Here is a 112935-nt window from a genome sequence, read left to right as displayed (position 1 = left end):
TCTTATTGTGTAGAAGGAGCAAGCCTCAGGTCAGCTCTTATTGTGTAGACCTAGTAGGCCTCAGGTCAGCTCTTATTGTGTAGAAGGAGCAGGCCTCAGGTCAGCTCTTATCGTGTAGACGGAGCAGGCCTCAGGTCAGCTCTTATTGTGTAGACAGAGCAGGCCTCAGGTCAGCTCTTATTGTGTATAAACCGAACAGGCCTCAGGTCATCTCTGCTTTCGACCAAGGCATTTAGGGAAGCAGGGGAAATTCAACACTACACATTCAGGAAAAATGGGAAGCAGAGGTTAACATTACAATGTTATGTGAAGAGAGGTATCACGTGTGAAATTCAATGTATCTCCACAAACTAATTTGGGAATTCTGCTGAAAAATGTAAACTCATTTTTTTCTACCTAAAGTCAAGGGCAGGAAATCTGCTGCACAACATCTATGTTGGAGGTTGTGAAATACGGATTCACAACTTTATGAAATTATGAAATCTCCTGTACATGCCTGGAAATGTGTTGCAACTGTTACAGAGGGTGGTACAATGTTAACCCTCCAAAACTGCAGCATTGGTTTGAAATGTTCAAGAAATGTTGGTTATGTAAAGGTTGACATACCATCTGAGTGTAAAAATATATATATCTTAAAGGTGACATATTACGATGTTTTTCCAACAAGTAAACATAGTATATGAGTTCCAGAAAACATGTTTTTGAAGCTGTTTGCTGCAAATAACTTTTAGGAAAAAAAATCTTGCCTACCGCTATTCCCCTCTGTTCTAGTCCCTTCACGCCCCTGGACCCCCTAGCATTGCCAGGTTACCAACTTACAGCACCACAAAAAAATTGTGCATCCAGCGCCCAGGTACAACAAAACCCTTTCCCCCCCGCTGCTGAAAAAAACGCCCCTGGAAGATAGCTACTTCTCGGTTTACACCTAATGCAATTTTTAGCTACTGGGGGACCATAGGGAGGCTAGGGGAACTCAACTTAATGTTAGAAAACCTCATAAAGTGAAATTTTCATGCCATGGGACATTTAAGCTTTTTAAAAAAAAATGATGACAACCTTGACACCATGTTCCCTATACATTATATTAAAACATATTACTGGGCAAATAACCTACAACAACAACAACAACAACAACAACTTACATTTCCCTTATTTAAAAAATGCTATTATTTAAACATGGCACAACTAGAAAAATAGAATTCCGCAAACCGATACAATGTGCACTCAGTGTTCTAAACATTGACTTTTACTTGAGCTTTCATTGCTATCTAGTGGAAAGGACATGCAACAGCATGAATAATACTTCACTAAAAAATCATGGGCCTATTGTTGGCTAAGCACAGTGAGCATACCACTTCTAAAATACAAAAAAGCTAACAAACAAACAAACAATACATCTCTGCAATCCTACTTTGAATCTACTGAAAGTTAGTCTAAATTTTGCCATTGTAGTTTACATAAAAATCTCTAGAAGTCAATAGTTAAGTGGTTATTGTTTCTTTCTGTTAAATAGTATTGTCTTTTGCAGGCCCTGCAACTGAAAATATAGGCTATGAGTCAGAAGGGATTTAAGATTTGCCAATGTCCAGCAGGTCACCCTGAAATGAACTAGAATGCAGGAAATTGCATCTAAGATATTCAAATAATTCTGGGGGAGGTTTAGGGTTAATCTAGGGTTAGTAAATCTAGGTTTAAACTGGTTTATAATTAATCAGAGACGTGTTGCACATATTAGTTTTAACCCCCCCCCCGGCGACTCACTTTTTCCAAATATTTATTTAAAAACGAAAACATCTGTTTTAGTGAAAATACGGATTTCACAACTTTATGAAATTATGAAATCTCCTGTACATGCCTGGTAATGTGTTGCAACTGTTACAGAGGGTGGTACAATGATAACCCTCCAAAACTGCAGCATTGGTTTGAAATGTTCAAGAAATGTTGGTTATGTAAAGGTTGAGATACCATCTGAGTGTAAAAATATATATATCTTAAAGGTGACATATTATGATGTTTTTCCAACAAGTAAACATAGTATATGAGTTCCAGAAAACATGTTTTTGAAGCTGTTTGCTGCAAATAACTTTTAAGAAAAAAAATCTTGCCTACCGCTATTCCCCTCTGTTTCAGTCCCTTCACGCCCCCGGACCCCCCTAGCATTGCCAGGTTACCAACTTACAGCACCACAAAAAAATCGTGCATGCAGCGCCCAGGTACAACAAAACACTTTCCCCCCCGCTGCTGAAAAAAACGCCCCCTGGAAGCCAAATCGAAGTGTTTCAGTGATCCCTTTTTCAAAGACGGAGTAAGATAGCTACTTCTCGGTTTACACCTAATGCAATTTTTAGCTACTGGGGGACCATAGGGAGGCTAGGGGAACTCAACTTAATGTTAGAAAACCTCATAAAGTGAAATTTTCTTGCCATGGGACATTTAAGCTTTTTTAAAAAAAATGATGACAACCTTGACACCATGTTCCCTATACATTATATTAAAACATATTACTGGGCAAATAACCTACAACAACAACAACAACAACAACAACTTACATTTCCCTTATTTAAAAAATGCTATTATTTAAACATGGCACAACTAGAAAAATAGAATTCCGCAAACCGATACAATGTGCACTCAGTGTTCTAAACATTGACTTTTACTTGAGCTTTCATTGCTATCTAGTGGAAAGGACATGCAACAGCATGAATAATACTTAACTAACTGGTTTAGGGTTAATCTATGGTTAGTAAATCTAGGTTTAAACTGGTTTATAATTAATCAGAGAAGTGTTGCACATATTAGTTTTAACCCTGGATTAGTTAAACTAGTTTAAACAAGGATTAAAATAGGATTAGATTGTGTTCAGTGTCTGCGATGATGGATTCTGGCGAAATGTGAACAAATTCACGATGTATGCTTGATAAAGATGGACCACAATATATTCACCAGCTCTCTTGTGAATAAATGATTAACTTGTTGCTTTTATTTACAAAGTCTATATTTACCATGTCTATATTTACAGAGGGGAGAAAATTAGTGGCCCCTGCCCAAGTAGCACAGCCCAGGTCGGCCTTGAATTACAATGCAAAGGCGAAAAAGGTCGTGGCAGGAGAGAGGAGGCGGATGTTTCAAACTGGCGGAGGACCACCAATGATTACGGCCCCTCTAGCTGTTTTGCCCCAACATGGTAGCTCCAGAGGTGGTTAAAATATAACCGTTAAACCAGGTTAAGAATAGGTTTAAAATTACTGGTGCGAGTTTAAACTGAGATTACCAAAGTGTTAAATATAACCAGGATTAATATTAAACTAAGTTTAAACTAGGTTTAAGGTTTGGTGCAACACGGTTAACAGTTAAACCTTGATTTAATTCAGTTTAAGGGTTGTTGGTGCAACCCAGCCTAAATGTTCCTATTGTTATGTTATTTTTAATCCAGGAAAGGCCGCCGAGACAGGATTGCTTTTAACTCACTTTATTTGGTAAAGGTTTTGGTCTATTGTCTATCGTCTATAAAACAAAAGGAGAGGAATGGTATATAACACGCGCGGAGCGTCTCTAAGCTTTATATCTAGGATACGCCGCCCAAGAGATTCTGGCCTCCTTCCGTTCAGCTGTTGCTTTTTATAAACAGGTAAAAGTAGACTTCTTCTACGACTCCAAAAACTTGCTCACTTCCTCTGTGTGTCCGTTGTTGCCCCTATGTGTAAATGTTGTAACTTTGTTAAATGTGCTCAGTACTGCCCTCTGAGGTTGTGTGAGAGTATTACCGCCTAACTTGTCAAATGTGCACAGTGTTGCCCTCTGGTGATTGTGAGGGGAAATTACCTCTCATCTATGCTCGGTGCTGCTTCATGTGGCTATGTGAGAGTATTACAGCTAAAATGTATCAAGAGAATATTATGGCTGAAATATGTTACACTATCTTTATTTTGCAGTCATGTGGTTAAGAGAGAGACCCTTCAGAGCTGCTTCAGTCTGTCTTGGCTTGTTATGTACCAGTTTGAATAGCCTCACTCAAGAGAGAGACCTTAAAACCGAGATCCATCTGTTAAATTAGAAGAATAGAGGTAGGTAGGTGCACTAGTCACTTATAAGATGCAAATCATATTTTACATTGTAACTGTATAATATATAGCAAAATAAATTGTAGCTAGTAACTTGTACCATGTATATTTCATGTACATATATTTTACTAATTTTATTTTACTTATTGTATAGTATTACTACTTAGTACCTGCTCTGTTGAGAAGAGATGGGAATGCTTAAATTTCATTGCCAGCAATGACTGCGTGATGTTTGTTTGACTTAATTAACAACTTGAACTTGAGCTTGAAATGCAAATAATCTGACCTGTCTTCTATGTGTCCTAGTGTTGACCCTCCAAAATGGGAGTCCTATGGTGGCAGCTGCTGCCTTTTCTCTAGAGAAAAGAAAACTTGTAAGGACAGCAGACAGGACTGCCAGAATAGAGGCGCTGATTTGGTCATCATCAACAACAGGAAGATACAGGTCAGGATGGAATGCTTGAGTGAGTCAGGGAGTGAGTGCGTGAGAGAGTGAGTGAGTCAGTGAGAGAGTAAGTGAGAGTCCAGTCAATCTGTGCTTTGACACAAGGTAAAATAGCAATAGAAATCATCAACGGTTTCATGTGATCCCTAGGGTCACCCAAAACATTAAAGTGTAGTATTATTATGATGTGGTCCTGATGGCATCATCGGCCTGTGACCTTCAGCACTCACTGGATCGGCTGGCGTCCGAGTGTGAAGCGGCTGGGATGAGGATCAGCACCACTAAATCTGAGGCCATGACTCTTAGCAGGAAACCGGTGGATTGCCCTCTCCGGGTAGGAAATGAGTCCTTAGCCCAAGTGAAGGAGTTTAAGTACCTCAGGGTCTTGTTCGCGAGTGAGGGTACGATGGAGCGTGAGATTGGCCGGAGAATCGGAGCAGCGGGGGCGGTATTGCGTTCGCTTTACCGCACTGTTGTGACGAAAAGAGAGCTGAGCCGCAAGGCAAAGCTCTCGATCTACCGGTCGATCTTCGTTCCTACCCTCACCTATGGTCATGAGGGGTGGGTGATGACCGAAAGGACGAGATCGCGGATACAAGCGGCCGAGATGAGTTTTCTCAGGAGGGTGGCTGGCTTCTCCCTTAGGGATAGGGTGAGAAGTTCAGTCATCCGGGAGGAACTCGGATTAGAGCCGCTGCTCCTTTGCTTAGAAAGGTCAGTTGAGGTGGTTCGGGCATCTGGTAAGGATGCCCACTGGACGCCTCCCTTGGGAGGTGTTCCAGGCACGACCAGTGGGGAGGAAACCCCGGGGAAGACCCAGGACTAGGTGGAGAGATTATATCTCAACACTGGCCTGGGAACGCCTCGGGATCCCCCCGTCAGAGCTGGTCAATGTGGCCCGGGAAAGGGAAGTCTGGGGCCCCCTGCTTGAGCTGCTGCCCCTGCGACCCGACCCCGGATAAGCGGACGAGGATGAGGATGAGGATGAGGATTATACACTAACTGGATCAAGGTGAATTCAGGGGTCCACATTTGGGCCCTTTATTTCACGAGACATGTCTCTGCATCTTAACACAACATTTTCATATCATTTCTGCCTATGCATTTATTTTAGTGGACAGACATCTAGCTGTCAGTCACTTATGCCTAAAAATAAAATATATAGTAGAATATTAAACCAAGGTAAAGACTCACACATGTAGCCCCACCTCACATGGGCCTACTAGTAGTCTGTGGCCCCTGCTCAGCATAACCACACACTAAGGCTGTATACATGTTTGTGAAAATAGTCAATTTGAGTTAATTTGATGCATTTTATGAATCAGTTTTATCAAAACTGATGCAATATATACATATATACATATATATATATATATATATACATATATATATACATATATATACAAGTATATATATATTGGCACTGGACATTTACTTCTGTCGAATGTTTTGGACAGAAAGAAAACAATGTTGGTCACCCGCCCTTAACACATGCAGCTCTCGGTCAGCTCCAAAGTAATATAATTCAACAGAATTACAAAATACAGTTCCAATTACAATAAGTTTTGTGCAACCAACATACCTGTCGAATGTTTTAGACAGAGAGAAAACAATGTTCATCCGCCCTTAACACATTCCTAACACAAAGAAAATATATACATATAATTATACGGCGCTGTGCAGGACGCGACATGGCGAATGCCAACGCAGATACACATGGAAAGTTTGCATGATAACTTGCTCACTATAACACTCAACAATAATTAACAAAAATACACAAAAGAATATGAAGCAGTCCAAACGCTAAAAAGCCACACTAACACAATTAACCTGTCTAAACACTTAAATGCACGCTAACATTGTAAAACATACATTCATCTCGCACTACACAAAGTACGTAGGCTACCACTCTCGGTCAGCTCCAAAGTAATATGACGAGAGCCGAGAAAACCAACCTAAATGTACTTCTACAAAACGACCAGTTGAGGGCGCAAATGAACAAAAACAAATTCAAAGTAAAAATTAGGGATATTTGGCCTAATACAAACATTTTCCCATACCTGCTACATATACATATAAATACATATCTATATCCATAAGGAAGGAAAGGGAAGTCTGGGGTCCCCTGCTAGAACTGCTGCCCCCCTGACCCGACCCAGGATAATGTATATGTATATATATATAAATACTTTTCTGAAAAGCTCAGCAATCTGTCAGCTGCGCCTCATATGTCGTTTTTTGTGTATGTGTATAGTCCCATTCAGCAACATGATTTGTAATAATTTCAGTGATGTGGGAAAATAATAACAACTAACAATGGCGCTCAATGTAAGAGGACCTTTACTACTACTAGTTTAAGATTTAGAGACTAAATCATTGAATAAATTTCATTAATCTATCAATGAACCGCATCACTTGACACTTGGCTATTCAATGCTGTCGTGGACGATGACATCATTGTTAACAAACACAACAACAGCAGAAACACAGAAGCATCCGACATGCGCTTCCCTGGCCCCAGGCAAGGCTCGACCCAACGCAACACGGATCACCGACTGCGATTTCATGGACGATTTATCAACGCACTCCAACACTTATTCCTAAGGAAAGTTATGCCTTTTACCTTAAAGGGGTAGTTCGGAATTTTGGACATTGGACCTCATTTCCAAGTGAGCCAGTGTTTTATTTATCATTGGAGAGTTTTCAACACGTTTCCTTCAGTCCTTCTAGTTGCAGAAATTGCTGGTGCTAGGCTAGCGTTAACTTCGCACTCAAACTTGCTCAAAAAGCACAAACTTAATCAGCTGTTTCCCGTGGCCGTGGACTACCCTGAACATGTCTCTACAGACCAACAATGCCTGTTACATACTGCCTGCTTCGCATTGTTCTCCTACTAATGACTTTTAATATTACCGCATTTAATACAGCTTAATTTGACCAAGTCCCTGACGACATTAATGGTTGCCGTCCTGAACTCTCCTATACTGCACTCATGCATTTCTCATGCACTTCATCCTACCAGCCAGTCATCAAATATACTCTTTTTCCTTTTTTTTTGTAATATATGTTTCTGTGCTCCCAGCAAAATTGTTCTGGAAAACTTAAAGCTTGAAATCTGTTTCTGATTCTTCTATCCATATTACTGGTTATAATTTATTTTGTAGTGATCGTCCAAGTAAGGGCGGTGGTGTTGCCATTTACATTAAAACCAGGTTTAATTTCAGAGTAACAAAATCTTTCTCCTGTCCTAAGCTATTTGAGTTTTTGTGTGTTGATATTTCTTTATCTTCCACATCTCACTTAACTGTCATTGGCTGCTACAACCCTCCTTCGGTTTCAAAGGAGGCCTTAAATTCTCTGGCAGATGTATTGGTCGAATTACGGGATCGGGAGCTTGTGCTTATGGGAGATCTGAACTGGGACTGGCTCTCTGCTAATTCTAACTCCCTGAAAAATATCTGTAATGAGCTAAATCTTACTCAGTTTGTTTCCTCCCCTACTCTTCCTAATATAAAATTCCCAAACTAAGTCAACCCTAATAGATCTAATGCTCACCAACACTCCACAGAAATATAAAGATAAAGGGGTATTCTCAAACAACATCAGTGACCATTGCACCATAGCATGTGACAGGGACACCAAGCTCCCTAAATCCAAGCTTCGCATCCTCATTAAAATACATTTTAAAAGGTTTGTAGAACAAGCCTTTTTACATGATTTAAACATCTGTGATTTATCTAGAATTTGTCTTATGCCTGATATCAATGTGGCATGGAACTACTTTCACTCCCTTTTTCTCTCTATCACTAATAAACATGCCCCCCTAACATGCTATAGAATAAAAGGGTGCTGTTCATTGGAAAACCCCTGGTTTTCCAATGAACTGGCTTCTCTGATTCATGAGAGAAACGCTACATGGGCCATAGCAAGGACCACAAACCTCCAGTCTGACTGGAGCAATTTTAGGTATCTTAGGAACAAGTGCACTTACCTTAAGAAAGTGCAAATCTGACTTCTGTCATGTCTCCTCACCCATCCAATACAATTCACCTCCCTCTCTGGTCAGTGAGGGGTTCAACTTTGAAACCATTCCCCCCTCTGCAGTGCTTAAGGCTCTTAAGAAATTGACCCTAGGAAATCAGCTGGCCCCAATGGCCTAGATTAGACCCTGCTTTACTGAAACTATCAGCACACCTCATAGTGGAACCTATTACATACATTTTTATCTTGTCTCTGTCTTCAAATGTCATACCAGATGTTTGGAAATCAGTCCATGTGCTGCCCCTGTTGAAGGGGGGGACCCCTCCACTCTTGACAATTACTGCCCAATCTCTAAATTTTCTATACATGCTAAGATCTTAGAGTCTTTAGTAAATACCCAACTCAAGGGCTTTCTGCAAAATCATAACATACTGTGTCCTGCACAGTCAGGCTTTAGGGCCCAGCATAGCACCATTACTGCAGCTACTAAGGTGCTCAATGACATCATCTGTGACCTTGACAGGAAGATGAGCTGTGCTGCCCTGTTCATTGACTTGTCAAAGGCCTTTGACACAGTTGATCACTGTATTCTGCTTAAGAGGCTCTGGGAGATTGTCTCGGGCACTAAGGCAGTTGATTGGTTCAGAAACATCTTTATGCAGACGACACAGTTCTACATTACTCTGCCCCCACCCTAGCTCAAGCTTGTCAATCATTACAGCATTATTTTAACTTATTACAGGCCACCTTCATTAAACTTAGACTGGTATTAAACACTGGGAAAACTAAGGTGATGCAGTTCACAAAGTCTTGCACAGTGCCCGCATCAACCACCCTAGTTATTTCCACACTGGACGATAAGTGTGTTGACAATGTTTCATCCTATAAATATCTTGGTCTGTGGAATGATGAAAAGCTGACCTTCAAAGTTCACATAGATAAATTGGTGCGAAAGCTGAGAGTAAAGCTTGGCTTTTATTTTAGAAATAAATCTTGTTTTACTCTCCAGGCTAGGAGGAAACTGATCAATGCCACTTTCTTGCCAGTCCTGGGGCCTCATTTATAAAGGTCTCTGCGCACAAAAATGTTGCGGAAACAGGGATGAAATGTGCGTACACATCTTTCACCGCCAACGTCGTGATTTATAGAAAAATTCTACGCATCCTTTCACCCTGGAGTAAAGGTCCCGCAAAGTTTTTCAAACAGTGATCTCCGGAGACGACAACAGAAAGTTGGTGGCGGTAATGCACCATATCGGTTTGCAATCCGCCAATAACGCCAAAAGAAGAAGAACACGCTACCTCCCGACATAGACATCTGATATAAGATGTCTATGCCTCCCAATACCCAACACACATTGTGCACCACATACTATGACTTCGGATTTATTTATTCATTTTATAAAAAGCACCCATTATGAAATATGAATTAAGGCAATATTATGTTCAACACACTACAACCCATTCAAATCACAATCCTCGGCCAGACCAACTGTATCACTTAAGTTGTATTAATTTTCCTATTAATTATCATATTGGCACAAGGCCAATAAATAATGCTCCTGTTGGCCTCTGTATTCTAACGGGCTAAAATATGGCAGCTTTGGAATTGCTCGAGAATTTAGCGAGGGGTATGAGACGTGAGCGCGTGTAATGCATGCGTGTGTTCCCGTGTAATGATATGTCAGCAAAGGCTCCTTATATACTAGGAATATTCATTGGTTAATTAGCATTGACCTTAAAAGGACTATTATGGGACGAACTTGGGAGGAGCATGGCGCTCGTGCATGCACGCCAAATTCAACGCAAGTTGGTATTTATAACGAGAAGAGTGCGTACAGGTGTGCGCCGCATGGTTTTATAAATCTGAATATTTTTCTAGAATATATTCTGAGGTTTGGGCGTACGCAATGTTTTAGGGAGGGTTTTACGCAGAGTTTTATAAATTAGGCCCCTGGACTATGGGGATGTTATTTATATACATGCTGCCTCTACCACCCTGCATACACTTGACACAGTATACCATGGTGCATTACATTTCATTACTAACGCCAAGTCATGCACTCATCACTGTCGTCTTTATGAGACGACTGGTTTTAGCTCTTTAGGTCTACGTAGATGGTTTCACTGGCACATTTTTATTTATAAAGTTATTAACTGTAATCTACCTAGCTATCTCACCAGTCGGTTGACCTGGAATCACTCCATATACAACCTCCGCTCCGTTAACACTCTGGCTCTAAATATTCCACTTACAACAACTGAAATTGGTAAGACTGCTTTTAGTTAGGCTGCTCCTTGGTGTTACCCTGGAAATCCAGAGTTCTCGCGAGAGCACAAATTGAATTTCCTCAGCAAGTCACTCTGGGAACGAGCAATATAATCCCTCTCGATGCCCCTCTCCCAGCACATTAACCAATCACATCGGTGTATCTGATATAGGCTGGCCAAAATCGTTGCTGTTTTACCGATCAGATACGGCAAGCCTTATCTATTGCTCGTCTGCAACTGGTACAAAATGCTGCTGCCCGTCTTTTAACTAGCACAAGAAAGTATGAGCACATTTCACCTATTTTAGCTTTACTCCACTGGTTGCCTGTCCATTTTAGAATTCATTTTAAAACTATTTTATTTGCTTTTAAAGCCTTGCATGGCCTTTCCCCACCTTAGTGGGGCAAGGCCTAGACAGAGCCCAGAGCCAGGCTCAAACTTAGAGGGGAACGAGCTTTTGCCATTGCAGCTCCAAAACGGTGGAATAATTTGCCACTTCACATCAGACAAGCCCCTTCACTGTCTCCTTTTAAGTCCCATCTTAAAACTCACCTCTTTTTTCTGGCTTTTAACTCCAGGTAGCGTGTTGATGTTATGTAGATGTTATGTGGGCAGTGTATTTTATTTATTTTATTGGATTCTAGTTAGTTTTTATCTCTTATATCCTATTATTGTGCTTCTGTGGTGTTTTTAGTGTGTTTCTTATCTTGTTCTACAGCTTTGGAAACCTTGTGTTTGTTTAAATTGTGCTATATAAATAAAGTGGATTGGATTGTGTTGGGAAAATATCGTCGGTCCAATTACTCGAGCAGAGAAACTAAGACGGAGAGGAGATCAAATTTGTCGGCACAGGGCCTTGGATTTATTTGGTGAAGTAGCAAAAGTTACACTGAGTCCTAAAGCGTAGGAGATCGATCAAGTGAGAATGTCCCTAACAGTGCTGAGGTCGTCTGGAGCTTCACCTCCGTGGAGGCTCCTCTTCAGATGAGCATGATGGTTCTCTGTGTGTGTGTGTTTTATGTGTCCAGAGCTGGCGTGGGGGTTACCCGGGTCCAGCTCCTGTTCAGCCCCCTAACCTTGAGAAGGGCGGGAGGCGCCCCGGGCTGTGGTTAGGCTATGTGTTAATTACTGTGATCTAACGGTGGGATATCTGGCCGTATTCTGGGTTGGCTTGACTTTACGGGCCATGACATAAAAGTTGAAAGGCATACTACGTTCTGGGTTGATTTGACCTTTCGGGCCTTGACATGAGAAAAGTTAAAAAGGCATACCATAGATGTGATGTGTTTGTTTTTGCCCATCAATTGGATTGGATTATCTGTTGGTTAGCTCTGCTGGTCTGGATATGTCACCCCTTGTATTCTTCTGATCGGTCGTAGTGTTACCCAATTGCGTGCATTGATATTTTCAAATACGTACTTGGGGCCGCCCCTCGAGTTGGGCCATCTTCATTACTCGTTGCCAGACCCTACAGCTTTCTAGATGTGGGTCTGGATTTCCAGGCTACCTTGGTGTTGGTATCTGCTCTAAAAAGTTTTGAAGCGTTCTGTTTTTATCCCACTTGGACATTTTTATCACAGACGTTTTAGGAACCCTGTTTCAATATTCCATTTACTACATTTAAAACCAAATCTGAAAATTGCAGCTTCAATTAAGGATACTTATCAGAAATCAATGAATTATGCTTTAGATAAGTAATTTCCCTGCTCTGTGTGGAACAGGTTTTGGTTGTCCGGTGAACCCAACAATTCGTGAAATTAAGATGTTTCATTCAACCTACGAAAGATGGAATGATGTCCTTTGTACTTAAAAAAACCTTTGTAAAACTGCAGTGGGTTTGCGAAAAAATCCAGTTGCCATCGGATCAACCTAACTTCCTTCACTAAAACATCCGTACAGTATGGTGTGCAAACAGGAATATTCCTTGGCTGGAGCAGACATTTTCCCGTTAATATAAAATTCATCTATCTTTAGGTCCTATCGTGAGTTGGCCCATTCTGGTGGCCCCACGGGTCATTAATGTGTACAGAGCAGACCACCTAGAGGTCGCTCTAACATAACATTAACCATGATTCTATTCAGTGTTTGTTTGGTGTAAGGATATCGTGAGGCTCACTGCGATTTTACCGAGGCATGTTGAACTGTTGTTGGTTAGTTCGTAAGTATGTGTCTTCATTTTTGCAGCATGATTAGTGGCACATGCTAAATAACTTTTTTTTTTACTTCACTTTGTATAGTTACCAAACAGGAGGACCATCTAAGTCAACTACTAGCAAGAGACCTGGGAAGCCTGTTCAAGTCCTTTCTACCTACCAGCCTCCACCACAGCATCATCCAGTGACTTATCATCAGATAGGTAAGGAATGCTTATTATTAGAATATCACTTCCTCCACTGTTTTCTGGAGCCTGGCATTGAAGGCCTTTCTATGTCAGAAATAGAATCACAGGTCCTATATGAAAGGTGATGTTATATAAAGGGATTGTGGTGTTGGTTGTTTTAAATGAGAACTAGGCTATATGTCACAAGGAAGAAGTATAGGTTGTTCTGGTTTTATTTCTGCCATATTTTTTGTGCTTTTACTTTTCATATTTTGCATGCATTGTGTTGTGTTTTACTTGCATGCTGTGTTTTGCAGTTTTTACCTGTTTTATCCTAAACTTCCAGTCGTTGGGCAAGGGACCTAATTATTAAACGTTTACACCTGTTGAGCCCTTAGACAGTATTGGACCAATGACAGGAGGACAAGGGGGGGTCCATAGAACAATCGAGAAGCTAAAGGCTGCGGCCTGCGGGAAGGCGTGGCTGGACGACCAGCCCCGCCTAAAAAGGTCCAGCCCCACCCACAATACTATTTTAGCATACCGGTTGCAGTTGAGAAGAAGGAAGACTGAAAGTCCATCATGTCGGTGAGTGTTGAATGGTAAAGCCTCATTCACATGTACTGAGGAGTGAAATAAGTTTTATTGCAGATAATTGTTGTTGTTGTTATGAAGCTAAACTGTAGGTTTATTACGGTATATTTTACAGGTCCTGGGGCCATATTCACAAAGAATCTTAGGGCTAAAAGTAGGTCATAAGTGCCGAATTTAGGAGTAACTCCTAAAAATAATGGGCGTGTCAGTCTTAAATTTAGGACACTTTTTTCACTAAGAGCAATTCACAAAGTATTTTAGGCCTAAAAGTAGCACCTAAGTCTAGGAGAGCTTAAAAGTCCTCGAGAGGACTCCTAACTCAGTAAGACCTATTCACAAAGAATCGGAAAATAGCTGCGAGACGAAATGTTTTGGAGACAATGGAAGACTGTGAATTGATAAGGCGATATAGGCTAAATCGTGAGGGTATCAAACTTGTTGTGGAATTAGTGAATAACACTCCAATATTTAGCAACAGGGAAAATGCAACTTTGCAATGACGACGATTTAGGAATATTACAACCATCAGTGATGGTTAAAACATACGGGGGCAATCTTACAAATGTAGGCTACCTTTAATCATCCTTAATTATTTAATATATAAATATAAATAAATCACTTAACCCATCATTATTTGTCTCATGTATTAATAGTAATACAACACTTTAATCATCATTATTTATTTCAAATAAAAATAAATGGTTTGAAGTAAAAAATAATAGGCCTATACCTACTCTTACTTATGATTACTATCTAATCATTTATTGTAAGATAATTTATTGCATTGAGTTTCTAATCTGCTCAGTAAGGAGTCGGGAGTCTGACCAGTTGTGCTTTCGCTTGCGTTTCACGTTGTCTTCTCCTTCATTCATCATGATAGGAGGGCTTGAACGGTGGTATGGGCTGATATTTAAAGTGTTTAGTGACGTAGCCACGGGTGTGCATGGGTGTGCCTGGGACACCCAAGCGTGGTCCTGGCACACCTAAATATTTTCAGAATTAATTCATTACAAGGATTTCTTTCGATTTAAAGCAAAATGTGACGGAGAGCGTGGTGAGCGGTGCGCGTTGCACTAGGACTGCGTAGTGACCGGTCTAGGTCCACGCATTCGCTACCACAGAAGCAGGGCTGTGAAGGAAACCCCCCTATTGGATTTTGCGATTATATTCATACATTTCATTCCCCCATGTACAGCGTGGAGTGATTTAGTGGAGAGCTAGGGCTGCTTTCAGGATGGTCGTATCGATCGCTCCGCACCCTGGCTTCCACTGGACACTTGCAGCAGTTATTCTAACAGTGTTCCGGTAAATCACCGTGAACTTGAGGCCACCCAAACTCTCACAGGCGCACTTTAATTACAATCTCTGGCTACGCCCAAACTTTAAGTGCTGGAAATATGCTCATTGGATAAGTTTGCAGGGTGCTTTTAATTACTTCCTTGATATAATGCAATTTAAGTATTTTTATTGTTTGATTTGGCTCTCTTTTTAACATGCATACAACGTCATTATCGTGGTCTGCACAAACTTATCATCGTGCGTGTATTCTGCTAACTGCACTGTCCATAACTGTTTGATAGGACTTCATTTGTAGCCTAGGCTATTTCCTTATTTTTCGTTGATTTAGTGGGCTCGTTTGTGGGAAGTTGCGAATGAGTTTCACGGAGACCGCCGGCACTCAACAGCCAATCACCGTACTGACCGCTTCAAAACTCGTGCACGAGAATCGACGTAAGGGGGCGTTAGGGGGCGTTACTTAGTTCACTCTTAGTGATTTATCCTTAATATGAGTAGGTCTCAGCGGCTTTGTGAATAACTTTTATGAAAAAACTCCTACGTAAAATGTTTTAGCGCGAGTTAGGAGCACTCCTAGCAGTAAGATAAAAAGCTTTGTGAATACGGCCCCTGAAGCCTAAACTTAAGAGGATTTGTCTTCTTGATTCCTGCTCCAAGCTTAGTGGCTATGGAGACTGGCATTATTTATCCATGTTCAGTTTTCAGTCTTATATTGAGGAACCGTTAATTGTTCCCATAATGAATATTCTGTTAAGTTGTTGTGTTTTGCATGGTGTTATATTATTATTATTCATAATGTTTAGGAACCGTTCAATATTCCTAGTAGAGAATTAGCAACCATTCAATGTTGCTTCTGCTGTGTTCAAAAAAGGCTTCTGGTGATGTGTTCATTACATTTGTGGCGATCAAGGTAGCACAGCCTGGAGTCAATCATACTATGCACACCTGCTCCACTGTTGCTTAAACCAATAATGGAAGCCAATTAAGAGGCAATTGATTGTCTGTGCTGATGGACAAGGTGCTATTCAAAATGAAACATGGAACAGCAAGCTTAAACGGTTTAAAATGTTGCCCACAAAGGTCACGTCAAAATCACAATCATGTGAGGTCTTTAATAGTGTATTTCAGCATGCTATCCTTTTGTCTTTTATAGCACCATTGCAACACAGAGAGTGTCAGGATCCTGGGCCTTTGTTTCAAACAAGGTGATGGAAATTTTGCACTTTTATATGCCTTGTGAAATATGCATTGATGTAGTATCAAGAAATGTAATTGTATTAAATATATTTAAATATAATTGAGTTGTCAATAACTTCTGGATTTTTTTATCAGAATGTTCCAGAACAAGCAGGCAGCGTGGACTGTGCTGTGTTCATGCTAATGGTAAGTGATAAATAAGTGATGGGATTGTGCACCTCGGCATCAAACATAATAACATAAGCAGGTGCCAAAAGAAAAGGATAATTGACATGGTTTATATGTACAGTAACAACTGTGTATCAACTCTGTTCTATCATATGAAAAGAATGTAAACCGTTGTTTATAATATGGATTACAGTACGCACTATACATGGCACTGGACTGGACCTTTGACTTTACTCAGGTCAGCAATTTATATCTGTAATGGTTAGTGTGTGTCATCAAACCCCTAGTTTCTATAGTAAAAGTTGAGGATTTTCATGTGTTAGATGCTTCATGAGAAGCATCTTGCTAACGTCACCCCTATGACATTTCTATGTAGGAAGAGAAGACGGATAGAGCCCATAACACAGCAGGAGCAGGAGTTGGCAACATGTATTGAGCAGGTATTTGATTTATTAATAATTTATTTTTGATTTTGTTTGTTTGCATGTGTTTTTATTTTTGGGAATACAATATTTATTGAATACATTCAGTGCTCATTCAGTATTTCTATTAATGCTGTTTGGCTTAATACTAACTGGAGATGATGTCGTTCAATAGAATAATCTGATTTGTTTCAGTTGCCATCTTGCCTGTTGGAGATCATATTTGCTGAGGTGGTCCTTCATGATGGAGAAAGAGCTTTAATTAACCTGTCCCTGGTGTGTTCCTGCTTCAAAGCAGTGGTGGAAATGGAATACTTTAGGAGAAAATTGCATTTTCTGTGGCTGGACAGTAAGATTACAAAAATTGCTGTAGCTATACAGTTATGGTTATATAATACATGTTTTCCATGTTAAATCAATTTGAGAAATCATCTTTTTCTCAAAATGTTATCCAACAGGTGTTACAAACTGGACCAAGTTCTCAGCAGAATACAGGGCAGACTTTTACCAAATGTACACTCTGGATACGTTTAGAGAGTGCAGGGTGACATTCAAAAACTGCATACCAGGTATAAAAAATTGTGCATGGAAATGTAAAGAGTACTTCTTTCAGGTATTGCTACCTAACGATGCCAGATGCTTGTTTGTTTTAAAACTTTTGATAGAAGTTGTTGCAGTGTGTTGACCAAGTACTGGAAAACTCAATTATTCCTATTCCATGGGCATCCATAAGGCAATAATGATGGTATCATGCAGTAGTAAAATAAAAATAAAAAATATGGATATAAATAATTGAATAACTAATAATTGTAGCCATTTATAACTGACACAAGTAAACATTGCAATTACAAGTAATAAAACCCAAGAGACACAAAAATAGAACCTTACAGTGAGTATCTCTATGGGTAGAATACTGACCAGGGGGCCCTTTAACAAGGATTGTTTTTATCTAGTGACAGGCTATGCAGGAAAGGAGAAAAGAGGGGGGCTGCAGGGCATCTACTCCGAGAACTCGCACCCTGGTTTCTGCTCTCAATTCTGCCAGCTCTGTGCACTTTCACAATAAATGGGCCATGGGTTGGTGGGTGAGCATTTATTTATTTTTATTTATGGAGGGGCAACTCCAAAATATATATGAAAATGCTTTGTGTCCATGTTTATGCCACACCAGGCTTTGGCTACAGAACTAACACTTTAGTAGGATCACTTATCTATTGTTTTTCTTCTTCTCATGGAATTTGTTGACAAAGTATATAATATATCACTAGATTTATCCTTTCATGATTCATTTCAATTGCAGACACTCCACGAACTTGGGATCTGATGCACACCATCTCTTGGTTGTTAAACCGGTTTGGGTGGGATTTGATGCACACCATCTCCTGGGTGTTAAACCGGTTTGGGTGGGATCTGATGCACACCATCTCCTGGGTGTTAAACCGGTTTGGGCTTTGATTCATTGTGGCGGCTAACAAGCACTACTCCATCTACATGTTTGTGGCCTTCTACATCACCACCCACCTCTGGGATGCACATTACAACATCATCCCTCATGCACACCTTACAGTCACTACTGATTCCACTGATATCCACACTCCACACCTTGTTAATGATTAGTCAAATTGATTGCCTTTTGTTAAATAAATGACTGTTCTTAAACCGTTCATGGTGTGTCTCCCACATTTGTCATGGCTGAAGAGCGAGGTTATGATGGCAGCTGCAGTTTTTTTCTTACCCTAGGTTTTTTTCCCTGCCCATATGTATCTGGATGATAATTTGTCCCATTCCCAAAACTGTTCATCTACAGGTATTGAATGAAAAAGGCATAACATCCTGTATTATTCTTTACACATCATTTTTACTATGGATGTTAAATCCAGGTTCCAATCATATTGATCAAAGGACACTCAAAGCTTGGTATTGTAATGGCAGTTATAAGTTAATTGTTTTTATCTTGCAGTCCCTGTTGTACTACAATAAAATATATTTTAATGGATAATATACATTTAAGTATCTTTAATTAACTAAACTACCTACTAAATAGGTATTCATCATGGTTTGCCCTCTCAAAGGCTGAGTGGAAGTTCTCTCCCCAGGACTTGAAGATGAAAAGGAGTCATTCTAGGAATAGTGATAGTGATCACATGAACTAAGTTTATAGGGGAGACAGTGAGTGTAATAATTACATTCATGTGTCCTTCATTTCCACTCTGCCTCATATAGAATCATACAGAATGTGGTAGTAACATATATTATATATGTTAATATTATGAACAACATTTGTAAACCATATATTCACAGTATAAACTACAACTTCTTGATGGAGATTCACCTGAAATATATTATTTTGTTGAAGTGCACCATTGGGATATTCCAGAATATCAAAAATAATATTATACATCAAATAGGCTACTGCTATAAAGTAGGCCTAGTGTTTATGATTTGCCTTATTGACTAAAATTGCCTAATACAATCAGATACTGTATTAAAATGATAGATAATGCAGTAGGCCTTTAAATACTGTGGGGAAATATGTTCCCAAAAGTTAAATTCAACTCGCCTAATGTTGCCATTTCATACCACGAAGATGCAAAATGACCGAAGTAGAGAGGCAAATAATGATGTAGGCCTATGTATATTACAAAATATAAATGCATTTTTCTTTTTCTGGATTATCTAATTATATATTTTCCATTTAGTTTTATAGATGACAACATTTATGTACGTTAAAAAGAAAACAAAATCCTACAGTTCACAAGTCTCCTAAATGTGTGTAATGCAGCAAGTTTCGTCCTGAATGAAGCACGATAAAGGTATTGGATGTGGGCGGGGCTGGACCTTCCAATCCGGATGTGGGCGTGGTTGGACGTCCAACTCCGCCTTTCCACAGGCCGCAGCTGTTAGTACGTGAAGGTAACGGCTGCGGCCTGCGGGAAGGCGGAGCTAGACATCAAGCCCCGCCCAGAAAGGTCCAGCCCCGCCCACAATCATATTGAGCATACCTGTTCCGGTTGCGGAAGACTGAAAGTCCATCATGTCAGTCAGTAAGCCTCATTCACATGTAATGAGGAGTTAAATACGTTTTATTGCAGAGAATTGTTGTTATGAAGTTAAACTGTAGGTTAGCGTTAGTGGTTAAAACATTTAACCTGTTGTTAATGTTACCCTACTCAACAGGTGCTTCTAGATAACTATGTTACACTTCAAGAAACATTGGGTTATCGTTAATTAACGTTACTGTTAACCGAGCTGTAACGTCAAAGCTGTGTTCACACCAAACGCAAATTAAAATATGTCTGTTACTTAATTACAGCTATCTGTTGTGCTTGACTATGAACCAAGGGAGCACAATCACAGCTGATCACAGCTTGCCCCACATACTGGCTTGTTGGGTTTACTTGCTTCGCGTTTGGTAACAGTAACGGTAACAAAGCAAACTCTGTTAAGAAGGATTAACACTAATTGTGTTGATTTTATAAGCTGAATCGGCTGCCGTGGATTCCTATCCATTCCATATGATCGTTTTTTTAATGCTTAACTAGCACAATAGCTACATTAGCTTGGTACATTATGCTAGCCATTTACTTTATAGCTAACAAAAATGTTGTCGATAGAATTATTATTATTTTGTGCATGAATTTGCATCTAATGATCTTTGCCTTTTGATATAATTGTCTCAGCAGCACGCCACCATTTAACAACAGAGGACCCAGAAATCCCTTTGGCGGACACCTATTGCTGTCCATGTTGTTATTTCACTATGACTGAAAGACATACTGTATACTGTATCACCAGAAAAAACATTTAAAGTTGGCAGTGCATCATCAAGGTATGGTCTGAACAAACTGATGATTACATTATATTATTGAGAGAAAACATATATTGTCTCCTTTCCCCTACTAGTCAAGCATGTGCTTCTGTTTGTGGATTGTGTGTGAGGTTGTCAGTAGCTCTGATTGTGATAATGTTGTCTCACAGGTTATCTCATCTGCAAATGCAGCCGGCAGTGCAGAGACGCGGCACATTTTCACTGCATAAATTTCCAGAGAACTATCGTACGTAGAATATCAGTTTCTCTCTCACCAGAAGTCATGTGTGGTGAGACGCAGGGGGCAGAGCCCTTTGTAATGATCAGGGCCGGCACAGCCAATGGCTTGCGTCTCCACCTTATTTATTCACAATTGGCCTTTGTGTCTGCAGGTGCCACAATTGATCTCCTCGTTACTTCCGGCTGCGCCCCTCCAGTCAACCGGCTGCCGCGCTTCTGCCTGTCGCCTGCTGGTGCCCTGCCTTGGTTGGTGGTGCGTGCGGGATTATTGATCGCGTAGCATTCTCGTAACATCCTCGATCCCCTACCGAACGTTAACATCCAGCGGTGCTCCGTGAGCTCGCTGACTTGAGTAGGGAGTTGCCAACTTCCTGGTACTGCCGATTGCGTCGTTGCCGACTGCTGTTTTTACCACCCGTCGCTTACCTGCATGGCTGCCTTAGCTGTCCTGGGCTAGCCTTGAAGATAGCGGCGAAGACGCGAACAACGCGAGTTTGGTCGTTTGTATATGCTTTCTTCTACTTCTCTGTTTCCAGGTGCTGAGTGCCCACGGCAGGGAGGCAACTAGATCCCATAGGTGGTGGTGCCCCTTCTTCCCGAGTGTCTTTCACGTGTGCCCTTTTGGATTTTCTCTTTATTTTGCCATTTTGAACCTGCGTTTTGCTTTTGCTGTGAGTATGTGTGAACACGAGTGACTGGTTGGTGTTGATGGATTCTCCCCTCCGTGTTCCTGGTATCTTGCCCCCCCTGCTGGTAAGCCTCAGCCCTGATCGTTCTGTCTTTCCCCTACGTACAGTGTCATTGTAATTGTCATGTTTTAATCAATAAAGACAACCTATTTCGTAACCTTGTCTCTGGTGCCGTTAGTCAACGAACGTGTGTGCTAAATTCTTGTTTTCAGTTCATTGATTTATATTTCCCTGGGTGCAATTCCTAGGGTGGCGTTGTCTATTACCCCCGTTTCTCTTAATGCCACACGGGCAAAAGAACCGGATGAAGATACAAACGTATACAAACCGGATTTGTATTTGTAAGTATACTTTGGAAGTGCATATAGCCTATTGGCTACACAACTCACGTGACTAATTAGCAGGGAACAGGTGAGACTGATAAGAGACATAATTAGGCAGGAAAAGCACAGAGAACAGACAGTTGAAATTGGCGACATCTAGTGGTTATCTAAAAAAGTCCAACATTGTGACAAGCAGAGTGCAGGATTCCTCTTTCCAGGGATGGTTCAGACAGACATAATGGTAGCATCACCATAATCTATAGAGTGAGTGTGTTATATACATGCACACGTAATACATATGTACTAAACATGTATATCAAAAGCAGCCGTGTTAGAGGATGGAGCCGTTTAAGCATGGCCACGTGGATGCAATGACCTACGCCGAATAAAGTATAGCAAGCTACACTTAGAAATACTCGTATATATAATATAATCGTACGCAACACAGGTGAAGCCTCTCACATTACAATCATGTACACAACATAAATGTATACTAGGGATTGGCAACTTTCATTATAAAGAGGGCCACAATTTTTGATCATCACCATCAAAGGACCACATGACCGAATAAGAACAAATATGTGTCTATATCTGTATCAGTAGAGGCTGGTGATACAATTTGTGGGTGGGGGGTCTGGGATTCCTCCCCCAGAAAAATTTGAATATGGCCGATTTGATTTCCTGTATTCTGGTGCCTTTTTGGGGATGGCCACTACCTAAAAATGTATTCTGATTCATAGCCTATGTATGTTAATTGAACCAACATACATTCATTTCATGTTTTCCATGCTCAAGTGCATTTTTAACATGTCTATATTCTTGTTAAAGGTCCCATGGCATGCTATTTTATGGATGCTTTAATATAGGTGTTAGTGGGCCCCTAATACAGTATTTGAAGACGTTCAAGAAATTCAGCCTTGGTGCAGAGTTACAGCCACTACGAGCCAGTCCCACAATGAGCTCTCCACAAACGTGCCGTGGGGGTGTGGCCCTGAGCAGCTTGCGGCCACGGTACCATGCGCTAGTGTTTACAGTGGAACACTGAACACTACGGGTGCTCCGGCGGGAGTCCTGGAGCTCTATATCTAAATAATATCATATTATATTTAGATATCGATATAATATAATATATATTATCATGGTCAAAAGCTGTTTACTCCTCCGGATGATATTATGAATCTCCAACGACTGCGTCGGGTTCTCAGACGCCTCTGGTTCTTCCACTTCCACGTCAATAATAAGTGCTTTGGCAGCGGGCAGCGTTCAGCGGGGCTCCGGCGGACAACCCTGGGCAACAATCCTTTTCTCTTCCATGTCGCGGTTCCCAATTCCTTCTCAACCATGGCCGAGATATCCCCCACTACAAATCTCGTTGTGGAAATACCAGAGACCTCAGAGAACCCGACGCAGTCTAGTCTTTTCACCAAATGGGAGCTTTATGCAAGCTTGCGTTATTGTGTTGCGTGTTATGCGCCATAACACCAACAGCAGAACAGTTATCCAAATAACAAAGAACACTTGCGTTACAGTGTGTGTATTCACACACACACACACACATTTTAAATATTTATTTATGCCCACATATAAAAAAGTACAAGGGTTCTTGCACAAGGGACATAAACACTGCCAGTGCAGTTGACAATGGAAGACGGTCAGACACAAAACGCCTGGGCAGCTGAACGCAGTTACATACAAAATGACCTACAGGTCAGATAGAAAACAGACATTTAAGGATACAAAAAACAACGTCTCCTCCAGATTGAACGGCTACCAATAATAACTGAGACTGAGCAGTACCTGGCCAACTGTTAAGCTCTTCTTTTAGGGAGGCCGGCCATCTGAAGGCCCCTCACAACCAACTTATGCGCATGCCCCAGACTACCAAATATAAAGACTAGAAGTTTACACCTGTAGCCTAGCTGAGAGATGGTCTGCTTCAGCTGCTGATATTTCAGCACTTTGGTCAGAAAGGCCTCCTCTAGGCTGTAATCAAAGGTACAGCCGACCTCCAGAATGAGCACCTCTCTATGATTTTCATTAACAACAACATCAGGAGTATTAGCTGTTACATGAGAGAACATTGAGACATCATTACACAGGCTGAACATACTCGGCTTCACAGTAGAATGTTTATACAGCATGATGGAAGACCTGAAGATAGAAGAGATATCTGCTGATAACAAATCTACAATTCTGTCATGCCTACATATGTAGAGCCCTCTGTAAACATGGCAACCATTTAAGATGTGAGACATGGTTTCAGCTATTTGTTCACTGCCATGGTGTATACAGTAAGGAGCATGACTTCCTGGAAACCAGATGGACAGGTTCAGTTTAGTTGGTAAAACCTGCAGTCTCGCTTTTATAGCAAATGTAACAATGTTCTCATCCAGGGCAGCATTTCTGAACACAGCGTGTGAGACAGAGTGGTCTGCAGCTGGGAGACATGCAATCTTCCCTTGAAGTCTCAGCTCAGTCCATTGCTGCCGCTGCCTCCGTTGTTGCGCCCCCAAGAGGTGACCTCGAGCATTTCTCAGTGGGAGTAGATGTTTTGTCCCACATACATTCACAGTTGCTTTTACAGAGATGTTGGGGTCGGATATAACCTCCTCTGAGACCTCCACGGCCTCAGAGTCAGACCCCGTCCACTCCAGGGTAACATCAGCCCAGCAACACAGATCGTTCAGGTCAGGCCAGTCTGACCACACACCGAAGCCAGGAGAGCGGCTGTCCAGCTTTCCACTGGGTTTCCTCTTGAATCCCAGGAAGTTAGGCTCCGACCCACGAGCCAGAGGGACCTTGCGTCTTCTTAGGTCCAGGAACAGAGAAGCTCGGGCAAGCTCTCTGACATATTTATCATCATTGTTCAACATATTCAACAGATGGGAAAGTCTCGTAGCAATATATGTCCATTCAAAATTAGGAACACCCAGACCACCCTCACTCTTACTATGAAATATGATATTGCGTGTTGTATGTGTATTTAGGCCAGTCCATTGTCTTACAAAATATACAGTTTTATCCGTCAAATCACATAATGATTTTCGTGGAACATGTACATTAGAAAGAAGATGTTGTACCTTGGACAATGCAATTACTCTAACTGCCTCCAGCTTCATGATGAGTGGCAGTGGGGATACATTTATAGACTCAAGTCTGCTGTAATATTCTGATGTAATTTCATCGACTTGGTCTTTCCACTCACCTGCCACATTGAATTTATGACCCAAATATGTATACGTTTCATGACGTGAGTAAACTCTGAGTCACACACACACACACACACACACACACACACACACACACACACACACACACACACACACACACACACACACACACACACACACACACACACACACACACACACACACACACGTGGTGCTCGCACGGTCCTAGCTCATTGTCTCATTGGCGGGCCAAGTTCTCTGGGCCAAGCAGAGAAAGGGGAGGTAACCTGGCCCCATATGACGACATATGGGGCCAGATCCCAAATCCGCACGTTTGAGCGTTCATTTTTTTCAAAGGCGGAGCAAGATACCTACTGCTTGTTTTACACCTAACGCAATTTTTAGCTACTGGGGGACCATAGGAAGGCTAGGGGAACTCATTAATGTTAGAAAACCTCATAAAGTGAAAATTTCATGCCATGCCTTTAAACAACAAATACGAGTTTGTTTTAAAAGAAACAACAGCCACATGAGTGAATCTTATTTTTTTCAGTGCAAAGGGCTCACATACATCATCATTCAATGATGGCACAAAACTGAAAAACAGTGGCCCAACATTAAGTGCAACTAGCATTATATTCAGTGCAGTTGTAGTAGTTGTAGTGGCGACTTAAGTTTAAATCTTTCATGACTGATATCGTTTCTAAGCAAACTAGACACATGGTTTTGCCTTTGAATTATATGAACAGATACTCTGCTTCTCATCTTTACTGAAAGGTACGGTTTTCTTGATCGATTTTTCTGTAAAAAAAAGAAGAAAGAAATCTGTGGGCCTCACTGAGTGAGGATGCGGGCCGCCAGTTGCCCATCCCTGATATATACCATGGCCAGAGAACATTCTATTTTTTAGAGGTGTGCGTTATCTCAGATAAGAGCAAGTCATCACTCCATACAAATCCTCCTGAAATCAGCCTTCCTCTAAAGTTAGTAGTAAGGTCTCTTTTGTTTCCATAATGAGCAGAACCTGTCTACAGAGGTGCCTTGTGAAAAGGGTCTATTCAATTTCAATAAGCAGAAGACTGGTGTGTCACATCGATGCTTAATCAGCAGTCAACCGGGTAACCGTTTCAGTCAATGGTTTTGCATGCAATTGAATTAAGCTTGGAGAGGGAGTCCTCTACAATGCGAGCCAACGCAAGCACCAAGCGGTGCTCGGATTTGGCTCTCCTTTAGAGTGACCACACCAAGGATCGCTACATGCATAAATGACCATGCATAAATAAAAAGGAGACATCCCCTGTCGCTCTACGTTACGGAGATCAGCCTATGGGTTGGTTGCTATTAGATTTGAAGCTTGACGGTTCAAATCGAATAGTTAAAAGCATGACAGTTAAAATATAACATAATGGCAAAATGGCAGTTCTTTCTTAACTTTTAAATTTTTACAAAGTTAATTTATGATTGTTACCAACATTAGTTTATGGTTGCTGTCTCAACACGCTCCCCCTGCAGGGGTCTGAAATCACAAGCTTGAGCCATCTGCAGTTCCTTAGCAGCCAAAGGGGTCATGAGGAATCGTTCTAACACATAGAACCTTCAAATGATGCAGAACTATTCAAAGCAATTAAGTCGTCCCTACATGCAAGGGCGAGAAGAGCTGCTTTCGGGAAGGATGGCTCTGATGGCTACTAAAGAATAATGTTCAAAGGGGTGAGAATAATAATAATAATATTTTTTCATGTGTAACTAATTTATTGTGTAAGAACACAGAGTCAGACTCTTATATTAAGTCACTGGCCACTAGCCATTTAGGGCCTAAGATACTAGAAGCAAATATGTTAAGACAAAAATCTAAATATATCCATAAAGGATAAATATTAGGGCTCGGAAACGATTCAAAGTTTTAATCACGATTAATTGCATAGTATTCTTGAGTTAACTCGCGATTAATCACACTTTTAAAATTATATTTTAAAACCACTCCAATTGAAGTTAAATGAGATTATCAAATGGAATGACACATTATCATTCATACCAAATGTACTTAATAAGCAAAAACTAGACCAAGTGATCTTGAGGGAGTTTTATTGACTCATTGACTTATTATTATGATTGACTTATGGAACACGACCGATTTGGGAATTGTAAACAGGCAGTTAATTAGTACAATTGTAAACCAACACTTACCACATGTAGTTTAATTCAAATAAGTTGCACCACAGATTTGGGAATTGTAAACAGGCTGTCACTTACTGCAATTGTAATCAAGCAGTCACTAACTGCAAGTGTAATTTAATGTTAAGTAAGTGGAACTAAAAACAAAAATGATATGATATGATATGAATGTTGACATTCTGTGGGCAAAACCTTTCAAAATCAAAGTGAAAAAATAAAAAAAAGACAATGTGCGTTAATTAATGTGTATTAATTGCGCTAAAATAAGATTACTTCATGTGTAATTAACATGCTAACTTGCCCATCCCTAATAAATATACTTGAAAACAATAAACCTACTAAATAAAATAAATAATCCAAAAAATCCCAAATCAGATCATTTCCAGATCCAGTTTTGGGCAAAAGTCTAAGTTATATGCAATTATTAGGTAGAATATCATTAAGAATATGGATTCATTTAGTCTTCCTCAATGTTTTATAATGTGTTAGATTTAGTGTTCTGCCTCTTCCCCACAACATACCAACTAAAACCAAATGGCTTTAAATTGTACAACAATTTCTGGTTAGATTCCCAATTAACTATTTACATTTAACAAAGGCATATCAATTATTGCTACTATACTAAATAAAGGTTTGAAAAAACATGGAATCTAAACCTCTGTCTATTGAAAAAAAAACAACAACCATAAAATAAGCCCACACAGCTGTGACCCACTAGTACATAAGGTTCTTGCTCTGTTACGATGGTAACATGTTTAGTAGAAATTGGGAAGTGAAACTGCTGGAAGTGTAGGTCATCATCACATTCTCCTAGCATATTCGACTAAAACACCATTAGACCATTAGAATGCACACAGATCTGAAAGAACTGGACAGAGTAAAGAGTCCTAGAAATGATTCATGAAGTGGTGTTGGTGTCAGTGATACAATGAGGTGTTGTTCATCATGCACACATAAACTAATATTCAAAGGTCAATTATGTTTATCAGACTACATTTGTTGAATCAGTTAACTTTCACGAGACTTTCACTTCCCTTATCCCAGATCAGAGTTTACCTTTTTGAATAGGCATTGATCAGTGCTCACTCTCTCATCTTGCTGCAGCCAGCTGCATAATTATTACACATTGTAACACTTGTGGATCAGTGCTGATCAAGATATCTGGTTGAACTCCAGCCTCAAAGTATGTATGGAACCCTTAATGTATTGTTTATTTATAAAAAAAAATTAAATAAACTCAGGTAACACAATATAATCAAGGTTAAGGTACAATCACAACACTACACACTAAACTCAGGTAACACAATACAATCAGGGTTAAGGTACAATCACAACACTACATACTAAACTCAGGTAACACAATATAATCAGGGTTAAGGTACATTCACAACTAGAGATGCTCCGATCAGCATTTTTGGGCCCGATCACTGATTACCGATCACCAAAATCATGAACGCCGTTCACAGAATGGCAGGGGAATGGAAATCTTCCATATATTTTATCTATAATCTGGGAAGGTGGCAAGCACCAGTTTCTGTTCTAAGAGACTCTGGAGCATGAACTGTTCCATCTCATGTACATATCCTGGCAGTTTTTAATTGGCTAGCCTGGTAAAATTGCGTGGATTTTTTCTCTTTGGATCCCCTCTTTGTTCACCAAAGCCTCCACAGAATATGAATATATGTCACACAGCGTCCTGCACGGGTCTTATTTTGAAAACCCCCACCTGCCCGTACCCGCAATACTTAAAGGGCTAGTTCGGAATTTTGTTTCATTCAGTCCTTCTAGTTGCAGAAATCGCTGTTGCTAGGCTAACGCAAGTCTAGGGAACTGCTAGCCTGCCAATAAAAAGTTTTACCCACTCCACAGTACACCTGAGGCAAACCAATTATAACGCCAGACTATCTATGTAAATGTCTGTGTTGATAGAATAATGTTAGAAATAAATCTACCCTTGCATCGCATTTAGGGTTGCCAACTCCCAGAGTTTCAAATAAGGGACACCTCTTGATCGAGATTGTTGACGGGAGGGGGGGGGGGGGCAGACGAGATTGTTGACGGGGGACGGGGGACGGACGGAGGGACGGATATGCGCGATGGGGGGTTTATACGCGATCGTGGGCAGACCAGGTTGTTGACGGGGGGGGGGGGGGGCATTTAGTTAATCCCTGTAGTTGGAAACAGGCTACGGCAGAGGCGGACTGATATTACCTGGAGTGTGCTTCTCTGTTTACCTTCTGCTGTAGTGAATTGGTTGCTACACTGGAGCAAAGTGAAATTCCGCTGCTGCTGAGAAAGTAGTCCCCCAATATGTAATGCGATCACTGCGATACAAGGATTGTTTTATTTCTAATATTATTCTATCAACATAGACATTTACATCGATAGTCAGCGTTATAATTGGTTTGCCTCGGGTGTACTTTGGAGTGGGTAAAACAGTTTTTATTGGCAGGCTAGCAGTTCCCCTCGACTTGCGCTAACCTTGCACCAGCGATTTCTGCAACTAGAAGGACTGAATGAAACTTGTTCAAAAACGGTCTCCAACGATAAATAACACACTGGCTCACTTGGAAATTAGGTCTGATGTCCAAAATTCCGAACTACCCCTTTAAAACCACATCCAACCAGATTTCCGACAGTAGCGCAAATTACATTCCGCACCCGTCCCGACCCTAAATTGATACCGACGCCCGACCCGCAGCCAAAGGAAATGACACTATCTTGTGTTTTGCCTGGTGCTTTAGATTGCTTTTTAAAAAGCACATCATCTACTGTTGACAGTTTTAGTTGACTCCTCCACTCCTGAATATCATATCCAGCACCGGAGAAGTCCCCCCTCTCCCCACCATGATAACACATCAAAAGAGTGATCTTAAGGTGTTTCATAATCAATGTAAGCAGCAACTTGGTCCCAATACTGCAGAGCCTCATCACTGGAATCCTCTAAGTCCGGTGTGTGTCCGCTGAAACTCGAGCTCGCTTCTCGGCCGGGGAAACTGCTCAGGCACTGCTCTCATCATTTTGAAATGCAGACATATTTTGTAGATGTGTCACTAATAATTAATACATTTTTTAAATATTTTTTTTATTTCACTTGACGCAAAACCCGAAACCGACCCTCGCTGTTCAGGTGAGTTGTGCGGGACACCCGTCGGGTACCCGAAACCGTGTAGGACTCTGATGTCACATACAGTACTGAAATGTGCCTGCCAGCATATTGTTGTATATACGGTACTGAAATGTGCCTGGCAGTGTAGCACAATGTTGTAAATGGGAGAACTCTTGCTGCCACTGGCAAGTTCCGCTTTGATGTGCACGGGGCAAATGCAGGGGAAAAAAAAGTTGCATGAGTAATTTACGTCACATAATCAGATTTTCTGATAGGCGCTTTTGGGGTTCTCCGATCAAGCTATTTTTTGCCAATATCTGCCGATCATGATCGTCGTCTGATCAATCGGAGCGTCTCTATTCACAACACTACATACTAAACTCAGGTAACACAATACATTCAGGGTTTAGGTACATTGACAACACTACATACTAAACTCAGGTTAAATAATACAATCAGGGTTAAGGTACATTCATAGCACTAAACTGTGGCTTGTTTGCCCTTGATTTAATTTTATTTTAAAACGGACCGTAGTCAAATTACTTACCATTATGATAGCAGGCCTGTCGGACAAATTGCTGTGCCAAGCAGCCTGCAGCTTACACACACACGCACGCATGCACACGCGCGTGCACACACAGGCGTGTGCGGATGCACAGTTTGAAAGACAACGGAAGGATCAAGATAACGGCCTGCTGTCGACACACTCTCCCAGGTTTCGTTCTATAGACTTCCGTCTAAAAGTTCCGTCTATAGAGTTCCGTCTATAGACTGTAGCAATTGCGATAAAATAAGTGAAGATACAATTTCCCATCCCAGTGTTGTTTATTTTATCATACAAAAAACGTTAAATTCGCTAGTTTGCTAGAATAGAAACGTTAAATTCGCTAGAATAAATAAAATGTTGCCGACATCCGGTTTAATTCCGGTAAGCCGTCAAAAGGAGAAATGTCTCAGTTTAACACCACTGAGGCTGGTTGAGGCTCATTGGGATCACCTCCTGTTTGCAAGAAAGGGCTTCTTGTGATAACCTCTGGCACTTGTGTGGTAAGATAGAGTTCATCCTCATCACTGTCCAACTCATCCTCCTGACAATCATCTCCCTCTGTGTCTTTTGTTGATTGTTTCCTCAGTTTCATCTTTCTTTGTTGATCATTGTGTGAATGATCATCCTCTCCTTTTACAGGAAGGAACCCACATGGTAAAAGGAGATCTCGGTGCAATGTGCGCTGTAGTCCTGTTCCTGTTTCAGGTTTAACCACATAGACAGGGCTCTCTTCAATCCGTTTGACAACAACATGGATTTTCTGTTCCCACCTGTCTGCGAGTTTGTGTTTCCCTCTTATGTTCACATTCTTCACCAAGACTCTATCCCCCTCAAAGAGCTCTGCTGCTCTCACCTTCCTGTCAAACCAAGTTTTTTGTAGCTAACAAGTAGCTTTCTTGCAGGCGTTGACAAAGGCCTTTAACATACTCTGAGTGGGTCTTGTGGTTTCCCATATCAGGGTGGATTCCAAGGACTAGATCAATTGGCAGTCTGGGCTGCCTCCCAAACATTAACTCATAAGGCGAGAAGCCTGTTGTGTCATCACTAGTGGTGGATTTCATGATTCGTTTGAAAGAATCAGTTCGCGTCAGTCAGTTCGCCATGAAGAGTCGTTCATTCGTTCGTTTGTTCGTTCACATTTCCGGTAGCGGTGAATCATGATTCTCAGTCACTGAGTCGGTCAGACTCGGCTCCTCCCTCGTTCTCGTTCAAACGAATCGCGAATGCACGTTCGCGAATGCCGAGTCGGGCAGACTCGGCTCCTCCCTCGTTCTCGTTCAAACGAATTGCGAATGCACGTTCTCAGCCGAGTCGGTCAGACTCAGCTCCTCCCTCGTTCTCATTCTCAAACGAATCACGATCGTGCAATGGTGCAAACGGTCATCAATCAACACAACATTAACTAAGTTCCTTTTAGCTGAGGAGTGCTTCATGTTCGTAATCGGGATGTTGTTGCCCGGCTGACTCTCGTGACTTCTCAGTCCTCGAGTCTTCACCGCTAAACACAGTCAGTGAACGAACGGCGACTCGCGAGTCAGCGCGACTCAACAACTAGTGGGTGGAGTTCGTTTTAAAGAGTTGTTCGTTCGAACTGATTCGTTCGCAAACGAGCCCCCACTAGTCGTTACGCGTGCAGTTATATGCGTGGACCAAGGGCTTAACAAAGTCCCGCCAATGGTACTTGTCCTTCTCTTCAAGGGTCCCTAGCATACCCAAGAGTGTCCTGTTAAATCACTCCACTGGATTCCCACGGGGGTGATATGGGGTAGTGCGAACTTTGTCTGCTCCGATTAGTGTGCAGAGTTCTTTGATGGTTTTTGATTCGAAATCTCTGCCCTGGTCACTGACTAGGCGACTGGGAAATCCATAATGGACAATGAAATTTTCCCACAAGGCTTTCGCAATGGTTCTTGCTTTTTTATCTTTTGTTGGCACTGCAACAGCAAACTTTGTGAAATGATCTGTCATAACTAGTATGTTTCTCGTATCTCTGTTGTCTGGCTCAAGAGATAGATAGTCTATAGAGATGAGTTCAAGGGGGTAAGTAACTGAGATGTTTTGTAAAGGTGCAGCTTTTTGGGGCTCAGCTTTTCTCCTGAAACATCGTTCACACTTTTTGCATTTCTCCTCAATGGCTCTGGCCATTCCTGGCCAGTAGAATCTGGCACGGGAAAGGTGTAGTGCACGCTCTGAACCAAGGTGACCAACATCATTGTGTACACCGTGAAGTGCTCTTTCTCGGAACTGTTCAGGTAAGACCAATTGATAGACAGGGTTGTCTCGGTCCATCCACTTCCTGTGTAGTACACCATCTCAAGTTCAAGACTTTTCCATTCCCTGAGGAGGAGTTTGACATCGGAATGCTCAAGATTTGTCTCTCTGATGCTGGGCTTTAACGCTCTCTCCACAAAGTGGATGACACGTGAGATACATGGATCTGCTTTTTGAAGGTTGTGCCAGTCAGTGTTTGTCATAGAAGGCAAGGTGTCTTCACCGAAGATGCCGGATATCAATGAGGGGTTGACGGCTAGAGACTCAGCAACAACAGATTGCTCTGGCTGGTGTTGGTGTTCACCCGTCAATGTCACCAGGTGATGTTGACATAAGGCAGAGAACACTTCCTGACCCATGTTTCCTCTTGGGTCCATGAGACGTCTTTTCATATCCTCAATCCTTTCTCTTTCCTTGACAAAATCCTCATCCTCACGAGGTGGGCTTTGAGGCCGACGGGATAACCCATCTGCATCGCCGTTGGCATGCCCTGCTCTATACTTGATGGAGAACTGGTAAGTAGAGAGAGTGGCTAACCAGCGATGTCCAGCTGCATCTAGCTTGGCAGAGGTTAACACGTACGTGAGGGGATTGTTGTCAGTAAGAACAGTAAAATTTGTCCCATAAAGGTAGTCATTAAACTTCTCACAAACAGCCCACTTAAGAGCTAAGAACTCAAGTTTGTGAGTGGGGTAGTTTTGTTCGCTCTTGGAAAGACCCAGACTAGCATAAGTCACAGCTCTGAGCTTCCCCTCCTGCTCTTGATAGAGGGCTGCCCCTAGACCATCTCGACAAGCATCGGTATGCAAGACATACGGTAGTTGTGGGTCTGCAAAAGGAAGGATGGGTGCAGAGGTCAATTTGTTGCTTAAAGTTCTGAATGCATTTTCACACTCGGGAGTCCACTCTTCTCCGAGGGGTGCATTTGGACTCACATGAGGTTTGGAGTAGTCTCTCTTGTACACTTTGCCTCTTTTCTTTGGTGCACAGTAGCCTGCTGTCAGGCTGTTGAGGGGTTTAGCTATTTTGGAGTAACCCTTGACAAAACGCCGATAGTATCCAGCGAAGCCTAGAAAACATTTCAACTCCTTCCTTGTTGAAGGGTGGGGCCAATCTCTTAAGGCGGATACCTTGTTAGGGTCAGTATGGACTCCCTGAGCATCGACTACATGACCCAGATATTTCACATCTCTTCTTGAGATGTGAAAGTCTTGAAGAACTGAGTACCTTCATGAGCCGTACTTCATGTTCTTCCAATGTGTCTGAGAACACTGTCAAATCATCTAGAAACACGAGCACCTCATTAAGGTGGAGGTCACCGACACACTTCTCCATAAGGCGTTGGAAGGTGCTTGGAGCATTTGTGACACCCTGAGGCATGTGATTGAATTCAAAGAAGCCCAGGGGACACACAAAAGCGGTTTTAGGCTTATCTTCCTCAGCCATGCCCACCTGATAATAACCGGATTTGAGATCCATGACGGAAAACCATTTAGCACCACTAAGGGCTGCAAATATTTCTTCAATGTTCGGAAGGGCATATGCATTTCTGATGGTTCATGCATTTAACTTCCTGTAATCTATGCATAGCCTGATCGAACCATTCTTCTTACATACCAAGAATATTGGTGATGCAAAGGGGCTCTCTGACTCTTCAATGATTCCTGCATCAAGCAGTTCTTTGAGATGCTGCTTTACTGCCTCTCTGTCATTGGGATGAATAGGCCTCGGCCTCTCCTTAAAAGGAGTCTCATCAGACAGCCTGATGTGATGCTTTACAGCAGTGGTGTGACCGTATGACAAGTCATCTACTGCAAAGACTTCTGAAATGGAGTTAAGCTTAGTGGTGATACGCTCTTTGCATTGTTCAGATAGCGGTGAGTCATCAAGGTTAAGTTTGAGGTTGTCAGTGATGGGCTTGTCCTGACAAGGCGCATTTTGTTTAGGTCCAAGTGGGGTGATGTGCTGGGCTGCACATAATTGAGCAACAATCGACTTTGGCTGCAGTATGACATTGTGTTCGCTTAGATTACACAACAGTGACCTTGTTTCTGGAATTAAAGGGAATGTCAATCAGAGAAGCTTCAAGGAACACACTACCTGGCAGCCGATGTTGTTCATGTGGTTCAAGCAAAAATGCAGTATTCTGACAGTGTTTTCTCAGCCTGACATCACCCATGACACAGCACTTTTGTTTTGCAGGAATGGTGATGGGATCGTTTCCATGCAGCTTGACAGGATATGCATGGCTGTCTATCTCATGTATGCGGGCAATGTGCTGGAAGATCATTGCAAGGTCTTTGGAGCAAAGTTTCTGGATGAACCCTAAGCCATCTTGTTCAAGTAGATGATCATAAAGTCTGAATAACACATTAGTCCCGATCAAAAGTGGGGTTCTACTGTGAAATTAACATTCTGGGACTATAAGTGCTAACACCTCAAGCTCCTCTTCCCGGCCAGGGATAGGTTGGGAAAAATTGATGCAAGCTTCTATGTAGCCAAGATAGGGGACATTCTGTCCACCAGCTCCTTCAATTTCAAGAAGAGCATTAATAGAATGGATGGGTAGGTGAGACAGATTGTTTCTATAGAAACTCTCAGAAACGGTAGTTACTTGCGAACCAGAGTCCATGATTGACTCACAACTTACTCCTTCAAGAGAAACTGAAGCTTCGCAACGGGGACCCACAAGTCCTGAAGGTATGAGTTGCTGTGTACTGTCAGCCTCCATTGTCTGTGTCATTACTTTCCTTTGTGTTTTAGCACTGTGAATCAAGCTCTTGGGACAGGGGTTATGTGCTTTCGCAGCTCCTGGATGTCCCATGGCAGAAGCTGCTACAAGTTTAAACCAAAGGGCAAAGCAGTCTGTTGAGTGGAAAACTTGTCACAAACCGTCTGGTTCGGTTCATTTGAACAATGAGCAGCAATGTGGTTGTCTTGTCCACACTTAAAACAGAACCAAGCCCTTGGCATTCCAGGAACTCTAAAGGGTCTCCTGCTATTTTCGCTAATTGTGAAGCACTCCTTCCTCTTGGTGCTCTCACTCTCTTTTTGACTCTGAGATAGCTTCTCAACTTGTTTTCTTAGTTCAGCTATTTTACACTCAAGCTTAAAGGTTTCACCTTGTTTTGGGTTTGGCGCTGGCCTGTTATCATGAATGGGGTTGTGTGAGTCTTTGCTCATCTTCTCCACCTGTTCAGTTAGCTCATTCACTTTCTTTTCAAGCTTTGATGCTTCAGTTTCTTTTGGGGTCGGTGATGGGGCAGGACCACTTTCATAGGAGGGAATGTCAAAGATGTGGTGGGCTTGTGCGATAGCTTTTGAAGCACCTAGATGTTTTTTCATTCTGTCTAGCTTTGCTGAACGGCGATCTTCCTCGGCTCTCAACATAAGGAGAAATTCACAGAATGATGGGGGGTTGCTCTTTTTGGGCCCAAGCTGTAAACCTGTAATGATGCTCTGATCCCAACAGCCCCGGCAGAACTGTCTGAGTAAGTGTTCGTTTGAATTCCTAACTGAGGCTCCCCCTCTAGAAATCGTTTTTGTGAGGAGGGTGTGGAGCCGGTTCAGATATGCTGAGGGTTTCTCCCCATGGTTCTGGTTTGAGCTGAGAAACGCTGCAAAGAGCTCCTCTCCATCCTCCAAAATACTTTCAGGGAATATATTGTACTCGTTCTGACAGTGTTCAATTTTACAATAATATAACTTAACTGTTACTTAAACGTCAGTTTAGTTTGTCTTGGGCCCAAGAACTAAAAGAAAAAACTAGGGAAAACCTGAGTACTCAGAATAAAAAAAGTAACAAAATAAAATAATCTGGTTTGGTTCCTTAATGTTGTCGTTCCTACCACCTCCTGGATTTGAGCACAATGTCCACGCAACCGATGTCCGACGGGAGACGATGGCATCCAGGAACAGCGATGGCGGTGGAAGCAGTCGAGTTGAAGCAGTTGTCTCTCGTACAAAAAAAAAGAAAAAAAACCAGCCTGCAACACAGACTTTAAATATTCTTTTGAAAAAAAACACCCAGAGCTCTCCCCACAGGATTCCTCCCGAACCACCTGTAGCTTCCAATACTATCTTATCTAAATCCTTAAACTACGAAAAAACAGCTGTCTCGCAACACCTTAGCCTATACTCTGTGTCATCGGCTCTCCCCGTGCATGTGCTTGTGATGCGTTCAAGGGGCATCGTAAAACACAGTACTAAAATAAAATAACTAAAATCACTTGGGTTACAATTACAAAAAAAGAACAGTGGCATGTAGCGTACAAGTAATAATAAAAATTAAAAAAAATACGTGCTGAAAGCAGGCAGTCATGCAGCTATGCGGCTCGCGTTTACACTTGCGTGCATGGCGGGGTTTAAAACATAACTTCCAACCTAATATTAAGTAATATAACGCAGGTGCGCAAGGCAGCTTCAGGAGACGCCAACATTGTTTTTAACCACTCGGTACCGCGGCGTATTAATTACCAAGTTTTGAAAAGAAAAAGTATTTGAAGCGAATAAGCAACGCCGTTTTTGGTTTGTTTATTTGGTTTTGAACGAATAGTTTTGGATGCATGCATCGGCTTTGAGTTGGTTTGTTACTTTGAAATTGCATACGCTCGCAACACACACACACACACGCACGCACACATTCACCGCCGCACCCACTACAACCTGCCGATCTTCAATCAAAACAACATCAAGTAAGTGATGCCAAACGCAGTCGTACCATGCGTGTTTAGAAGCGCAACATTGAAACGGGTCACGTCTGAAACAGTCGTGCGGCACAGCGTTCCAAACGCAAAGTACTTCCAGACACGACTCTTGCTAGCCGTCGCACTCGCTGCAGCTGCAGTTGCCATCTTCCATGGTCCTGTGTAGGTGTATATGCTGCCCACGTGACGTCCGGAGGAATTGCATCCTCGGTACCTACGGTACTAAGAAAAACGTGTACCGTCCAGTCACGTTTTTAGAATTTTGGTATCGACTTGGTACCGAAGTATTGGTTCTCGTGACATCCCTAATAGAGACTATATCAAGCCTGCTCTGTTGGTTCTTTCTTAAAGTAGTCTGAGTTCTTGTAAAATGTTATATTAAAATATCTGCCAAATATCTGTCCATGGTTTATTTCAGAAATTTCCCAGCCGCCTTTGGTTGCGGCGGGAAAAGGAAGCGTAAAACAGCTCAACCGCCACCATTATCTGTCAAATATGTGGAGCTGCAAGTTTGCCTATTGGAAGGCAACAAAGAGCATACACCCAAGGATGAAGTCGTCCTCCTACAGGCAGGTCTTGGCAGGAGGACAGTAGACATCAGTGAGAATGCCAACCATGAAGATGTAAGCTTTTAGTAACTATTATCATTGATGTTTTTATTGGTCTATCCATCTATCTATCTATCTATCTATCTAGATTCCATACCATTGTATCCTATCTTTGGTGTGATTTCATAACACTGTGAATGGAAAAAAATATTTTTTGAGTGTCTTTACAATGTCTACATGACCAACTTCTATAGATAAACAGAGCTCTCCAGGAGGAATACCCCAAAATGAGGGGACTAAGTGGAGGGTGGCTTTTTAAAAAGGCTGCAGGTGAGATGATCATTTAATTACTATGTAATTACCTACTGCTTATTATAGGGCTCTTCTACTATACTGGCTCCTCTAATACTAGTAGATGGCTCCATTGATGAGTGGTCACCCCACCCAGCATTGAACCTGAGTTTCAAGTGTACCAAACATCACACTTGATCACAATGCCAGGGACAGTATGGTAGACAGACTGCATACTCAACTCTAGTGACGAGGTACTCCATACAAGTGGACATTTCCAATCTTTCTACATTCTAATATATATATCCCTTTATGTACTACTTTCAGTGGCAAGGATTCTGATTCACAATGCTTCTGATTCACATCTTTCATATCGCTTGGCAAGAAGTCCTTTGGGTTTCACATTTGAACTTTATTTAAAGTGAAAGCACATGGCATGACATTGTCATGAACATCAAATACACTTCATTAGTATTATGACTGTTCTCATTAAGTGTTATTTGTTTTTTGTGATCCAACAGTCATAAGTATTAATAAAGTGTATTTGATGTTCATGAACGATGTCATGTCATAGTTAAGACAGTATCATGGCACCCTTATATTGGTATCTTCAAGTGAAGTGTAACTGAATGTTTGAAGTTTAATGTGTCTGGTGACATGTGTTTTTTGGAAACTACAAAACAAATACATTTTTAAAGACATATTCTGTAAAGTTTCATCTTCTTGTTAAGGTTATATCGCGGAATGTATGCTCTGGGATTACCTCACATACATTTTCGAACTTTGTGTGAATGCAAGTTATCTGATGAGCATACGCCTAGCTTAAGGTTACGGTTGTTGCCGACAAGTAATTTTTTTTTCTTCTTTAACATTCAGTTGTACCGCCACAAATTCATCATTAGCTGCCTTGACTATTTTATGTGAAGCTAATTTTTAACGTTGTTTTTTGTTTAATTCTGTCACCAGTAATGCTCTTTTATACCCCTTACAAAGTACTAAGTTACAAAACGATATTCTATTTTGTTAAGGTGGCAGTGGCCAAAGAAAAATTACACCCCTACCCCACACGGGGAAAATCCTGAAAACATCATCCAACAGTGGAAAGTACGTTTTATATATAGTACCACTCCAGGAGAGCCTGGATCTGACACCATTGCCCCATACTGCTGTGGAATTCCTGAAGATGCCAAAGCACCCCTGCATGGCATGTGGGAGTGAGATTGCCCTTCCGCTCCTTTCACACCATATTAAATTCTGCAATGTAAGTCTTTTTTTTTTTTTTTTTTTTTTTGAAAATACTATCAGCAGCAAAATTAAATCCTAATTCACTTTTGGTGCGTTACATGTTTGACATGTTACACTTATGCTGCGTTACACTATGGTACAAAGTGCTTTTACTTTTGTGTTTTGTATTATTTCAGAAAGATGAGCCCGACCTTGTGGACGATGACACCACCGATGACGATGCTGCCTACGCCGCTGCCGATGACGCCGCCGCCGCCGATGCTGCCTACGCCACCACCGATGACGCCGCCGCCGCCGATGCCGCCACCGCCGCCGATGCCGCCACCGCCGCCGAAGATGTAACTGATGACGTTATTGCCATGGTAAGCTTCCACTGATGTTTTAGTTTCATACATAATAATGCAATTCAGTAAAATAATACAAATTGATTAAAATACACATGAGCATTACATTGACAACATTACTTTTGTTCAATAATACACTTATTTATGACCCTTTTAGCAATCATGTCCAATTTGTGGCCAGGACTTTGCTGTCGACTTCTTGCCTATTCATGCAGCATGGTGTAATGAAAGGTATTGAAGGCTTGAGTACGAGAAATGTCATGATTCAATGTATGGCTTTGCCCATGTAATTGTACATTTTAGTGTATTTCTGTGTCACTTGTTTGGTTGTTTATTTGTGGTTCTATAGTGGTAGCACTAGAACAGACACAGAGACACACACACACAACAAGTGAGAACATTAAGAATAACAACTGTGTACCAAAAACGAAAAGTTCGAAAAAACTCCAGAAAAACTCTAAACAACTCTGAAAAAACCCAGAAAAACTCAAAAAAACTCGGGGAAACTCGAAAAAAACCAGAACAAACCCAGAAAAACTTGAAAAAAAATCGATATTTTCTACTAAGTCACCCACTGAGCAACAGGCCCACTCATGCGTCTGCACCCAAGGCAGAAAGAGGTATATATATATATATATATATATATATATATATATATATATATATCTTGTAATGTACATATAATATACTGTATGTGGTGACTTTAGGTCTTGCTCTGTGTTTAATATAATGAGTGGTAATAGATGGTTTTGAGCAGTGCTGGAAGTTATAACAGGATGTATGGCAGTGCCGGTGTGAGCGCTCTCATCAGAAACCCACTTAAGTTCCAATGAAGACACATTGCTTTGATCATGAAACTAAAAAGGTGGTTTGCCCAATGTGCAACGCTTCATTGAAATTGCACTATTGTATTTGGAGTATATAACCCAATAAGTTATTATAAGTAGGTAGAGCTCTTGATAAAGGAGACGTATATTACCTAATTAGCAGCTTGTTATTATTAGTAGGTAGATCTTTTGATATCGGAGTATATAACCCAATAAGCAGCCTGTTATTAATCGGTAGATCTTTTGATAAAGGAGTAGTATATTACCCAATAAGCAGCCTGTTATTATTAGGAGGTAGATCTTTAGATAAAGGAGCAGTATATTACCCAATAAGCAGCCTGTTATTATTAGGAGGTAGCTCTTTTGATAAAGGAGTAGTATATTACCCAATAAGTCCCATTCAGACCACAGCTTCAGAAATTCCTGGAAAATGTAGCTTGTTTGGAAGCTACCGCACTACTTAATCAATAAAAGAGTGTTAATACTGACTGTGCCTACTGAGAAACTACAGCTGGATAACATGGCAAGCATGAGGGACATGGCGTTAGCCAGGGACGTTTACTTTGTATGTAAAAGGGAAAATGCGGTGGTCATTGTTTATTAACTTTGCAGTATGGATTTCACAAACTAGTTAGCAATTTACCATGAAGTTACTTAAAGTGTCCTTAAGACACCGCTTGACTTTGAGTAAGACACCCCTTGACTGCCAGTCTTTAAGACACCGCTTGACTACGAGTCTTTACCGCTTGACTACGAGTCGTGAAGTTGCTTGACTACTAGTTACTTGACTAACAGCTGCTTGACTACTAGTCTTTAAGACACCACTTGACTAAGAGTCTTTAAGACCCCACTTGACTCTGAGTCCTTAAGCCAACGCTAGACTATGAATTGTGAAGTTGCTGACTCTGAATACGTACATGCTGCGCGTGCTGCATAGCGTGGTCAGAGGATGTAAACCATGGAAACGGGAGCGCGCTCTGCTGGACAAACTAGTGACACTACTATTTCTTTCATATCGGCACATATAGGCAAACATATACACCAATAGGGATAAATCTGTGATAAGTCAATATCGGTCGATAATATAGGCCAAAAGATATATTGGTCGGGCTCTAGTATTTATTTATAAAACATCCCCGATGAGGAATGAGGAAATTCTTAACATGATCCAAATATCCTTTCACTTCCCTTTCCAGAAGGATTTGTAATTGCTCATCATTTATTGGCATCATTTCTTCTGTGCTCACTTCACTTCTATGCAAGTCTTAGTGGATCACTGCTGTTCACTATTTTGAACTCTGGAATTAACACAGGTTAGTTAATCTATTTTTGTATTACATTTCTGAAACCCCTTTTCAAAAGCAGGTTGAATTATTGAATGTGGGCAATTCCAAAACATATCTGCAGCAATCCTGTATATTGTTGCAATGACAGAACAAATTAACTGTGACCAGTAAAACTATTTAAACCAAAAAATAGGTTAAAAAGGGGGGAGGAGGCATACCTGGGACCCACTTTTAGAAGTTTTCATTGATCAAAGGTGTACTTTGTGAGGTGTGAAAGCATTTTCAAATGCTATATGACGTAAGTAAATCAATGTGTATGTGTGATAACGATGTGTGATAACACAGTCATTTTAACGATGTTAAATCAATTTAACGACAGTCAATTTAATGATTGATCTCTCAATTGATCTCTTTTCACAGAGCTTTACAATGATGGGCTTCGAATTTGATGACAGCTTAAAGACATACAATCCAGGGAAAGCAAGTCACCGGTCTGGTAAAAAAGAGCTTGCACCCATTTAATATAATGACTAATAAATGCATGACTACAGTGATATCTTCTGTATGTCCGTGTTGATTTGACGTATAAGTTGAAGACTAAATGTTCCTATCTTTATTTTGCAGTCATGTGGTTAAGAGAGAGACCCTTCAGAGCTGCTTCAGTCTGTCTTGGCTTGTTATGTACTCTACTTCTGACTGGGATCATAATCCTAGCCAGCCACCGTGAGTAGAAAGTTATCTTTACTATGAGGCTATGATGTTGTCTTTATGAAGCAAAGAAAAAGACTGGATCATATGCTTTAGAGCCCGACCGATATTAGGCCGATATTAGGCATTTTCCAAACTATCGGTATCGGCATTTATAATGGCCAATAAATGAATATTTAAAAAAACAGACGAAACACTGCTGCATAGTTTGTCCACCAGAGGGCACTCTAACGCCGCAACCAGCCACAAGCCAGTCGGGCAGAGCGAACGAGTTATCCATGACATCATTCATCTGTGAAGTGTGTTCATAAGACATACATTGTTTGAATAACAATTGAAATAACATCCTCATCAGTTCTCTAAACTGTTTATAAGCATGATAAAATTCATGACGTTATCCATTGCTTAATTATAGCTCTTTTACACGTGTGTAAAATCGCGAATGAACGACGCGAGTGTGTGGACACGAACGCACACTTGAAAAACTGTTTTACAATCATTTGCAGCAGCATATGACGTTATCCATTGCTAAATTATAGCTCTTTTACACGTGTGTGAAATCGAGTGTGCGGACATACATACGAGTCGCATCCATTATGTAACTCGCTGCGAATGAACGACGCGAGTGTGTGGACATACAGGGGCGGAGTGGGGTACTAAAAGCCACCTGGAGAATTCTGACCGGCCCAGCCCAGCCCACCACCAGTGCCGTAGCGATCGCGATTGTTAACGGGGGGGGGTCGCGGACGAGCGCTGTTACGGTCGCGGACGAGCGCTTAAGTAGAATAATGATGTATAACGCATAGGCCCGGCTTACACACGTCTCGCGGCAGCTCATATTAAACGTGGGCTGGTCCACCTGACCTCGGTGGCCGACCGGCCGACCGGGAAAACTCCCGATCGTCCCAACGGCCACTCCGCCCCTGCGGACATACATACGTGTTGCATGTGACACGGCTGAACGACACGACCGCACACTCGACGCGAGTGTGCGTTTGCGTCGTTCAGCCGCAGCATTAACGAGTCACATAATGGATTTAATGCATCACTAAGTAGTAGATTTTAGAAGGCAGGCAGCAAATGATGATTGAAAATTGTTTGTTGTAAGCTTGATGGATATAATTAAAAGAGTGCAGGTAAAGGGATAAGCAAGTTGACATTGTAATCAGGTAGCTCAATAGGGACTAACTATTACACACACAAAAAAACATTAGGAGTGACCTTTGTCTTGTTTAATAATAATACAGATGCGAGGACTCTTAAATAACTACATATAACTAATGTTAGGGAAATCTAAATGTTTTGTTACACGTTTCTGGAATTTCTTATTTAAATATGTATATCGGCCGATATATCGAAATATCAGATTTTTAAATCACCAAATATTTGTATCGGTATCGGCCTTAAAAATCCCATATCGGTCGGGCTCTATGCTTTACGTATGACTCATGTCCTGTGTTGCAGATAACCAGGTGGCAGTGGACCAATCAACCCCTAGCCGTAACCTGATTGAAGAGCAAGTCCAGCTAGGGACCAGATGCAACCTGACTGATTTGAGACGTGAACAGACGAGCAATAAAAATATGACGAAGGAGAGAGACCAGCTAAGAATCACTTACACCAACCTGATCCAAGAGCAAGACCAGCTTCAAACGAGTTACAAAAACCTGACTGAGGAGAGAGACAAGTTAAAGACAAGTAACAGCCAACTGATTCAAGAAAGAGACCAGTTACAGACCGGCACCAAATACCTAACTCAAGAAAGAGACCGTCTACTGACAAGTAACAAATACCTGACTAAGGAAGGGTACCAGTTAAAGACCACTAACAATGACCTGACTCAAGAGAGAGACCTCCTCGGAACCAGTAACAAAAACCTGACTGAGGAAATGTACCAGTTACAAACCATTAACAATAACCTGACTCAAGAGAGAGACCTCCTTCAAACCAGTAACAAAAACCTAACTGAGGAAATGTACCAGTTGCAGACCATTAACAATAACCTGACTCAAGAGAGGGACCTCCTTCAAACCAGTAACAAAAACCTAACTGAGGAAATGTACCAGTTGCAGACCATTAACAAAAACGTGACCCTGGAGAGAGACCAGCTGAAAGAGCTCCAAATGTTGAGTAACGGGGGTAAGGAAGGCAGTTATGGTAAGAACTAACTTGCTGTCCATATTTTGTCTACAACTTTTTATTCTCACTATACAGAGTTAAAAACATTCAACAGAAAGCAAGGCTAACTCCAACCAATTTATGTTTTTTTAATAATAGTATGAATGTGGTCTGTTAGCAAAAAGACCACACGGCACCCAAAATACAGGATTTTACTTTAACTTAAACCTGGCATTTAGAATTTAAACAATATTATAAAACAGAATACACAATTGCCATAGATAGCTAATATAAGTAACTGCTTGAGATTCCAAGTAATGTTATGCAACTCATGGATGTAATTAGAGGTTATTAGGTTATTGTTAGGAGGTTTTGCTAGTGAAATAATAATAACTTAAATTATTCAAATGGAAGTTGATGCAAGTAAATGTATATATAGTGAATGTTTACACCATTTTAAACATTGGAACTTATGGTGACTCATCAGAATTTTCAGCATTGTATTTCATCAGTAAATTAGAAATAATTCCCTACTCACTGTGTGTTCGCTGTCAGGATGTTCGTCGGGATGGCATCCTCATGGTGGCACATGCTACTTTCTCTCTGCTGAAAAGAAAACTTGGATGGACAGCCGGCAGGACTGCATGGACAAAGGTGCTGATCTGGTCATCATCCACAGCAAGGAGGAACAGGTCAGGATGGAAGGAAGGAAGGAAGGAGTGAGGAAGGGAGTAACTGTGTGACAAGTTGTGCACTAAATAAACTCTTAAAATATAATTTTATTTAGAATAAACTTAAACCTGCAAGGGTTGTAGAATTAAGTGTAATTTAGCATTATGGCTCCTTACAGGGCATAGCTTCTCCTACGTCGGACGAAATTGGGAAGGGGATTCAGTTAGTTGCAATCTGCAACCTCACAGCCAGAAACTTCTAAATACTACAGACTGCATATTTAATAATACATTTATTACAGACAGATAAATATGGTGTGACATGAAATTGGATTATTTATGTCAATAAACAGAGTAAAAATATATTTAACATTTTACAAGAGGATCTGAACCCATTTTGCAGACCAATCAGCACTGGACCTTGGGTGTTTAGTTATGACTGTTGTCTTTGTAAAGAACCTCCTTTCTTCCAGAATTTCATCAACAATTTCTGTTGTGCCGTCTGGATTGGTCTGCATGATACGGAAACCGAATCGAAATGGAAGTGGGTAGATGGATCACCCATGACACTGAGGTAAGAAACAGTTTTTCCTGCATTAAAGGTCCCATGGCATGCTATTTTATGGATGCTTTAATATAGGTATTAGCGGGCCCCTAATACAGTACTTGAAGACGTTCAAGAAATTCAGCCTTGGTGCAGAGTTAAAGTCCCAAAATGAGCGCTCCACAAACGTGCTGTTTTTAGAGGCGGGTCAAGGTGGAGGGTGGGGGTGTGGCCCTGAGCAGCTTGCGGCCACGGTACCATGCACTAGTGTTTACAGTGGAACACTGAACACTCCGGGTGCTCCGGCGGGAGTCCTGGAGCTCTATATCTAAATAATATCATATTATATTTAGATATCTATATAATATAATATATATTATCATGGTCAAAAGCTGTTTGTGCCTCCGGATGATATTATGAATCTCAAACGACTGCGTCGGGTTCTCAAGACGCCTCTGGTTCTTCCACTTCCACGTCAATAATAAGTACAGACTGAACCGCGAAATGGAGGAGAAGGGGATTGTTGCCCGAGGTTGTCTGCGTCGGGTTGGTTGAGAAGGAATTGGGAACCGCGACATGGAGGAGAAAAGGATTGTTGCCCAGGCCGACGCCGGGGCTGCCTGCTGAATATATATATATATCAGTGGCGATTTCTCTAAGACTCTAAAATTTCCAAAATTAAATGGTCAAATAGTGGCGATTTCTCTAAGACATTTCATTGACGAGTTTGTTCAGAATCAGCTGCTTATCGCAGGTCGACTGACTCGATTTCCTTCTCATACATTCCCATAGCTTTTTTTAATGCGTCGAAAGTCAACGGTCATTGGATAATGCTGCGATTATGTCCCTCCCACGGACGCTCAGCATCTCTGGGGGTGAATGGAGGAGTAGGCTGGCCTGGACGCTGGGCTTCTGCGTGATGATTGGAGGGTTTGCGAAAGACTGAGTTGCCGTTTGAGTGACAGCGATTTTGAACTATAAAACGTTGCAGGAGCTCTCTTTAGTCCTCAGTCCCATTGCAGATTTTGCAAGTGAGTTGAAAGACAAACTGCAACCAGTTTCTTGATATTTGCTTGGTGAAATTGCTAGACAATTTTCATTGACATTTCATACACTCAATTCCTTGTTTCAGTTTAACATAATTCCCACATTTCCTTGTTCAAGTTTAATATCGTTTTGGTAGTTGGCCTTCACTTTGATTCAGGGAACCTGAGGTCTGAACTTCAAGTTCTGTATTCAAATCAGGACTTGCAGGGTGGCAGGGGAAAGCTGTGTGATTTCTTGGTGTTCCTTAAAGACATGGAGTTGGACAGTGCAATGCTTCAGCTTTACAAACTGTTCTCATTAGTGGCAACAATTGGAGCTACATCTGCAGGTGTAGAAAGGAGCTTCTCCTGTTTAAAGCGGCTCAATTCCTACACCCATAACACAATGGGCCATGGCCGTTTAAGCAGCCTAGCTCTGCTGGCCATTGAGAGGACACTGGTCAAGTCACTGGAAAATACAGCTAGGGTCACAGAGCATTTCCTTGAAAAGGAACAGAGAGCAGAATTTACATATACATAAATTGACTATTTATATGATGTAGGCCGGAAATGAGCTTCCCCTCTTTGAAAGACACAGCTGCAACTGATATATATGTATATATATATATATATATATATTCAACAGAGGTTTGTGTGCCCACTTTAGGTGACAAGTAAATTAACCTCTTGCCCTTGTAGTTGTGGAGTTTGTTGGGGAGTTTTTTGGGGGCAGAAGCCAAGTTATGAAGGATATAATTAAGAGTCTTTGCTTTTCTCCAAACAGTTTATGGAATCCTGGTGAACCCAACAATGCGGGAAATGAAGACTGCGCAGAGTTGTTACCAGAATCAAAAACCTGGAACGATATCCCTTGTTCCTGGAAAAGACACTGGGCTTGCAAGCAGCAAAGTCTGTGAAAAGAAACTGACAACCAGAGCTCAAAACCTCTATGAAATGAAGATTTCATTGGAGACATATTTCAGTAAAATGTTATAATATGCAGAATTGAGTATAATTAATTTCCTATTCTTTACTCATCCCATTAGAAAAACATCCCCAATGCATGTGTTTAAAATGATTGATGAAGGTCTTTATGCGAAGATTGAACACATATACACATTATATAATAAAAAACGATGTCAGTTTATCATTTTAAATGTAGCAAAATGGTGTTATAGACAGTATCTCCAACTGGTGTTATAGACAGTATCTCCAACTGGTGTTATAAGTCATTTTTACACTGCCAAATAGGCCCGTCTTATACCCGCCCTTTTTGTTGCGTTGTCTCTACAACAGAGACAACGCAGCGACATCAACATGAGTAGTTCCAACTAGAGAGAAGGTGAAATCCGTGAGCTGCTGACCATCATGGGAGAGAAGGTGATGCAGTCACATTTAACAAAGACGGGGAAAGATGATGCAATCTACGAGAAAGCAGCAGAGGAACTTTCCTTACGAGGCTTTCGATAAAAAACATGTGGTCAGCGAAATAAAGAATACGTTGGCTCCCGGCCATGAGCCATTCTTTTTTCTTTTCTTTTTTTTAATATAAAGTTTGCAGAGGCAGAATGATATGAAGATCTGCGCTACGGGTTCTCCATGCATGCTATGCGTGTGTGCAGTGACTGACTGTCACTGACCAGATCATTTAAGCAAGGGATGCGCATTGCGCTCACATGCAATGAAAACAATCGGCTACAGCAATTTATTGATATTAGAAAATGACATTTTTACTTTGGATACTAATAAGATGTATTGAATAATTTAAGTGATATATAGGCCTACACATACAAACATAAGTCAAAACGGGCTACATTTGGCTGAATTATAAAAGGTATAAGTAATAAAGGTAATATGAAGAGCCGTTTGGGAGCCGAAAGACCGGCTCTTGTTGGTGAGCTGATCCTAATGATCTGGCTCCCTAAAAATAACTGAAATTCCCATGTCTTGGGCCAAAGATCCACAGCGAATGAGGGTCGGTGACTATCCCCAATGACGAATGTCAGTGTAAGGACACTACAGCGCATGAAAATAAGAAATAATCATATTAATTAATTAAAGTACAATAATAATAGTAATGACATTTATATTAATGACCTCATGTCGGAATGCAGGGACGTTTGAAAAAAAGTAAAGTACCGCCACTCTGACAATGGAAGGAGAAATTGTCGGAGTGGTGGGACGTTTGAAAACAATGGAAGTTAGACGTCAATGTCGGAGTGGGGGTATGTCGGAATGGAAGGCGGTCCCCTAGCAGATCTAGCCACGAACCCCTGCGCGCCGATTTCAATAGGCCTTATGGTGCGTTCACACCGCTGGGAATTATGGGGAAAACAATTCTGCGACGTCGAAAAGTTCTCGTGAACGACACCTCATGACGCTCTTATGCTCTTATTCTACTTACGTTCGGCAACTGGGGCCAGATTTTGATAACAGAGTTGCCCAGTTGGTCACGTATGGTTTACTAGTGACATGCATGTACATGGCGGGACATGAACGTTTTACTCAATATAAAAGAATCAACCATCATATCACATACTTTACTATTGATTGACGTTATAACCGTCTGTTGGCATCGACTTTGCTCAGTTTTAAACGTTGTGTACTAGTAAACCAGCTCTAGATAAGGGCAAGTGTAGCCTTCCATACAGTGGCAATACAATGTGCTTCTCATAAATAAAAGCAAAAGGATAGTAGATGATATGCTACAAGGAAATAAAGGCGTGCAAACTTGAAACTGATGACTGTTTTTTATCACCAAACCACTGATTTAAGTTCTGGGGAGATGGGAGCACATCATACGTAGCACCTATCGTAAATTTGATCCTGTTAACCTCCATGCTCTCCATTTTATCTTCTTCTTCTCCACTCCCTCCCAGTTCACCCACTGCCCTTGTTTTGCCAGTGAAACTGCCTTAGTACATCTTACAGTCTCCTCCTGTCTATGTATTTCTTCCACTACACTACTACTTTCAGTATTTACTGAGGAACTATTTTTTTGGGAGCATGCCTTTGCAAGTAGTTCGCTGCCCCACCTGCCCATATGGACGGCACATGCCTGAGACAGAGTATCTCCAATTGGTGTTATAGAAAGTATCACAGGCGTGGCTCACTGGCTGTGACCATCACACCCACGGTCACGGCCACGCAACGGCCACGGTCCCAGCCACCTCACGGCCACCTCACGCCACGGTCACAGCCACGGCCACAGCCACGTTCACAGTCACAACCATGGTCACAGCCACCTCACGTTACGGTCACAGCCACGGCCACCTATAGTGCCCGCGCTCGCGATCATGACCCAAGGGATATACAACATCCAAATATATAAATGACAGTCTTCAAATTAAAATCAACAAAACCACTTCGGATCGACTAGGGCTATCATCCTGATCAATAGGCCCTGTGCCTGATCACATGGGCAAAGGGCTTGACTGGGACTTTCAATTTGGATGGGAAGTGAAACCTCACACACAAGGGCACTCACACGCACAGGCACACACCCGCTCACACAGGCATACACACCCACATACCCACACTCTCACTCTATTGGGTAGAGAGAGATTGCTGACACACTTTATATATCTGATGGTGCATTTACTTAATGATTGTATACTGATTGGATACTACTACAAGTCAAGTCACATTTTGCTTATGTAGAAATGTCATACACATAGGCAACATAATGTGCTTTAAATCACAAGTTATTAGAAATCCTATTTTTTTTTTTGTGGTACATAATGGGTAATTTCAGTATAAATTGAATTATTGATTCCTCACCTATTTGTCACATATTCAAAGGAAATTGGATTTTAGAAGTTTGTCTATTCACTGACTTTTCAAATTTTTTTTTTAATAAAGGGAAGCTCTGACTTTGAAATGAAAGCCAAACATTTAAAGGGCTTGATGTTGTAAAACCATGTAGCATATCTGACCTTTATCTTCCATTTATCTGAGCTGGTAGGAGCTATTTTGAAGGGGAGTTCAGAGGTGGTATCTGAAATATGAACTGGTATTATGAGTTAGAGAATAGGAGGAATGTGGTTGAATTGTAGTTATATTTACGACTAGTAAGCATCGCCTTGGCCTTGAATAACTTCAAGGGAGCGGTTGAAGATGACAGCAAGATACAATGTAAATATGGTGCACACGGCAGGAAAGGATTATGTTTCAGGTACTGTAGTCCCAGTAGTATCCATTTTTTTTTTAAACCAAATAGAAACAAAGTGCTATTATAAAAACGAAATTGAAAAAATAAGTCTATTTTTTTTGTAACAGGCAAAGAAGCAGCAATACAACAAAGTGCATTTTGTTAACAGCAAGTTGCAACTATATGAGGCTACGGGCCCTATCTTGCGCCCGGCACAATTGACTTTCTACACCTACGCATGTGTCGTTGCTAGTTTGCACCCGGCGCAAAACGGCCAATTTCGCAGAAAGGTGACTAGTTTGCATGCCTGTAATGTATTGCCGCATATCATTAAATAGACTCAGTTGCGGCCACAGGACCACATCTGCATGTTGTCTTTGCCGCAATTTACATGATGACTCAGTGTTTCTGAAGAAAACGCTATTCCATGTGTGAATTAGGCCTATTATTTGGCCATAAACTGAGCCATTTAAAGTTTGAAATTCATGTGGTCATGCATCTGTCTCAGCGGAGAATGCAAACGCGCTGTCAAAATATCAACTCGTCAAGTCAAATGCGCTGGCTCTTAAAGGGGATAGGAGATGGCACTCTCATTGGTGTATTGCACGTTACACCCAAAACACACCTACAGGTTTCAGACCAACCCATTTTAGATTTGCGTCGGGCGCAAAGCTCATTTATCTCGCCGTCATAATAGCAACAGCGCCATAGAACCGCCCACAAAGCTACTTTGACTTTGAGCCTTGACGTCTGCGTTTTAGACCATCTAACTAGGGCTCTACATGTCAAACTGTTTATTCAAACTAAGGAAAGTCAGCATCTCCACATGGTCTCGTGTGAGGCTTGCTCTCTTCTGAGAGCAGATATTCTCCGCTGCAGAGAATATGCGCTCTGCTGGTGTGGATGTTGCAGGAATGCACAGAGTGTGGGAAAACGCCTCTCATTTTCTCTCCACCATCTGAGAGGGTGTTCTTTTTTGGATAATGCTGTCTCTGTGAAGTACATCTTGTAGAATATTTGTGTATTTTAGTGTCTCTCTGTCTTCACATTTCTTAAGTCTATGAACAGGCCAGTGCCTCTCCTACTGATACCAGGTGTTATTTCCAACATTCCTCCATTTGTTATGTCCCAACAAGGACGAACCAACCAGGTCGTCTGGGGCATAGCCAGGGCCATATACCTTATCAAGGGGGAGACTGCTTCTGCTCTTTTGTTATTTACATTTTCTTATTATAATACTCGCCCCAAACCTTCGGTTCGGCGAGAAGAGGGATCGACAGCCAAGGAGCACGTCTGCTCCTCACCACCTACACACACTAGATTATTCAACCTAAGTCTATATCTTGCTGTATTACATCCTGGAATAAACCATCTATTCAACCCTCTGATCCAACCTGTCAAGCTTCCTTGATTTACACTTCAAGAATTACTACTACAATTGGGAATATACACAAAGCAGAGACTATACGAACAGTTTAGAAATAAGCTGAAATCTAACAATCTTAACTTAATTTCTCACCATTTGGATCTTTTGGTCCTTTTGGGTTTCTTCTTCATCTTCAGGCTCACTCAGACTGTCTGTGTCAGATTGTAGGAGGTTATCCAGTGCTGATCTTTTCCCTGGAACACTAAGTTTCTTGCAGCACGACTTTGCTGATTCTCAGCTCTTTGAGGGCACCATTAACTATGAGCTGGAGCGTGTGCCCAGCGCAGCACACAGAGGCCCAACCATGACGTTCTTCTAGCATTCGCATTGCTGCCACCATATTGGACTCATTGTCATGAACTATCGCTTTTATTTTGGTAGGCGGAATGTCACATTTTTCTATCACCTCCTCCATCCAGGTCATGATGTTTGCACCAGTATGCCTCTCCTCCAGAGGCATGGTAGCAAGGTTCCCAGTCTTCATTTGCCAATGTTCATCAATGAAATGGCAGGATACGCCAAGGTATGCCTCTGTGGCATGGCTGGTCCACACATCAGCAGTCAGTGCAAGGGAGCTACTGACCTCTTTTATGCTTTCCTATACCTATAAATACATCAGAGATGATTTGTGATGATAAAATTGTATTTGTATTATTGCTGCTATTTTATGATTCAATCTAAATTAAATATTATTAGTGATATTCATATTAGTTATTCATGAATTGTTATATTTATTATATAATTAAGCAATAGATCATGACAGGCTGTGGAATGTTCCCATTATACCACAGTTAAGGGCCGTTGTTCGTCCCGACTTGCAGCGGAGGACCCCTGAGTCATGCCACATGCAAAAGTTCTCAGACGACACTGCAATTGTGGGGTGTATTAGGGATGGGCAGGAGGTGGAGAACAGGAACCACAGGACTAAGGACTAAGCCACCTTTGCAGCCAGTCTCCATTGAAGGGGACAATGTGGAGGTGTTCACCACATACAAATACCTGGGAATACACTTAGACAATAAACTGGACTGGTCAGCCAATACAGATGCACTCTACAGGAAAGGACAGAGCCGACTTTACTTCCTAAGTAAGGAAGTAAAATGTCTTGTCCTTAAATGTCTAAAGTAAGCTCCTCTGGATGTTTTATCAGTCAGTATGTTTACATGCACAGCTTAATCCGATTAAAGCCATATTTTGACTATGCTCCGCAATTGGACAACTGCAATTGTTGGTTATACTTGGCGGTGAGTAGTGATGGATTTCATGATTCGTTTGCTTGAATCAGTTTGTGTCGGTCAGTTCGCCAAGAAGAATAGTTCCAATCATTTGTTTGTTTGTTCGTTCAGTCGCGTTTCCGGTAGCGGTGAATCGGTTCTCAGCTGAGTCGTTTAGACTCAGCTCCTCCCTTGTTCTCATTCAAACGAATCACGAATGCACGTTCTCAGCTGAGTCGTCAGACTCAGCTCCTCCCTCGTTCTCATTCTCAAACGAATCACGGTCATGCAATGGTGCAAATGATCATCAATCAACACAACAATACAACATTAACTAAGTTCCTTTCACCACTAACACATTCAGCGAACGAACAGCGACTCGCAAGTCAGCAACTCAGCGACTAGTGGGTGGGTCTCGGAGTCGCGTCTGAGAGTCGAGTCTCGGAGAACGAACGAGACGAACTGAAACGGGGAATCAGGTCGGTTCTTTCTTGTTAAAGAGTCGTTCATTCGAACTGATTCGGTCACGAACGACCCATTACTAGCGGTGAGTAAATTGATTCATTGGCCGAAGCATGTCATGCCCAGGTATGATAGGTGGCGCTGCACCCATTTCAACTAATGGTTGAAATGGGTGCCAGCAACAACAAACTCAGGCAGCATTTGAGAAAGATGGAAATGTGCAGCCTCGCCCTAATGGTCGTCATTCATTTGCTTCTTCTTTTTTATGCCTTATGCAGGGCTGATAGCGTTCCGGCGCCACGCCGGAATTCCGGCGTATCAATGTGTCTGCGAAAAAAAAAAAAATCTGGTTTGCGTTTGCGTGGTCTGACACTTCCCGAGATCAGAGAGGTGCTTTCACTCTAAGCACACCAGTAGGCCTACTTAAGCCAATCAGAAATAGGGTAGGGGATAGTCTTGGGTTTTGGCCAGTCATATCCAGGGCTGTAGTGGTGGCTAAACGCACATAAACGCCTTTTACCCACCAATTTTGGAAATAGCGTTTACGCACCTCTGAGTGGCGTTTACGCACCTGTAAATTAGTTGTTTTTGTTGTTGTTTACATGCCTTAACGTCTTCCTAAATACATTTGGTGTAATTTTAAAGTGGCAACATTTCATGTGTTGTACAAGCACAAGCAATTATCAATAATTTTTGCGCTGCATTAAGGTGCGTGTCTGTGTGACTAATCACTGCCTGTGGCGCCGGCTATCAGGAAGCCGCAGGTTGTCTCTATTGATCAATTTGCTCGAGAAACGTTTATGCGGTTTGTGATATATATATAAAATGGATATTCGGCATATTTCTGAAGCGTCTCCGCAGCGTCCCCCCTCACAAAGTTGCCAACACAAGGCCCAGATTACAAAGTAAGTCCAAAGAGCAATATTACGTTTATTTTAAGGTTGTTTTGGTTTGCATAAGATGACACATTCAGTCAGTGACGATAACGTTACCACTAATTGTACACAGCTCTTATGTTTATTGCGTTGCTTTACAGCATGGAACAAAGCTTATTTTTCTCTTGCAATGCAATCTCGGGTGTGGATGAGCTAGTGTCAAAAACTCTGGCAACCAGGAGCATGCTTCTGCACTTTGTGCGCAAGGAGAATATTGTATGGAACTTGCGGGAAAAAAGTGCTGCCACGGCACAAATTTGACCCTAGGCATCAAGCAGCTGTCCGAGCAATTCAGCACACCTCAAGTTTGCCGGGGGCAACAGCCACAGCAGATATCCGACCCTCAATGACTGATCGCGTGGCTGATTTAAAAATTTGCTTGTGCTCTTTCATTGCCGAGTTTGATCTGTCGTTTACAATTGCTCATCGACTCGTCACTTTGTGTCAAAAATTAGCGGAGGATAAACCCGCACTTTCGCATCTGTCTGTCTCGAGGCAGCATGCAAGCTATCTTATAATATCTTATCTTTAGTAAGCTATATTCTATAGTTTTCTATTAAATAGTATTCTCTTAATAGCAAATTTATTTGAATAAACAACTTTAGGGTTGTAGTATTATATACGTTTTTGTTGCACTGTAACTGTTTCAAAATGTATTTAAAATAAATGGTGCATATTTTGCAGAAAAAATTATGTCACCTTGTTCATGCCCTTTAGTCAATGGTTAGGCTGCTAATCAATTCCTAGTTTACTTTGGAGTATTCATTTATAATTGCCACCTACTGACCTTTCTGTATGGCTGTAGTATCTGTAGTCTCAGTATGCTATACAAGCAATACGTACTCAGGTAAGTGACTAGTTAAAAGCAGGGATGGATTACAGAACAGGCTTACCAGGACTATACTTTTCCTCCAGGGGAGCATACCCCTGGATCCCGCTTGACAATTATGTTGATCAGGGCATACATCTTGGCTTACCGCTTACCTCCCAGGGAAAAAAAGTTCAGGCTCAGGATTTTTTTCTACTATCACCCCTGCTTATGTTCAAGCTACGTACAAATTAAATAAAGTTTGAATTTATCTGCAATTTTTCATGTTTTGTTTCGATGCATTTATGCTGAAAACTGGCAGTTAAAACCTCTTGGTCTGTTATAAAATTTTAGTTCTGAACTGCTCCCAGGAAAATAAAAGCTGGCCCGAGCTATCTGGTAATATCAACAGTGCTGCCCATATATTTTACATGTGGTATGGTTAGCCCTACAAACAAACATAATATTAATGCCATGAAGTAGGGCTTTGCGATTAATCAAATTTTGATCAAGATTTCGATTTCTGGGTCAGACGATCTCCAAAATAATATAATCGAGTTGAAACGTTTTTTATAAAATTTTTATTTATTTTTATATATGTATATATTTAAGCAATAGATCACGACAGGCTGTGGTATACGCTCATTATACCACAGTTAAGGGGCGTTGTCCGTCCCGACGCGCAGCGGAGGGGCGGCGACCCCCTTCACTGTGGTATAATGAGCGTATATCACTGTATATCACACGTAAATATGGCGAAATGAAAGTCATAGACACCCTCAATTTTGAAAAAGCTAGAAAGTCGGAAAAGCATTTTTTTAACGAATACAAAAAAGTAGTCCCTCCTGGCTGCCGGCAAAGTGTACGGCGGTTGCTATGCAACACACTGTAGCGTCCTTCAGAGAGAAGGCTAGGCTAAAGACGGTAGCTTGGTTCGCCGGCAATTTAGCCTTCTATCGAGTTCACTCGAACTCGATAGTAGGCTAAATTGCCGACCGTGTGCCTATTGCTTTACAACATTTCCACCCTCTCCAGCAATCAACATGTTTTTTAGGCTTCAGTGAACTACGCTATCGCTTTTATATATACATAAACAACAGTTAGAGTTAGGCGCGGAGTGATACTGAACTCTGTAAACTGAACGCGCGTCATAGCTTTGTGTATACGCTCAATATACAATGGTTGGGAACCAATCAGATCACTTGATTTAGGCCCCCCGTTTTATAAATATATTTAATGTATTCATTAAATGTTTTATAGAAATTGCAAAAATTAAGGGGGAAATTTCAAAGTTCTCAGTTACAAAGTATTTTTTGGAGAGAAATGCTGAATAAATGCATCATGTTTTCAAACTCAAAAATAATCGTTTGAGTAATCGTGATTTCAATATAGACCAAAAATATTGTGATAAATAAATATTTTTTTTTCGTAATCAAGCAGCCCTACCATTAAGTACTGAAGCGAACAGAGGAACAAAGACGACTTCTCAATTGTAGTCAACTAGTGTCTATGGCCAAAAGTGAGACCAGTCACAACTACAGAGTATAAGTAAAACCTGTATTGAACTGCTTAAAAGTTATGTCATTCATTCACAGGCCAATTATGTTGACATAACATAAATTGTCGATTTCAGCCACTATTTCAACCATCGAAGGTTTTCTAGGTTTTCTGCTTCCAGGACAAGCTGACAAGACCAGCGAGCATGGTCCCAGTTACCCATAACCACATCAGATGAGCTGTGGTTCTCAACCTGCTAATGATGCAGGTGCCTTATGTCATGCTTCAAGGACTTGACTGGAGAACATAGATGTTGGTTGGAAGTGAAACTAAGATAAAAGAAAAGTATTATTTGTGTGTTGGGGGTTATTCTATGAAGGGAAAATATGATACAACCAATTAGTGCTGTGTCTCTAATAGATAATTTGCAGAAGAGGAAACACAAAGGTTCCTGGTCAAACTACTTAGTGAACTTGTTGGCATTCCTGAGCAAGTTGCCCATCCCGTAGCTGCTCCTTAATGACATTCATCTAAAACAATTCACTGTCACTGTACGTGTCAGCAAGATGACTAAATAGCATTCATCATTGTTTTTATTTCATTTTACAACCCCACTAGGTATCTGACTTCCTTTGGGGTTAAAGTGGCTTTGACTATCGCTAAACAGACGTGTTGCTGCAGCCTTCCTGGAGGCCACTTATACACAGGTAGGTCACTTGATGAATTGCATTTTTTAACACCTCCACCAAATTCTGTTGTGTGTTGTTTCAGTGGCAGATAAAATCAACAGTTTCACTGTGGAGTCAAAAAACAGAATGTCAAACAAATACAAATGTATAATGCCTTATATCAACATAGTGAAGATAAACCAAAATAAATGCAGTAACTTCTAAAAGATTGGGAGGCATACTTCCTCGGAAGAAAAAAGCTTAAAAGATAATTGGTAAAAGATAATTTTTGATCAAGAATACAAGTGGTTAAGATGAACATTGTACCAAGGCTGGTATATGTATTCCAAACTAAATTATAAATGATGGTACCTAAAGACACATCCATAACATATGGTACAATAACCAAGAGTCATGGATGGGAGAAACCTAGTACAGCCTAGTACCCTAGGAACAAAGAGGGAATGGCCTTACCAAATGGAAGATCCTAGATACAGATGAAGAGTTCAGGGCTATCTCGCGCACCCCCAGGGGTACGCAAGCTGCTACCAGGGGGTGTGCGAGATGAAAAATGTAATGGCCATCTGGTGTAATATTACCTCGTTTTTATTTACTTTATGTTTCAATGTTGTGGATCGTTTGTAGCTTCATTGCAATTTAATTCAATGAACTGTCATTCTAATTTCTATAACCGTTGTGTTATGATTAGGGTTGTGCCGATGGACACCCCCCCCCCCACAATCCTGCTCTATGCGCTGTGATATTTTGTTTATCATAATTTCTATTAACTTCTGCGAGGCGCATAAAGTGTTCATGTAGATCGGTCGTCTGCCCGTCTATTGCGCGTATCACACATGAGCAGATCTTGCACACAACGTCAGTCGTGTCCCTTGGCTGTCCTATTTGTTGGATATTTGTTGATGTTGTTATTGTCATGCATGTTCTGGTTATTTGCGCATGATTAAACAGTCTTTATATGGCGATAAAACAAAGCTTTGTTTTTTTCCCTTATTTTTGAAGTGGGGATTGGGGGTGAGCCAACCCGGTTGGGACGTAGAAGGGGGTGCGCAAGGAAAATAGTTTGGGAACCGCTGGTGTAGACCGAGCAGGCCTCAAGTCAGCTCTTATTGTGTAGACCTAGCAGGCCTCAGGTCAGCTCTTATTGTGTAGACAGAGCAGGCCTCAGGTCAGCTGTTATTGTGTAGAAGGAGCAGGCCTCAGGTCAGCTGTTATTGTGTATAAACCGAACAGGCCTCAGGTCATCTCTGCTTTCGACCGAGGCATTTAGGGAAGCAGGGGAAATTCAACACTACACATTCAGGAAAAATGGGAAGCAGAGGTTAACATTACAACGTTATGTGAAGAGAGGTATCACGTGTGAAATTCAATGTATCTCCACAAACTAATTTGGGAATTCTGCTGAAAAATGTAAACTCATTTTTTTCTACCTAAAGTCAAGGGCAGGAAATCTGCTGCACAACATCTATGTTGGAGGTTGTGAAATATGGATTTCACAACTTTATGAAATTATGAAATCTCCTGTACATGCCTGGTAATGTGTTGCAACTGTTACAGAGGGTGGTACAATGTTAACCCTCCAAACCTGCAGCATTGGTTTGAAATGTTCAAGAAATGTTGGTTATGTAAAGGTTGACATACCATCTGAGTGTAAAAATATATATATCTTAAAGGTGACATATGATGTTTTTCCAACAAGTAAACATAGTATATGAGTTCCAGAAAACATGTTTTTGAAGGTGTTTGCTGCAAATAACTTTTAGGAAAAAAAATCTTGCCTACCGCTATTCCCCTCTGTTTCAGTCCCTTCAGAATTTCAGGTGTTTGTAGCTTAAATGCAAATGAGCTGCTGCCCACTGCATAGAAATCCGAGTGAACCAGAGTGAACCAGAGTGAACCAGAGTGAATCAGAGTGAACCAGAGTGAACCGCAGCATGGAGAAGTGATTGTTGCCGTTTGCGGACTCCCAGAGCTCTATATCTATATAATATAATATATTATTATATAATATATAGGTATCTATATAATATTATATATAATATATAATATTATATAGGCAGTGTTTCCTCTATATGCATTCAGCAGCGCTGAATGGATTGTAAACGCCACTGCAAAAAAAGAAAAAAATCATCTATTTTTTCTAAGGCTTATGATAAATATCAAAGAAATAGCTGAAAATGAACATAAAAGATTAACTTAGTTTCTGCCAAGTTCAAGGCACATTTGCACAATGATCTGGTCTCAGCAGATACCTTGACTCTGTTGGTTGTTATGTCATATTTGGCAGCTCAATCTGTAAATTTTTCCCAAAAAAATCTCAGCAGAAGTAACCATTTAAAGGTTTTTTTTTTTTTTTTCTTCCGAGGGGGCACGCCCCCGGACCCCCCTAGCATTGCCAGGTTACCAATTTACATCACCACTGCTACAAAAAAAATCGTGCATGCAGCGCCCAGGTACAACAAAACCCTTTCCCCCCACTGCTGAAAAAAACACCCCTGGAAGCCAAATCGAAGTGTTTCAGTGATCCTTTTTTCAAAGACGGAGTAAGATAGCTACTTCTCGGTTTACACCTAATGCAATTTTTAGCTACTGGGGGACCACAGGGAGGCTAGGGGAACTCAACTTAATGTTAGAAAACCTCATAAAGTGAAATTTTCATGCCATGGGACCTTTAAGCTTTTTAAAAAAAAAATGATGACAACCCTGACACCATGTTCCCTATACCTTATATTAAAACATATTACTGGGCAAATAACCTACAACAACAACAACAACTTACATTTCCCTTATTTTTAAAATGCTATTATTTAAACATGGCACAACTAGAAAAATAGAATTCCGCAAACCGATACAATGTTCACTCAGTGTTCTAAACATTGACTTACTTGAGCTTTCATTGCTATCTAGTGGAAAGGACATGCAACAGCATGAATAATACTTATAATACTAAAAATCATGGGCCTATTGTTGGCTAAGCACAGTGAGCATACCACTTCTAAAATACAAAAAAGCTAACAAACAAACAAACAATCCATCTCTGCAATCCTACTTTGAATCTACTGACAGTCTAAATTTTGCCATTGTAGTTTACATAAAAATCTCTAGAAGTCAATAGTTAAGTGGTTATTGTTTCTTTCTGTTAAATAGTATTGTCTTTTGCAGGCCCTGCAACTGAAAATATAGGCTATGAGTCAGAAGGGATTTAAGATTTGCCAATGTCCAGCAGGTCACCCTGAAATGAACTAGAATGCAGGAAATCGCATCTTAGATATTCAAATAATTCTGGGGGAGGACCCCCAGACCCCCCTCAGGGCTAAGCCCCGGATGTGCACAATGTCTGGCTCCGCCCCTGGTGCTGTCATCTGTATGTCTGTTGATTTGACGTATAAATTGAAGACTAAGGCTGGGTTGCACCAACATGGATTAAATTAATCCTGGTTTAGGGTTAATCTAGCGTTAGTAAATCTAGGTTTAAACTGGTTTATATTTAATTAGAGACGTGTTGCACATATTAGTTTTAACCCTGGATTAGTTAAACTAGTTTAAACAAGGATTAAAATAGGATTAGTTTGTGTTCAGTGTCAGCGACACTGGATGGATTCTGGCGAAATGTGAACAAATTCACGATGTATGCTTGATAAAGATAGACCACAATATATTCACCAGCTCTCTCGTGAATAAATGATTAACTTGTTGCTTTTATTTACAGAGTCTATATTTACAGAGGGGAGAAAATGAGTGGCCCCTGCCCAAGTAGCACAGCCCAGGTCGGCCTTGAATTACAATGCAAAGGCAAAAAAGGACGTGGCAGGAGAGAGGAGGCGGATGTTTCAAACTGGCGGAGGACCACCAATGATTACGGACCTTCTAGCTGTTTTGCCCCAACATGGTAGCTCAGGTCAAAGAAAATCATTGATATGATCCCGCAGCTGTGAAAACTATTTTCATAAATTTCAATTGGGTTTAACCTATCTCTAATTTTCCTGTGATGAACTCTTTCCTCTAACCCCATTCAGCGAAGATATACAGCCATGTTGTCAAGAAAACTGTGATAAACCTAACATAAACCTCCTCCAGAGGTGGTTAAAATATAACCGTTAAACCAGGTTAAGAATAGGTTTAAAATTACTGGTGCGAGTTTAAACTGAGATTACCAAAGGGTTAAATATAACCAGGATTAATATTAAACTAAGTTTAAACTAGGTTTAAAGTTTGGTGCAACACGGTTAACAGTTAAACCTTGATTTAATCCAGTTTAAGAGTTAATCCATGTTGGTGCAACCCAGCCTAAATGTTCCTATCTTTATTTTCTAGTCATGTGGTTAAGAGAGAGACCCTTCAGAGCTGCTTCAGTCTGTCTTGGCTTGTTATGTATTCTACTTCTGACTGGGATCATAATCTTAGCCAGCCACTGTGTGTAGAAAGTTATCTTTACTATGAGGCTATGATGTCGTCTTTATGAAGCAAAGAAAAAGACTGGATCATATGGTTTACGTATGACCCATGTACTGTGTTGCAGATAACCATGTGGCAGTGGACAAATCCATCAATAACAGCAACATAAGTGTGAAGCTAGACCAGCTAAAAATCAGCAACAGCAACCTGACTCAGGAGAGAGACCAGCTACTGACCAGCAACAGCAACCTGCCTGAGTTAAGGACCAATTACAACAACATGTCTCAAGAGAGAGCCAAGCTAAGAACCAGTTTGAATAGCCTCACTCAAGAGAGAGACCTTAAAACCGAGATCCATCTGTTAAATTAGAAAAATAGAGGTAGGTAGGTGCACTAGTCACTTATAAGATGCAAATCATATTTTACATTGTAACTGTATAATATATAGCAAAATAAATTGTAGCTAGTAACTTGTACCATGTATATTTCATGTACATATATTTTACTAATTTTATTTTACTTATTGTATAGTATTACTACTTAGTACCTCCTCTGTTGAGAAGAGGAATGCTTAAATTTCATTGCCAGCAATGACTGCGTGATGTTTGTTTGACTTAATTAACAACTTGAACTTGAGCTTGAAATGCAAATAATCTGACCTGTCTTCTATGTGTCCTAGTGTTGACCCTCCAAAATGGGAGTCCTATGGTGGCAGCTGCTGCCTTTTCTCTAGAGAAAAGAAAACTTGTAAGGACAGCAGACAGGACTGCCAGAATAGAGGCGCTGATTTGGTCATCATCACCAACAGGAAGATACAGGTCAGGATGGAATGCTTGAGTGAGTCAGGGAGTGAGTGCGTGAGTGAGTGAGTCAGGGAGAGAGTGAGTGAGTCAGTGAGAGAGTGAGTGAGAGTCCAGTCAATCTGTGCTTCGACACAAGGTAAAATAGCAATAGAAATCATCAACTGTTTCATGTGATCCCTAGGCTCACCCAAAACATTAAAGTGTAGTATTACATCCAAACATCCGTATAGTATGGTGTGCAAACAGGAATATTCCTTGGCTGGAGCGGTCGCCAGACATTTTCCCGTTAGTATAAAATTAATCTATCTTTAGGTCCTATGGTGAGTTGGCCCATTCTGGTGGCCCCACGGGTCATTAATGTGTACAGAGCAGAGCGCCTAGAGGTCCCAGGAGGAGACCACAGCGTGGTCGGAGCAGACCACCTAGAGGTCGCTCTAACATAACATTAACCATGATTCTATTCAGTGTTTGTTTGGTGTAAGGATATCGTGAGGCTCACTGCGATTTTACCGAGGCATGTTGAACTGTTGTTGGTTAGTTCGTAAGTATGTGTCTTCATTTTTGCAGCATGATTAGTGGCACATGCTAAATAACTTTTTTTTTACTTCACTTTGTATAGTTAGCAAACAGGAGGACCATCTAAGTCAACTCCTAGCAAGAGACCTGGGAAGCCTGTTCAAGTCCTTTCTACCTACCAGCCTCCACCACAGCATCATCCAGTGACTTATCATCAGATAGGTAAGGAATACTTATTATTAGAATATCACTTCCTCCACTGTTTTCTGGAGCCTGGCATTGAAGGTCAGAATCACAGGTCCTATATGAAAGGTGATTTTATATAAAGGGATTGTGGTGTTGGTTGTTTTAAATGAGAACTAGGCTATATGTCACAAGGAAAAAGTATAGGTTGTTCTGGTTTTATTTCTGCCATATTTTTTGTGCTTTTACATTTCATATTTTGCATGCATTGTGTTGTGTTTTACTTGCATGTTGTGTTTTGCAGTTTTTACATGTTTTATCCTAAACTTCCAGTCGTTGGGCAAGGGACCTAATTATTAAACGTTTACACCTGTTGAGCCCTTAGACAGTATTGGACCAATGACAGGAGGACAAGGGGGGGTCCATAGAACAATCGAGAAGCTAAAGGCTGCGGCCTGCGGGAAGGCGTGGCTGGACGACCAGCCCCGCCTAAAAAGGTCCAGCCCCACCCACAATACTATTTTAGCATACCGGTTGCGGTTGAGAAGAAGGAAGACTGAAAGTCCATCATGTCGGTGAGTGTTGAATGGTAAAGCCTCATTCACATGTACTGAGGAGTGAAATAAGTTTTATTGCAGATAATTGTTGTTGTTGTTATGAAGCTGTATGAAGGAGTTTAAGTACCTCGGGGTCTTGTTCGCGAGTGAGGGTACGATGGAGCGTGAGATTGGCCGGAGAATCGGAGCAGCGGGGGCGGTATTGCGTTTGCTTTACCGCACTGTTGTGACGAAAAGAGAGCTGAGCCGCAAGGCAAAGCTCTCGATCTACCGGTCGATCTTCGTTCCTACCCTCACCTATGGTCATGAGGGATGGGTGATGACCGAAAGGACGAGATCGCGGATACAAGCGGCCGAGATGAGTTTTCTCAGGAGGGTGGCTGGCTTCTCCCTTAGGGATAGGGTGAGAAGTTCAGTCATCTGGGAGGAACTCGGATTAGAGCCTCTGCTCCTTTGCTTAGAAAGGAGTCAGTTGAGGTGGTTCGGGCATCTGGTAAGGATGCCCACTGGACGCTTCCCTTGGGAGGTGTTCCAGGCACGACCAGTGGGGAGGAGACCCCGGGGAAGACCCAGGACTAGGTGGAGAGATTATATCTCAACACTGGCCTGGGAACGCCTCGGGATCCCCCCGTCAGAGCTGGTCAATGTGGCCCGGGAAAGGGAAGTCTGGGGCCCCCTGCTTGAGCTGCTGCCCCCGCGACCCGACCCCGGATAAGCGGACGACGATGAGGATGAGGATGAGGGTTATGAAGCTAAACTGTAGGTTTATTACGGTATATTTTACAGGTCCTGGGGCCGTATTCACAAAGAATCTTAGGGCTAAAAGTAGGTCATAAGTGCCGAATTTAGGAGTAACTCCTAAAAATAATGGGCGTGTCAGTCTTAAATATAGGACTCCTAACTTTTTTCACTAAGAGCAATTCACAAAGTATTTTAGGCCTAAAAGTAGCACCTAAGTCTAGGAGAGCTTAAAAGTCCTCGAGAGGACTACTAACTCAGTAAGACCTATTCACAAAGAATCGGAAAATAGCTGCGAGACGAAATGTTTTGGAGACAATGGAAGACTGTGAATTGATAAGGCGATATAGGCTAAACGTGAGGGTATCAAACTTGTTGTGGAATTAGTGAATAACACTCCGATATTTAGCAACAGGGAAAATGCAACTTTGCAATGACGACGATTTAGGAATATCGCAACCATCAGTGATGGTTAAAACACACGGGGCAATGTTACAAATGTAGGCTACCTTTAATCATCCTTAATTATTTAATATATAAATATAAATAAATCACTTAACCCATCATTATTTGTCTCATGTATTAATAGTAATACAACACTTTAATCATCATTATTTATTTCAAATAAAAATGAATGGTTTGAAGTGAAAAATAATAGGCCTATAACTACTCTTACTTATGATTACTATCTAATCATTTATTGTAAGATAATTTATTGTATTGAGTTTCTAATCTGCTCAGTAAGGAGTCGGGAGTCTGACCAGTTGTGCTTTCGCTTGCGTTTCACGTTGTCTTCTCCTTCATTCATCATGATAGGAGGACTTGAACGGTGGTATGGGCTGATATTTAAAGTGTTTAGTGACGTAGCCACGGGTGTGCATGGGTGTGCCTGGGACACCCAAGCGTGGTCCTGGCACACCTAAATATTTTCTGAATTAATTCATTACAAGGATTTCTTTCGATTTAAAGCAAAATGTGACAGAGCGTGCAGTGAGCGGTGCGCGGTGCGCGTTGCACTAGGACTGCGCAGTGACCGGTCTAGGTCCACGCATTCGCTACCACAGAAGCGGGGCTGTGAAGGAAACCCCCCTATTGGATTTTGCGATTATATCCATACATTTCATTCCCCCATGTACAGCGTGAAGTGATTTAGTGGAGAGCTAGGGCTGCTTTCAGGATGGTCGTATCGATCGCTCCGGACCCTGGCTTCCACTGGACAACTTACAGCAGTTTTTCTAACAGTGTTCCGGTAAATCACCGTGAACTTGAGGCACTTAACACCCTGTATTATTCTTTACACATCATTTTTACTATGGATGTTAAATCCAGGTTCCAATCATATTGATCAAAGGACACTCAAAGCTTGGTATTGTAATGGCAGTTATAAGTTAATTGTTTTTATCTTGCAGTCCCTGTTGTACTACAATAAAATATATTTTAATGGATAATATACATTTAAGTATCTTTAATTAACTAAACTACCTACTAAATAGGTATTCATCATGGTTTGCCCTCTCAAAGGCTGAGTGGAAGTTCTCTCCCCAGGACTTGAAGATGAAAAGGAGTCATTCTAGGAATAGTGATAGTGATCACATGAACTAAGTTTATAGGGGAGACAGTGAGTGTAATAATTACATTCATGTGTCCTTCATTTCCACTCTGCCTCATATAGAATCATACAGAATGTGGTAGTAACATATATTATATATGTTAATATTATGAACAACATTTGTAAACCATATATTCACAGTATAAACTACAACTTCTTGATGGAGATTCACCTGAAATATATTATTTTGTTGAAGTGCACCATTGGGATATTCCAGAATATCAAAAATAATATTATACATCAAATAGGCTACTGCTATAAAGTAGGCCTAGTGTTTATTGATTTGCCTTATTGACTAAAATTGCCTAATACAATCAGATACTGTATTAAAATGATAGATAATGCAGTAGGCCTTTAAATACTGTGGGGAATGTAAGCTTTAGCGCAAGTTCTACCAGGAGGACTCAGACTCTGGCGCGCTACTCTCATTGGTTAATTGCTTAACCAATCACCGGCCTGCACCTACTATTTAACAGCTGTCTAACACACCTCTTCCGTGCTCAGGTATCTCATTCGACGCAAGTCACCGCGCTACCTTGGCAGCTCAAGATGTCAACTACACGTTCTAATCTCGAGTTCGATCTTTCACTATCTGAAGACAACGTTATTCCTCAGTCTCCCGATATCGCGCGCAGGAGTTCCAGGATTCAGCTTAAATCAGTTTCTTGGGAATCCTGGCCAACGCGAAAACTACTTGAATTACTCATTCTACAAGGCGTCCCGGTCGAACCCGGGTTAACAAGGGAGGAGATCCTCCAAATAGCCTCTACTTCCCTGGCGAACCCTGAAATCCCTCCTCCTCCGGACGCACTTCCCTCCCCAGCGTCTGCCCCGGACGCCACGGCCACCGCGGCCGCCACCGCTCATGCTGTCGCTGCTGCTGCTGCTGCTGCTGCTGCTGCTGCCACCGCGGCCAAAAGTAAGAAACCCGGCAGGAAACGGTCAATGACTCCTGCAACTCCCGGCCCGACCAAACGGATGAGGAAGAAAGCGCACGTCCCAGAACCCCAGGATCAGCAATCCACCGTTCCACAGGTCCTCATTTCAGATATGGTCCAAGTTCTTCAAACCCTCAGCGAGTCCGTCAAGAGCCTCGATACCAGGATGAGCGCTATCGAGAAACCAACCCCAACCCAAGCTCCCAACGCGGCGGCGGCGGGCGTTATGGCGCCCTCCTATCTCCTGCCCAAGGTCTACGCTTCGGAACCATCGACATCGGCTCTCTCCGCCATCACGACCAACGCACCAGCCGCGGGGATTATCTTCCAGCCGGCTGTTGCCTCCGCGGCAGCCGCCCCAGCTCCTATATCCTTTACTCTATCATCAGCCATACCAGTTCTCCATCCCGGTAGGACATTTATTACGCCCGCCGCGGCAAACATTACCCAGCTTACAAAAAATAATATTCTCCAGGGGAAAGACGTTAACCTAGCCGGGTTACTGCTACCCTCACCCGCGGTCGAGCGCAAATGGGTCGAATGCGGCGATGTGTCTGTGCTCTTAAAGACTAGCGATCCTAGGATTACGCGTAACTTGTCTTTCGGTGAGTTTGTCATCACGTTTGGCATTTATAGAGACATTCTGTGCCAAGTTTACCCCGAAAGAAGGGTCGAACTGGATGCCTACATCGCTATCGTCGCCGAACTACACCAGCGCTATGGGGGAACATTGTTTTATGAATATCATAATGCGTTTTCAGCTAAGTCAGCCCAATGCATCATTACGGTTAACGTAAGACTTGACTGGTCCGTTATGGACACGGAGCTGCTGCTCCGTCATTTCGGTGGCTTTAAAGCCATAGCGTGCGGCGTCTGCGATTCCCACGGTCACACAACCGTGCTCTGCCCATTAACCGGATCTACCCCGCCCACCCGGGCTCCTGCCTACGTCGCTGAACACGTAAGCCGTCAACAAGATCGACTCGGCCGGCCTATTGTCCAATTTAACGGAATAGCAATTTGTAATAATTTCAACGAAGCTGTCTGCTCCTTTCCTAATTGTAAATTCTCCCATATCTGTAGCATTTGCAAGGACCCACACCCGAAATCCACTTGCCCCCGGCGTCAAAGGCCGGCAAACAAAGGGAAGGCCCAACTTTTAAAAATCCTTTTAAAAATCCAGAGATTTTAAAAATCCATCCCTCTACACCTATTAATGTGCCTACATTATCTAAATTTCTAGCATTCCATCCAGACCCCTGTTTCGTGAACCACCTCATCACAGGCCTTTCACAAGGGTTTCGGGTGGGAGTCCTCTCTTCCTTGTCTTCTAATCATGTGGCTAAAAACCTTCAATCAGCTTTGGCTGAACCCGATGTCGTGTCGGGTCTTCTGGCCAAAGAGGTTAATAAAAACTATGTTATTGGCCCATTCGATTCCCCTCCCTTCTCTCCGTTTCGCATTAATTCGCTAGGCGTTGCCACTCGGAAATATTCAGGAAAGAAACGTCTTATTTTCGATATGTCCTCTCCCCACTCCGACACCGTCGCTAGCGTAAACGAATGTATCCCTTCAGCACCTTTTTCCCTGCATTACGCCACCATCGACCACGCAATCGCGCTGATAAAAATCGCAGGAAAGGATGCTTGGCTCGCTAAAGCTGACATTACGGACGCGTTTAAAATCATGCCTATTCACCGCGCAGACTGGCCGCTGTTCGGAGTGAAATGGCAGGCCAAATTCTATTATGCGGTCAGACTAACATTTGGATGCAGGAGCAGTCCCCACCTCTTCAACCTGCTATCCGAGGCTCTGTGCTGGATCCTGTTGAACGTGAGTAGGCTGCCATTCGTCCTGCACTTGCTGGATGATTTCCTGCTAATAGACTTTCCTTCAGACCAAACCAGCGTTTTAGATACTCTAAAAGGAGTTTTTCGTGATATCGGCGTTCCCTTATCCGAAGAGAAAACAGAGGGCCCAGTCACTTCGCTCGAATTCCTAGGGATTCGCTTGGACTCTGGCTCGATGCAAGCATCCCTTCCCGACGAGAAACTGCGGAGAATCAGACACATCTCTGATTCTTTTCAGTCATCTGCTGGTGTCACTAAACGCGAAATTCTCTCACTTCTAGGCCACCTTAATTTTGCAATGCGAATCATACCGCAAGGTCGCTCCTTCATTTCTCGCCTTCTAACCCTGGCCCATTCCGTCCCAAATTTGAACGATATAGTGTACCTCAACGAAGGCTGTAGGTCTGATCTCAAATTCTGGTCGCTCCTTCTTCGCAATTGGAACGGCATATCGTTTTTCTATAACGACGCCCCCGAATCATCTGATTCCCTCAAACTATTCACCAACGCGGCCCCCTCGATCGGGTTCGGGGGTTTCTTCCAAGGGCAATGGTTTGCCGATGAATGGCCAGCGGAATTCCGCACATTCGCTCTTGGGTCCGAGTCCTCTGCCCTGTTTGAACTTTACCCCATAGCGATCGCTAGCGTCTTGTGGGGCCAAGAATGGCGTCGTAAACGCATTACTATGGTCTGCGATAATGAAGCAGTGGTGGCAATAATTAATAAAAAGCACTCACCGTGCCCTACCATCATGTCCCTACTCAGACGCATTACATGGCAGTCTGTCACTCTCAACTTCATCTTTAACGCCGAACATATACCTGGTCACTTTAATGCTGCAGCTGACTCCCTCTCTCGCTTTCATTTTCAGGAGTTCAGACGCCTATGCCCCGCAGCGAACTCGGACCCATTACGCTGCCCACCATTTCACGAACTGCTGTTGGTCTAGGGATCAGTTTAAATTCTCTGCTAGACTCTGCTAGTATATATATGTCCAAAGCTTTAGCACCTTCCACCCTTAAAGCCTATAGCTCCGCATGGTCTCGTTTTAATCTATTTTGCATTTCTCTGCACGTACCAGCTTTCCCAATGTCAATTCCCATCGTCTGCGCTTTTATAGTTCACTGCTTCGAATCATGCAGCCTTAAATTATCCTCCATCCGTAAAAACTTAGCTGGCATCCAATTCTACGCAAGGTGCCAGGATCCCGGCTTTCCCAGTCTATTTTCGACTCCCGCAATTCGTCTCCTACTAAAAGGTATTACTAAGTCTCTGCCAAAAGTTCCAGACAAACGCTCCCCCATCACCCTCGTTATCCTGGAGAGATTGGTGCGCTCTCTCAGAGCTGGGTTATTTTCTCCGTACTTTAACGCTCTACTAGAAGCTGTGTTTCTAACAGCATTTTACGGTTTCATGCGCCCAGGGGAATTCACGTCACCCACTCTTAACATTTTCTCCTACACAGGGCCTGTCTTTCTCCGACATCTCCTTCTCTTCAAGACATTTTTCCATCTTCTTAAAACAGTCTAAAAGCGATAGCTTAGGGGCAGGTGTAACTATTATAATTTCGAGAATTAATAATTCACTCTGTCCTTATGCTTCCATGCTTCACTACCTTAAGCTTCGCCAATGCACGTCCCCTGATTCACCTCTGTTCACTTTGCCTAACGGCTCGCCAATGACTAAGGAGTGGTTCAGGATACTAAGGTGGTGGAGGACTAAGGTGGTGGAGGACTGTGGACTACCTTCTCCCCTCTATACGGGTCACTCCTTCCGGATAGGAGCAGCAACGACAGCCGCGGAGCAAGGGCTGTCCGATTCCTCAATCAAACGATTGGGAAGGTGGTCTTCCACAGCATACGAGTCGTACATCCGAACAGATTCGAGATTCTTTCGCCAAGCACAAACTACGCTCTCTAAAATCGGGTAATCAGTCAAGGTATTTGTCATGTTTGCAATTACTGGTGGTGGTGGTGATACTTAGGCTGCTTGATTCTCACGCAAGATCCGGCAGGTTTTACTGTTATTTACGTACAAGTTTTGACCACGTCGGTGGCAAATTATCTAAACACTTAAGGTTGCTCGCAGCTACCCCGGCGAGTGTGTGGATCACGTCGGTGGTTCACTTCTAAACACTCAAGGTTGCTCGTAGCAACCCCGGTGAGCGCATAGACCACGTCGGTGGTTTATTTTCAAATACTCAAGGTTGCTCGTAGCAACCCCGGTGAGTGCGGGGACCACGTCGGTGGCCTACTTCTTAACACTCAAGGTTGCTCGTAGCAACCCCGGTGAGTACATAGACCACGTCGGTGGTTTACTTCTAAATACTCAAGGTCGCTCGTAGAAACCTTCCTGTTCTCGGTCCCGTATGTTTCGTTACGTACGGACTGGTTGATGGCAGGTTGATCTCACGCCTTTGCCTTGTTCCCCTTGTTCTCCCCCCTAGTCTAGCAAGGGTCGCGGCCTGCGCTGGTTTCCTGGCTGCAAAGGAGCAGGGCTGCTCGCCTGCACCGGGTTATCCCGCCCCCTAACCCCCACCTTCCCCCCCCCCCCTCCCCTGTGGCAGGTCTCGTGTTTCATGTTGTAAGTGTATTGATTATGTGCTCATGTTGCTGAGGTGTATTTTCCTGTCCCCACACTGTACTCCCCACAGGAGCATAGTCTGGGGGTTGCCTCCTTTCCGGCATCCTCCCTCCTCACGCCATGTCATGCGTACTTTTCCCAACGAATTTCCCCCCGGGTATCAATGAAGTATCTATCTATCTAGCAACCCCGGCGAGCGCACAGACCACGTCGGTGGTTTACTTCTAAGCACTCAAGGTTGCTTGTAGCAACCCCGGCAAGCGTGCGGACCACGTCGGTGGTTTACTTCTAAACACGCAAGGTTGCTCGTAGCTACCCCGGTGAGCGCATAGACCACGTCGGTGGTTTACTTCTTAACACGCAAGGTTGCTCGTAGCAACCCCGGTGAGCGCACAGACCACGTCGGTGGTTTATTTTCCAATACTCAAGGTTGCTCGTAGCAACCCCGGTGAGTGCATAGTCCACGTCGGTGGTCTAACACAAACACTCAAGGTTTGCCTGCAGCAACCCCAGCGGGTGTACTAACTTCACCATTCATGTAGACGGTTTAAACCTAACTGTGTTTTATGGGTAATATGATTGTCTCTAATTATGTGTTGTGCATTGGGTGCGTTGTTTATCTATCTATCTAGGTCAGGTCCTTGCCCCTTCTCTACGGCAGGTATGTATCATCTCATCGTCTATTTTTGACTTATCTTATTTATTTTGGGGTAGGCTTCGCCCCTGCCAGTCCTGACAGGTCATGCAGAGTTATCACTTACTCTTAATGTTAATCCCATGGGGTTATTTCCTCTTTTGGGGAAGGCTCCGCCCCTGCCAGTCCTGGTAGGACACGTCGAGTCCACACGCCAACCAGGGTCCATGACGGGGCTTACGCCAAAGACTCTCCATGCAAAGTTTTATCATGTCGCTGTAATAAATCATTATTTTTATTTCTGGTTGAATGAGTCTTTATGGGAGAAAATATGTTCCCAAAAGTTAAATTCAACTCGCCTAATGTTGCCATTTCATACCACGAAGATGCAAAATGACCAAAGTAGCGAGGCAAATAATGATGTAGGCCTATGTATATTACAAAATATAAATGCATTTTTCTTTTTCTGGATTATCTAATTATATATTTTCCATTTAGTTTTATAGATGACAACATTTATGTACGTTAAAAAGAAAACAAAATCCTACAGTTCGCAAGTCTCCTAAATGTGTGTAATGCAGCAAGTTTCGTCCTGAATGAAGCACGATAAAGGTATTGGATGTGGGCGGGGCTGGACCTTCCAATCCGGATGTGGGCGTGGTTGGACGTCCAACTCCGCCTTTCCACAGGCCGCAGCTGTTAGTACGTGAAGGTAACGGCTGCGGCCTGCGGGAAGGCGGAGCTAGACATCAAGCCCCGCCCAGAAAGGTCCAGCCCCGCCCACAATCATATTGAGCATACCTGTTCCGGTTGCGGAAGACTGAAAGTCCATCATGTCAGTCAGTAAGCCTCATTCACATGTAATGAGGAGTTAAATACGTTTTATTGCAGAGAATTGTTGTTATGAAGTTAAACTGTAGGTTAACGTTAGTGGTTAAAACATTTAACGTGTGTGTCTGTTAAATGCACTTGGGTTATCGTTAATTAACGTTACTGTTAACCGAGCTGTAACGTCAAAGCTGTGTTCACACCAAACGCAAATTAAAATATGTCTGTTACTTAATTACAGCTATCTGTTGTGCTTGACTATGAACCAAGGGAGCACAATCACAGCTGATCACAGCTTGCCCCACATACTGGCTTGTTGGGTTTACTTGCTTCGCGTTTGGTAAAACAGTAACGGTAACAAAGCAAACTCTGTTAAGAAGGATTAACACTAATTGTGTTGATTTTATAAGCTGAATCGGCTGCCGTGGATTCCTATCCATTCCATATGATCGTTTTTTTAATGCTTAACTAGCACAATTGCTACATTAGCTTGGTACATTATGCTAGCCATTTACTTTATAGCTAACAAAAATGTTGTCGATAGAATTATTATTTTGTGCATGAATTTGCATCTAATGATCTTTGCCTTTTGATATAATTGTCTCAGCAGCACGCCACCATTTAACAACAGAGGACCCAGAAATCCCTTTGGCGGACACCTATTGCTGTCCATGTTGTTATTTCACTACGACTGAAAGACATACTGTATACTGTATCACCAGAAAAAACATTTAAAGTTGGCAGTGCATCATCAAGGTATGGTCTGAACAAACTGATGATTACATGATATTATTGAGAGAAAACATATACTGTCTCCTTTCCCCTCCTAGTCAAGCATGTGCTTCTGTTTGTGGATTGTGTGTGAGGTTGTCAGTAGCTCTGATTGTGATAATGTTGTCTCACAGGTTATCTCATCTGCAAATGCAGCCGGCAGTGCAGAGACGAGGCACATTTTCACTGCATACATTTCCAGAGAACTATCGTACGTAGAAATCAGTTTCTCACTCACCTGAAGTCATGCAATGAGACACCTGCACCTCGTCCTTCAGCTGCACCTCCACCTCTCATCCCCGCCGTGGCGTCAGCTGCCCCTCCACCTCTCACCCCCACCATGGCTTCAGCTGCACCTCCACCTCTCGCCCCCACTGTGGCGTCAGCTGCACCTCCACCACTTGCCCCCACTGTGGCGTCAGCTGCCCCTCCACCTCTCGCCCCCACCGTGGCGTCAGCTGCACCTCCACCACTTGCCCCCACTGTGGCGTCAGCTGCCCCTCCACCACTTGCCCCCACTGTGGCGTCAGCTGCACCTCCACCTCTTGCCCCAACAGTGTCTTCAGCTGCTCCTCCAAAGGCACCACCTTGTGTGCGGGGTGAAAAGCAGCAAACTGTTCAGTGTATCCATTGTGGACTTAGACTGAATAGACGCAACTTGCGAATGCACATAAACAGAAAGCACTCGGACAACAAGGGGGACATCACAGCTCAATGTCATCTGAGCAGTGAGTGCATTGATCCTGACCATGGGTTTTTTGTTGTATTAAAATCATTTACTGGACCCAGCACACCTATCCACGCCATAAAAAATACATTGATTGGACAGAGAAGTGGAGGCGGTAAGTACACTTTTAATCACACAAATATTTGAAAATTGTTTAGTAAAATGTCTTTGCAATCCATAAAACATTGTTATTTTATTACAGATCGTCAACTGTTGTTTATCACTGGTCATCAAGATTGCCAGGCAGAAGGTGTGTATGGATATTTTTTGTAGCATTGCAAGGTACAATTTTCTATCATTGATAGTACTTGTATGTATGTATTTTATGTAAACCCAAATCATTGGTTTAATCATTAAACTGGTGTTCTGTGATTTACAGGGAAAGGATGTTCATGCTGTGGATGCCTATGTTATCCCCACTTGGAGACCGCCTCTCAATGTCGACCCGTTTCTCTCGCTGCCAGTAAGTTATATGCATATGTTGTGTATGGCTTAAGTTTGTTAACAGTATCTCATGCTATGGTTGCGTATCTAACAATATCTTCACGTTGAAACTGCAAGCTCTTGTTATTGTTGTCATTCGAATGATGCAGGTAGATGCAGCATCTAGAGACTGCATCCTTTTTCCTTACACTTTGCTTTACACCTACTAAGTAGGCGGTGTTTAGTTTTAGGATATAACGTAAGCATACGTTGGACGTATGTGTTGTGGTGCAACAGTAACAATTAGTAGCGCCTAAAGTCCGCCGTATGGCCAATTTACGGTGGAACTAAGCTAAGATGGAACTTACGCTCATCAGCTACAAAATGTTTGCTAATGCAATAGCCAAATGTGTTGTGGGCCTATGTTGCTAACTAGCTGGAGGATTGCCCAATGCTCAAATCACTTCTCTATTCCGCCATTAATACACTAACACATTAGGAAATCACCAAAACAGCAGTTAAAAGAGGTAAAAGTAAGACTTACTCGGCTAAGAGACAGCTTTCGGTGCAAAGCATTTCTGCTAGCACTAGCAGTGGTAGCACTTGGTCCTCCAGTCCCGCCCGCGCCAGTTTCAAGTGGATCCTTCGGCTTTGAACTTGAAACCATCAAGTGAACAGCGGGAACAGCATCAGCGATCAGCCTCACATGATCCTTACTCCGAAATCCCATCTGAGACTCCAACAAATCTCCTTGTCGATAGCTCTCCGGAGTGAAATGAGCGCTACAAATCACCGAGGGTACGGTGACAGACGCTGCCGTGAAGTCTGCTCTCTTTACCTCCACAAAACGCACCCACAAACGAAAAGCCTTGCTTTTCCTTGACGGAAAATGATGGACACGATGTTCTGTCAGGCAGGAATTCGTGCATCCTGCACAAACACAATAATTCACCATGACTAAACTCAATCGCAAACTCAATCTGTCTCTTGCTACCGCTCTCGTACTACGTCGAAACCCACAGTGAGAGAGTGGCGCGCGAAGGGGAGTGTTGTAGGCTAATGTTATGCAAGCCGACAGCTCCCCCTAGTGGGCTTGTGTGTGTATGGACTCGGGCAGTCAACACGTGCCAGTCTTGTTATGTGACAACGCGTTCAATACATGCTTAAGAGACTCAGCTTGACTCTGTGTATTCTTCCATGCACATACACTTGCAACATGGTGTCAGAAGTGGTTTTGGAACCCAGAGAACATCCTAAGTTGCCTGTAAATGTTACAGAGTGCGTTTATTGGGTTTGCTAGACGTAGTTAGAAGTTTCAGTTAGCCTGTTAGCGTTAGCGCCGCGTGGGGAAGATGGCTTCAAACATTCCGCCACCGGAGCCCATGAAGATGACTGGGGATCTTCACTGCCACTGGGCTAGCTTTCGTTCAGAGTTTGAGGATTATCTGCTTGCAACCGGGATCGACAAGGCAGAGAAGCCGGTGCAGGCAGCAACGCTCAGGAGGCTGATGGGGAAGGATTGCCACCATGTTTACAAGCACAATCTGGGACTCACGGAGGAAGAGCAGAAAGACGCAGGTGCGATACTCGACAAACTGGGGCAATACTTCACACCCAGCAAAAATGTGATCTTTGAGAGGTATGTTTTTGGAAACCTTAAACAAGAGGATGGGGAGTCAGTGGATGCTTTTGTCACAAGACTGAGAGAGAAAGCTGCCACATGTGAATATGGAGCTTTAAGAGATGAGCTCATAAGGGACAGGCTTGTTCTGGGAATAACTGATGAGGGCGCCAGACGACGCATGCTAAGAGAAAAGGACCTTAAGTTGGAGGGGGCTATTGACATTGTCCGTGCAGTGGAGGTGTTGGACAATAAGTTAAAATCCATGTCACTTAGCAGCTCTGTGCCTGGGGAGAGCATCAATGTAGCATATGGACAGCGACCAGGACGGAGACCTACCGGCAGGCCATCCGAGTCCGCCAGCACATCAGCACAGCCACAGAGAGGCACAGGTGGATGCAAGTACTGTGGCACACCACACAGACGGGGGCGAGACCTGTGCCCCGCATTTGGAAAGACATGTCGCTTGTGCGGCACTGCTAATCACTTTGCCAAAGTTTGCATGAAAGGAGGCCAGCAAGCACGTCAGTTGAACGCTGTGGATGACCCGTCGCTGGGGGACCCGGAGGACTACGGCCGCGATGAGAGAGATGTGTACACGGCGGAGAGCTTGGGGGCTGTGAACACTCAGAGGAAAAAGTGGTTTGTAAACCTGCCACTCCACAGAGGGGTCCAGAGGTGCCAGCTTGACTCTGGAGCCACCTGCAACGTGATGAGCATGGAAGACAAGATGAGACTGGCACCTAAAGCTCCTCTTCAGAAAAGTCTTGCCAGACTGAGGCTTTACAACAGTGAGTGGATGAGCTCAATTGGCGTGTACAGCACACAGTGTGTCATCAGGGGCAAGACACACAGACTGGATTTTGAGGTTGTGTGTACCAGCCAGAAGCCTTTGCTTTCAGGGGAGACGTGTGAAAGACTGGGCCTGATGCGTTTCACCATTCCCGAAGAGCTGAACAAAGTGGAGCACTGCAAGGCAGGTGAGCTGACTAGAGACTGTCTTATCAACACTTACAATGACGTGTTCACCAGCCCAGTCGAGTCACTGCCGGGTGATATTCACTTCGTGTTGGACAGCACTGTTGTGCCCGTACAGTGCGCACCAAGGAATGTCCCGGTGGCCCTCAAGGCGGCTGTTAAGGCGCAGCTGGACCAGTACGAAAAGGATGGACACTTAACCACAGTCACTGAGCCCACAGACTGGATAAGCAATCTAGTCATAGTGAAGAAGCCAGACAAATTGAGGCTTTGCATCGACCCTAAGCCCCTTAACCGAGCCCTGAAGAGGTCCCATTACCTCATGCCCACTTTAGATGACGTGCTGTACAAGCTGCCAAAGGCGCGCGTCTTCACCCTGGTGGATGCGCGCGACGCATTCCTGCAGTGTCGCTTGGATGAGGAGAGCAGCCTGATGACAACGTTCTGGACGCCGTGGGGTAGAAAGCGTTGGCTGAAGCTCCCTTTCGGTGTGTCAGTCGCACCGGAGCTATATCAGAGGAAACAACATGAGCTGCTGGCCGGTTTGAAAGGGATTGAGCCTATAGCGGATGACATCCTTGTGGTCGGCTGTGGGGACACAGAGGAGGAGGCTGTACAAGACCACGACGCAAACCTCATTGCTCTCATGGAAAGATGCAGGGAAGTGAAGCTGAGGCTGAGCATCAAAAAGCTGCAGTTTCGTGTGAGGGAGGTCCGCTTCCACGGCCACGTACTGTCGGCGGAGGGCCTCAAAGCTGACCCCGAGAAGGTCAGGGCGGTCCTCGACATGCCAAACCCCACGGATGCAAAGGGCGTTCAGCGGTGTGTCGGCTTCGTCAACTACTTATCGAGGTTCATGCCCCGCTTATCAGAGGTGTGTGAACCGCTGAGAAGGTTGCTGGACAAAGAGGTGCCGTGGCACTGGTTGCCCAAACATGATGCTGCTATGACGGAGATCAAGACGCTGGTCACGGCGGTGCCAGTACTACGTTATTACGATGTCAGCAAGCCAGTCACCATACAGAGTGACTCCAGTCAGACCGGGTTGGGCTGCTGCCTGCTTCAAGGGGGGCAGCCGGTCGCGTTCGCCTCCCGAGCGCTAAACCAGACGGAGCAAAACTATGCACAGATTGAGAAGGAGTGCTTGAGCATCGTATTCGCTTGTCAACGCTTCCACTACTACCTATATGGGAGGGGTGATGTGACTGCAGAGACCGACCACCGCCCGCTAGTGTCAATCTTCTCTAAGCCCCTTCTCAGTGCACCAAAGCGCCTGCAGAGCATGCTCCTTACACTTCAGAACTACTGCCTCACAGTGGTGTACAAGCCAGGCCCTGAAATGTACATAAGTGACACGCTCAGCAGGGCTCCCACCCCACCACAGAGAATGGACATTCAGTACAGACGTGAAATGGTCTGCAGTATGCAGCAGGAGCAGTGTGACACAGCAGCCATTCAGCAAGCAGACTACCTCAACGTCACTTGCCAACGCCTTGCACAGATACGGAAACACACAGAGGAGGATGTGTGCCTTCAAACACTGAAGTCAGTCGTGCTGGGCGGATGGCCAGAACACAAAGAGGAGAGCCCCATGGCCATCAGAGATTACTGGGCCATCAGAGATGAGATAAGCGCACAGGACGGTGTGCTTTTTAGGAGCCAGCGAGTCATCATTCCGAAATCTATGCGCCCAGAGATGCTGAGACGGATCCACTACAACCACGTGGGGGGTGAGGCTTGTTTCAGACAGGCCCGCGATACTCTCTACTGGCCAAACATGCAGGGAGAAATCAAAGACTATGTACAACAGTGTTCTGTGTGTAACGAGTATGCACACGAGCAACAGAAGGAGACTATGATGTCACACCCGCTCCCCACACGTCCCTGGCAGCTGGTGAGCATGGACCTTTTCAGCTACGCAAGGCAGGATTTCCTGCTCATGGTCGATCACTATTCTGACTTCTGGGAGATCGATCTACTTCCAGACCTGTCTGCTGGTACGGCCATCAGAAGGTGCAAAGCGCAGTTTGCAAGGTACGGCATCCCTGACCGGGTCATTTCAGACTGTGGAGGTCAATTTGACTGTGGAGAGTTTCGGGTGTTTGCGAGGGAGTGGGGCTTCGAACATGTCATGTCCTCCCCGAGACACCCAAAGGCTAATGGCAAGGCAGAGTCTGCAGTGAAGATTGCGAAGAGCCTATGCAGAAAAGCAGACCGTGCCGACGAGGACCCCTGGAAGGCCTTTCTGCACTGGAGGAACACGCCCACTGAGGGCATGCACAGCAGCCCAGCACAGCGACTGATGTCACGGAGGCTGAGAACTCTTCTCCCTGTGGCCGACCAGCTGCTAGAGCCTCAGGTCACCACTGGGGTCACAGACAGGCTGAGAGTGAAGCGTCAAGCAACGAAGCTGACTTACGACAGATCTGCGAGGGATCTGCCGGAGTTGAACGTCGGCCAGCCCATCAGGATGAAACCACTCCCGGGTGACAGGACGGGCCGATGGAGGAGAGGTGTATGCTTACAGCAGGTGGGACCGCGGTCCTATCTCGTCAACGTAGAGGGAACCGCGTATCGTCGCAACAGGATCGATCTCCGACCAGCAGAGGTTGACCCCCCACAGCCAGCAGCTCACGAAGGACGGCCACCTGAGCAGCCTGTGGACGCGGGTGCAGCTGACGGGGGCCATGCAGGCGGGGCCAATGCAGAGGAAGTCGTCAGCAGCCCTGCGACGTCTCCAAGGTTATCAGCCCTGAGGTCACCGCCATCTCCCTCACGGGCTGTGTCCACACCATGCCGTGCGTTACAGGGCCGGGCCTGCTCCCGGAGCGGGAGGCATATTAAGCCTCCGGACAGACTTGACCTTTAGGTCATACACTGAGCTGAGACTGACACACACACACATATGCGGGACAGTGGTTTATTGTTATTGTTAAAAAATTGTTAAAAAAAAAAAAAAAAAAAAGATGGTTACTTCGAATGTTCTTATTCGGTTGTTTTGTGCATGCTTTGATACTGCTATTTTGTGGTTATAGTTCTGCAAAGGTCCTGGTTCATATTGACTTACTGTCTCGTCTTTATACACTATTTCTATTGCACTATTTTGACATGTGGATATGAGCACTAATGTTCTAATGACTGATTCTATCCAGGTTATTGTTTTGTATTTTGTTATACTAAAGAAAGGGAGATGTTGTAGGCTAATGTTATGCAAGCCGACAGCTCCCCCTAGTGGGCTTGTGTGTGTATGGACTCGGGCAGTCAACACGTGCCAGTCTTGTTATGTGACAACGCGTTCAATACATGCTTAAGAGACTCAGCTTGACTCTGTGTATTCTTCCATGCACATACACTTGCAACAGGGAGTGCCTCTGCCTACGTCATAGGACTTGTTGCTAGGGGGTTCAACGATAGCTTAAAAATTGGCGCATTTTCATCAAATTATATATTTTACGTTTTGTGTAACATAGTAATTTCTACGTTTACGTTTTTAGAAGACCTTTTCAGACAATATCATGCATTGAGTAGGATATAAATTAAACCTGCAAGTTGCTCTTTAAACCAGCCTTAGAGTTAATGTTACATACAGCTACTACCTTTGGTCTTTAGTAGCGCACCAGCGCCACCTACTGATCAAAAATTATGAAGTTGGAAAATGTCTCTAGTGCAAAGTAGTTATTTACCAACTAGTTTCTAAAGGACATGCATGTATATTGTGATTTTGGTTATTGATAGGCATAATAATGAAACCAGATAGAGCTGCTTTTGGGTTTTCGCTGGCGTGAGATTCTGTAGAATCTTGTAATCAGTGGCGGCTGGGGCCGGTTGCACCAACTGGTCTTAACTAAGCCTGGTCGTAACTGCTAAGTTGGTCTTAACTAAGACCAGTCTTAAGAATGGACTTTAGGCCAGTTGCACCAACTGGACTTAGGCCTGGTCTTAACTACGCCTGGTCTTAGCGAGGCGCGTTCATGTGAATGCCTACGTTGCGTGCGTTGCTAGGATACGTTGTAACAACCTTCCGCTGTCTTGCATCTTTGTATCACTGTTTGCGGAAACTATGGAGGAGAGAAAAAGGAAAGGAAATTTCACGGACACTGAGATTAGGAAGTTAATTGAGCTGTACAGTCAACACCGGGACACACTCACTGCCAAGCAGTCGAACATAATGACGAACAAGAAGAAACAAACGACTTGGTCCGCAATAACGGAGGAGATCAACAGTTGCTCGGACTCTGGCTGCCTTCGCTCAGAGGCTGATGTTAAAAAGAAATGGAAAGACCTTCTGAGTAAGGCAAAGAAGGATGCTTCGGCCAAAAAAACACACCAAACCGGCGGAGGTCCTCCCCCCAAAACATCGGTATACAGTGACATAATTGTTGATGTCTTTGGTGAAGATTCACCGGCATTTACTGGGTTGGCAGGAGTGGAAAGCGGCGGTTGTAGTCAACCGCTGGAAGACGTCCATCCAGAAATCAGCAGCGACCACAGTGATGAGAGCAGCAACACTGGAAACTGCGAAGGTGTGTGTGTGTTTTTTTATACATTTATTTATTTATTTACTATTTATTTAGCCTATGTAGGCTATTAGTAATAGCTGAATAAAGTTATACTAAAATCTGCCAATAAACACTGCTTCTTGCGAGAGTGTAATAACGTAGATATATAGTAATATAATATTAGTAATATAGTATAATAATGAGCTGGCTGTTCTCAATTCACAACACGCATCCATCCAATCTACATCAGGCATTCTGACCAAAACTCATGCACTCCCCACCACAATTATTCCACTAATTACTCCACTATACCCAACACTGTACGAATGCAAACCGTGGATAAGTCAGGCTACTTGGTGGCTATGGCTAACATCAATTGCAAGAGTTAAGACAGCTGACCACTTGAGTGCAAAAAAACACAAAAGACCTCCCCACAGCACCAGCAAATCTTAAGCAATAAATATTGTGTCTTACCTTTATTTATGTGGCAGTGGTCTGAGCTGCATCCCATGGTGTAGCCTGCCACATCCATTTAGTTCAACAGGTTATCGCTCTGTATGTCCATGGTAATACCAACCTGCTCTGCAGCTGGTTTCACCAGCTGAGCGTAAGTTCCATCTTAGCTTAGTTCCACCGTAAATTGGCCATACGGCGGACTTTAGGCGCTACTAATTGTTACTGTTGCACCACAACACATACGTCTAACACCGCCTACTTAGTAGGTGGCAAAGGCAAAGTGTAAAACCGTTTAAACCGTTGGTATGGCTTTTCATTTCGATCGGTTTGAAAACTGGTAAGGATGCCCACTGGACGCCTCCCTTGGGAGGTGTTCCAGGCACGACCAGTGGGGGGAGACCCCGGGGAAGACCCAGGACTAGGTGGAGAGATTATATCTCAACACTGGCCTGGGAACGCCTCGGGATCCCCCGTCAGAGCTGGTCAATGTGGCCCGGGAAAGGGAAGTCTGGGGCCCCCTGCTTGAGCTGCTGCCCCCACGACCCGACCCCGGATAAGCGGATGACGATGACGATGACGGTTAGAAAACTTACTTCAAAACGACGAAAATGAGGGAGGATATGGTTTACGGAGACAACGCGTTCTTCGTGATAGGTTAAATCCACTAGACATGTACGACGACGTAGATTTGTACATGCGAATAACAGACCTACTCGCTAATGACTTAAGACATGACACGGACAGGAACGGGGCCCTTTCTCCATCCCTACAAGTATCGTCAATAGAAAAGGCTACCACTCCATCAATGCCCAGATAGTGTGTGACGCTGACCTGAAAATAACAAACTGCGTGATCAAGTGGCCTGGGTCTAAACATGACAGTTACATTCTTCGGCAATCCAGGCTTTGGGGGGGATTCGAGGCAGGCACTTATCCAGGGAGACTTTTGGGGGACTCGGGCTATCCTCTCAGGCCGTGGCTGATGACTCCGTACCTCAACCCAGTCAATGACCACGAAGAGCGCTACAACTCGGCGCACATAAAAACCAGGAATGCGGTGGAGAGGTGTATTGGAGTTCTTAAAAAGCGCTGAGCGTGTCTGCATAGAGGTAATGCCTCTCATGGTCACAGGCTAAACCATTTCTTTAATTTCCTAGACAGTCACCTGCTTTAAGTAAAAAATGAAAAAAATTAAAAAAAATGCCAAGCTTAAACCAGCCTTAGAGTTAATGTTACATACAGCTACTACCTTTGGTCTTTAGTAGCGCACCAGCGCCACCTACTGATCAAAAATTATGAAGTTGGAAAATGTCTCTAGTGCAAAGTAGTTATTTACCAACTAGTTTCTAAAGGACATGCATGTATATTGTGATTTTGGTTATTGACAGGCATAATAATGAAACCAGATAGAGCTGCTTTTGGGTTTTCGCTGGCGTGAGATTCTGTAGAATCTTGTAATCAGTGGCGGCTGGTGACTAAATTTGTTGGGGGGGCGCAGTTGTGCGTGACGGCCCAAATAGCGCCTCACAATTAAAACAAATCACAAAATCTACAAAAAAGTTATACTAGACCAAGTATCAATACAAATAGAGATATTGGATATTGATGATTTGAGTTTTGGAGCAGAATTGATTCAGAAAGTAGGCTTTAAGTAGTACTTTAATTAAAGTAGAGCATGTTACAGTTACACCATTACACCAGTTAAACTAGAATACAATAATATACAATAATAATACAATAAAAATACAATAATAGACAGACATTGGATATTGAACTATTATCAGAATCAAGAGAGGAATTGGATATGGTTCAACTATCAATAGAATCAAGAGAGGAATTGGATATTGTTGAACTATTATCAGAATCAAGAGAGAGGAATTGGATATGGTTTAACTATCAATAGAATCAAGAGAGGAATTGGATATGGTTTAACCATTATCAGAATCAAGAGAGAGGAATTGGATATGGTTTAACTATCAAAATAATCAAGAGAGAGGAATTGGATATGGTTTAACCATTATCAGAATCAAGAGAGAGGAATTGGATATGGTTTAACTATCAATAGAATCAAGAGAGAGGAATTGGATATTGTTGAACTATTATCAGAATCAAGAGAGATGAATTGGATATGGTTTAACTATCAATACAATCAAGAGGGAGACCAGACAGTAGTGTCCACTACTTGTAGAGAAATTTAGCCCTCCTGTCTTTCAAATTTGCAAATTTGTCAATCACTCTCTGGTTAAAATCTTCCATCTCAGTCACCAGCTTCCTCTCCATGGACAGGGTGGCTAAGGCATTCAGCCTGTCCTGAGTCATGGTGTTCCTGAGGAAGGTTTTGACCCTCTTCAACGTTGAAAAACACCTCTCAGCCTCTGCAGTGGACATGGGTGTGGTGATAATAATCTTCAGCAGTGTGACTGTCTCTGAAAATACCTCTGACAAGTTGTTGTCCACAAATAACTGAAAAAGGTCCACAGCACCACAACAGGACTTGAATTCATCCTTGCCGTAGATGAGACTCAGCTCCGTTCTCAGCTTACTTTGATTTAGCATTGGATATGCCTTCAAGGTGGAGTTGAGTGCAACTTCAGGGAACGAGTTGTGGTACTCTTCAAACCTGTCGGCCTGCAGCAAGGTGGCACTGATGAGGTGGTCTGTGAAGGTGAAACGTTTCTTTGTGTGTCCTAGTATGGTATCACACACCTACCCAAACAGACAGAGACAGAGAGAGAGACTGAGAAAGAGAATTTTTTTTTTTTTTTTTGACATGTCCCATCACCTACATTGGCCTGCTGCAGGCAATAGTTACATTTCTAAATAGGACACTTAAAGTCATTATTTTAAGTGAAAAGCCTTCACCCAAATTAATAATATACACATATTACTTCAAACTACTTCATAAATCTTCTGTGATAATAGAATAAATCAATTAATGTTTTATAGCTAATGGCTACTAGATGGCAGCTGTGTATGATAAATTAAAGTGAAATGAGTAAACTTGGGATCATAATAAATACACAGGTAACCAAACATCACTGGTAATTTCTCTTATTTTTTCCACAACACATAATAGTAGTGATGGTGGTTCTGAATGTCCAATTCTATTACAAAAATGTACAGATATTCAGGAAAAAACAAAGACCCAATAAAGGGTAGGTGACGTCTAATGTTTTGAGGACTAATATAGAAGACTGCACTGAAACATTGACAAAAAGTAATTTCTACAACAGTGACTCACCTCTGCAGCAATCCTACTGTGGTCTTCTTCCCTAAGAGCCCAGCGTTTCCTCGGCTGGTCTGAGCCACTGCTTTGTTCCACCACCATTGCGTCGATCGAATCTCTGTGAATAAGACTTATTTTGATTAGTCTTATTACTATTTATGGCTGATAATAATAATAATAATTATAATATTAATACTAATAATAATAATACCTTGTTTTTTGTAGGTCCTTCTGAAACTGCTGAATGCATCCATTGATGTGAACAGAATCAATGTTTCTCTTCTGGAGCTTGGCATAGAGGAAGTCCACATGTGGCATGATGTGATGGAATAGTTCAAGGAAAAAATTGAAGTCAGAATCTTCTAGTAGCCTGATGTAACCTCCTGCTTCTTTGATCGTTTTGTCATCAAAGCCACTTGAAGAGCGAATTGTCCTGAAACATTCAATGAGGTCTTCTCTGTGCTCAAACACAGTATTGACGGCGAGGCTGTGAAAGTTCCATCTCACGTTGCTGGATGTTGGCAATCTGTGAGCCACTACTTCATGGAGGACACTGGTCCGCTTGGAGGATCTTGAAAAAAAAACTTGAAAAACCACCAAGATCAGAAAAAAAAATTCTCACAATAGAAATGTGAGAGGTAGTGTTACGAACCCTACTCGTTGGGGGGGGGGGGGGGAAGGGAAGTAACACACACAACCCGATGGATTGGGATTGTAATTGTTGTGATTTATTACAATCCGACAAAGGAATAGTAAGGAACAACCAACATAAAAGGGCCGTTAGGTGCCGTCAAAGCAAAGAAACAAATATAACAAGAAGAGAACTCCTTAAAATAAAATGGAGCTACCTATCTAATTACTAAACACGAATAGTCCTAAAACAAAACCTAACTGGCTACTCTAGCATAAAGAAACAGAAATACAAATGATCAGCACCCCCTAAACCTAGTGTGTCTAAACAGTGAAAACCTAAACGGGAGTGCAAGTGAACAAAATCAGTACTGGAGAGATTCCTCTTACCCTGGCCCAAATCTGGGAACACACACATGCAAAATCTCAAGACCAACAGAATGCGACTACATGCCTCAGTTCCCTACAGGTGTCTGCCGCCGCTTGTAGGGCGCACCGGGCTTTTATACGCCTCCACGGCGCTGTCGCTCTCCGGTTGGCTGGGCCCCGCACCACTCAGCCGCCAGGGTTAATCAGGGGATGGAAAGACCCGCCCACTTGAGCTGCTTTGGAGGAAAACAGGAGGGGTAGCGCATGCTAGGAGGGGAGACAATGCAGTCGGCTCAAGGCCGTAACAGGTAGCCTGTTGCATTATCAGGTTTAGTTGATGTGCATAGCAGTGGATGTAGTGGGCATTTGGGTACTCATCCTGTATTCTTCACTGAACACCTGAAGTGGCACCCCTTATAACACTGGCTCCATCATATGCCTGGCAGATGAGTTTACCTTTCTGTTCAGGGAGGATTCCACTAAGACGTTCACTCAATGCTGTAGCAATGGAATTTGCTGACTGCATCTGAATGAATTCAAAAAATCTTTCCTGCACGGTGTTCCTGTCATCAATGTAGCGAAGCACAAGCACAAGTTGGTTCTGGGTGCTAATGTCCATCGTCTCATCTGCCTGGATTGACAGAAAGTCACTTTTCTGGACTTCTTTGATGATCTGTTCCCTCACAACAGACTAAGCATAATGTCAAGGAGCTCATTCTGGACCGTCTTTGATGTCCCTTTAAACACAGTCGCGTTCTCCAGGTGCTCTTTCAAGGCATTGTCAAGTGAGGCAACAAAGTCCACCAAGCCACGGAATATCCCGGGGTTATCAGAACTCTCACTCTCGTCATGACCACGCAAAGCCAACTCAAACGAGCCACAGAATTTCACACAATCTATTATTCTAGAGAGGATGTTTCTGTTTTTTGTCACCTCTTCGTTGTGCTTCCTGATGCCAATTCTGTAGCCTTCATTGAGCTGCTCTGCAATGCTAAGCCTTCCAAAATAATTTAGCTTCAAGCTATTATCAAGATGGCTGCAGCTGCACTCGTGTTTCTTGGCTTTTTCGGTAAAATGTATTAAGTCCTTCATCCCCGTTGTAGTCCATAACATCTCAGTCCTAGGACTTTTAAATAACAAACAGGGGAGTTTCACGTAGAGAAATAATCAAGTTTTCCTTCACCACAGTCGCCATCCTTCCTTCACAAATTAATGAGTCTCTGCTAGCCATCTTTTCTCTTCTCTGGAAGGTTACAGCTGCGGCGGGAAAACCGCAGATGCTTGTTGATGGACGCGATGAATTGTCAAATCACGCTAAGATTAAAAATTTGGAAAACAATGCAATTGGTCTGGGGCACACAGAGGTGCGAACGGAAAATGCGCCAATGAAAAGCTGTCTCTGCTCGTAAACAATCAAAAAGTTTGCTAGCACTCATAGACACTAGTATTACCGGCGCCCTTGACCTGGAGGAGGGCTTAATATCGAATGGCAAATCGCAAGCCTAGCCTACAGTCAGATACATTTAATGATTGCTGGCAGTGTGACGGGTACCACTACACCATTGCACAAGTAAAAACGATGTATTTCTGTTTATATATTTCGTATTTGTTAGGTTTGATTGATTCATGGTTGATCTTGGTAGTTAGATAAAAGAGTAAATATTTCACGGGAGGGGCGGCGCCCTAGCACCCTCTATTGACCAGCCGCCACTGCTTGTAATGCATACCTTATAGCAGGGGGGGACGGACGCGTGTTTTTTTTTTTTCCGTGAGAAAGTGGATGTGTGGCGTGTGCGCGTGTGTAAGCAGGCAAAAACGTGTGTCACACGGTGAAACCGTGAGAGTTGACAGCTCTGTTTTCTTAGTAGGTTAGATGTGTCTCTTTGCAGGCCTTTCAAAACAGCTTGTAGGCAGTGATGAAAAACTAATTAGATCCTTTGTGGTATGGTCGTCTCGGGCTAGGTATGACTCTGAGTGGTAAATGCTCAACACGTGGTTTATTAAAACAGATGTACGTACAACGTAAACAAGCTTGCGTTCTGGAGGTGGTTCATGAAGCATCTCTCGAACACACCTAAGAAAACAGTTTATATTGGAAGTGGGCGGAATGGTAAATAAGCCACGCCTACAGGTTCTTATTTACCCAGGTAAACCTTTGGTTTGTCCATTATGTGGAGAAGAAACTTCAACCAGTGCTAGATGTGGAATGTAATTTATATCCACACTCATTGAGAGCTACACTGAACATAGACGCACCTTTCAATGCAAGAATTAGCTCTTGCTTTACATTTTCAGTCATATTAGTAATGCACCTTTCTACAGTTCTCGCACAAATGTCTTTAATCCTGGAGATAATCGTGTCTTTATTTGCTAATCCATTAAATATAACCTCTGAACTGCTGAGGAAAGCCGCCTTTATACTATATCCTCCATCTGAGAATGGCTTCCTGAGTTTAGCAATGCACTGCCCGACTTTGTAGCTGCCTTCAGTAGCTTGATTTTAGATAGAACATATGCTTGTAAACTCACTGCTTTGCTTCTCATACTTGACCACTGCTTGATTGATTCAACTCTCCACCTCATCTTTGAAATTGTTCTTGTGTGTTGTTTCAAAATGATTGTGTACACTTGAAGTTCGACTGACATTTTCACAGCAATGTTACTTACGTAGACATCTTGGTCCTTTCATGAAATAAATGCAAACTTGTTTGTCCAAGACAGCAACCTACTTCTTTCCGCTATTGCCATTGTCAACTTGACAACAAAAAAGATAGCAATCTAGCTAGCCTAAGGCATCACCTGCCGCTCACCTTCTGATAAAAGGAAGTGGTGAGGGCGGTAGACCCGTAACATTGCAGTAGGGCCGACCGGTGGTGGAAATTCTTTGAACTGTATTGACAACGTAACTCAGAATAAACGTAAACAGTTTATTATAATAAAGGGTAAAAATAGTATAAAATAAAAGTAGTCTCTGCTCAGCATATAAAGGAAGAAGCACTGCAGTGAGCCCCGAACAGAGGGCACACTGCAGTGTTAGAGCAGGGAATCGTCCTTGAGGGTACAGCTGCAGTTAGGGAGGTCACTACTCCTCCTGGCCATCTCAGGAGGTATTTGCGGTATTGCTGCGTATGAGTCAGCCGAGGCTGTCTCAGTTCCCCTCAGGGGCGATAAGCGCAGTACAAACCGTTAAATGGATACCATAGATAATAACTAAGGGGTCACAGTGTCTTAGTGTCTTGCCAACATGTCTCATGGAAATTTGCATTACAGTAGCCATCGCCCTCTGTGCTTTGACATGGGCGAGTTTAGTGAGTGTGGTGGCCGTTGGACCGTGTTGGCGCCCATTGGCTACGAGATGAATAAAAATTCATTCAAATTTTTTATTTGAGATAAAGGCTGATTCTTAGTCTTGCGCAAGCGTATCCTTCCGGGTTGCAACACAAAAAATGTCGGCCTAGTCTTTTCCAGAGAATAATAACAAATGTCACTCAAGAAACAATGTTTGTATTGAAAGAAATCAGTTACATAAAATAACACATCACCATGATAGAGTCACTGAACAAAGTTATGAAATGGAAATGCACATTTCTCCCGAGAAAGGTTTTTAAATGAATTTCAATGACAAAGCTAGCAAAAATAGCATTTTCCACTTGAGAATAAAACAAACAAACAAAAACCAGACATATGTGACACATTGCTGGGTTCTTCCGCCAGTCAATAAGGCTGCTGTACCAGCGATCGCTCATATGGTTTGTTTTGGGTCATATTGACATACAATCTATTTCTGTCGTTGAGGATTGAGATCAGGTCAGATTTAGATGCATTTACAGTGCCATCTAGTGGAAGAGGGAAGTGGTCCAAACTATAACATTTTATTCACTTTCATTCACAAGGGCAAAGAGGTCCTTGAGATGGGAAAAAATTGATTATTCATCCCCAAGAGGAAATGCAGATCTCTTTCATTTGAACTTGAAACAATATGTATGTGTTTATGATTCATCAACAGGTCCTAGAACAGGGGATTTTGGTTATGTTTAACATTTAAATAATATAAAAATAAAGTCCCTCAGTTGCAAAGTACAGGGCTGGTACAATAAGGGTTATTGATTGTAATTTTTAAAGAATTTTGCAAGCAGCACTTAAGGTGCTCATTTGTAATGTGCCTTATTCCTGGCTGGTGCTACAGGAGTTAGGGTTAGGACTTTTAGGCAGAAGTGCTGCTTAACAGTATACACACACACAAGGAAATAAATATGGGGTGAAATAAGGCACATACTTTTAAAACCTTGGATGACTTGCTAATATCTCAGCAATGACCAGCACTACTAACAGAGTTCCAACAACTACAAGCACAAAATATCCGTGGTGAAGTTTGATAAGGACTACAGACACTACTGTTAACATTACCAGACTTGCTGACACTGATGAGAGGAAAAAACGACTCAATTCGGTGAAGTTTGGTTTCTGTTTCCTTGGTCTGAGTTTACAGTTTAAGTCACTTCTAGGTATTTTAGTGCTCTTCAGCTTGTAAACTATTGCACACCCCTGGTTCTTTCTGGTCAAGATGCTGGTGACTTTGAAAACCTCATATGGTGGAATTAAAACCTGTCCGTTCTCGTTAATGGCTGAGTAATACGAAATGTCGGCACCAAAACATGTGTATATTTCGAAGCAAGAAGCTCGACCAGCGGAGAGATGTGATATTTTGTTGGAAGCTGTCAAAGTGAAGGTTCCCAATCTGATTTCTTTATTAATTACCCCCTGAGTGAAATGTTTGTCCGTGTTGAGATAGGTTGTTCTGCACCACGTTTGGTTTCCTCTCAGGCTCTGTATTGCGTCAGTCAGGTAGAAATATAGGTAATGGAACCTGAATCCGTATGTGCTGTATCCTTGCTTTAAACCTTTCACCATTTGGTCAAAGCTGTCTCTAAACTTTTTGAGGTCCCTGAATGTGTACATGTATAAGACCATGGCGTGGTCATGCCTCAGGTGCGGGTGAACAGGTATTTTTGCATGCTTTTCGATGATTGGCCAGGTTTCGCTTAATAGTTGGTTCAGATGCCACTCAAGCACACTCGACTGGTCAATCAAAGCCAGTGTTTCTGATCTGCACCCAGCGTACATGTCGTCGATAGACTCCGTCTCCATGTCCAGAGGGATGATTACACCTGTCCTTGACTGCTTGACAGCAAAATGAGCACAAAAAGAGGGTTGTGTTAACATATGTCAAACCTTAACCTAAAAATAACACATGTGTGTGCAACACATTTGTGAGTGTGTCAGGGCTGTGTGTGCATTGCAGTGAAGATACATGTGGACCACAGTAGACATATTACTATATATCCAGAATATCCAGAATACTTTTTATTATATATATATTATATTTATATATATATTATATTATAGCCTCTACAAAAAAACGGACCTGAAGTGGCTTCTCATGCCACCAGAGTGGGTCATGGAACAGCACCACAGCCAGGAGCAGCAAGGCCCACAGTGCTGCACAGTTCAGCAGTGACGTCGTCCTACACGGTTGTCTCAACCAGCCCTTCATATCTGAGAAGTAGGACATATAGTTTAACTCAGTAGCCAACACAAATAGTCCCTTGCATTAAAAAAAACATCTATCCATGTCTGACCACTCGAGGGCCGGATACAGAGGAGTGAAGCTACTTCTCACCTCTCTGCTACTTGTCAGTTGTAATACACCCATGGGCACTTCCAAAATGAACCTTAGATAGTTTCATAATCGAATATACATTGAGGTGCTCAATGTTGCGGTTTGAAATAACAAATTCAAATAATATATAATATATAATATATATATATATATTGCATATAATATATAATAATATGTGGGGAGATTTAAGATTTGCTGCTTTTGGGCTTGCATCTTGGCCTTTGTTATGTGCTTGCTGAGGCCCTGTAAATCTTCTATAATTACCTTCATCACAGCCACCACCCGCTTGGTACTGCACATAATACTGTTTAAACCCTCAATCATTTATGTCAAGCAACTTTCAAGTGTATGTTGTTTCAATGACATTCTGTGTTATTTTGCCTATAGTGCCTTACATTGGCATATCACTATCAAGGACCAACAGGCAGTTGATGCCAATGTGAATCTTGACATTTTGCCTTTGGAGGAGACGCTAGATAAAAAGGTTTGGGACCCCACCAGCCTACCAATCTCATAATCACTCACTCAGCAATGGATAGAAACTATGTCTGATGTACATATAAGTGGTCTGCTTCTAGTGTTGTAGGCTGCTGACCTCATCTTTTGAATTTCCTGATTAAAGGATTCATCAAGCATGATATGTGGGCGGGCCCGTGTTGACGCGCACTGGAGAAGACAATAAGGCGAAGTATAGATGGCTACGCATAATCATAGAACGGGAGTTATAATACCCACCATGGCAACGTTTCCAGAATCACAACAAAAAACCGAAACGCACCAACTGAGGCAGAGATCGTCTAAACAGTTCAACAGTGTGTCACATATTGAGATGAGTGACTTTATCACTTTGTACAAATATGTGCTTTTCCTGAGCTATCCTGCAATATATTTCACTTTTGTGATTTATTTTGTTTAGGTGACAGCAGATGACAGTGATTGAGAATATAAACGATACTGTAGGTACGAGGTCACAGGCGCACCGCGGTCCGGGTTCGGACCCAGAAGCCTTCCCATACTGACCCGGACCTACAGCGTGTTATGATATAATACCTGACGGGGAGCTTCTATTTTAACCGGCGCAAATTCTGTAGTCTTTACGGTAGTGGTCTAGGGGATGAGGAAACGCACCGACCAATTGCATGCGAGTCAAGCCATCCCACGTGATTCTACTCAGCTAATCAAGTCTGTGCATTCAAGGCGGTAAACATTGCAACTCAGTGAAGATGACAGATTAGCGAGTTGAGGCAAGACACACATGAAAAGACGGCAGAAAGAAAAATAAATATAGTGAGAGATACAGATACAGACGAGTGAGACGGTGATGAAAAACTATTTCGATCCTTTGTGGTATGGTCGTCTCAGGCTACGTATGACTCGGAGGGTGGCAAATGTTCAACACGTGGTTTATCCTAACAGAGACCCAAGGTAAATGAGCTTGCATTCTGGATGTAGTTCATGGAGCATCTGGCAAACATAGGTAAACAAACAGTATATAGTTAGTAAGTTAGGAAGTGGGTGGAACGGTAAATAAGCCACGCCTACAGGTTCTAATTTACCCAGGTAATACCCAGGTTCGTCTAATATGAAGAGAACTGGCACTCTCTGGTCTGCGGTTTCTGAACTGACATCTCTGTCCATGCAAGGGTGCTCGCCAGTGAGTGCAGAAGTGACGGGAGTCGGCGGGGTTTCACCCTCAAATTCCACTTTTCTCAGGGTGTAATTTTTTGTCAGGTAATTTGAGAGTCACATTCAAAAGGGGGGGCTAAAAGAATACACTCAGCTGAATATTGCATTTTTTAAGTTCACTTAACTGTTCTAAAAATCCGGTCAAAAAGATGATGACGTCACTGCCAGAGGTCTTGCTTTACAGCAAGTTCTGAGTCACTTTGGCACTTCTGCTTATATAATATATATATATAATATATATTATATGTATACATATAATACATAACAATTAACTTCGACGGAAAGTCCTCCTTAAGATAATGTTTCAAGGTTGAAGACCCCTGATCTATATTGAACTTGCAGAATCTACCATACAATCTGCGATATTTCAACGACAAGCAGGTGAGAGATACATTTAGCCATCTAGCCCCATAGACCCCCATTCAATCTGCACTCATTCAATCACCCCCAGTGGAATGGAACTGTAACCAAGTGTGATGGGGCTCAATAGAGAGTGCCAAGGCTCTCTGTAGATGGGCTCTGGTCTCTCTTGGCTTTGGCGGAAATGGCAGAATGGCCATGTTTGTAGTTCTTTAACCTATAGGGTTAGGGTTAGGGTTAGGCTGTTACCTATAAACTCATAAAACCGTATAAGGCGTTGTCCATTATGTGGAGAAGAAACCATAACTGTTAGCTTGAAACATGTCATCAGAAATAGCATAGACTAAAATAATTTACATCAACAGAGAAAGGGAGAGATACAGACGAGGGAGAGATACAGACGAGTGAGACGGAGAAAGGGAGAGATACAGATGAATGACAGACACAAGGCTAATAAAAAGTGCCAATGGGAAACGCCATTATGAGACCAAACATAAAGGTTTTGAACAAACATACCCAATCAAATCTGAAGTGAGATCCAAGAAAGTAAGTAGTCTCAGAGCCCAATATGACCATGACCCTGAGCCACACATAACCCTAACCCTAGCCCAACAACATGCTCATGAGTGTTCCCTCAGAGTGCCTTGGATTTTGGGTTAACACAAAAAGCCATTTACTGAACACCTATTTGACAAACACCTATTTGACTGTTGTCAAATAGGTGTTGTCATGAATGCATGAGTGCAGTACTTTATTTTAACATGCATTATTATTATTTTAGTTTTTGAATCATACTGAATTCATTTGATTTGTCAGGTATTGATTACATGCAATGTTGATACAACTACTAGGCTACTTAAATATATATCACACTAAACAGTTAGACATTATGATCTCCCGGACCTTTGCTTCAAGAAATTTTCTCTAACTGGACCTCTTTCTATTTTAGTTGAATAACCCTGCTGTAGGTGGAGCCCAACAAGTCTTCGTTTCCAGGCCAATACTAATACTTCTGGATTGAAGCTCCAATTTCTTCAGAACACAGTATTATGCCTGACCGTACTTATTTTTGTTCACTTTTTTCCTCATTTCGGTTTTATTGCTCAGATCCTATTTTGTGAATATTATTAGGTGATTATTAATAATCACAGGTGATTATTATATTAGGTGATTATCAATTCCACCTCCTTGTTCGGTCAAGCTAAAGGTTTGCGAGCCATGTCCGTTGTTCAGAAAGAATTCCTCGTGGGTAATGTGTTTGTTTGTTTTTATCCCCATGCCGCCCGGAAGTGACAATTATGTTGACCAATCAACGGACGGCGTGAGTAGCTCGAACTTGCCGACACCCTTTCAGGCGTCTCAGTACCTCGACGGAGGAGTACTGAGAGATCAGAACAGCTCAATACGGCTCAAGCCGGGTCATGCCCACTTTTGGCAGTGGATACGCGACCTGTGCCGCACCTTTGCAGACTGAACCGACCTGCACACTCCAGAAGAAATGTGGCATTAGTGCAGATGTATGCCCAACACAGTCTCACTCTGAGAACGTCAAATTCCGACTAGTGGCAGAGCGGGTGCTCCAGCAGCCAATTCACTCCTGTATTAACCCGACTACGACTCTAATAGACGTTGTGAGCATCTTTCCTATTGGATAGTTATTAGGAAGACATTAACATGGTTGCTATGGACACTGGGTCTACCACCCTGTCTTTCATAGGGGCCCCAAGCCACCTATGCCTCTATGTTAAGACCGCCACTGGCTCTTGTCACTGTCTGCGCCCGCAACCATAGACTGTATAAAAAAAAACCTCCTAACCTGACCAGACCTGATCCATCGACCAAGCGTAAGCGAGAGTAACGTGCCTGCGAACGTGCGTGTGACTGTGCGGCAGGGTTAAGATGGTATGGTCCACTATAGGGGTGTCTGAAATTATTGGGAAACGTATTTACAGGTCAGAAGGATACATAAATGTTTTGAGCCCCCCGAAATGTTTTTCATTACCTCTTTCTTCAACCTTTTAAAAATATATATCGATTTTGTTGAGGGGGACAATTCTATCTTTTCTAAATATTGTGGGGGCACATCCCCTGTGTCCCCCCTGAAATCTACGCCTATGCGTCTGCTATATACAGTGTCAGTGTATCATTCACTCTGCTTTTTGCACTGAAAAACATAGATGTCCTTACCTCTGCATTGCCGGGTTCTTGCGTCAGAAGGTCCAACAGTCTGGAGATTCGCGGGATAGTGTCTCTCGTGAGGCTTGGAGACTCAACACACACACCCACACATACACAAACACACACAGATTACAGGTAGAACAGGCTGCATACCAAGAGGTGTTCCTTTTGGGAATGTCTCTGAACAGTGAGGTAAACAGCTTCTTTTTTTTTGCTCCAATAATGGTTCACCTTTTCCCTTTTCCTTTCTATTTCCCAATATTGATTATATTGAATCTGTCAATATGTTTTAATAACATACATTTGGTTTTAGAACTCAGATTTAAATTTGAAGCCCAAACAAACCTGTTGCTTTCAGACAGGCAAGAGGAGCACAACTTGTGGTTGAACTGGTTAATCAAGTTAGGGAAAGAGGATCATTCTGTAACCAAAAGCTTCCAGTTAACCATGGAGAGTAATCGAAGGGACTATGGTCTTTCCTTGAAAAACCAAAGTCTCACAAGTAACCTAAAACCTAAATTAAATCTGCTGTACATCTAAACCCAAACTTTATTAATCCCTTAGCTAAATGTATCATTTTCAAATGCATCATGGGAAATAAAAAACAGAGCAACCATGCCCTCTGCTACCACTGACCCCAACCTAAGCTGTTGGCCAGTCTCTCAGTATGCACAGCATAATCACAACTCTAACATGAAACCCAAGCTGTTGGCCAGTCTTGGCCATGTATCCCAGTAAAGCATGTCCACAAAAGTGTTTGTACTGACTCGTCCATTGAGGGTGGTGTGATTCAAAGTCAAAGTAAAATGCACAGCTCCGCTGCCCCAACATTTCTGACATTTGGTTTACAGGTTTTATTTATTTTTAAAACATATTTACCTCTTGCACCCATAAAGTCCATCAGGATAGGCTTTTTATGTGAACTGAAAGTTTTGGAAATGTTCTCAAATGACCCAAAGTGTCGTACACATGTGGATGGACATGCCTTACTCAGATTCTTATGGGACATTTTAATAAAATGTAAAACGGCAGACTTCAAAATCCAAAAATGCAATGTTTGCAACCGAACCAGCCATCTTTTTTGTTTTATAGCTAAAAGAAAAACGTCAGTGTAAATTTGAAAAACTTCTAAGCTAAGCTAAAATTTGTATATAAACAACATTTGCTCTGGACCCATGACCCGGATTCACTTTGAATCAGTCTATGACACTATTCTCTTGCCCAGTAAACGAAAAGGAAAAGGAAGGTCGCTGGGGTAGGGTGCTGGGATAGAGCCCTGGGGTAGGGTGCTGGCCTAGAGCCCTGGGGATAGGGTGCTGGGGTAGAGCCCTGGGGTAGGATTGAAGGTATTGGGTGGCGGTGGCGGTAAGGGTGGGGAAGGTCCCAGGGTTGTGGCGCCACAGCTGTGCCACAGAACAATTGATTGAGCGGCTGAGAGGAGAAACTCTCGCAACTCGGGGAGAGGGAGAAAAATTAGGAGAAAAGAGGAGAAAAATCTAGAGAGAGGTTTCATTTTTGGACAGCTCGTGAGCGCTATCCAAAGGTCAGATACCATGGAAAGAGATAGGGGAGGCAAAGTGACAGCCCCCCATTAGCCCCCCTTCGCAAAGTCTGCCTATATACATATTGTTAGCTTCAGCTAGCAACATTTCGGCTTCCAGTGTCATTTTGCTTTCACAGAAATCTCATTATGATGCCAAAAACCTTGTTACGAGTCACCTGTCCCATACCGGCATCATTATGAACAGATCATATTAGGGATTTTCATCCCTTTGACCCCCCACTTCCCTACAGCTATTGTCCAGGATAAACAACATTTTAACTAAATAATTCAGAAAGCCAAAGTATGAAAGATGAAGACTTTAATTATCACTTGTGATAGAACAAAGCCTGATTTGGTTTGCCAAAGAACTAACTTGGCTCTCCCCAGGCGTCAGACCTGACGACTCTCAATAGTAATTGTAATAATTTCTCTACTAGTCCAGGCTGGCTTGTTGAGGTCCCTTTCTTCTAGCATCTTTTCGCCCTCTATTTCATGTACTCTCTTTACCTATTAATTTGAACCAAACACATGTCGTCATCAATCACATTTTACAATTACAGAACTAAGACCAAACTAGAACCGTAACTTGGATAGTTAATTATATGGAAATTATTGCAGATAATGGTGGGCCTTTTGAAACGGCAATGACAAGAAAGGTCAGTAGGTGGCAATAGTACTCCACCTCACAACAACATGGTAGTAACACATTTAAACTAGCTTTTAGGATATCAAGTCTTGCTGTTAAGCTTTGTCTTTGACAGGTTTCAACATTACCTACAATCACAAGGTGACATGTTATAAGGGAACGTGAAATTCAGTCAGGCAGAATAAGATATGATTCGCAACCATTCAGTTGAGGGTATATGAAAAAGGACATCAACTCACCTTTTAAACAAAATATACACCATTTGAACCATTTATTTTGAAAAACAATTTTGTAAACAGTGAAAGTGCAACAGTGAACTGTAGATAATACTGTAATTCTATATTATATTAATTCTACATACTATTTCCATAATTTGTTATAAATAAATAAAGGTAAATTAAATAGGCTACTAGGAAATTAATAGAAAATAGAAAATATATCAATAAAATAATTATTAAATTAACAACCAAAACATTAAAATGCTCCAAGAAATGTTAACTTTAATGTTGGGAAATAAATACAAAACAGAAAATACACAAGCACAGTGATCTATTTCTTTCTCTTCCTTTTTGCAGAGGCAATTGAGGCTGGTAGGAAGGGGAGGCCTTGGCTGAGCCATAAAAGAGAGGAAATAACCTGGCTTGTCCAGAAGAGGAGGTGGCTGATCCAGAGGTGGAAGTTAGTGGTGAATTTCATGATTCGTTTGAATGAATCAGTTCGCGTTGGTCAGTTCGCCAAGAAGAGTCGTTTGAATCGTTTGTTCGTTCACGTTTCCGGTAGTGGTGAATCATGGTTCTCAGTCACTGGGTCCGTCAGATTCAGCTCCTCCCTCGTTCTCATTCAAACGAATCACGAATGCACAGTTCTCAGCTGAGTCAGTTAGAATCAGCTCCTCCCTCGTTCTTAATTGCAAACGAATCACGATTGTGCAATGGTGCAAATGGTCATCATCAATCGACTCTTCACCGCTAAACACAACAGTGAACAGTGACTCGCGAGTCAGCGTGACTCAGCGACTAGTGGGTGGCGCTGGGAGTCGAGTCTCGGAGAAAAGAACGATACAAACGAGACAAACTGAAACGGGGAATCAGGTCGGTTTGTTCATGTTAAAGAGTCGTTCGTTCGAACTGATTCGTTTGCGAACGAGCCATCACTAGTGGAAGTTGGTGGCCTAGAGGAGGAGGTGGATGGCCGAGAGGAGGAGGTGGTGGATGGCCCAGAGGAGGGAGGTTGTCTAGCTAGTCCTGAGGAGGTGTTGGCTAGTACAGTGGAGGGAGGTCGTCTACCTGGCCCTGAGGAGGTGGATGGTCCAGTTGGAGGATGTTTGGTTGGTCCAGATGAGGTAGATGGTCCAGTGGATTGAGGATGTCTAGCTGTTCCAGTGGAGGTGGTGTTTCGTGGAGTGGGGGGAGGTCGTCTGTTTGGTTCAGATAAGGTAGATGGTCCAGTGGATGGAGGATGTCTAGCTGTTCCAGTGGAGGAGGTGTTTGGTGGATGTCGCCTGGCTGGCCCAGAGGAGGTAGAGGATGGTCCAGCAGAGGAGGATATAGCTGGCCTTTTTGTTTTCCTGGCCTGGTTAACTAGTCTTTTTGCCACCGCTGTTGAATGCATCCTTATGGCCTCATCCATCCTTTTATTTTTCAGTGCCTGTTCACTTGCCTTATTTTTCTGTAGGTGGAATTGATAATTAAATTAAATGGTCCCTCCCCCAGGGGGCCTGTGGAAACTGAAAGAAGGGCTTTCACAAGCTTAATCAGGGTTGGATACCTCACACCTCTTTCTGTAGTTTAAAAAAAAAATGCCACACCAGTCGACATCCACTCTACTCTTCAACATAGATCTTGGCCTGAGGTGCCAGGTCAACATCTATTTGGTAAGCCTGAACCTCCTCCTCCAGTTGGCCAAGCTCTTCTGGCCCAACAACATTAGGCAAGGACTTTCCTAAGGCCATGAATGAATCCAATGATACCACAAATTCAAAAATCCACGGTGGGAATTTGGAGATATTTCAACTTGAACTCTACATATATCATGCGATTTTGCTATTTTTCTCAAGTTTTCTGCGCCTCCTAGTGGACAAGCTTAAAATGGCGTTAGATATTACACCAAATCTGGACACTAGACCTCCCCAGCTTTCCAATGATACCACAAATTAAAAAATAGACGGTGGGAATTTGGAGATATTTCAGCTTAAACTTCACACATCATGCGATTTTGCTATTTTTCTCAAGTTCGCGGCGCCTCATAGTGGACATGTTTGAAATGGCGTTATATATTACACCACAGATTGACACTAGACCTCCCCAGCTTTCCAATGATACATCAAATTCAAAAATCGACGGTGGGAATTTGGAGATATTTCAAATTGAACTCTACATATATCATGCGATTTTGCTATTTTTCTCAAGTTCGCTGCGCCTACTAGTGGACAAGCTTGAAATGGCGTTAGATATTACACCATATATGGACACTAGACGTCCCCAGCTTTCCAATGATACCACAAATTCAAAAATCAACGGTGGGAATTTGGAGATATTTCAAATTGAACTCTTCACAAATGCGATTTTGCTATTTTTCTCAAGTTTGCTGCGCCTCCTAGTGGACGAGCTTGAAATGGCATTAGATATTACACCATATCTGGACACTAGAGGTCCCCAGCTTTTCAATGATACCACAAATTCAAAAATTGACGGTGGGAATTTGGAGATATTTCAAATTGAACTCTTCACATATCATGCGATTTTGCTATTTTGCTCAATTTGGTTGCGCCTCCTATTGGACAGATTTGAAATGGCGTTAGATATGACACCACATATGGACAATAAACGTCCCCAGCTTTCTAATGATACCATAAATTCAAAGATCCACGGTGGGAATTTGGAGATATTTCAACTTGAACTCTACATATATCATGCAATTTTGCTACTTTTTTTGCTACTTCTGAGGCACCTAACGGAAAGCTTTGAAATGGCGTTAGATACTACACTAGACATGGCATCCACACCTTCTGAGCTTTCCAATCATGCCCTATATTAAAAATTCTTATGTAAGAACTTTAAAATGACATTAGACATGGCACTAGATATGGAAACTAGACCTGCCAAACTGATAAGATTCGGGGTATAGTGGACAGGGCCCAGGGACATCGGGCTACTGAGTCCCCCTACTTCTTCAAGTTTTGATCATTTTTAGCCTTAAGTGTCTTCAAACATGCATGTAGTATTCTTAGTAGTGTTGCATTAGCTTCCACCCACTTAAATAATCCACTGCAAGATTACATGGTGGTCTAGTGGTGACCCAAGCCAACTGTTTGTACCTCTATCAGTCAGTCAGTTAGTTGTCTTTTGTGAATGAGGGCTACTATAAAAGTTTCTTTTTTATTTCACCAATTTCAGAATTCCTCCACAAATCCTGACTAAAGACAGAGGTGCTACTTCATGGGAAGATTCTGACAAGTGAAAAACAATATAACCTCATCCCATGAGCACAGTTTAAACAGTTTTGGAATGAACATGGTTATTTTATGTGCTTTTCAGTGTGAGGAAGACACTTAAATAGATTATGTCAATATAAAAGTCAAATTGATCTGGAATTTTTATGAAGATGTTTATTATGTTTTATGTTCACGCTAGCCAAACTGTGGCCTCTAAATACTTTAAAAAATATTTTTAATGAAATCGAGAATCCATTAAGTAATTTGTGCATGTTGTTAATGAAATGAGTTCCCTATATTTCATTATCTTGTTATTAATATTTGTGCGGTCGGCAAAAAGGCAAAGAAGTCAGTATAAACATCCCTATAATTTTTGTTCACTGCATTTAATTTCAATGACAATAAACTTTGGGTAGGAAATGAGTCCTTAGCCCAAGTGAAGGAGTTTAAGTACCTCGGGGTCTTGTTCGCGAGTGAGGGTACGATGGAGCGTGAGATTGGCCGGAGAATCGGAGCAGCGGGGGCGGTATTGCGTTCGCTTTACCGCACTGTTGTGACGAAAAGAGAGCTGAGCTGCAAGGCAAAGCTCTCGATCTACCGGTCGATCTTCGTTCCTACCCTCACCTATGGTCATGAGGGGTGGGTGATGACCGAAAGGACGAGATCGCGGCCGGCCGAGATGAGTTTTCTCAGGAGGGTGGCTGGCTTCTCCCTTAGGGATAGGGTGAGAAGTTCAGTCATCCGGGAGGAACTCGGATTAGAGCCGCTGCTCCTTTGCTTAGAAAGGAGTCAGTTGAGGTGGTTCGGGCATCTGGTAAGGATGCCCACTGGACGCCTCCCTTGGGAGGTGTTCCAGGCACGACCAGTGGGGAGGAGACCCCGGGGAAGACCCAGGACTAGGTGGAGAGATTATATCTCAACACTGGCCTGGGAACGCCTCGGGATCCCCCCGTCAGAGCTGGTCAATGTGGCCCGGGAAAGGGAAGTCTGGGGCCCCCTGGTTGAGCTGCTGCCCCCGCGACCCGACCCCGGATAAGCGGACGACGATGAGGAGGATGAGGACAATAAACTTGAATCTAAAACAAAACTCCATATGCTGTATCAGAGTATTTTTTTAAATATAATAATAGCAACTGTATGGTAATGTTAGAAATATGTTATTGCCCCCATTTTTGGTTAAAGCCTGGGAGCCGCTTGAGGGGAGCTTTGTTCACTCCTAGGTCTGAAAGACAAATAAAACAATTTTGTTTTGTTTTGTTTGTTTGTATGTTTTTTTTTTTTTTTTTTTTTTGACCGTTAGTTTCTACTTCGGCTTTAGCTGGAGGCCATTTCAAAATGAACTGTCCAGGCTACTAATTGAGATTGGGCCCAACGTTCACTGAAAGGCCACTCGTTGAGATTAGGCCCAACGTCCATGTGGTCTATGGTCTACGACCGTCATGCATGTGGCCGGCTCTAGCCCTTTGGTAGACCTAGGCAAGATTGAGTTTTTCACCCCCCGTTCCCATAGCTAGTGTTGCCCTGTCAATTGACATTTCTATACTAAACATCACTGAAGACACATATTAACTGATTTACCTTTACTTTGCTTAGTGGTCTTTTCACCCACTTATAGCTCTACTATAATACATTGCAATTAAACAATGTGATGCATGGACAACAAACAACAAAAAAAGTTTCAACATTTTCTTTTTAATAATTTTAAATAACTTATAACACTCAAATTCTGGTTCAAAGTAGGCCTGGGCGATATGGCTGAAAGACATATCACGATATAACTTAATCATATTGATCGATAACGATAACTATTGATCATTTTAATGACTTAAAAAGACTAGGAATTACCATACTGGATTTAAACACTTCTGTTTAACACTTAATATGACCTTCCACTGTTCTTCATTGATAAATACTCCAATGTCGATACAATGAAAAACACTCAAATATTGTAAATAAGTATGGAACCGTGTTTGTGCAACAAACCCAGCTGCTAGATTTGGTGGTCCAGTCTCTCATCGATATATATAGTACATGTTCTATATTGATATTGATCAAAAGTCTATCACAATACGATAATTTATTGTTTTATTGCCCAGGCCTATAGTTCAAGGTATGGATGATGTCCATAAATTGTATTGTGAGGAATCTTAAAAATTCTAAATATGGCAAAAATATGGTCTACCTCCACACATAAATTAAAAATGCTCAAGAATATTTAACATGAAATTAACTATATTAACTGTGGAAATAAGAACACTGAAAATAAGCAAAAAGGGTCACCTCTAATGATCTGTATACAAAATACTATGCTATATTATGAATACTATGAAGGATGCTCGAGAATAGTATAGAAATTATGAGAGTTTAGACCTCTTAATTTTGAGAATCAATGTAGCCTACGTCGAGGTTGCTATTTTTGTTAATTTGTTGTGCCATGGCAGGTCGGAACTACAACATAGCCTACTGTGGCAACCCGCCTCGGGGAGTGAACCCGCCTTAGTCAAAACAGCACGCAGTTCGGTTGGGTGTTCAGCCACAACGGCTCGTTTAATTAAACAATAAGTCTCTTTTACAAAAATAACTAAAAGATGATTGCGTGGCGCAGCCACAACGGCTGGACTCTCCGTCCACCCAGCCACGAGAGAGCCCCGAATGAACGTGGAAGCCAGCCTTTTAAGCAGGCTTCCTCAGGTGCTCTGCATTACGTTGATTGGGACCGGGCCGGGTTGCCACACTATGCTTACACACACGTAGGTTATAAACAGCACAAACATGCAAACTATTAACCTTATTTAAATATTATGATGTCAAAGATTATTCATACGTGTGAAACTGCATAGAAATAGCGTGTGGATTGTGGAAACATTTTTTTCAATAGGGCTGCATGAATGAACATGAATGAAGTATAGTAGGCTATGGCATGCGTTAAAATAATAATAATAACAATAATACATTCGAGCAAAGTATATTCCAGGCTGAAAAAACAAAATCTTGTTTTAGGGTAAATAGTTGGTTAAATTATTTGGGAAAGAACAGCTGATACAGCGGTAAGTTGTAGCCTACTACAACGCTCTGCTTTTTCTCAAGCAGCGAACTTGAGAAAAATAGCAAAATTGCATGATATATGTAGAGTTAAATTTGAAATATCTCCAAATTCCCACCGTCAATTTTTGAATTTGTAGTATCATTGGAAAGCTGGAGACGTCTAGTGTCCAGATATGGATTAATATCTAACGCCATTTCAAGCTTGTCCACTAGGAGGCGCAGCGAACTTGAGAAAAATAGCAAAATCGCATGATATATGTAGAGTTCAATTTGAAATATCTCCAAATTCCCACTGTGGATTTTTGAATTTGTGGTATCATTGGAAAGCTGGGGAGGTCTTGTGTCCATATGTGTTGTAATATATAACGCCATTTCAAACCTGTCCACTAGGAGGCGCCGCAAACTTGAGAAAAATAGCAAAATCGCATGATATGTGAAGAGTTCAATTTGAAATATCTCCAAATTACTTACACGCTTGACCTAGCGTGTAAGTAGGCCTAATAAAAAATATCTATATATTTCTTCTTAAACTTAGAGGCTTTATATTATTAGAGGCCTGTTTAGATAGAAAGCCTTTATTGTCATTATACACAGTACAATGAAATTCAGAGGGGACATTTCTTCCAAGTCAATATGCATCGTTATTTTTGGTTTCCAGAAGAAGTTCAATTTGAAATATCTCCAAATTCCCAGCAAAATCCCATGATATATGTAGAGTTCAAGTTGAAATATCTCCAAATTCCCACCGTCGATTTTTGAATTTGTGATATTATTGGAAAACTGGGGACGTCTAGTGTCCAGATATGGTGTAATACATAACGCCATTTCAAACCTGTCCACTAGGAGGCGCCGCGAACTTGAGAAAAATAGCAAAATTGCATGATATGTGAAGAGTTCAATTTGAAATATCTCCAAATTCCCACCGTGGATTTTTGAATTTCTGGTATTATTGGAATGCTGGGGAGGTCTAGTGTCCACATGTGGTGTAATATATAACGCCATTTCAAACCTGTCCACTAGGAGGCGCAACAAACTTGAGAAAAATAGCCAAAAAACTACACAACTTTCCTTTTGTTTGAAGTCTTAGCTGAAGAGATAGCGAAGAGGAGGAAGAGAGAGAGAGAACGAGTGAGAGAGACAGAGAGAGAGGGAGTGGTAGTTTGTGTGTGAGAGAGAGAGAGAGAGAGCATGCGTGCGTGCGTGCGTGTGTGTGAGTGAGGGGCGGGGGGGGAAGAGAGAGAGACTCACACACACTCATTGCCGCGTCTCTCCCCTCTGATCGCGAACAAGGGTTTCTGGGCTCACATGATATTACGGTAATCTCCCCCCACCCTGGAACGAGCATTTTTTAAATTGTAATCAAAATTTAAGAGAAGCGGGACCGGCGAATGTGGGGCTGCAATGAATGTGGGGCTAACTTCAGCGTCGTAAATAAACATTGTATTTTGGTCTGGATCAAAGAGAGCGAACTAAGGACTTTCCTGTTGTGAATACGCCCAATTCTCTCTCTCTCTCTCAATTCGTCTGTTGGTCATAATTATATCATCTAGTGCATTTTCAGGGAGACTTGGGCCTAACACATTCAGCGTGTTGGAACAGAAGAACATACCAGAATATGCCAGGATTTGCAGGATAAGCAGGATTTGATGCTGCATTCCTACACTTATAAAATGCAATTCAATGTGGAAGTAATCCAAGTATTCAGATTACAATACTCGCATTGAGTGAGGTAACGGAATACATTACATATTACATTTTTGGGCATGTATTCTGTATTCTGTAACTGGATACATTTTAAAAGTATCCTTCCCAACACTGAGTATAGAAGTATGGTATAGTATAATAGCTATGTATACCTACATCAAACAACAAATGCAACAAAGGGTAAATGCTGTGTATTATAGATACTCAGATTTTTCTGATTTTTGCAGTAAACCTCCCTAACCAACCCAAAATGTAGTATAACTATATTTGTCCAAACCAGAAAACGTAGTAGTTTTAATGGCTCTAAAAATTTGACATGCCTACATCGTTGCTATAGATGCTGCTATCGCTGTAAACCATACATGGCTATTTTATTTGAAACAGTTCATTAATTTATCACGTGTGAGAGGTCATTCCTCATCTTGAGTGTGTATTGACTATTTATTTTGTTCAGTGAAATGTTCTTTTTATATATGGTGTATCCCTAAAGTCCACAAGCACCTATACATATACTATTATACTATACTATACGATACATAACTAGAGGGTGCACTGTACTATCTGCACACCCACTCTTCTGAAGTCGAAGAAAATCTCCCATTGGTTTAAATGTCGTTCAGTCCAGCACCAAAAAAGTCAGAGAAACGCTCCCATTCAAAAAGCATGGGTTTTTATTTAGCATTTAAAAAGTCGGGCAAACGTGCTCTGGGACACGATGCAAGAGATTCATTATCCTGATTGTGAGCACGAAACCACTTTATATCGGGTTGAAACAGAAGCTAGGCATGGAAATCAAGACATTAAGAGACACACTTTAAGCTGGTACACTGATAGTTTTGCTATACGATACAATACTATACTAAACTATGGTTAGCAGAGTATGCATACTATGTTATGCAATACCAAAAAATACCATACTCTACTATACTTTCCTATTGTTGTGTATTAAACACTTACAATTTCAAACTGTTTAAGCAGACAACTGGAAGCGCACACGGCAGACATATGACTATAACGTATTATTATTTATTATAACACCGTAGCAACAGCACGTAGGCCTAGTTATCCAGGGTGGAGTATCAAGAGAGCCCCCTGGTTGTGTTTCTGCCTTATATACTTTCAGGAACAACCAATAGATGACCTCCACCTTATTAATTCCCAATCACATTGATCTGTGTACATACAAAACTGATAAACCACACTGGTTAATATTCTATGTTGGGAAAACCACACCTATAAACTCTAATACTATACACTACGATACTATAATCAGTGAATACTTTGATAGATTCATTACTTTGTCTACAACTGTTTTTGGACAAATATGTTAGCAAAGCTAGAAAGACCACACAAAGAATAAGGTGCTACCTCGCTTGAAACAGTATATTGATCGAAGGTTATTACTGCTAAGCAAGTAGACAAATTTATATCTATCATATGCACACTGCATGCGCCCACACACACAAACAACTTCTGAACACCACACTGAATATCAAGTATTACTGTAAATTTTAACTTTAGCATTCTAAAGCGAGTGCGTTCAGAAATTCTGAGAACTGCCCATAAAATATACAGACTTTATGAACAAACTACAAACCCTCTTCTCAACACAATAATATAACAGAGAGAAGGATAAATGAGGAAATATGGCAGGAATAATGCAATAGGTTTGGTTAATGAATATATAAGAAAGATACCGTTTTGCTTACGTTGAATATGTCAAATAATGAAGTACAGGTCGCCAAGTCAAATATATTTGCTACTACAGGGTATATGTGAGAAATAATAACAGAATGCAGCAAAAGTACAACTAGAGAACACAGGGTTCTGATTGGTTCACAAAAGATAATGGCTTTTCCCCAAACTGTTGAATATATATATATCTGATAAGCTCATAGTTACTTCAATTGTTTTCTGACTGTTAAGCTAATACCTGTTCACCTTACAGTAAAGTTAGCTTAACATTACATTCCTGATGATCAAACATGCAATTTTCCAATACCTCACGAGCGTCTTTGTGTGTCTGTATTAATCATATTACTGTGCATATCATTTGGGGGGTGGGCGAGAGGTGTGTTTGGTTTTCACTTTATACTGGTTTGTGAAGGCACTATTAGCATACAGATCTTCCTTAGTAGTAGAAGACTTCCCCTTCACTGCGGGAGGATCTTTCTGCCTCCATTTAAAGTCCTCTTTGTAGTTCACATACAGAGGCAAAACCTTGAGTGGAAGACCCAGAGAAGAAGAAGATTCCATCCATTTATTTTTCAAAAACAGAGCAACATAAAGTAATACTTTGTCACAAGATGAACCATATCCAATGACCATGACCAACCAATTAAAAGGAAAGCTTAGGTTATTTACACCTGGACCCTATTTTCTTTTCTTCACCCAAATCTTTTAGATAATACTAAGCTAAACTTTCTTTAGTCCAACACAACAAACTCTCCTCTCTCTAGCCCTCATTAATAGTCTTTACCTTTTATTGATTACTGATTACCCGTGTACCGCTAGTAAAGACCATTCTATTTACAAAGACTTCGGCCGCCCGAGTCATGCTTTTGAGTCATATTCCCCCTGCTGCTCACCCAGCCCTTACACTGCATGGATGTCAGTGGCTTTCTTGTCCACGGTCCGAGTCGCTTCAACTGGAAAGTATTTATTTTGCAAAGTATCTGAATATTTTTTTATACTTTTTAATATTATATTTCAGATCTTTCTACCTCGATGGATGCCATATCTCTGTACAGTATGTACTAACTACTGTGTCAGCGCAAACTTCTGGTGACTTCACTGGCTGTGTTAACCCTAACGGCAAAATAATGAATTTGTTAAATCAAATAAATGGACTAAATGCACAGTTTGGACCTTGGACCATAGTAGAGTAGACACATATACCTTCATTGGCCTTCACCTTGTGTTTACAGTTCAACTGCTACTCGTACTACTTCTACCACGACTATGGATGATCATTCTATAATAATAACAAGAAGAAATACCTCTGGAGTATCTTCATCCACACGGTTGTTCCTCTCAGTGGTTCCTGTTGAACATGTTGAAAACATTAGTAATGCAACTGGCAGCGTGTGCTGGAATTTGTTTGTGTGCGTGTGTGTGTGTGTGTGTCTTACTTGACAGTTTCCTGTTTCTACACTTTATGAAAATCAGCAGGCACAGGGCAACCACAACAACGATTCCGACGAGTAAACATGGGAGAAAAACTGAACCACAGAAAAGGAAGAAGAAATAATGCTAACTTTTTGTTCTGTTGATATTGTACGGTTTAATTTGAAGACAAAAATAGACTCCCTACTAGTTGATGCTATGGCCTTTCCACCGAGTTGTGTCACATCTGAGAGTGGGAAGTTGGTAGATGGATTCTGGTTTGTGGTAAAGACGTATGGAGTAACAGTAGGAGCTGGTTTTGTGGTGGTAGGCCTACTAGTTGGAGTGGTAACCCCTAGAAACAGGCCGGCAAACAATGGATGAATTCAAACATTTATGCAGTCTGGAAATCTAAGATATTAACTATCTAAACTAAATATTTTGGCTTCTTAGAGACCAATTGTTCAACTCACCATCTGTAACAGTAAGATCAAACATTTTATATGAATCAATGCCAGACTCCTTCACTCCACAAACATATGTTCCACTGTCCTCCTTCTGGAGATTGGTGAAGTTGACAGTTAACTGACTTCCTGTGTTGTTCAGGTGTATCCTGTCCATTTGGGCTGTTTGTTGAGACCGGGCCTGAATGAGGATCTTTTTACACGGATCACGACACAGGTACTTGTCATTAGACTGTATATCAGTCCACAACCAAACCTTCCAACCTGAGCAATGGATTGTAATGCTGTGTCCAACTTGGCCTTTGTGACTCTCCATCCCCAAAAGGAAGCTACACATGGAGTTCAATACAGAAAGAAAAAGCACACTTTAATGAATTGTAGTCTATAATGTGGGCTGCATTATAGGCTATTATGTTTTTTCCCATCTTTTTTACACTAGACTATAATATGCTGAAATTACGCCAGAACTAGAGAAAGAGCTACAACACTCCCGTTGACCCCAAGGTAAGACTGCAGTACCATGCCTGAGCACCAGGGAGTGTAAGAATTGAGCTAAATAACGCAATCTACAGGTTATGGTGAATGCACCATTATTTGCCTGTACACAATGTGTTATGAATACACAACATGACGAGCAGCTGGCAGCACAGGTCATCATCCCGGATTGCTTCACTGTTTAAGGGTTTAAAAACAAAGTTTTAAGGGAAATGCGTCAGCGAAAGAGGCTGAGAGTTGTTTTAATTTAGCTCATGTACTAAACATACATTTTCTGTGGCTGTGTGTGCGTGTGTGTGTACATGTAACGTAAAAGTTATTAAGTCAAAGTTATGCTCACCATTGGTCTGGTTTACATGCCTAGTTTGTGTGTTGTGTATTAATGTCATCTTATTGACTGTCAGTGTCTTTGTTACACAGACCTTTTGAGGTTTGTATGTGTGTGAGAGATAGATGAGAGGTTCCTTGTATACCACATAACGTCATAGTTAGTTTGTCATTGCAGAAGTATATGATTTATTGGATTTCTGGAATTATACGTTTTGGGCGGGTTTTTGGTTGATTGGGCGGTTTTTAGTATGGTTGAGCTGGAAATTGCCAACAGAACAGCTGAGCTTTTCTATATTTTATCTCAAATGTATTCAAACTTGATCACATTAACAATTAGTTAGCTTCACTTTATTTGTT

At 42.2% G+C, this 112935-nt stretch overlaps 4 protein-coding genes and 1 long non-coding RNA gene across 6 annotated transcripts in view; 2 read left to right on the top strand and 3 right to left on the bottom strand.

The window, feature by feature from the left end:
* Nucleotides 1-38196: 38196 nt before the first annotated feature.
* Nucleotides 38197-40169, top strand: LOC311341138 (uncharacterized protein; the record flags this gene model as incomplete). The annotated part of the gene is made up of 4 exons (XM_084466034.1): nt 38197-38415; nt 38595-38670; nt 39660-39892; nt 40053-40169. Coding segments are annotated over 4 exons (645 nt in total), but the record flags the coding sequence as incomplete, so codon positions are not given.
* A 10-nt stretch (nt 40170-40179) lies between these two features.
* LOC311340775 lies at nt 40180-75296 on the bottom strand. Its single transcript, XR_014633280.1, has 3 exons — nt 75220-75296; nt 45698-45821; nt 40180-40218 (listed from the first exon to the last, which is right to left on the bottom strand). It is a non-coding gene; the product is annotated as an uncharacterized lncRNA (long non-coding RNA).
* LOC311340774 (uncharacterized protein) lies at nt 42320-48430 on the top strand. 2 transcript variants are annotated; one of them, XM_084465655.1, is made up of 7 exons: nt 42320-42360; nt 42754-42829; nt 42958-43056; nt 44506-45180; nt 45715-45851; nt 46304-46404; nt 48184-48430. In XM_084465655.1, the coding sequence occupies exons 2-7, from the start codon at nt 42763-42765 to the stop codon at nt 48314-48316; spliced, it is 1212 nt and encodes a 403-aa protein (XP_084321781.1). In that variant the 5' UTR covers nt 42320-42360; nt 42754-42762; the 3' UTR covers nt 48317-48430. The 2 variants fall into 2 exon arrangements, with proteins under 2 accessions (XP_084321781.1, XP_084321780.1); XM_084465654.1 differs by lacking the exon at nt 42320-42360 and adding an exon at nt 42616-42631.
* Nucleotides 75297-88590: 13294 nt separating the features above from the next.
* LOC311341137 (GPI-linked NAD(P)(+)--arginine ADP-ribosyltransferase 1-like) lies at nt 88591-93481 on the bottom strand (the record flags this gene model as incomplete). The annotated part of the gene is made up of 3 exons (XM_084466033.1): nt 88591-88776; nt 92317-93087; nt 93335-93481. 3 exons carry the CDS (start codon nt 93479-93481, stop codon nt 88591-88593), a joined length of 1104 nt encoding a protein of 367 aa, XP_084322159.1.
* A 15460-nt stretch (nt 93482-108941) lies between these two features.
* Nucleotides 108942-112935, bottom strand: part of LOC311340347 (uncharacterized protein) — a 4429-nt gene continuing 435 nt past the window's right edge. The window contains exons 2-6 of the mRNA XM_084465246.1: nt 111763-112082; nt 111498-111644; nt 111316-111405; nt 111184-111227; nt 108942-110404 (exon numbers count right to left, since the gene is read on the bottom strand). Of these exons, the coding sequence (XP_084321372.1) occupies nt 110234-110404; nt 111184-111227; nt 111316-111405; nt 111498-111644; nt 111763-112069 (759 nt within the window). The 5' untranslated portion in view covers nt 112070-112082 and the 3' untranslated portion in view covers nt 108942-110233. The remainder of the gene's footprint in view (nt 110405-111183; nt 111228-111315; nt 111406-111497; nt 111645-111762; nt 112083-112935) is intronic.

This window comes from Micromesistius poutassou, assembly GCF_964030765.1.
Source record: "Micromesistius poutassou genome assembly, chromosome: 3".
Lineage (NCBI taxonomy): Eukaryota > Metazoa > Chordata > Actinopteri > Gadiformes > Gadidae > Micromesistius > Micromesistius poutassou.
The sequence above is the reverse complement of the archived record's forward strand: the minus strand, read 5'-3'. Positions and strand labels throughout refer to the sequence as shown.

Excerpts from the sequence above, each read along its gene's own strand:
- LOC311340774 (XM_084465654.1), top strand. Across the intron at positions 43,057-44,505 it reads CATAATCCTAGCCAGCCACC|ATAACCAGGTGGCAGTGGAC; the intron begins GTGAGTAGAAAG and ends CCTGTGTTGCAG. Across the intron at positions 45,852-46,303 it reads TCCACAGCAAGGAGGAACAG|AATTTCATCAACAATTTCTG; the intron begins GTCAGGATGGAA and ends CCTTTCTTCCAG.